General features: G+C 40.0%; 2 protein-coding genes across 2 annotated transcripts in view; both read left to right on the top strand.

Annotated features, from left to right (window-relative positions):
* Positions 1-15,854: 15,854 nt before the first annotated feature.
* Positions 15,855-113,639, top strand: PKN1 (protein kinase N1). The gene is made up of 22 exons (XM_070937410.1): positions 15,855-16,255; positions 75,000-75,300; positions 86,443-86,588; positions 90,756-90,885; positions 91,541-91,686; positions 92,673-92,886; positions 94,772-94,972; positions 95,512-95,621; positions 96,006-96,149; positions 98,879-98,954; positions 99,827-99,983; positions 100,763-100,859; positions 100,945-101,027; positions 101,951-102,029; positions 104,759-104,850; positions 105,057-105,233; positions 105,511-105,573; positions 106,965-107,041; positions 107,632-107,774; positions 108,364-108,471; positions 108,756-108,836; positions 109,488-113,639. Exons 1-22 carry the CDS (start codon positions 16,235-16,237, stop codon positions 109,689-109,691), a joined length of 2,850 nt encoding a protein of 949 aa, XP_070793511.1. The 5' UTR covers positions 15,855-16,234; the 3' UTR covers positions 109,692-113,639.
* Positions 113,640-123,923: 10,284 nt separating this feature from the next.
* The window catches only part of CUNH19orf67 (chromosome unknown C19orf67 homolog), a 12,152-nt gene continuing 8,833 nt past the window's right edge, over positions 123,924-127,242 (top strand). Inside the window, exons 1-2 of the mRNA XM_070934407.1 lie at positions 123,924-124,201; positions 127,131-127,242. The exon at positions 127,131-127,242 is cut by the window's right edge and continues 33 nt beyond it. Of these exons, the coding sequence (XP_070790508.1) occupies positions 123,924-124,201; positions 127,131-127,242 (390 nt within the window). The remainder of the gene's footprint in view (positions 124,202-127,130) is intronic.

Raw genomic sequence — 127,242 nt, 5'->3', positions numbered from 1 at the left:
TAATAAGTGTCCTTGTCCTCTCCTTCCACCCCACCCCACCCCACCCCGCCTCTGGGATCTCTCTGACTGGCGGCTCGAAGAGCTTTCTCTGCCTCTTCATGGGTGTTTTTGTGGGTAAAAACAAGACGTAAAGCGAGGCGAGAGGGTGCAAGTGGAGAAAAAGCACGGCGCTCCAAACCTCCCGCGTGCAATTCTGTGTATGCGGCAGAGGGATCACATGGCAAATGTGACAGAACTTAGAAGCAAGTTGTTTTGCCTCGGGTAGGTATTGGGCGGTAGAGAAAAAGCAGAATAAACATCAGTAAATCATGCCCCGTGCAGAAAACAAGACCAACAACAACAGGACTGGCCGACAGGCATTCTGGATGTTCTGGGATGTGGAAAATAGGGAAGGCGATCCTGTGTGTCTTCAGGTAGAATGTAAGGGATAGTATGATAAGTCTGGTAAGGGATAGTAAGGGAATGTAAGAGATAGTAGGGTAAGGAGCTTGCAATTGCAAGCTTGCAATTCTGTGTCCACCATTTAAAGCCTTTGTAAGCCTTTGCACTTCCATGCTGCTTGGTCCAGCGCATTGTAGATTTTTCTGAAGATGTTCAGTGCCTTAAGAAAAGTCTACATTACAAAGAATTGTTTGATGCACTTGCCATATTATGGTAGAAAGGCCTACATCTTGAATGGGTCAGGCTGCAGAGCTATTTATTCCTTGCAAACCCAGAGTTGCATAATCCTTTGATTATCTTTTTTCTACATTTGGAAAATTCAGGCAATCAATAGTTCATAAGACATGCTTTTATTCCCCCTTTTATAAATCATAGTTTAATACAATTGGTGGATATTATCATTTTCAAGCACTGATGCAAATAGTTTCAATGTACCGGTAATTTATACAAGGCATTACAGAGCTTTTCCTGGAGACCTCTGTGTCATTTTTTTCCCTGAATGAATTTCTATAGATTTTATTCTAATCCTGCTGGCTAAAATCCTCTAACCTTCTGTTGCATATATTATCACTTGTTTCTGTTTTGTGCTCTGGGGAAATAGTCCAACTGACAGGCGTGTAAAATCAATGGAACAAATGCCTACCTTGGATATGAATCTAAATAAATGAATTTGTCTGATTGGATTATGATCAGAAACAGATTAGATGGCAGATTGTCTGTTTGTAACAAATTGCTAAGTATTTATTACCGTCAGTCTGTCATTTGCCAATGCAGTCAATGGAAACTATAGCCTAATCTATAACCATATAAGTCAAGTACAGATATTTTCCTGGTATTCTATTTTTCTCCTCTTAAATAGATTTTCTATGGCAAGAAAAACTGTTAAACAACAGAGAAAAGTAGGAAAAACTGTAGCTGGTTATAATGTCTAGATTTACTGAATATACGCAAATGGCTGAGCAGACATTAAAAAATTAACCTAAAAGGCGAGCTTTGAATATTTTGGGTTTATTTGATATGTTATATATCAGTATGTACTTATTATAGACATTGAGCACTTGTAAAAAACATGTGGCACCCATGCATAATTATAATTTACGTTCCAAAAAACTTATTATATAAATTATATAATAGTATGCGATTAAACTGCACAATTCTTATACAAACTGTTATATCATGCTCAATCCACTGTACATTTACATACCTATTTAGGTCAGTATCACATTCGTGGATCCTATATCCTTATATCTGAATGTAATCAAGAGATATATAGCTTTTATTCTTTTAAATAAAAAAATATAATTAATAGTGTTTTCTGAGAAACACACTATCTTTGTGGAACAGGACGTGCAACTTTGAACTGAGCACAGCATTAGACTGAATTATTTATTATGCCACAGCTACTAGAGCTATTATATAAAGCTTGGACAGTCTGTTGAGGGGCAGATTACAGCTTTGGAAAATCGTGCTGCTAAGATATTTTTTTCTGTGATTAAAATACATCATTTTTGTAAATCATTGGATTATGAAGGCCTTCATTACCATTTTAGTTTACAGAAAGCACATCGGTTTACTATTGGCATTTAGTAGACGCCAATTGAGTTTAAGTTTAAGTTTAATGCAATTTATATGCCGCCCTATCTCCAATAGACTCAGGGCGGCTCACAACAATAAAATGCACAATTGCACATTAAAACAATATGAAATTAGAAGTCCAAATTAAAACAGTTTAAAATCAATTTAAAACTACTAAGAAACCCCCCCTCCCATCAGTCCAGGCTACAAAACAACCAGGTCTTCAAATCACGGGGGAACGAGCGAAGGTCAGGAGCCATCCGGAGCTCCAAAGGAAGTTGGTTCCAAAGGGTGGGTAAACCCACAGAGAAAGCTCTCCCCCTGGGGGTCGCCAGCCGACATCTCAATGACATTGAGTTACATTTGCTCATGTGAGTGTTTATCAAGGTGTGGTCCAAGGACCCCTATGAGTCCCCCAAAACCTTCTGAGAGGTCCACAAAATAAAAATTTGCCAGCCTATGTTGAAAAATAATACAATATTAAAATCCCATCAAATAATTATGAGTAGTAGTGGCAGTGAATGCATCAATTTTAATTTTTAATATAGTAAATATTGATAAACATAGCCATATAAGCAAAAGCTCTCCTGGGGTCCTCCATAATTTTTTAAAATGGGAAATGGTCCTGAGAGATTTATGATGGTTGCAGTGATCACATTTTGTGACTTTCTGACAAGCAAAGTCAATGGGAAAGCCAGATTCAGTTAACAACCATGTTACTAACTTAACAACTGTGATTCACTTAACAAGTTTGGCAAGCAAGGTAATAAAATGGAGCAAAATTTATTTAATAACTGTCTCGCTTAGCAACAAATTTTGGGCGCAAGTGTGGTCATAAATCGAGGACTACTTGTACTGGCCTTTGTTGCCCTTTTAAGATGGTTACAAACCGGATGTAATCCGCAATTCGTTTAGTACTGTTTAGTTCTGTTCAAAGTTACAACAGCGCTGAGAAAAGTGACTTACAGGCGATCCTCATTCAACCATCACAGTGTCCCCATGGCCACGTGATCAAAATCCAGATGTTTGGCAACCATCAGATGGTTGCAGGATCCACAGGTCACATGACTGCCATTTGCAATTTTCTCAGCAAGCTTCTGACAAGCAAAGTCAGTGATGATTCACAATGATTTCCTTAATGACTGCAGCAAAAAAGAACAATGTAAAATTTGGCACAACTCACTTAACAATTGCTTTGCTTAGTGACAAAAGTCCAGGATCCAATTGTGGTTGTATATTGAAGATCACCTATCGATGAAAATTCTCAATCATCCAGGTAGAGTTGTCTGAAGGTTTTGTCTGAAGTTGAATCATTGCAATTGGATTATTTTTTGTTGTTATTAGTTTGCGAGATGTTTCTCTGCCCATCCAGGCAGCTTCCTCAGTCAGAGCAAGGTAGGCAAAGAATGTACCAACTCCAACCTCAGGGATTTCCTCCCCAAAGTGTATTGCAAAATGTCGATAACCTTCAAACAACCTTGAGGATCACCTGTATTGATTTTAATAATAATAATTTTTTATTTTCCTAAAAGTATGCCCATGATATCCTTTAGAATGCATTGGTGAATTTTTTCATATTTAAGATTCATTGCAGTTTAAGGAAATGCTCCATCAATGAAAGTACATGATTCACATCACTATTTTGTGACTGGTTATTTTTATCATCAAAAAATTTCGTGGGAAGAGAAAGCCAGCCAGCCGAAGGTTTATGTAAATTATAGTGCCAGTTTTTGTTTTGATAACTAACTCCTTCTGTTTATTCTCTGTCACTGCCTAAAAAGCCTGTGTGGAGAGAAGGAATAAAATGCATTGGGCCCTTGGCACTTGGCATAACCAGATGGCATTCTATGAAAAAAGCAGTAGAGAGGATGCAGCCAAGCCAACACTGACTGTTCAAGCTGTTTGGTGCTCTCAGATGCAAATTTAAAAAGCCCAGGATGAAAATCAGTCAGTCCAGGTGAACTGGGAAATTATTGCCTTCAAATTGCTTAGCTAAAGGAAAAGAAATGGAAAAACCTGAATGATTTCCTAAATAGTGTCTTGCTTCTGCTAGGTCTACTGCAATGTTATTGGAAGATAAATTGGGAAGACTATCTTATCTGAATCTGTACATACCTCCATTTTCAGGGTACATTTGGAAATGCTGCATACTGGAAGGAGTTTAGAAAAAAATTGCTCTTCTGCTATAAGGTTGCGTTAAGTTTGCTGTCTATGCAGCAATATCTGGATTTTGCTTTTTCTTTGGTATTATAAAAGATACATGTCTTTTACAACATCATATAAAGTTGCTAATCACTTCCACCCACTGCATGTATCTTTTAAAAAAGCACAAGCAAAATGCTACGGAGTACAGTGAACAAAGCAGTGTTTTGGAAAGCACAGCAGGGCATATTTTTCTGATTACCTTAGTGAACAGTGGGGGACAAATGTAATTGTCTGTGCAGTGGGGTCAGCACTCTTCAGTGCCATTAGCATTCTCACTCTCTACTAGTTCTCAAGGACTCAAGAATACACTTGAGGAAGAGAGTTGACACATTCTGTACACACACACACACACACACACACACACACACACACACACACACACACACAAATACCCATCATGGTACTTTTTTTCATGCTAAGCAAATGAAAGTCGTGAGGTAAAGAAATATAACTATAGTTTACATCAACTCCATTTACTAATTGCTTCTGTACCTTTCTATCCTTGCAAACTATATTTATTTCCACCTTGTCCATACATTGCCTTTTACAGTCCAGTTTGGGCATATTTCAGCTAGTATGGCGTGCACACAAAAAAAGAATCTAGCTATACCCCAACGGTGCTCATACTATTCTGTACAAACTAGGATCTGTAATCTAGGCACTAAATTTCATGACAAAAAGAGCCTTGGTGGCACAGCAGACTAAAGCACTGTTAAGTAACACCAGCTGCCTGCAATTACTGCAAGTTCAAATCTCACCAGGCTCAAGGTTGACTCAGCCTTCCATCCTTTCGAGGTAGGTAAAATGAGGACCCGGTTTGTGGGGGCAATAAGCTGACTTTGTATAAAAAAGAACACCACTTGGGGGGGGCGAAAGCTCTACTAAGCAGGTATACACAAAAGTATGAAGGCTATTGCTTAATGCATTGTAAGCCGGCCTGAGTCTCCGGAAAAGGGCGGCATATAAATCGAACCAATAAATAAATAAATATCTTCTTGCATTTCGCCTATTGAAAGCCCATATAGTGCAAAAGGCAGACATATTTATAGTTACTAGTTTAATTAAAGATGTACGTTTAGTAATAGCCCATCAAAATTGAACATCTATAAAGTGACCTAATTAGATAATTCTAAATTTCTAGTACAGGTAGTTCTTGATTTACGACCACAATTGAGCCCCCAATGTTTGGTGTTAAGTGAGATAGTTGTTATGTGAGTTTTGCCCCATTTCATGACCTTTCTTGCCATAATTGTTAAATGAATCACTCTAGTTAAGTTAGTAACACGGTTAAGTAGCAAATGGTGATCACATGACCCCAGGATACCGCAACCATCATAACTATGAGTCAGTTGCCAAGCATCTGAATTTTGATCACACGACCATAGGGATGCTACAACAGTCGAAAATGTGAAAAATAGTCATAAGTCACTTTTTTCAGTGCTGCTGTCACTTCGAACAGTCATTAAACTAATGGTTGTAAGTCAAGGACTACCTGTATAAGCAATACTAATTTGAATCTGGATCTATAGTGCTATTTTTGCCATTGAGTCTATAATTTCTGAATGCCACTGTGTATAGGATTAGCAATATATACTGTTGGAATTTAGATTTCTTCCAATTCTTTATGTACCAAAATTCTTAGGTCACTGTTAAAATTGATTTATTAGTAAAATGAGATTAAATGTGTCCTACTTCATCTGTAAGCTATTTTGGAATTCTAATAGGTGACTTTTATTATTAGTCTGATTTACATTACCATGTTTTTGGACACAGTTCTTTCTTTGATCCTCTTCTACTCACACTGCTTTTATTAATTGATTTTATTTTTAATGCAAATAATAGGTTACTGTTAGAATTAGCCTACCGTGTATGTTTTGAACTAGTCCTTCAAGTAGAATTGCAGCTTCAAATTGCAGGACATAGCTCTTGCTTTCTGATTTAATTATAATAGCAAATAGGTTTTTACTAAAGAGGAGGCAAAGTAGCAAATTGAAATCGCAAAAGTTAAGGCTATTATGATTGATTTAAAAATGTCCTTTCCCTTATATTTTCACAGAGATCACAGAGAAATGGAAATCTCATTCCATTTCTATAAAATTTAAGCATTTCCTATTCTTTGACGTCTATAGTAGAGTAATGTAGCCATTAGAGGGTGCCACCTAACAGGAAACAAAAGAAGCTATAACAGTACATTTCATTTTGTATTTTATCTAGTGTTGCAAGAAAGTTTGCCTTTGTCTTTTTCTAAGAATTCTTTCACGCTTTGCTTGAATTCACATACCTTGCTAAGTCATTAAGATCCTTTGGGGTTTTTTAAAACTGTAATATACAGATAGTCTTTGACCACTCATTCAACAACAGTCTGAACGGTGCTGAATGAGCAGTGGTTATAAGTGGTCCTGTCTGAAGTTCTGGCTGTCTCTGTACTCCTGTCGTCACGTGATCACAATCTGGATGCTTGGCAACTGGCTTGCATTTAAAGATGGTTGTAGCATCCTGTGGTCACCATTTGAGACCTTCCATGCTGACTTCCCACAAGAAAGAAGCCAGCAGGGAAGTTGTAAGTTGCTCTAGTCTAGTAAGTCTCCCTCGCCCGCCCACCCACCCACCCACCTTTCCCCAGGCCTGGTGTGCTCATACAGCGCCTCTCCAGCCACACATACCCTCCCCCATCCAGCAGGAGCCAACTCAAGTAGTGCTTGTGTAGTACCTCCTTGGCCACCCACATTCCTTTCTCCCTCTCCACCTGGCAGCAGCCACTTACCTGCCTACTAGCCTGCTTGTCAACCTTCTGGGACTTGCAACTTCCTGCCAGCTTTTCCATTGACTTTGATAAAAGCTGGCAGGAAGCTACAAAGAGGTGCTTGTTTAATGACTATGACCCTCGCTTAACCATTGCGATATAGTCACTTGACACTGCATTGCTTAGCAATGGAAATTTCAGTCTAATTGCAGTTGTAACTTGAGGATTATCAGTATGGACCCAGCCACGGTGGTTCACAAACCAGTCCTTATGATTTAGTATGATGTATGAATCCAGGAATGATGTGGTGGTGACAAAGTAGATTTGTCACATCCGGAATGTGGCAAGGACCCCCATGGCCAATTCCAGCATATATTTTAATGCATATCCCACTGAAAATACAGAATGTGGTTTCAAACAATTTCTGTAGTTCATTGCTGATTCAGTCATATTTAATTTTAGCTGAAGTAGTATGAAGCATCAGTAACATATTTAAGAGGATGCAAACATATGTTTTCTATGTTTTTCTATGTTCAATTCCTGGGAAAATAAAAAGCTAACCCAAAACAATTTTATTTTATATCATATACATCAATGAAATAACAGACCATGGTAATAAGTGCAGAGTTCTCACTGTGTTTCTAGTTTTATCAATAAAAATCCACAAATTGGGCCAAGGAAGAACAAAGAAAAATTCACATTTTCAAACCATTTTTACATCTTTTGTCAGTCTGTTTCACATGAACTGGTTTTAAACATCTTACTAAGCAGCAAAGTGTTCTGTTTGCCAGAAGAATCTTTGAACCTAATCACTATGATATATAACCATTTGTAAGTGAATGCATCCAACTGTATCTTGGTCAACCAACAAAGTTTAACAAATCATAGCTTAAGAGAGGAGTACAATCTAGCTAAGAGCTTCATGTCTCTCATCAGTATTCTTTTGCAGTCACTACATCTGTTCCAGAGTAAATGGATGTATACATTTTGATCATTTTCTCTCTAACTTTTAGAGTTGGGGAAAGTTTAAGGGACAAAAACCCTTTTAACCCTTGTTCCTTGCTCCTTTCTAGTTTGAGTAATAGTAATAAATAATATTATTAAAATAAATAAAAATAAAGCAAAGATAATGTTGATAGTAATAGGTGCCTTCAATGCAATTTCAAAACACCACTTGAAAACCATCGGCGTTGACAAAATCATCAGTCAATTGCAAAAGGCAGTTATACTTAGCATAGCTTACATCCTGCAATACCTTTATTATTATTAAACAACACCTGGCAAGGACTTGATAGGTGTACTAAAATACCAAAACCAGTCTAAACATCTGGCTGTGTGATCAATATTTTATAAAATTTATATGCCACCTGACTCCCAGTGACTCTGGGCTGTTCTCAATTGTTAAAACATTTTTAAAAATAGAATAATTTTTTAAAAAACCTAAAAGCAGGCACTACAAGGGGACAATCATAGCAAAGGGGAACAGAAAGAAAGTAAAGGATATCAATCATCCCCTCCAAAAGCCTGGGTGAAGAACTAAATCTTTAAGGTGCTTTGAAATCCCAGTAGGATGGGAGCCATTTGAATTTCACAGGGAACCTAATTCCAGAATGCTCCAGAGAAGGCACACTTGGGGATCCCAACAGGATGGCCTGGAATTAACTGACAGAGTTAATGGAGTTTTCCAACCTTGCCAGATGAAACTAATTGGGCAGATTCTAGTTCTTGCCATGATGTGCAAAGTCTGGCTTCCTGAACCCCTTCACAGACCTCAATCTTTGTGCTACATAGTCGTCAATTCACAACCACGAGCCCAAAATTTCCATTGCTAAACAAGACAGTTGTTAAGTGAGTTTTGGTCCATTTTATGACCTTTCTTGCCACAGTTGTTAAGTGAAGCACTGCAGTTATTCAGTTAGTAACATAGTTATTAAAGGGATCCGGCTTCCCCATTGACTTTGCTTGTCAGAAGGTCACAAAAGCTGATCATGCCAGTTGCCAAGTGTCTGGATTTTGATCACATGACCATAGAGATGCTGCAAAGTTGTCTGAAAAACGGTCCTAAGTCACTTTTTTCAGTTCCATTATAACTTCAAATGGTCATTAAACAAATGGTTGTAAGTCGAGGACTACTTGTATATGCCTAACAATGTCTATTTATACCTTTATGTGATCACATATATAGATTTGGGGAGAAATGATTCTGAAGTAGGACATAGGTTCTTGTATTTCTGTCTATATCCGCTTTATTTGATTCTAACATGTCTTGATGTGACTATTTGTAATATTTTTTTAATTGTAAGTTAAATGACTTTTGTGTCATTTAACTTACTTAGAGGTAAACTTAGTGTTACACTTATTAGATTGCTTTATAAAGAATGACTGCCTACAACCTGTTTATAGATAAATGCTGAAAATATTTGGCACTTGGCAACTGAATGCAATAGATTTAGTATATATAAAAAATTAATGTGTTAAAAATAACATTAAAAGAAGGGAAATATGAAAATTATCTGCAATGGAGGGCTCAAATAACATATGATCTCTATCACCTGTTGATCACTGTTGGCAATGTTCTTCAAATCTAAAGTGAGAACTTGCTTTCACCAACATGTAGTTATTCAGGGATATTATGAACAATCAACTATTTTTATAACAAAGCAAGGGCAATATTCTGGCTACTTTTGTCACAAAAGTGAGGCTTTTAATCAATATGAATTATTCTGAAATAATGTATCATCAAAATCACTTCAGATTAACTATTACATTTTATATATTTTATTCAGAAATTGAATCTATTATGTCGAGTTGTACCTTCCTCCCTCCCTCCCTCCCTCCCTAAAAGCCATTCAATTCAAAATTATTCTAGGTGGTATACACTTTAAAGACTATAATAAAAATAAAGGTGGTAACTAAGGAACCAACATACTTTAATAGTCAACATAATAAATTTCAAGGGATACTTATTCTAGCTAAGTCAGTGTCTGGAGGAAACAGCCAAGTCTTTAAGATCTATTTAAGGCAGGGCTGTCAACTCATGGCCTGCAGGCTGAATGCGTCACACACTGGCCACACACACCTGTTTTAGTGAAGGGGGAAAAAGTCGTGTGTGATGATGTGACACCGCAAATTTGACACCCCTGATTTAAGTGATAACAGAAAGGGTCTCACCATGCTAGATAAGGACATACATACTAGATAAGGACATACATACGCGGTGGCTCAGTGGCTAAGACTCTGAGTTTTTTCGATCAAAAGGTCGGCAGTTCAGTGGTTCAAATCCCTAATGCCGCATAATGGGGTGAGCTCCCATTACTTGTCCCAGCTTCTGCCAACCTAGCAGTTCGAAAGCATGTAAAAAATGCAAGTAGAAAAATAGGGACCACTGATGGGAAGGTAACAACGTTCCGTGCGCCTTTGGTGTTTAGTCATGCCGGCCACATGACCATGGAGATGTCTTCAGGCAGCGCTGGCTCTTCAGCTTTGAAATGGAGATAAGCACCATCACCTAGAGTCAGGAACGACTAGCACATACGTGCGAAGGGAACATTTACCTTTACCTTTACTCAACATACTCAAGATAAAGTGACTTTAAATCTATGTCTGTTACTATAACAATCATTGACACGTATGCAGCTGTACCTGTACTCTTTTGTTCCTTCCTAAAACATGCTGTCACTAATCTCAAAGAGCAGAGATATTTCAGATATTCTTTTTTTTCTGCACATCTTTAGCTTTCCTATATTCTGGACTGTGGTAGTTTGCAAATAATTTGGATTGATTTTGAATGAATAATTGGAAGATTAATCTACGTAAGAGGGCTACTATTGGTTGGGAAAATTGATTCACTGGGTGGAGGCATGTATTTTAATATATATTCAAGAATTGTCTCCTTAAAGCAGTTTGGTTGGAATACAGTTTGAGGTACTCCTGAATTTGGCTTCGTTCTCTATGCATTATCAAGGGCCTCTGCTGATTTAGCTGGTTTTTCTGACATAATAGCTGCCTCTTTTCTTGGCAAAATTAAAACTGGAATAGAGCATTATTCATGCTATAGTTACCTTTGTCGGAGTTATTATTATATTTCTAATGTGCTCCTGAACAGTTCAGAAATTTTAATTGAGTCAGAACGCTATGCATATGATTGTGTTTATTTTACACGTTTCCCTTCCTGCTTTCAGTCCCAAGATAATTTGTAGAGTAAGAAACAGAAATTAAAATGGCAAAACAAGACAGGCAAAAAGAATTGGATTAGTTTAAAAAAATACATCAGATCAGAAAGATTATAAAACAGATTTAAGATCAGGGAAATTATTTTATTTTGTCACTCTCTTGAAACAGGAGGGAAGCAATAAACTTTTGGAAGAGTTCCATGAGCATACCGCTGAGCAGTTTGCTTCCGTATCTCAAGGATACTTTCAGAGGTAAAAGAGAAAGACGTTAGATGATGAATGAAATACATGTAGAAGAAAGTGAGATAAAATTATTCCAAGTGGCTTAGAACTTTCAGGGCAATTGCCAGTTTTAACTGTAGGGGTAATAGCTGTTACTTAACCTGAAAACAATGTGAAGATGGCACAAAAGAGATCAGATATAAATACAATGAAATAAATAAATGTATTTATTTATCCATATAACATGGATGGATTATTTCTGTCCATATTTGAAAGGTTGATGTAAACAATTTTTCAGTAAGCCCTTTGAGATATGTTGTATAATGTTATCAAACATCTTTTTACAGCTATTTTATTCTGCAGCTATTACATTTATTTTTTGCTATAAAATAGTGCAATACTCTGCTTTACTGTAAGCTACAATATTACATTTTACTACTCTACTGCAAGTCAAACTGTGACCATACGGAAATACATCAAGACAAAAATAAATTTTACAAGTAGATATGATACAATGTGGATTTGGCTTGTGGTAATGGATATATGACCAGTTCAGTATACTAAAATAACATATCTAGAAAAGTACATACTTAGATTCTTTTTTACATAGATACAATCCATTAGCAGACTCCATATAATTCATTTGTTTTCTAATAATTCAAGTAGAAAACAGTGCTCTAGTTGAAACTTCTACTGAAATGAGGGTGACTTTTCAAAAGACTTGAAGCCTTTACGGTATGAGTGTACCAAAATAATTCATAGCAAATGTGTTGCTTGAGTTGTCTATTTATAGAAAATCCTGAAGATCAGCAGTTTTGAGACAGTGCGCTAAGAAACTTGGTTCTGTGCTTATGACAAAGGTTTTGATAACTTCCTTATGCCTCTTTCAAGTTGAACTTAATGACTCAGTGGATACATACCATACATCCATGCAGTTCTTGGCAACAGTATATCATTAGTTTGCCATTACCTTCTGCTGGAATGTTTTACAATTTCCCAAGCTAGACCATAACCTTGGTAATTATCAACTTTCTTTTTAAAACTGAAGAGGTCCTTATATACAATTATGAGTGAACTGATTTTGACAGTTAATAGTATATAAGGAGTTATATGAACTTAAATGAATTCTTGTATCATACAGTACAATTCTGTGACAATAAATATGGGCAAATACACAAACAAAAATGCTTTTAAGCAAATCTTATTGTTCAAATCTACATTAGTGATTAATATAGGTTTCCCTCAGATTTTTGGATCAGCCCCCTTTCAAATGCTGAATCGAATCAGTTCACCAAGGAGATGGAATAAATAATGTATTCCCCCCCCAAAAAAACTGTATTTTATAGTTGTTTTTTTTAAACACAGTTATTGATGGTGGCAAAGACAAGCGATGATAAGAAGTTACATTTTGCCATTTTCTTATCCATAAATTTATTCTTAATAAAAATTAAATGCCTCATATGATTTAAACAAGGACTCTGGCTATAACTGGTTATTGTAATTACAAGAAGCAAACAAAAAATGTTAATCATTTAACACATGAGTGGCGCAGCAGACTAATGCTACTGTTAAAGGTAGTATTTAGCTTCCAGCTGCCTGCAATTACTGCGAGTTCAATTCTCACCAGGCTCAAGGTTGACTCAGCCTTCCATCCTTTCTAAGGTAGGTAAAATGAGGACCCGGTTGTGGGGGTAATAAGCTGACTTTGTATAAAATATACAAGAGTATGAAGGCTATTGCTTAACGCATTGTAAGCCGCCCTGAGTCTCCGGAGAAGGGCGGCATATAAATTAAAAACAAAACAAAACACAGAGGTGGGAACTATGACCCCTTTATGACTTGTAGATTTCAACTCCCAGAATTCCTGAATTCTTGAAGTCCATATGTCATAAAAGGGCCATAGTTCCCAACCCGATCTAACATTAGCCTTTCATAATTTGTAAGGTGTTTAATATTATTACTATAAATATTAATCATAAAATCAGAATGCAAAATGAAGAATAAACTTGTTTCTGGATTAGGCATTTGTTTCCTGGCAGCCTGTCCTTTTGAGTCAAATTTAACCACTGCCTTTTTGTTTTCAAGTTAGGATGTTAAATAATGGAAGGATCTGAATGTATACAATGTTGATGCAAAAAATGAAACATATTTAACATATGTGCAGGTTGTAATCCTACAAATATGTGTTGACTGAATGCAAGTTATTTTAATAGCTTGATTACAGTTCATGAACCCGTGTACTTGGCTCAATCATGCAATCAAAGTTGATTAGTTTTGCTTCATCTTAAACTGATTACTTTATATTTTAGAGCCTTTTCCCATTTAGCTTCTATTCCTGGAATCATCTCCTTTGAATAAGGGCTCATCCCTTGAAGTTTTAAAAGCTCCCCCCCCCCACATTTTTGCAGGAATTCTGTGAAGCTAAAAAAGTCTTTTTCATTATTCACTCATTTATAGCAGCCCCTCCCCAACCCCTGGGCTGCAGAATGGTACTGGTCAGTGGTCTGTAAGGAACTGGGCTGTGGCAATGTGGGATCTAGGCGGCGTGTGAAACCATCCTCTCCCCCCTCCCCCCCAATGGAAAAATTATCTTCCACCAAACCAGTCCCTTGTGTCAGAAAGATTGAGGACTGCTGATTTATAGTATAGATTTCCTACCATTCAGAAATATTTATATTATAATGAATTACTGTTTACTGTTGTACATAATTTTAATCTACCTTTATGTGTTATAAGCACATACTACGTATAATTATCATTACTACCACTACAAAAAAAATAGGACCTGGAGAAGTTTTAAAGATTTGGGATTATTTGGGTGGATATTTAGTTAAGAATCCAATGTTTTGAAAGAGAAGGAAACAACAGAGCACTTACTACAAATAGCCATGGCCTAGCCAGTGTATTATTATTATTTAGCATATGATGAGAACATGACAGAAGTAAATATATATACACAGTCCACATAATTATAAGTAAAACCTCTATGGGGGTATGGCACTGGATGTTCAATTCAGCTATCCAGGTGATCACCTCTGTATTGCTTCATTGTAGAGCTTCTAGATCTAGGGAACCAGAGAACACATCATGGACAATCTTGCACAATATGTTTAATACTTTGCATATAAAGTACTACAATCAAAAGGGGAATCTTTCCATCCCCATTGATAAAGGGCAGAGACACTTCTTCCAGTATCACACTTAATTCTGCTTAATTTCGACCAGACAAAGCCAGGGTCAAAACCAGCCAGTGAATGAGTCTATCAGATGAAAAGTGGATATAGGGCTACTCTTAGTGTTCCAAGTATTAATCAATTCAACATTTCTTTATAGATATATTGCTATAAACCTCCCTTTTATGACCGTTATACAGTTTACAGTAATAAGAGGATACAATGAGACTGCTGCCCTTTTTACTCTTGTGAAAGGCCATTTTAGCAAAGATTGGGGAGGGAAGTCTAGGGCTAAAATTGGGAGAAATCAGGGGTGGCCTAATGGTTCAAATAAACAGTGCTCCAGGCGCAATAATTTATTTTTCAGTTGCATTTTGCACTACTGTACTTGAGGTACTCTGAGAGACATTTGGTTAAAAAAAATAAAGCACAACCAAAGAATTCGATAAAGGAAGTGGAACGGCGTTCCAAAAAGATGGGTGGCAACTCCTCTACTAAGGATGTGTAGAAAAGAGAAAAACTGCTAGGATAGTAGCGATACTGAAATGTAGCTCCCCAAATACTGCACCGCCGCCCTCATCTAGCAGCACCTGATCCACCAGGGCTTCTCGCGTAGGAGAACTTTCTAAGGCAGGAAAGTCCGTAACTGCTTTTCTTAGGGGAAAAAAATACATTTAAACAGAATTTGAGGTATTCTTTTTTTTTTCAACTCCTCAAATCGGGTCTCTACAGTAGCTCTTTCATTCCTCCTCCTAATGGTAGGTCCAGGTTTCAACTCTGGGCTGGCGAGCAGCGGAGAGAAAAGGCGCCTTGCAGCTGGGTAGCCTCTAAAACGGAAGCCAGGCCTCCCTCTCCAAAAACGAGTGTCCAAGAGCAGCCTCGCCCTGTCCTTAGTAGCGAAGAGAACTGCTCCCCCAGCCCAGGCAATGCGAAGCACAGTGAAGGAAAATAATGGGGTCCAGTTTCTTCCTTTTAGCCCTTCCTCCCTTTGCTGCTAATCTCTTGTTTTCCTTTCCGAAAATGGAAAGACGGAGGCCTAGAAAAGCGCGCGGCTGCCGCCTCTCGCAGCTGCGGCAAACAAGCCGCAAAAGCTGTAGCGCCTGTAGCCGTCTCGGTCAGCTCCCTCCCCGCAGCCACAATAGTCTCTCCGCCTCGTCCTCGCCCCGCCGCTTCCCCCGACTCGACTCCGCTCGCAGCTCCCCCGCCCACGTGACCAGCCCGGCAAGTTGGGTGCTGGGAGGGAGCGAGCCAGCGCGGCCGACGCCGCAGCAACAATAAGAGTGAGTGGCACATACTGTACTCGGGTCAGGAGAAGGGAGGGCATTTCTGTGCCGCTCAAGCACTCCGGCCGAAGGTTTGTGAGGCCACGGCGAGACGAAGCTGCTGCTGCTGCTGCTACTCCTGCAGCCACCGCCGCCACTGCAGACAGCTGCCCGCCCGCCGGAGCAAAAGCTGCTGCTTTAAAGTGAAGCTTTCGTAGTCGTCCTTCCTTTGGTCCGCTCGGCCGCCGCTTGTTTGTGGCTGGCTGGACCGCCCCCTTGTGGGGCTCAACGGCTCCCTATACGCCCCGCCAACCAGCGGCGGAGGAGAGGATGGCGGATCGGCTGGAGCTGTAAGGGCGCCCCGGGGAGCAGCCGCTTCCCCTGGAACAACGCGAAAGAGGAGGAAGCCAGCGGAGACTTGGCGGGAAACGAGAGGCGGAGATGGCTAACGAGTCGCTTCAGGTAAGAAGCCTGGCTCTTCGCTCCTGCTTGTGTCCCGAGCGGAGAGCCGGCACAAGGAGATTGTGAGGGGGGGGGGGGGAGAGAGGAGAAAGGGCCGCCGATCTCATGCCTCCTTTGGAGCAGCAACAGATGCGAGCGGCTGCGGGACGCCTTCTTGCACCCAGTTCGGACTTCGTTTGGTGCCCTTCTCGCTCCTCCTGCCAGCTGGCGGTAGCGGTGGCCACAGGGGCTGCTGACCATTCCCCGCATTCGGACTGGCACCGCGTGAGCGGCCCGATCCTGGTACTGTCCTCTCTCCCCCCCCCCCGCGTCACACCCGCAGCTTGTTAATGTTTATCCTTCCGTAACTAGGAGGAAATGGGGGGGGGGGTCTTAAGGACATAAGGACCTAGACTCGGATTGTTGCTTGGTAGTGTCGTGCGGGGGGGGGTTGTCTCTGTTTGGTAAACATGAACATTCTGCTTTATTGGTAAGGGAAACTGGTTAGTAGCATCTTTTGCCCGTGGAAGCCCATTAACAGATACATAATATCAGCGGGTATGTGTGTACATGTCCTTCTGGCTTGGGTGGAAGATAGACCGGAGAGACTGTGTAGATAAGTCAATTTTGGGAGTGCCTTGCCTTCTACCTCTGGCCCTCTGTCACTACATCTCTCAAGAGGGAAACAAGCCTGGTTTTAGATGGGATGGTAGCTAATTAAAGACTTCATTTCTTTTGATCTGTTGAAGTAGACATTTCACAGGTGAGTAATCGTGTTTGCCAGGTTTGTTGACTTGACTAACTTATTATGGATGGTTAAAAGAAAAAGAGACAAAGAAAAAGACATTGGAAAGTCTCCAGCTGGGAGAACAAGTAGGTTCTGTGTAAATAAGAAAATGTATAAGAGATTGCCCAATAGCAATAGCACTTAGACTTATATACCGCTTTACAGTGCTTTACAGCCTCTCTAAGCAGTTTTACAGAGTCAGCATATTGCCCCCAACAATTTGGCTCCTTATTTTACCGACCTTGGAAGGATGGAAAGCTGAGTCAACCTTGAGCTTGGTGGATTTGAACTGCCAAATTGCAGGCAGCCGGCAGTCAGCAGAAGTAGCCTTCAGTACTGCACTCTAACCACTGCACCACTGAGGCTCTAAATGGAGGCTCAAACCATTTCTTGTTTCAGTGGCTGGGGTGATCAGGAAGGAGATCTTGAGGCTGTGGCAAAAACATTGATCTAATGTATGACTTCTGTGAAAGAGTGAATTCTACTATGCATTAAGGATCATTGGAAAAGGAATTGAAAACTTCACTGCCAAATGCTTCAATGTCTTTGCCTATTCCCCTTGCTGTGACCATACTTGGAATGCTGCTTATACTTCTGGTCCTGACATTTCAAGAGGGTATTGTGCAATTAGAGCAGTCGAAAGGTTCAGTGAATCGGCCCCAATGAAAAGAAGCTACACCATTTTAGATTTTAAGCAAAAGGAGGCTTGACAGAACGTATGAAGTTAGGCACAGTATAAAGAGATTAAATAGGGATTTTTGTTGTTCTCCTGATATTAGAATTCTCCCCACCCCAAAGCTGAATACTTTGGGATTCAGACAGAAAAAAGAAATTGCTTGAAGAAGTGTGCAGTTAAACTAGGGAATTCTCTACCACAAACCATGGGAGATGGGAGTTCCCAGTTTGAAAAACTTAAAATAAAAACAAATTTAAACAGATCCATGGATAATGATGATGACTGTGTATTATGATGCCCTATGTCTCTCTCAATAGGTATCAATTGGTAGAAACATCAATTGGAGGGTGCTAATGCATCATAATCCTGCTTGTGGGTTCCCATTGGTATAGGTGGGGTGGGCACATCAGAATGCTTGATCGGAAGGGCATTTGGCCTGATTCAGCCTGGCTATTCTTACCTGCTTCTGAGTTTGAATCTGTCAGTGCCATCAGCCTTGGAAATTCTGTTCCTTCTTCCTTTGTGTGTCCCAGAATGGTAAAATTGAATGGGACCTTCCTTTAACTTCAGAAGGATGTTTCCACTTTAGGGCAGGCAAAGTATATGAAATGGAATATAATTCCCCTTGATTTTTGCTAGGATATGATACATTTCCTTTCCTCTGAATAATATTGCAAGAGATATAAACTTATCTTTACATATATTCTTACTTTCTCCCTTGTGCTATGATCGTTGCTGTCAGTTTAAGTTTTTTTCCCTGTCATAAAGCTATTTTCATTTGTTTTGATTTATTTTTTTCTTTCTGTGGTATCTAGGGAGTTCTCTTGAAAAGGAGTTTAAAGTGCTGATGTAAGATTTTTAATCAGGGAGACATGCACAGACCATTTCCTGAAATAAAGCATTTGCTAGGCAAATTTCATTTAGGCAGTGTTATGTGGAATGGGCCTGCAATGGGGTTTTAAGGATTCCGCATATAAGGCTACTTGTTGATTGGAATATTAAAGACTTTCTGGAACTGCTGGATAGAGATTTCTGCTTTGTGGCCAAGTTTTTTGGCCATTAGTTTGCTTTGGAAAGAATGGGCATCTGACAGTCCTTCTCTTTACAGTAAACTGCAAGATAAGAATTATAGCTGGTATATGATTTGTTGCTTGCTTGTTTAAATGATCATTGCCAGCTTAAAATCGATGTGCTAAAACCATTCTTACTTGTCTGTAGAGCTAACAACATTTCAATTATTAAAGATATGGTGCTGATAATCAAATCCATTACTGTCAGCCCTTACCTTGTACTGTCAACAGTCTATTGAGCTAAAAGGGACAAAACATCAGATTAAGCTTTATCCTGACATTGCATTTTATATTGTTTAGCTTGGATGTTTGAAACGAAGAACAATATTTTTAGACAAAATACTTCAAAATATTGCAAAAATGACAAATATAAAACAAAACGCAAGAGAACAGTTTGCGTTGAGCTGTGAACTGAATTTCAGTCTCTTCAGATTATGAATACATGAGAATGTGCTAAATTGAAGTCATTAAATGCATGCATTAGTATCTGTTTTTTAAAAAAAGAAAAATAGCCTTAGAATTGTGCAATTGGCTGCAGAGGAATAGAAAGAGAGTAGAAGCATTTAAAGGAAGTTTTATAAAGTTCTTTAAACTTCAAATGTACTTTTACTTTCTGAATGACTGTACAGTTTTTCAGTAAAAGTTTAAATGTTTTTATATCCTTTATTGGCTGAAAGCTTTATTATTAAGGTTAGATCTTTGAGAAGCAGACTTTAAATATGTTGGATAAATTTAAAAATGTGATGTAAAATCTTGATATTTTATCAGTGAGTTTGGGAAAAACAAGCGCTCACATTTCTTACCTCCAGACTGTGATATTTAAGATCTATTTTTCATTTGGAAAAATATCCATTTACTCATGAAGATGTGTAACATTTAGTTTAGATCTTTGCCTTTAAATGAGACAAATAGAAAAAAGACAGTTCCTTTTTCACAGTTTGATATCAGCGCCTTCTAGACTTGTAAGTAAAAAAATGTGAAAACCTAATGCAAATTTTATTATGTGGGAAATTTTTCCATTCTCCAGTTGGATAAAGTACTATTTCTTTCCTATAGGTAGTTTGTCCAAGCAGTTTTAATGTAATGATTGTGTTCACACGATGCATTTATCAGTGGCTTATTGAAACACATAGTTTACTTAGTTAACCCTATTTTCTATATTTGTATGATGTAATGGAACCATCAGCTAATCATATCAGCTGGGTTCACATGACAAATCAGACTAATAATAAATAATTGGTTACTTTGTGATTCAGAATATCACGTAGAACCATCTATTGTAAAGCATTATCGGTAAAATGTTACTATATTAGTTTCTAACTAAGAATCAAATCAAGTTTTGTTTTTCTGCAGATTCATCTTTTTTCCTTCTTGTCCTAATGTCATGTATAATAATATCCCAGGCTTAGACAAATGCTAAAGAATAGAGGCTTAATGTTTTTAGGTATATTTGCAATAATTTAGAATTGCTTAACTTTATTTATAGAAATTTATATACAAATGTTTAAAGGTAGATCAATATATGGTTTAACAATAAGCCAGCAAGACATAAGACTGAATTCACAAATCAGAGTAAAGTTGTGAATGGTATGTAAAGTAAAAATGTAAAAAGTAAAAATAGAGAAGCAGAAGCATCTGGATTTTTTTAAAAATAAAACCTATATTTGTTTATTATCCAAATTTGAGGAAATTCTTCTGATTGATGCACTCATGTAAGTTAAGTTGGGAGACTTTGAATAGCAGGTTTTGACTAATAGCTAAAAACCATGTCTGCTAGAGCCAGTTAAGATATATGAGGGGAAAATGTATCTATCGAACATAGAGGGCCATTGGGCAGTGTATAATATTAAAAATGGGAAATCAAAATAATTTTTAAAAGTAGCAGCATTGGTCCCAAAAGGAAATTCAATATCCACCCGAATCTAAGACGTGGAGGAAAAACTGATTTCAAAGACTGATTAAAAATAAGCAAGGTAGAGCGATATAGATTTCTTCAGGAATGCTGTTCCAGAGAGTAAACTTCCTAGATGTTCATTAGATGACCTTGCTTAATTGATGGGCTCAAAGCATGCCAATTTTGTCCAATCATACAATGTAGAAATGATTGGAAATAGGCAATCCCTCAGATAGCCAGGCTCTAAGTCTGGAAGGATTTTTGTAAATGAATTACACTCAGAAGTTAACTGGCAACCAATGCATTTCATGGAATAGGGTATTACCTGGGCATATATTGTGGCATACTATTACTGTTTGCATTGCTACATTCTGGACTGATTATAGATTACAGGTGGTCTTCAAGGGCAGCCCCTTGTTGTTCTGCCCCAACTCCGGATTCCCGAGGATATTGATACACACCAACGGTCCTTATCAAATTTATTAAGTAGCAGGAATAAACCAAAGTCCAGCAAAGGTTGGCAACCAGCTCAGAAAACAAAATATGATAAGACTTCTCCAAAAATGCTCTGATGATAATTACAAGTTGTTTCCAGCAAGAAACTTACTAATGGCATGTGACTTAAATAGGCTAAGGGAGTGGCCAATTATCCTCAAGCCTTACTCTCGAGGAGACCTCCTCCTCCTGAGTAGCCACTTCTGCCTTTTGGCAACCCTGCGTGCTCGAGCATTGAAAAGAGGCTCCTCCGCTCTCTCCACTTGAAGGAGCCTCTGGAGGTTCTGAAGGCCCTGGCTGAGTCTCTGCCTCTGGCACCACATCCTCTTCAGCCTCCTTGTTGTCCGAGGCAAGCGCTGGCTGCGCAGGCTGCTGGCGCGACACCACACCAGCCTCCTCCTCGTCAGGATCAGCCACGATCCGCGCAGGCTGCTGGCGGGCCACAACACTTGTAGAGCACATTGTTATTGTTCAAACGTGAAGTGACTAGGGTGACTTACCATCTGGAGAGCCTCCCCAATCTAGAAGTGAGGGCAACTGGTGCAGCAGAAGAATCTGTGCAAAGACCTTCCTTCCCTTAAAGATAAGGATCTGACAATTCAGGAAAATTCCTAAGCTACACACACATCTCAAATGGGGAAATACTACCTCATCTAGGACTAAAGATGAAAATTTCTGGGACAAGAGGTCAAAGTATCCCCAGCCTCTCTCAGTCTTGCTGGGGTTGAATTTAAGTCTGTTCTATATCACTCAGAGCCCTGAAGTCTCCAGATTCCAGCATGACTACGATGGCCTAGAATTAAGATATAAAAGTGGTACCATCAGCATATTATTGATATTTGATTCAAATTATTAGATGGCCTCGCCCAATAGCTTCATGTAGAAATTAAATAGAAGTGGTGACAGTATTGATGCTTGAGGCACCCCACAGGTTAAGAGCCTTAGCTTTGATGTCTCCTCCACTGTCAATATCAGTTGGGTCCATTCACATAGAAAAGAGCAGAACTACCATGGAACAGTTCCCACCTTCACCCCTACTCCCAATAGGCAATCCAGAAGGATGCCATAAATCAATAGTATCAAAAATCCCTGAGGTATCAAGAACCAAGATCACAACACTAACCCTATCCTAGTTCTGCCAGAAATGTTTCACAAGAACAATCAATGCTGCCTCTGTATTGCGTCCCAGCCTGAAACTAACTGAAAAAGGTCCATATCATCTGTCTCCATCATGGCCATCTGGAGTAGCAGTTGAATCACCTTCTGAACAATCTTTCCCATAAAGTCTGATATGAAATTAATAGATAGAAGTTCCTATTGTGTCTAGATTTCTTTAAAAATTTCAACAAATGCTAAAGAAAAAGTTTAAGAGGGAGCATTAATTACTTTGTTTTCTTCAGTCTTACCTTTTGTATAGAATTAGTGTCTCAATACTGATCTGTAATGTTCAGATTATGCAGTGTACAGCAGATGCAAAGAGCTATATATCTCACGGTGGGACAAATGGCATTCATTTTTATGCAGTATTATTCACATGGTAGGAGAATAGTTTTGTCTAAATCTTTGTATTGATTTTATGACCAGCAAAATTTGACAGAGGCAGTTTACATTTCTATCCATTACAATAATATCTATTAAATGATGGTAAAATTGATGAATGTGAATATTCTCTTTGCACAGAGCCATAAGAATAGAAGAGGTTGACGTCCAACATTTTTTTCCTAGAGCAGCCAGTAAAATGCCTTTGAGATTTGCACAAGCAAGACAAAAATGCAGTTGTACCTTTCTGCCTAAATTCTTCATGCTGTCTCCAATCTTGGAAATAATGTGTAATCATCATGCTTAACAGCATACAGTACTCATTTTTATGGTACAGTAGTCATACATTGCTTAACACCATTTTTAAATCCAAGTGATTTGGTGGCCATCTCTACATCTTGCAGCAATGAATTTCACAGTTTAGGTTTGTACAATAAACTGGCATTCTCTACCACATAGTGGCAATATGAACAGTGGTAACTCTACTGTCTTGAAACTCTCATTGTACAAGTTCATGTAATGATCCTGGATTCAGATATTAAATTGAATGAACATTTCCCCGCCTATTCAAGCACAATTTAACAACGTTCTTGAGATCAGAACTGTATTACTTATTCAAAGTGTGGTTGCATCTGGCACTTGTTTATAACATCACAATATGAACATTTTAATTTTTAATGGCCTTCTTTCCAACAGTTATGCACTGGATTTTATTGAGCTATCTATAGTAATGTCAGGATCTGAACAGTCTCTATCAGCTTCAATCACAAAAGTTAGGGTTTTTGTGCTTCCAATTGTACTTGTTTATGTGTTGGCCATTTTATGCTTGTTTATTTTAAATTCCTCCAGTGTGGAGAGATCATTTGGGAATTGTTGTTGTCTCATTAATCATCGTACATTAATTGGTGTTAGAAAATATAGCTTCTGCTTATCTTGAATTGCAAATCATTTATGAACAATTAAGGAGCACTAGGGAACTCTATTGTCCATTTATTTTACACTTTGCATTCTTACTGGTTACTAATTATTGATTCAATTAATAAAACTCTTCTTTCATAATTGAAATAAGTTTTCTCAGGAGATTTTCATTTACTTTGTCAAAATGCTTGTAATGGCTGGCTAAGAGACTATGAAAGAGGATAGGAAAAGAATATTACAAGTAGGAATTATCTCCATGTTCTTCCTTTATCAAAAGCAAAGGTAGATATTTTCCCAGTACCTAACAGGTGATAAAAGAGAGTGTCAAGAAGGGAATTTAAAGATAATTTGGGTGCTAAAGTAAATATATCCAGTTGCCAGTATTTCTGTAATCTAATTCCCTTTTCCGTTTTAATAAATCTGGTAATGGTAGACTCTGAAAATTTTGATTTGTGGCTGTAAGTAGCTGTTAAGAGCTTTACATTCTTGGTAATTTGTCTGTTCTCCTTACAAGGGAAGCTGTCTAATTCTGCCTTCTTGACCTAGACTGTGGCACCCATCCACAAAAAAGGTTATTAACAGTTGAACAGGTTTCCCTGGTCTGTTTTTCACATGCCATTCAGATTTTCTGTCCTGGTAAATGGATTGCAAACCACCATCTTTTTTCTCATGCCTTGAAGATCCCTTTGCAATCATATTCATCAATATCAATATCAATTTGCCCTGTTTTCATATATAGTATTTCATTCCTGAAAGCATTTCCTAGTCTTCTGCACAAAGATACATTTGAAGAATTAACTTTTCATTTAAGTTATTTCTTAGATCTACTTTGATTCCTATATCATCCAGCATTCCAATTTTCTTAAGTCGCTTTTCTGCTACTCATTGTTGATCATAATGTTATTAATGTTAGGTTCCTTCCAAGCATTCTTTGCATCCCTTATTGTCTGCTTGCATTTCTTTTTTGCAGCCTCATACAGGATTCTTTGCGGGGCCATCTGAAAGTTTCTGTATTCAGATGGAAGCTCTCTCTTAATAGCTTTAATGGTGCTGATCCTCTGAGGTCTCTCATATAGCATGTGGCAGCTGAAAAATAGAGTTTGTCCAAAAGGAATATGCTGTTGCATGATGCTCAGATTTATTGTTTCAGTAGCAAAATATAATATGTTTCTATGCTTTGAGTTCCCATATAATTCTGTACAACAGATGCTGCACAATAGCCAACTGAATAGATGTATCTTTCAGAGGAACAGTGGTGTGTACCTCTGAACATTATGCTTCCCGCCCCCCCCCCCCCAAGTGGTTAACTAATACTAATAGAGTTCAGAGTTTTTATTTTCTTTTTGTGAAAGATAAATAATTCCAACTCTTTGCACTCCTTAGATTTGCTACTTTAGGGCTTGTGTATATCTTTCCCCATTTGAACTAAATGTAAGACTCTTTGGCCAGAGCCAAACCTTCTCTTGATTTGGAGGGAAAGTTAAATTATTGTGTTCTTTCCACTGCTGGTTGTGCACTCTGAAGCGGTGACTACCCAGTGCATAGTAGTGTTACAGTTACATGGTGATTGTGCTATGGATAGAAGCTGTTCCTGTCTGGAACTTTCTCCAAAGGAGCCTGACAGCAGTAGTTTGTAACCGCTGTCTTGAACGAAGCTTGAATCTATCTTATTCATTCAGGAGAGAAGCTTTCCTTTTTATATAAACAATTCAGATTGAGTTAATGAAGAGGATCAACTGTTCTTCTTTGGAGTTGCAAAGCTGTTGGCTTTTGCTTCTCCAAATCTGTTCCCCAAATTAGGAAAAAGAAAATGCATGTGAAAAAAATTTACATGGCATAGGGAAAAAAGGCCATGTGAAAGTATTTGAGGCATCAGAATCAAAATAGGGAGGGAAGAGAGGGTGTTCCGTAGATAGTCAGAAAGACCCTGACAATCTATCTGAAGGGACAAATCCTGTAAATGATATTAATTTATCTCCTCTTCTGATACAAGCTCCCAGAAAAACCTTGAACAACTCAGTTAATATGTTTCTATATCAATATTTAAACCTGATTCTAAGTAGTTTCATTGTTTTAATTTCTATCCAGCAAGTCCCAGAAATTGTAATGTTGGGGAAGAACTAAGAGTTCTTTGCTATGTTTATTTATAGTTTATTCTATAGATGCCTAGGATCCCTTAACTGAAAGCCATAACTGTTTGGCTGGCCAGTTTAGAGACCGCCTTGTAGATATTGGCTGTGTCATGCATAAAAACAAGCCACAAAATGATTTGTTTGGCTTGGACAATGTGAAGTATGAAGCCCCTACTTTACTATAGATTTATGTGGGAACCAAGTCATTACAGTTTGTTCAACAAATAATAGTTTTAAAGCCCTGTTCTGGGATTATGTTGACTGTTGATTGCAGTTCCACCTTTAATTTGCTGTTTACTGCTGTAAACATGATACCTGTACTTTTGTTGAATACCATTAATATCCAGGAAGTGCCTAGATTACACCAAATTTCATTGGATTTCATTTTTTTTAAAAAACTCTGCTTGGCATTAATGCCATTTCTTCTTCTTTTAATTTACTGCCAAGGTTCAGGTCTTAAAAACTATCTGAATATTTATATAGACAGAGATCTGCCATGCAACAACTTTTTGTCTGAATTAATAGTAAAGTATAGATAAATTAAAGATATGTGCACACTGCATAAAGATGTAAATCCGAAATATGGAATTGTACTATTAGCCAAAGCAGATAAGATATATTTTATTTATTTATTAGATTTATTTGCTGCCCATCTCATTTTGATGCTATCTGAAGGCTTAAGTCATGGTCTATAAATATTTTAGAGTAAGCTTTTGTATATGGTTATAAAGGACCTTGTTCCCTTCTTCAGTATCTTAGATTGTTACTAAGTGTGTCTAGCAATTACCTGTTTATTTTCTATTCAAAATCAAAAGCATTTTGGAAAGTTGGCAATGCATTGAACAGTAAGGCATTTCCTTTACTTCAACAGTGGACTGCCTATCTGAACCAAAGATGTAAGTATTGAGATGGTCTGAAAATCCACAAGGTTATCACAATTAATGTGCTGTTTTTAATGAAATCATTCAATTCAATAGTTTTTAGTAGAATGCCAAATAACATCTAGTATTGCTTTTAGCATTCAAATCATACAGCTTCATGGTGCTGTTAAGGATAATAATTTTTACCTTTAGACTTTTTTCTTCCTGTGAATGAGAGGAGATTTTAAGTGGCATTGCTCAAAACTAACTTTCTTGCAGCTGTTTTTTTTTAAAGACGTGACTCATTGATCTCAACCTTTTCGAGTTGCCCTATACATCTAGATGGCAGCAATTTTGGGGAAGTTAGGAGTAAATACCATAGAATTCAGTGAGAAATGTATCCGCTCTTAAATGCAATTCCAAACAGAGACATTAGGATATATATTGATGTCTATATAGATCAAGGGTGTCAAACTTGCCTCATCACGTTGCCATCACGTGACATTTTGCAATGTTTTCCCCATTTGCAGAACTGGGCTGGGTGTGGCCTGTGTGTAACGCATCCGGCCTGCGGGCTGCCAGTTTGATACCCCTGACATAGATGTTAGTGAGCCCAGAGGCAAAAGAAAGTTTGGTATTGCAATGGTATGTCTACTGTTGGTACATAGAATGTTAGAACGATGAATCAAGATTCAGAATCAATGTCAAGGAAATTAGTAAACTTAAATGGAGTAAAATGGATCACAGAGAAGCTTCTACTGAAAACAAAACAGAGTTGCCATCATTATTTTAAAAAGGAATGTCGAAGACAGTGCTTGAAAACAACCCCAAAATGATGTAATAATGTCAGATCAAATTCAAGGCAAATCAGTGAGTATTATGGAGACCCTAACTTATGTTCCAACAGCAGATGCAGAGCATAAACAGTTTGAACAGTTGTAACAATTTGCAGCATCTTGTAGATACAACACTGGAGAAATGTATCTTACTAACTATAGGAGACTACAATAATAAGATCAGAAGTAAAATAACATCTGAAATAATGAGAAAATGTTGCCTTACTTTATGGAATGAAACAGATTAATAACAGTTCGGCCAGGCATATTAAATGTTTATAGCAATTACATTTTTTCAATCACCTAAAAGAGGACTCTACACGTGGACATTGCCAGATGGAGATTACCAGAATGAAACTGGACGTTGTCTTACCTGAACGTCCCTTTTCTGGGCGCTGCGTACACTATCCAGGAATGAGTTAATGCTTCAGCCTTTGGCAAACAACTGAGTGTTAAAAGTACTAAAACAAAGGACTTCCCCCTTTCCCCTCTGCCTAGCCACACCCCCACTCCCATGATACCCCAGTCTGAGCGAAGGTGTGGCGAAAAATAACTAGTGACAAAACCATGATGAAGTAAAACCATAACTTTATTAACAAACCCAAATTCAACCTGTTGAACAGTATAACGGGAAAAATCCCACCGGGCAGAAAGCCCAATTATGCGGGCGGGACTGGATAGTGTACGCAGCGCCCAGAAAAGGGACGTTCAGGTAAGACAACGTCCATTTTCCTGTGCGCTGCTCCCACTATCCAGGAATGGGATATACCCAAGCTTAAATCCCCTGGGTGGGGGGCTGACTGCCCGCAAGGTCCACTCCCGTCGCGACCCGCTGGAGCACCCGGCGGCCGAACGCCGCCTCTGCTGAATCGTAAGCGTCGATCTTGTAGTGCCGAATGAATGGCGACAAGGAGGACCAGGTCGCCGCTCTGCAGATATCTGCAACAGAGGCCTGGGTAGCCCAGGCTGCCGACGTGGCCGCGCTTCTAGTTGAGTGGGGGACAATGTTGCCCGGAAGCGGCCTGGAGTCCAAGTCGTAAGCTAGCTCGATGCAGGCCCTGATCCATCTGCTGACCGTGGGGGCCGAGATCTTCTGGCCCATGGACGCCGGGTTGAAGGAGACCAAGAGGGCTTCTGTGCGACGGAAGGCCGCCGTTCTGTGTATGTATGTGTGAATCGCCCGTCGGACATCAAGGGTGTGCCAGCGTTTCTCCCTGTGGTCCTTTGGTGACGGGCAGAAGTCCGGCAGAATGAGTTCCTGGGCTCGGTGAAACCAGGAGTTCACTTTCGGGATGAAGGTTGGGTCCAGCCGGAGGACCACCGAGGATGCTTTGAAGATGCAAAGGTCTTTATGCACGGAAAGCGCTGCTAATTCTGAGACTCGCCTCGCCGAGGTGATTGCTAGGAGGAAAGCCACTTTGAGAGTCAAGTGCTTGAGAGTGGCTGAATCTAGCGGTTCGAAGGCGAGGCCTGTCAGGGCCTGTAAGACTAGAGACAGGTCCCAGGTCGGGTAACGGTGTACTGCTGGTGGGCGTAAGTTCGTTGCCCCATGAAGGAACCCTCTGATACGTGGGTGGTGTGACAGAGTCTGGTATGGAGCACAAGTGATGACCGTCGATAAGGCTGCGGTCTGACGCCTTAGGGTCGCTGGGGCCAGCCCCTTGTCTAACCCTGCTTGTAAAAACAGTAAAATGTCTTGAATCGTTGCCGTGGTGGGATCCACATGGTGACCCGAACTCCAGCTGCAGAAGGCCTTCCAGGATGCCTCGTAGAAACGAGTTGTTGACGGGCGTCTGGCTGCCTGAATAGTGCAGACGACGCTATCAGGTAAGTTGTCCTTTTTCAGGATGACCCGCTCAAGTGCCAGACGGCTAATTGGAGCCACTGAGGTTCTGGGTGGTTGACCTCGCCCTGGCACAGAACCACCTGGTGTGGCGGGATCACCCACGGTTGCTCCACCGACAGGGCCACCAGGTCGGCAAACCACGGTCTTCGAGGCCAATTTGGGGCCACCAGGAGTAGGTCGGCCTTCTCTGCCAGCAACTTCCGAACCAGGCGAGGGATCAGAGGGACTGGCGGAAATGCATAGAGGAGGCCTGCTGGCCACTTGCAATGAAGGGCATCGTGGTCTTCTGCTTGAGGCGTCGGGTAGCGTGATACGAATCGGGGAAGCTGAGCGTTCGCTGGAGACGCGAACAGGTCCACCACTGGTCTCCCGAACCTGGAGGTGAGTTTTCTGAAGAGACGAGGATGGAGTTGCCATTCCGCCTGGTCTATCGTTGTTCGACTGAGCCAGTCTGCTCTCGCGTTGGCTGACCCTGAAATGTGGTCTGCCTTGATCGAGAGCAAGTGTTCTTCCGCCCACTCGAATAGGGCTTCGGATTCTAGCATCAGGGTGCGAGATCTCGTGCCTCCCTCTCTGTTCACGTGGGCCTTGGCCGAGATGTTGTCTGTCAGGACCAGGACGTGATGGCCCTGAACCATGGACTGGAAGTGGCGTAGGGCTAACCTGATCGCCCGGAGTTCCAGTAGGTTGATGCTGTTGTGTTGTTCGGTCTTGGTCCACTGGCCCTGTGCCACCCCATTGTGCAGGTGCGCCCCCCATCCTCGAAGACTTGCGTCCGTTGTGAGGATCAGTCTGTCCGGGTCCAGGAACTCTGAGCCCTTGAGGAGCGCAGTGGATGTCCACCATCTGAGGGAGAGACGCACCTTGGGAGTGAGGTGAACCTTGCGCTTCGAGTTGGCCTTCCCCGAGCGTTGGTAAGGGAGTAGTAGCCATTGGAGGGCCCTCGAATGTTTGCGTGCCCACGGAACGATGCCGAAGCAGGAGACCATCTTCCCCAGGAGGCACGATAGTTGGAGGAGGGTGGCCTTCCTCCCTGACAGGATTTGAAGGGCCAGTTGTTGGAGGCTCTGGACCCTGTCTGATGATAGGAAGACTTGCCCTCTGGAGGAATCTATTACAGCCCCTAGGTGCAGAATCCGAGTGGATGGTTGAAGGTGGCTCTTCTCGAGATTGATTGTGAACCCATGGTTCTGAAATGCTTCGAGGACTAGGTGTGAATCCCTGACCGCCTGATCGTGAGTTGTCGAGAGTATCAGGATGTCGTCTAGGTAGCAGAGAACCCGGACCGGGATGGCTCGCAGTCTGGCTGCCACCACCGCCACCAGTTTGGTGAAAGTGCGGGGCGCCGACGATAGTCCGAAGGGCATGGCCCGGTATTGATAGTGTTGGCCTGCGTATTCGAACCTCAGGAATTGCCTGTGGTCCGGGTGAATGGGGACGTGAAGGTAGGCTTCCCGGAGATCGACTGATTGGAGAAAGTCTCCTCGTCTCAACCCCGCTAGAATGGATTGAAGTGAGTGCATTTTGAACCTGTGGTATCGCACAGACAGGTTCAACTTCTTTAGGTTCAGGATGGCTCTCCAACCCCCTGAGTTCTTGGGAACGAGGAAGAGGCTCGAATAGAACCCGGAGCCCTGGTGGGTTGGAGGTACCATCTCTATGGCCCTGACCTCCTGAAGGTGGTTCAGTTCTTGAGACATTAGGGCCCGCAGTTTGGAAGACTGAAGGACCGGGCACCGCACGAAGCGCTGAGGCGGTGGACCTGCAAATTCTATTGATAGCCCAGATGAGATGGTGCGCCTTACCCAGGAGTCCGAGGTCGACAGGGCCCATTGGTGGTGGAATAGGAGCAGTCTTCCCCCTATGGGCCCCTCGGTCTTGGAGTCACTTCCCTCTCCTGGCGGGCTTGAAGCCTGCCCCGCGGAAGGGCTTCCTGGATTGTTGATTCCTGCCCCGGTCCCGTGACTGTTGTCTGTCATGTGGTCTATCACCTCCCATGTAGTTGGAGCGGTGCGAGAAGGACCCCCTGGGCCCTGAGCCAGGCCGAAAGGGCTGTTGAGCCGGATAGGGAGAGTACCTCCGCTCCTGGCGGCGGTAAGACGATGGCAAGATCTTTCTCTTATCTTTGTCCTCGACCAGGACCGGATCCAGGGCTGCCCCAAAGAGGTTCGGTGACTTGTAGGGAGCTGCAGCCAGCTTCCATTTAGCCTTAAGGTCCGCTTTCCAGGGGCGCAGCCAGAAGAGCCTCCTAGCCGTGACGGTGGAGGCTAGGGCCCTTGATGCGAATTTTGCGGAGTTTAAAGAAGCATCAGAGGCGTACTCGGTGGCCACAATAATCTTGCTGATGTCTTGTTGTAGCCTGGTGTCCTCCGGGGGGAGTCTTTCTTGCATCTGGCGCAGCCAAATGAGGGCCACTCTATTGAAGAAGGACGTGGCTGTGGATGTTCTGATCGCCCAGGCTACTGCTTGGTGTGTTTTGCGGAAGGCCCACTCCGTTCTCTTCTCCTCCGCCTTGAGCCCATCCAGTGCCTCCGTGGAGACCAGCGATGAAGATGAGAGAGCTGCGACCGGCTGGTCCACAGTAGGAAGGAGTAGTAGATCCTCCAGTTCCGGGGCCGAACAGTAGAGCTTCTTGTCTAGGCTGCTTGGTGTAGTTTGGGAAGCGGGTTGCCCCCAGGCGTTTTGGATGACATCCAAGAACAGCTGTGGGCAGGGGATGCAATCCTTCTCCTGTTTGGATGACTTGAACAGAGCATCGTGTGGCCCCGCCGTGGAGGATGGTGTGGACTGCACCTCCCCTGGGACTCCCAGGTTAGTTGTGAGCCGCGCCTTGTGGAGGAGCGACCTAAATAGAGCTGGACGAAAAAGGCCAGTGAAGGCAGGCGTGTCTGGGTTCAGGCCCTCATCTTCTGAGAACTCGACCTCCTCAGGGGCTTCGTCCGCTTGATCTGACTCCTCAGAGGAAGGATCTGGTGCCAAGGGGGCCGCAGTCTTGCTGCGGGGCTGCTGCTGAGGCTCCTGGCCCTGTGCTGGTTGAGGAGGATGGGCTGCCTGCTGCCAGCTGGCAGCTAAGAAGGATGATAGCGCCGTGGAAAACATGGCCTGGAAGTCCAGGTGTGATGGCGGTGGTGGTGGCCCCCCTTGAGCTCCCGCGCCCGGGGTGGGGGTGTGTGATGGCCCCGCTGGTGAGGTGGGCGCCGCTTCACTCCGGCCAGGGGCGGGGGAACCGACCTGCTGGTGCCCCCTCTCCGTCAGGGCCGGGGTCTCCGGGGTCTGCACCAGATCTGTCCAGGTGGCCATCGCGGAACCAGACTCCCTGGGCGTGGAAAGTGTGGTGTTTTCTGGTCCTGGCCCCCTGGTGGGAGACATAGCCAGTGCCTTTTGGGCCTTGGCGCACTGTCTCTCAAGCGCCTGATGGCGTCTTTGCGCGTCCCTGTCCTGGAACGATAGGCCTGCCCCCGATTTGGATCTGTGGCTGGAACTTCCAGACCGCTTCTTGGAACTCTTCTTGGATGATTTAGCCCCCTTGTGAGGTGGGCTCAGTTCGAGTTCGGGGTCTGAGGAGAAAGGGGAGTCAGACATGGTGTGGTGTGCTCTGTTCTCTGAGCAAAGCTCCCCTTCTCCGCTGTGTGGTTCCAGAGAGGCTGGAGTGCTCCGCCTCACCCGACTGGTGGTGGCAGCTGAGAGCCCGAGGGTCTCACCAGCTAACCCCCTTTCTTCTTAGGCCCCCCCTCTTGCAGGCTTGCCAGGTGCCGCCTCAGTGGGCCTGTCGGAGCTGCAGGGAAGGACTGCCCAAGATGGTGGCCCACGTGGTGTTCAAGATGGCGGGCGCCACGTGGGATGCGGCTCAGGTGCCTTCCGTAAGCGTCGGACTTATGCTGGAGGCCCGAGGGTCCAGCCAGCTGCCGCGCTTCTTTTCCGCTCGGTGGGGGGCCTTCTGAGGCGCTGCGGTGGCTGGCAGGGCTAGCCGGGCGAACCGCGGCTGCCGCTGCTTAAATTGGTGCGATCGGCGTGGATCCGAGCCGATCGTCCTCCTCTTCGCCCCGCTCGGCTCCAAGCAACTTTGAAATTGGCGCCGAAAGCGCTGCGTGGGCGGCTCGGCTTCCCAAGCCCGACGCCCAGCTGATCAGCGCTGCCGCTCTGAGCGGCGATTTGCACACGAGGAGAAAAGGCAAAAAAAAAACTGAAACTAAGGCAGCGATCTAGAGGAAAGCTCCCGGGGAAGAGGTACTCAAAAATAAAATAAAATCCTAGGCGTCCCTGAGAAGGGAAGGAGAGCAAAAAGCACAAAGAAATAGGGAAGCAATACCTTAAATCAGGAGCTCCCGGGAAACACTTCAGAGTTTGCCAAACAACTGAGCGAAGACTGGGGTATCATGGGAGTGGGGGTGTGGCTAGGCAGAGGGGAAAGGGGGAAGTCCTTTGTTTTAGTACTTTTAACACTCAGTTGTTTGCCAAAGGCTGAAGCATTAACCCATTCCTGGATAGTGGGAGCAGCGCACAGGAAAATGACTACATACTCTATAAGCAAAGATGGAAATTCTTTTTTGTCACACAAACAAGGCCAGGTACTGACTGCAGTTCAGATTGTAACAGTCTTGATTCAAAATTACCACTTAAATTCATAAAACAAATATCATGTAAACAATATCAGCAATATTCCACATGTTTGCATTATGAAAGTAATAGGTTAAATGTATTAGAATTGATAAGTACTGTACAAGTGCCTGAATACCTTTGGGCAGAAATTCAAGGCATCACATAGGTGAAGCAAATAAAGGCATCTTGAAATGCAAACTAGTTGTCTCTTGATATACTAAAAATACTGGTCATCCCCAAAAAGTCTGAAAGGCAATAAAAACAGAGGAAAACAGAGGAAACATAAATGCTGACTTCTAGAGAAGAGCAAAAGGTAAGGTGAGGTGATACAAGGAGTGCAAAAAACTGAGGATAACTGAATATGAATAGGTAGGTCCTACTATTTAACAGAAATGGTGATTAATAGCATTACTTCCTGGACAACAGATATATTTAAGAAAAAGAGGGTAACATTTTATCAAGTCTGGATAATATTAGATATTAAAGCATAGAGACATTGCATTGACAATGAACATATGGACACCTAACATCAAAAATGTCATCAAAAAAGCACAACAAAGAATGTTCTTTCTGTGCCAACTCAGGAAGCTCAAACTGCCCAAGGAGCTGCTGATACAGTTCTACAGAGGAATTACTGTTATCTGCACCTCTATAACTCTGATTTGGTTCTGCAACCCAACAAGACAGACACAGACTTCAGAGGATAATTAGAACTGCAGAAAAAACAATTACTACCAACCTGTCTTCCATTGAGAACCAGTATATTGCACGAGTCAAAAAGAGGGCTGTGAAAATATTCACAGACCCCTCGCATCCTGGACATAAATTGTTTTAACTCCTACCCTCAGAACGATGCTATAGAGCACTGCACACCAAGACAACTAGACATAAGAACAGTTTTTTATCAAACGCCATCACTCTGCTAAAGAAATAATTCCCTCAACACTGTCAAACTATTCACTAAGGCTCCATTACTATTACTATTAGTCTTCTCATCGTTCCTATCACCCACCTCCTCCCACTTATAACTGCATGGCTGTAACTTCATTGCTTGTATCCTTATGATTACACAGAGAGGGCTCGCAATCTGGGAGTCCTCCTGGATATGCAGCTGTCCTTGGAGGAACATCTGACGGCTGTAACCAGGGGGACCTTTTGTCAGGTTCGCCTGATTCGCCAGTTGCGGCCCTTTCTTGATCGGGATTCCCTGTGCACAGTCACTCACGCCCTCGTCACCTCTCGCCTTGACTATTGCAACGCTCTCTACATGGGGCTCCCCTTGAGGAGCACCCGGAGGCTCCAGCTGGTCCAGAACGCAGCAGCGCGGGTAGTGACGGGAGCAGCATGGCGCTCCCATGTAACACCGCTCCTGCGCGAGCTGCACTGGCTCCCAGTTGTCTTCCGGGTGCGCTTCAAGGTGTTGGTTATCACCTTTAAAGCGCTCCATGGCATAGGGCCTAGCTATCTTCGAGACCGCCTGCTGCTACCAACGACCTCCCATCGACCCGTGCGCTCCCACAGAGAGGGCCTCCTCGGGGTGCCATCAGCCAAACAGTGCAGGCTGGTGACCCCCAGGGGGAGGGCCTTCTCTGTGGGGGCACCTGCCCTCTGGAATCAATTGCATCCAGAGATAAGGAGAATCCAAGACCTCAGTGCCTTCCGCCGCGCCCTTAAAACCCATTTATTTAAACAAGCCGGGCTGGCTTAAGATGAAATTTTTAACTGTTTTTTAAATGTTTTAAACGTTTTTAATTGGTAAATGAGTTTTAATTGGGCCAAATTTATATATCTTTTAATTGTTTTTAATATTTGTTCTGCATGTTTTTTAATCTGGCTGTACACCGCCCTGAGTCCTCAGGGAGAAGGGCGGTATAGAAATCCAATATAAAATAAAAAATAAAAATAAATATTGATATTGATTGCTTCCTAGTATGATTTGATTGCTTATTTACACCCTATGACTATCATTAAGTGTTGTACCTTATGATTCTTGATGAATGTATCTTGTCTTTTTATGTACACTGAGAGCATATGCACCAAAGACAAATTCCTTGTGTGTCCAATCACACTTGGCCAATAAAGAATTCTATTCTATTCTATTTGTATTGTGAAAATTACATTTTTTTCCCCAATTCTGACTATAAAGTGATGAAAGTTGGATCATTGGAAAGTCTAAACAAGGAAAAATGAAACTGCTGCTGCTGTGGAAAATCGTTGGGAATATTTTGGTCTACACAAAGGACAAATAATAATAACAAATTTAAGGCTTAGATATTTTGAATATATAATGGAAAGGCAAGATTCATTAGAGAAGACCATGATACTTGGGCAAAAAACCAAAGGCAATTCAATGTTATTAATTATATAAAGATAAATTTTACAAGAATTTTAAAAAGCAGTTATTGACAAATAATCCTAGTGAAATGTTGTTCCTGGATCACAAAGAGTCAGGGGTCACTGAATAAGGATAACATAGATAACATGACTTCCTTCCAAGAAAATATACATCAGTTTTGCTGCTCAGTACATAATACATTCCCAATCCTGATAATTTTGTGGTGGCTTTTAAGTCAACAAGCAAATCAGGTGATACTTCTCAACATAACTAAAAATCCATCAGGAAGTAATGCTATTAATCACCATTTATGTAAAATAGCAGGACCTGCTTGCTGTCAAGAATCTTTCATTTTTTACAAGAGTAGCTTTTAGTTTCCTGTACAGATCTGACTGACAGATGACGGAACAACCTTATTTGCTTTCTGTAGACTAAATTGTGTCTAAATTTTAAATCCTCTGCACATGATCAGGCTACGCATGCACAAGGATTGTGGAATACACGTAAGTTTATAAGGTTATGTTGTGATGAATTGTGAAATTAATACCAATCATGCTCAGTTTGGTCTAGCAGGTTTGATTTTACCATATAGTTTGAGTATTTATGTTGCCCATCTAATTAGATATAGTTAATCAATGTTGGATTAGTGCCCAGTTTAATAACTAAACAACTAAACAAAACTAAACAACTAAAAAAGAAAATGACAGGGTATTTGGCATCTATAGTTCGCAGTTAAAATTATTCCAGTGTTTTGTCAAGGACAGATGCTGAATCTGGACATTATTTTTTTGTTATAGACTTTGTTCTCCCTATAGCTAACCAGTAACAAAAAGCTACATATAAAAGATACAAACCACAGGCAGACTCAGATGACAATTTTGCTCCTATATTAATTTATTTAATTAACAATGCTTAATATATTTGCCTTAATAGCACAGATCAGTTTCTGCAAATCTGAGAAATAGCAATATCAAAAAACATGACAGCTACTTGGGGAGTGAAACATACATTAGTTTTGGTACTTTTTGGACAACTAATGGCTGCAGTGAGTGAAGCAATGTCATTATGATATAATACACATAAGTAGGACTAGGATTTTCAGAGATTGTGATTTGGAAAAAAGAACCCTTTCATGTGTGATAAGCCTTTCTGCTGACCTCTTTTCCTTCAATTTCGCTGCCTGTATCACCCTCCCAATCACATATGTGTGTGAGTGTCTGTCTATTATCTATCTATCTATCTATCTATCTATCTATCTATCTATCTATCTATCTATCTATCTATCTATCCCATCCATCCATCCATCCATCCATCCATCCATCCATCCATCCTCTATCTTTTCAAGGCTGCTTTTATTAATTTATTGCATCCAGATGCTGGTCCAGCAACAATAAATTAGATTTACAGATGCAATGTTATTTGACTTATTTTTTCTCTAACAGAATAATGCAAATACTTCTTTGGAAATGTTTATGCAGTTCTTGCTTCTCATGTCCCAGGAGCCTCAAATTACTTCCTTAGTAACAGATTCAAGCTATCTTTCTCTGTGTCTAAATAGAAGAAAACGCAGAGTTTTTAAAATAGAGCAAAACCTAAAATTTAATTTGGCATAGACACATTTACCTGATGTGAATAATTTTTAGATTACATAGAGCCAGCTCCCAAATTATACCTTTATAGTCACAGATCCATCTAAGTATATTAGGCTGCCTGCATATCTCAAAAAATTGTGACTAAAATATGATTCATTTCCTATCTATATGCTCTGTTTCCCGAACCTACTTACAACAAAATTTTACTAGTACATTTGTTTTCATCTAAGAAAACCTACAAGACTCTGGACATATGTATACAGTTTTTCAAGGACATGTGGATTCACATAGTGATATGTCTAAAATTGGGAGTTTCTGGTCACAGTGGCTATTGTCTAGATTGGGTTCATACATGTTTATATTGTTAACTTCCTTTGATAACCTTCCAGTAGTACATCCCAGCCTGAACTGTGAGATACCTTGCCACCCACCAATTCTTGGAGGACATTATGTATATGAATGTATGTTTTATAGGTAGTGCTCAACTTATGATTGTAATGGAGCCTGCCCATCATGATTGTAAGTCATGACGGTTATAAGTCGGATCATCCATGTGATTCACCCTTTTTACGACCTTTTTTGTAGTGATCACTAAGTGAAGACAGCTATCATAAAGCAAATGACACAGCTGTTAAGCGAGCCAATGGTTCCCTAAGGGCCGGTTTTGCCAAAAAACAGAAGTTAATGTTGATTTTCAGCAAAACCATTATAAAATGTGGTTACGTGACTGTGGCATGCTGCAAACAGTCGTAAATGGGGGCTGGTTGTTCAGCATCCACCATGTGGTCACATGAGTGCAAAGGTGGGGGCTTGATGTCAGAACTTCAGAACTGGGTCATAATTAACACCCAGAGAGATCCGTCGTAACTTTGAACAGTTACTAAAGAACCACTTGTAAGTCAAGAAATGCCTATATACTCAGAGACTCTTCCCATCCTGCTTACAATCTTTTTGGACTGTTGCTTCTGGCAGAAGATACAGAACAATTAAAACTCGGATCACACGTTTTCTGAATAGTTTTTATCCCAGAGCTATAATTGCACTCAATGAACTAAAGGGCCACCATCAGTGAGCTGTTGGACAGCATTACTTGGTCTGTTGTGTGGATGTTTGAGTGGTTTAGGGGTGAGGAATTGTGTTCGGATTGTTATGTGTGTTGGATCTGGTCTTTGAGTGTTAAGTGAATTTCGTTGTATGGGTATACTGTGTATACACATACAATGACAATAAAGTTATTATTTTTATTATTTTGTTGTATTGGCTTGAAATTGTGGGGCCATGAAAGTTTAATATAGCTGTAGAATAGAGAAAGGTGACCTGTAGTATTCCATATGTTTTTGAATTAGAATTCAAGGCATCCTTCATGATTTGTATAGCTATTGGGAGTTGCAATTCAGAAATGTAGGCTGTTTGGCTTTGCAGTATAAACCTTTTCAGCCTCTTGCCTGGGGACTGACTTGCTTTTCACAAAATGGAAGTGAAACCAGAAACTGATGCCCTGTAACACTATATTGTTTCGGGAGGGGAGGAGGACAAAAAAAGGGCTTCGTATTGGGTGCTTGAGTAGCGAGAATGAGAGCTCATGTGTCTGCCAAGACTCTTATGTGCCTGTTTACTATTTCCATATTCGTCTTAGATACAGAATATTTTCTGGAAGAACATAGAAGAACTGCTCATACCTCTCAATGCTCAAAGCTTTGAATCCTTTCTGTGATGGAGGTGAGAGAAGCAATTGGGTTCTTTTAGTGTGTGTGTGTATGTGTGTGCATTTGTGTGTCTCTCTCTGTGTGTGTGTGTGTGTGAGAGAGAGAGAGAGAATGAGATTCTTCTTTGAATACAAAGTGCCTCTGATTGCTACAACTGCCTGCTTTTGAATTTGAGAAGCTGTTCTGGTGGCTTTACTGCAAAACTAAGCTACAACTTTTCTGAATGGCTGTTCTTGTACAAGCAGGCAGTTTGCTATGGATACTCATTTCTTCTAATATGTTTGCTATATATTGGCTCTGACTGGCAATTGGCTAATGTTGACAATGTGTTAATCAGAGCTTTATTTTCATAAGTTGTCCATTCCTGTGACTCTTTGTGTTTAAGTAGCTGCAAGTGAATGATGTATTGGGTGGTGTGGGGAATCCACCGTTTTCCATTACACTTTAGGGATGCCACTTGGAACAAAACAGTATGATTATAGGCCTTGGTCCTTGGATTTGGATTTGTCTGTAGACATACAGGAAATACTATTTCAGAATAGTACAAAATAATTAGAGACATGTTCTATTTCAAGTATATGCTGTTATTGGTATTAAAGAACAACGAAAAAGTGAACACACCTGGATCGTACAACTTTGATATACTTGGTTATCATAATGTAATAAATCAGTTGTGAGGCCCGATTCCAACACTGAGCAAAAATTTGCAAATTTTCAAACTAAATCAAAAGTACATGGATTCTAAAAGCAATGGATTAGAAAACTGAGCAAAAACCAAGTATCTTTACAAATAAAAAAGACTGTTTGGAAATCTAGTTCATGTATACTATCTTTCAATAGCTAATTTAAGAATAGAAATCTTTAATAATTTGAAGAAAGGTTGATATAATCATCTTTCCCTGAATAATAATTCCTTCTTGACTCTGGCTTCAAATTATATTTCACTGTACTATATTCGAAATACCGGTACCTGTAAAATGCTTTGTGGATTCAGGCTTATGACTCTTACAAAGAGGAGGAAGGGGCAAAGAAGAAATCAGTGTTGTTCATAAATAAAATTAGGTCGATTAGCTAGTAAAGTCAGCCAACATTTGTGGCTTCCTAATGAAAAATAGTGTGTCTTAAAATTTATTATATATGTCTTAGAATGGAGTGATCTTCTATTTTGAGAACAGAAGCAGACGTTTGTGGAGTGCATTAAGTAAAGCTGTTTCTTTGTGTGCAGATATCAGTAATTATCAATACTGTTTCTTTGATGTTATTGTCCAAAACTAGAACCTTGTATTTTTGTCAATTCATGAACTTTACAATTTTTTTTAAGCCAGACCTGCATTTCTCTTTAAACTTTTGTTGTGTAATTAATTGAGGTAGGAAATACTTCTTATTACATATGTATTCTAAAATATTCCAATTTTATTTCCTTGATGACATTTGCAATTTTCCAATCTCTTTTCTTTCTTTGAAGGACTCATTCCAGTTACAATATTTTAAGTTATCTTTTGTAAATTCACATTTCAAAGGCTTCTGTTCTCCTGATTGCCACTGAGGTCATTACCTGCTCTTTTACTTCATACAAAAGAAATGACAAGACATAACAGCATACAATTTGCTAAGCAAGTTCCAATTTTAGGTCTCAACAGCAAACAAGCTGACTGATATTTTGAAAAGCTACCTTCATCTGTTTAATCCTTACCCTTTGCTAAAACAGGAACAAAGACTCTATTTAAATTCCCTTGGCTGCTGTTATTTAATTTGGATGTGATAGGAGGGAATTTAAGCAGGATGATTGAATGCAAATTAGTTTTCAATTAATTAGAAAATGCTTTATAATTTGTCCACCACATAGAAACATTAGTATGATTTCCTCAGCTTTGCTTTAATGTGCTGTTTAGAATCTTAGGGCACATCTAGATACTACTGAAAATCTTGTCATGACCTTTAATTGGATGAAATCATACGCACAATTTTTGAACCAAGGTACCTCAAATGGGCTGACTTACATGTATCTGGGAACCATGACTCCCAAGGGATGAAATTTGGGAAAGTTGTGGCTGTTTCATTCCTACTGGTTGCTGCTGCCACCATCGTGTGATGTTCATTTTCAACATCACTTTCTAAAAGTGCAGCAGATGTTAATATTTTCACAGATTACATTTGATTTCCAACACTTATATTAGGTCAGGAAGCAGACTTGATAACATAACTTTAAATTTATTTTTACCTCATAGCTACTATCAATGCCGCTCAAGTGCAACAGTGATGTAAATTGCAAGCTGCTGCTGCTGCAGCTGGGAACAGTGAAGGGCAGTGATGAAGCCTTCCTTGTTTCTCTCTTTGTTATCTCAGACACCTCATGGCCTTAGCTATGTTTTGATTAAACAACAGTTTCCCTGCTGCTGTGTCAAGCGGTTCTAAATCTCAGGTTGCTTTCCATACTTCTTCCTTAGCAAGGCAGTAGTGCATGCTTAAGCTTGTTTTATTTATTTATGAATTTTTAGACCACTTTTACTTCAGAAGACTAAGTGATTTACAAAGAGCCTTCTCATGATTCTTTTCTTTAGGCTTCTGGCTCTTAGTTTAGAATGAGTGACTGGAGTACGTCTCCTTCTGTGGCTAAATCAGATTGCATTCAAGAGATGCCATCCATTAATGCTGAAAACTCAGAGGTGTCCTTGGCAGAAGCCAGCCCTGTTTAGCCTAACAGAATTCGATACAGTGTAATGCACATGCAGACCCGGACATCTTAAGGGCATCACAGACCTGTTATTGCTCAAACTCGGGTGGCTGAATGCCACTTGTTCCTCTTAAGACAGGGGTCTGCAACCTTAAATACTCAAAGAGCCATTTGGACCCGTTTCCCACAGAAAAGAAAACACTGGGAGCCACAAAACCTGGGTGGGCGTGGCCAACGCGATATCACTCACTTCCACCAATCACATGACCTCCCCTAGCCACGCCTACCCAGCCGGTCATTAGGGTAGAGAACCAGTTGTTAAAAAACACCGGGAACCACAAAACCCTTTTGACATCTCTCTCTCTCCCCTCTCTCCCTCTCTCTCTGTATTTCTCTATGTCTCTCTCTCTCTCTCTCTCTCTCTCTCTCTCTCTCTCTCTCTCTCTCTCTCTCTCTGTATCTCTCTTTCTCTGCCTTGGCCAGGCGAGGAGTGACTGGGAGGGGAGGGTGAGGGGTGGGACCAGCCAGTGGTGGGATCACCTGACAGGGAGCCACAGCAGAGGGCCCAAAGAGCTGCATGCGGCTCTGGAGCCGCAGGTTGCTGACCCCTGCTCTAAGAAGTTGGATGCTGACCGCTTGGGGATCACATAACTACTCGTACATGGGGAATAATTGTAATCCCCGATCCTCATCACGAATAAGGTTCAATGGGTTACCCGCACCTGTTGGTGTAGGGTAGACACAGCCAGACAGTATGTCCATAGATGTAAAAAATTGCTAAACTGTTTAAAAAGCAATCCAGGTCAGGATTCATACACTTTCCTACCCTTTCTGTTAGAAAATTGATACAGTACTGAAAAAATCAGCCACACAGTAATAGCAGGGTTTAATTAAATACAAATAGGATTGCAAAATTGAGTATGTTCACATGGCCTACTTTGTGAAATAGTTTTTCTCTAGGGAGGACAACACTTATATTAGGGTAGAATTATAGTCGAGAGAAATCACTATACTTCACTGATTGACAGGATATTGTTACTCTTTATCATAGAGCTGATATCTCGCAACACCTGGCAAGCAGGACTCCTAAGTATGATGGTTTCTGGACAACTACCATATGTTCCCCTTCACTTATATGCTGTAAAGGTCTGATCTAATGATGGAAAAAAGAATTTATTTTTATTTTTTCAATGACTTGTCCAATTTTATACCTCTTTCTTTTCTAAGCAAAGAAACTTAGATTTGGCAATTTTTTTCCATAGGGAAATGACTTCACTACTTTATTTTTGCTTGTTGAACAAAACTTCCCATAGTATTCCAAATATGACTCATTGTGACATTTTTTAAAAAGAAATATTTTCTAATGATTCTCAAGATGAAAAGTGTGTTTACCAGAATAGCCTTATTAAAGTTTTCATCAAACTTCCATCCCTACCCTAGGATCTCTTTCCTAGTCGGTCTCTCCTAGACTGTTTCCTATTAGTATACGTGTGAATTTGGGCTTTTAAAAATTATTATTACTATGCTATAATGTGCATTATTCAATACTGTCAATACTGTAAGCCTTACCTAAAGCTGGAAGGAACCATCAAGCTAATCTCCTGCTGAGTGCAGAAATCTAAATTAAAGCACTTCTGATACATTATTATTAAGCCTCTGCTTGAACACACCCAGCGGAAGAGAGTTGAGCACCTTATGCCTGATCCTCTTGTTTGGAGAAATCCATTTAAAGTTTTCCATTGTCCTTTTCCATCTTAAACCTCACTAAATAATTTGGTAGTGTCAATAAATTTCATCAACTTTCTAGTCCTCCATAATTAGATAATTTAAGGATGAGTTAAAAATCAGCTAATTATCTTCCATTGTTTGTGGAGGAAGAGCTCTTTCTATCACCCACCATTCACAGTTGTAATTGCTGATAATTATTGGGTGTGCATCCTATGTTCCAGAAATTATTATATTTGAATATAGTATCATATTGGGGATTGAATAACAGAGATTGCTATAATTTCTGTAAAACAACCAAAGGGAATAATAAGCTAAAAATGTAATCAAATCATGTACAAAAAAGCCATTTTTGCCTGTTAACTTTTCCTTGTTTTCCCCCTTCCTCCATGAAGGCAGAACAAAAGAAACCAAACCCCTCATTCATGTTGTAATCACTAGTTGACAACATATTCCACAGATCACCTGCTCATAAGGTACTGTTCCGGGAACAATGTCTTGCATCAGATATTCCAGACAGCCCTGTATGATAAAATTTTTGTGCCTCATATAATTGTCTTACTTTTCCCCAAAGAAACCTAGGAATTGTAGTTCGGCAAGAGTGCTGATCATTCATTTAGAAATTAATAATTTCATCTATCAGGATTCTCTAGAGAGGATGATGAAATGTCCAGAATCTGTAGTCTGAGAGGTAATACCAGGCATTGCAAACTGTAATGCTTGCTCTCACTTAACGAATGGGCTTTTAATTCATGCACTAATCCCTGTTCCAACCATTGATAGATGTAATTCTAGTTCCACTAAGTGGTACTAAAGGCATCCCACTATAATCAGTTCCACTAAATGGGTGGGTTGAGTGGTGGGTTCAGTTGGCCTAGTGGGAAATTTTCTCACTTCATGCTTATCTTATTGTAACATGGACACAGCCTGCTTCATTAGCCTGTAATGTTGTAATGTGCCAGTTTAGTTGCTGATATTTTGGCATGGGTTCCTGGGAGGGATGAATCAACTGTATGACCAGTTCTCTTCTCCTACACAGTTGCAAATCTTTTGAAGGTTCCTTTGGACAAAAGGCAACAAATTCCCCTGGTTCCCAGCATCTGAGTCAGTTTCTCTCATCTGGCTTTTGTCCAAGACAAGAGTTGGAAAGGGGTGGAAGAAAGCACAGCCTGCTTCATTAACCTAAAACGAATTTGCTCAGGCAAATGACATTTCTTGGCTTTCCAAAATCAAGGCAGTTTTTGTTCAAGTGCCATCCTTTCTCCCCCTCCCCCATTTTGCCTATGGATGGTAACAGAAACAATGTCTTCCTGCGAAGTTTCTCATAATCCCTACTAAACTCTAGTGACATACACAAGGGGAGCTTGCTGGCAGGAAATTGGATGACTTGGTTGCCATCACACCAACTTCTAAATCCCACTATGTTCCTAGGACAAAACCTTCTCTAGCCACTTGTCCTTCACCACATGGGATGGTTTTGGCTTTGATCTGCATCTCTGTGTCTTTTTCAGCAAATAGTTTGGGTTCCTTATGGCCCCATATTTTAGCTCACCTGAATTATCCACAAAAAGCAGGCTAACAGGGAGCTTTTATAGAGGAGCCAGGTGGGTCAAACAGAGAAGTTCTTATGCTTCCTTGGCCCTGAGAATGGTTAATGGGGAAACTGGCCTGGATTTGCAAAGCCTGATACCAGCATTTAGCCATATATTGAAAATGTGCCAAGCTTCCAAGTTCTCTAACAAATGCTTCTCCCAAAGTTTCTCTGGAAAAGAATAAATTTATACTTTGGGTAGTGCTTCAGTCTTTCTTTGTATGCCTGCAATACTTTAAAGGAGGAAAAAGAATTCAGATATAGAGAAAGAAAGAAATTGTCTATCCCTACAGCAACCAAACATGAATAACTACCAAGGCAGAAGATGGATGTAACACTCTAAGTTTGGGTTTGTATTGTCCTGTAGCAATCTTTGAGAGTCTGCTGAATAAGGTTGGTCCTCTGAGAGAATCTAGACTGGCAGGCCAAATCTAAAGGCCCCTGAAAAAGAGGATGTGTGCTAAGGTAAGAAAAAGGTTCAATTCCTCCATTTGTTGTTAACATATCAGGCACTCTAATCAGAATTCTGAGTAACAAATGATCAAATAAGAAATGCTCAGTTAAGAATAAAAACTCTCTCGCCAAATAGCAGCTGGCTTTAACATTCTCCCTACCATCACAGCACCTGAACTATGTATGAATGCAGGGGATTTTCTAGTAATTTTCCATATGTGATTTAGAAATTCTGCTCCCTGTAGTGATGGTTAGTGTTGCATGTGAGGATGGGATGGGGTGCCTTGCAAGGGAGATATCCGGGGGGGGGGGAATTCTCCTCTAGTTTCACATAAAAATCTTGTTTAAAAAATCAGGTATAATTGAAAGTTTTATTTTTGTAAACAAAATATTCATAGGAAAAGCAAAAGCAAGTGGATGTAGATGGAGAGCTGCAGTTTTGCTTGTTTTTCATCACTGGAAAATAGAGGACACATTTTTCCATTCTTTGCAGTAGGAAAGTTACAGTTTCTGAATAGGAAGAATCCTGTAAAGAATGTATTTATCTGGGATTTTGAAGACAAAGATATTGGTGTAATTTATTTTTCCTGCCTTCTCAACTCTCTTTTAAATGCATGTTACACCTGGCATCTTAAAAGGATTGTAATAAGCAGTATGTTTATTGCTGTTTGCAAAGGAGTTGTCTGAGAAACAGCAATTATAAAATAGTTTTGGAAAACAAAAAATAATAGATGTAGAATGGATAAATGTTTTGATAATTTTAACATGTACAATGTAGTTGGCATTCAGTTTATAAGAAAGCAAGAAAACAACCTTCATAGACCAGCATTTTCTTAAAATCCTTTCCCCTCCTACTTTCTGTGATCTGGTATGCTTTGGGCTTTGTCTTTTTTGTAACAATTAGTCATCAGATATTTTATTGTTCGGAAACAGTAAGAAAGGAAGGCCATCAAGAAAACTAAATTTACCAGGTTTCATTTGATTTGCAACTGTCATTCAATAGCTCCTTCACCAGATGCCAGAGGGAAAAACTAAAATCCTCACCACATTAAAAATAGACCCCTTATCTTTTCATTTTCCCCTCCAACTTTTTTCTTATTCTGCCTTTAAATTGAGGACTGCAGTTGTGCTTTTTTATCGATCTAGTGTAAGTGCAGGATATAAAAAGAAAAGGTCAGTAGTAAAGTTTACCTTGTGCTGTATCATGGCATTAAGCATTTCCCTGCATTTAGAGCCACAGCATTAGCTTGTATGAAGGCTGAAACTGGCAAGAGGGAAACCAGCAGTTCTTAGGCCAGAAAGAATCACTGTGTAAATATAGAACAGATGCTCGGACTCTCAAGGTTCAGAAAAGAATGGCCAAATATCTTTTGGCTCAAAAAAGAGGGAGGAAAAAGTCCTGGGACACTTCCTCTTCCCCTCCCTCATATGCAGCTTAACTCCTTTATGCAGCAGGTTGATTTTCTCTCTGTGTATAATTCCTTGCTGGCAATAACTTACCTAGCCATAAGTTAAGTTTGAGAAGCTCATTCTGTTAGCTAGCTACTGAAACGCAGAATTTAATTTCCAGAGTGGAGAGATTTATTACCATGACTGCTGCAAATGCTTCCACTATGGCGAAATGAAATGGAGAAAGCTGTGGATCATGGCACATGTCAAGATATGTATGTGTCGTTCTGGTGTGTTTGAGCCCAGCATTTATCCTTATAGTAAATGAAGCAAACAAAATGTTAAAAAGTTATGATATTTATGAGTTACTTACCAAGCACATCTACCGTAATTATATTAAATATTATATTAAATATTATATCAAAGTAACCAAAATATCTTTACAATTTTTTTTATTTTTTTTTTAATTTGATTTATATGCCGCCCTTCTCCGAAGACTCAGGGCGGCTTACAATGCGCTCAGCAATAGCCTTCATCCTTTTGTATATTTATACAAAGTCAGCTTATTGCCCCCACAACTGGGTCCTCAATTTACCTACCTTAGAAAGGATGGAAGGCTGAGTCAACCTTGAGCCTTGGCGAGATTCGAACCCTGCAGTAATTGCAGGCAGCTGGTCTTAATAACCAGCTTAATAACAGGATGCCTTAAACCCCTGTACTACCAAGGCTCCCTGAGGCATGTCAATTTTGAGCACCCCAAATGTTTGGAAATTGAAAGTTGAAAAAATGGACACTCCCTAATGGTGGACGCTAACCCTAAAGTCTTTAATAGATGATGCTAACTGTAGCAGGAATTCTTCCAACTCCTCCCCATTACTCCAGTTGCTGAATGCACAAAAGTCCTGGCAGTAAAGATAAGATCTATATGCCCATTGCTTTGTGTCGGCTGTTTGCCAAGTTGCATGAATTATTTATTATGTTGCTGTATCGGCACTTGGTTAATGCCCTGCAGGATATATTAGAAAATTGCCAGTGTCCCAGTGTCTTGAAAACCGAGATACACTAAGGGAATGCGGCACAGTATGGTATTGTTTTATATCCTGTTCTAAAATTCTGCAAAATCATCCAGTACTATAATAACAAATTCAACCACTGTTGTTATAAGATATTTGTGATGTTGGAGGATAATTGGTATTGGTGGGGAAAAGAATGTTGAGAATTAGTAGTATTATACCTAAACAATTCTTTGAATGTCCAGTCCCTTTGATTTATTGGCTGGACTTTGTAGCCAAGTACTATGAGCACTGGTTTCCTTTTTACTTTGGAAGCAAAGCAGGAACATGACAAGAGAATTTCACTAGGAAGGAGTAGAGGTAGACCTCCTCCCCAACTCTCAGTGGGGTAGAACTTTCCTGGCAGAGTTGAGGCACAACTTTGGAGTCTTCTTGGACATAGAACTCCTGCTTGAGAATCAGATGGCTGCTATAGCTAGGTGGTGCCTTTGCACAGATCCATTGTGGGTCAGTTGAGCCCATTCATGACCACTCTTGGCCTTTCCACTTCCCAGTGATGGAAACACTGCAGTGTACATGGAGCTTCCTTTGATGAAGTTCAGAAAACAGCCATCGTTCTAGAATGCAGCAGGTGCACAGTGTCAGTGCCATTTGGTTTGCAGCGCTGCTGCACAAGCTGTACTGGCTTCCAGTTTTTCTGATATTGGTTATCAGTGACATGGTAACACCTTATTTGTGAGATTGCCTCTCTGTGAGGGTTTCTGCTTATCTCACCAGATAGATACGATGAGTATACTCCATGTACCTTCTGCAAACAAAAAGTAGTATACCTTCTCAGTAGTGATCCCTATCTTGTGTAACACACACACACACACACACACACACACACACACACACACACACACACCAGCAGGCCTTTAATCTTCAAGTAGACCTTCAAAAATTGGCTCTTCTTCCAAGCATTGGGATCGGGTGAAGCTGGAGCCCTGTGATTATTGTTATTGGGAAGTGTTGTTTAAGATTGCCAGGCTTTGTTTGTTTTTGATTTTTAATTTTTTTACATGGTTTTATTGTAGTTGCTGTAAGCCCGTGATGGCGAACCTATGGCACGCTTGCCAGAGGTGGCACACAGCGCCCTCTCTGTGGGCACATGAGCCGTCACCCCAGTTCAGCTCTGCAAGCCTCCCACCGGCCAACTGGTCTTCAGGTCTCTGCCATACATGCGTGGGGGGTGAGGCACGTGTGGCAGGCACGTGCGCACATTCACAGGGGGGCGGGGTGCATGCGGGGGGCCATGCGCGCATATGTGGAGGGGCAGGGCTCGTGTGTGGGGCCTGTGCGTACATTGCAATTTGGGGTTTCGGGTGCGCGCGCATATACACAGTTTGGATACTCAGTCTGGAAAATACTTACATCACTGCTGTAAGCTGTCCAGAATTATGGTATATAGCACTTAGCAATAGCATATAAGATGGACAACCATATATGTTTTCTAATAAGTGACTAAAGAGGATGATCTGTTAAAAAATTCTTCACTTCAGCCTTAAAAACAACAAAAAATGCTGCTTTACATCAAATAGTCTAAACTGCTATTGCCTACTCTGTGTTTCAGGCTTTCAGGACAAAGGTATTTGTGATCACCTGCAACTTAATCTTTTTTAATTCAAGCTTCTAGGAATTGATACTGGGGCCTTCAGTGCACAAAGCTTCTACCCTAAAACAAAGCTGTTTATTAGGAACAAGGTTAAATCTATTGCCTTGTAATAGAGGAATTTTTGCCTTGTTTTGTTAATACTGTAGCTGCATTAAAAGTTCTCTTGTGGCAGAATAAACAAGAGTCTGTTCTTTGTGGATTGCCTGAAATAAACTTATCTGCCATTGCCAATTAATCTTCATCTTATGAGTTGCTAAGAAGCCAAGGCAAGCAACAGTTGAAGTTGATTGAACTCATCTGTGAACAACTGCATTCTGAAACACAATTGAACTAAGCCTGTGGTAAAATCTTACCAGCACTACCAGCAGTAATATTTGTAGTCACTTAGTTATTTTGAAATAAATATTAACAGATATTTTAGTTTTGAGATTAAAACTCTTATTGTTGGCATTTCACATTTTAATAATTTACTAGTATAATTTTTAACTATGGAAATCTCTAATCAGCCAGCAGAGTTGTTCCGGTTTCTCTCTCTAGCCAAAGATAATCCCTCTGGGTGATGAAGAGTTTTTTGACCAAACTCAGGTAGAAATGGATCTAGAAAATAATATACTTTGGACAGTCCTGGAGTTGGTCACCAACCATTTGCTCAAACACCTTATATTGTGTAAGAAAGATATGTAAACAAACAGCCCAGAGTTGCCTACTTCTAAGCCTAAATTAGATTTTTTTCCAGAAGTGTCTTTAGTGCTACAATTGCTCTGTCACTCGAGGCATCATATATTCCTACAACTAGCTGTCTCTTTTTTCCTTATCATCTGTTAAGAAGCCAACCTAATTAATTAATAATTAAATTATTAAATTAATTAAAGAAGAAAGCTGAATGCAGATTTCCAGAGGGCAGCAAAGAAGGATAATGAAGTTTGCTGGGATGAACAATACAAACAGCTTGAAGCGGCCTACATGAAGGGTCACACCAGGAATGCATTTATGCAAATCAGAAAGATCTGAACACCATTTATTGCTCATAAAGGTATCATTAAAAGCAAGGCAAAGAATTGTCTGACTAACAAGGCATCAAGAACAGATAGCAAGAATATACAGAAGAGCTGTCTGTATGTAGGTAGCAAAGGAGCCCAGCCTCAGGATGATGAGGAAAGAGAAGTAGAAATAGAATCTACCATTCTTGAGGAAGAGATTATATGGGCAATGGACCAACTGCCAAACAACAAGATTCCAGGTGTTGACACATTCCTGCAGAATTACTGAGACCTGCACCACCCAAAGTCATTAAAGACCTGTGCGAGAAAATCTGGGAAGCTAACACATGACCACAGGATTGGAAACACTCAGTGTTCATTCCACTGCCTGAAAAGGATGACTCTAAAAATTGTTCCAATTATTGTACAATTGCTCTCATCCCTCACATTAGCAAGGTTCTGCTTAACATTATACAACAATGTCTACTACCAACCATCAAAAGGGAATTACCAAATGTCCAAGCTGCTTCCAAAGGAGTCATGGCACCTATGATCATATTGCAAATCTGCTCTGGATCATGGAGAAATCTAATGAATATCAAAGGATTATTTACATATGCTTCACTGACTAAAAGAAAGCCTTCAGTTGTGTTGATTATGAAAAGCTGTGAAGAACCCTACAAGATCTGGAGATACCAGCACATCTGGTCAAGTTGGTACAATCATTGTACAGAAATCAGGAAGCCACTGTGCAAACACTATATGGAGACACGGATTGGTTTAAAACAGAAAGGAATGTGACAAGGTTGCATTCTCTCCCTTTCTTATTCAATCTGTATGCCAAAATGATAATGAGGAAGCTAGATCATGAAAAATCAAAAATTGGGGTAAAAATTGGTGGAAGAAACATCAACAATCTTTGATATGCTGACAGTACAACTCTCCTGTCAGAAACCAAAGACGACCTGAAACATCTGATCAAGAAAATCAAAGAAGAAAGTGAGAATGTTGGTCTCTTCCTGAACATCAAAATGACCAACCTCATAACCATTACAAGGAAGAGAATCCTCAAACTAGTAATTAATGGTGAAGCGTGGAATGTGTGGAGAAATTCACTTTCCTAGAATCTCAGATAGGTCAAAGCTATAAATGCAGCACCGAAATAAAATATCAGATTGCACTGGGTCTCACAGCAAAGATGAACATGAACCAAATATGGAAAAGCAAGGTCATCAACCTGGCAACTAAATGTAAATTATTTTGCTGTATTGTGTTCCCGGTAGCTGTGTATGGTTGTGAAAGTTGGACCTTAAAAAGCAAGACAGGAAGACTTGTTTGAGCCATGGTGCTGGAGAAGGCTTCTGTATATTCCTTGGACATCAAAGATGACTAACAATCAAGTACTGGAACACATAACACCAAACATGTCACTAGAAGGCAAAATCATGAAACTGTACCTCACTTACTTTGGCCGTGCACAGGGAGGAATTTATTGGAGAAAGCAATTATGTTGGAAGAGTTAGCAGTAAAAGGAAACCAGACCACCCAAGAACACAGTGGCTGGACACTATCAAAGCTGACACCAACCAGAACATAGAAAAACTCAAAGAAATAGTGCAAGATTGGAAAATGTGGAGAGATCTGTCCTACAGAATTGCCAAGAGTTGTATCCAACTGAACGGATAACATCATCATTACGAAGCCAAACTGGAAAAAGGATAAACAGTTTGTCAAACCTGTCCTAAGAATTTGTCTGCATCATTGGATATCAGTGAACTGGAACTTGAAATACCAATATAAAACTAGTTTTGTTACCAGTATTAGATGATTGAAATCATTATTGATACATAATATTTTAAACTGGTATGCTAGTGTGGTATAGTTTCCAAAGCTGCAGAAGCAAATAATTGTCCTTTTAGCTGTATTACTTAAGGGACTCAGTGGCAAGTTTAAAATCTAAATCAGGCACACTCTTTTTTTCCTTCACTGAGTGTCTTTGTAAAGAAGACAAACATAGCTTCTGATTGTGAATAATTTTCGAAGAGTCTCCTTCTGCCCACCGTACAACTATTTCAAGATATGTGAACGAAGTGTCACATCAGAATACTGTACATTGAAGCAATTCAGTGAAAGGAAATCTTGAGGTTATTTCTTTATATGGGCCTAAAATGCTTGCTGCTTCCACCCAAATTCGTTGGGAATATTATATCAGAGTATCAATCCAAAGAAAGAATAAAAAATTTTTCTCCTATGGAGTTTGCTGTCCAGCGTTCCAGGAGTAGCTACTTTAGCTGAGGCTGGGATGGTCAACTTTCCTGGATTGTGCAGTTTACTCTTCCAAGTAACTGGAAAGCTACAGACAGGTGGTGATTTTTTGGGAAAATACAGGTTTTTCAATACTGCAAATACTTTTCAGAATCAAATTCAGTTGCAAAATTGTCAAATATCACTGGTGTGATTGGGTCCTGAGAGAGTGCTGTTTAAAGGCGGAAATGCCACTCCCATTCCAAACCTTATTTTAAGCTGGGATGGCATTATCAAACATGGGCTACAATTTGGTAGTATGGTGTTTTTATGCTGGGGACCTTATGCAGCCCATGAACTATGTACTATCTGCCGCTGAGGTAACTGGTTGGCTTCTCCAAAAAATGGTCAACTGTTCATTGGCTTCAAAGGGTTTATATCATGCCGACACTTGACGCATTAAGCTGCATTACAAGTTTTCACTGTAAGGCTTGGGTTCCAATCAGGATAGTTTCTCCAGTCAGTTCCCTTTTAAAATAAAAAGGATGTCTGAAACCTGCTGGCTCTTTGATGGCTTAAGTCCAATTCTTGTTCAGCTGTCTCCTGCTTGTAATCCTTTAAATTCCTGGCTTTTGTTTCACTTGTTTTGGGTTTATGTTTTGTTTATTTTGAGTTTTTGTTTTGTATCCTACATATGAATTAGAAGTACTTTCTCAGTGTTTGGTTTACCATTGACATCCATTCATCCAGCTAATGAGATTCTACAAAATATTATTATGCAGCAATAGTATTTCTGTAAATCTTTGCTATGTCAAGGTTACATGACTCATTGCATTGCAGCGTTTAGATTTTCAGTACCTCTGCTACTTAAAGTTCAGAACTGTTTTATTAAAAAAAAAAAAAATACCGTATTTTCCGGCGTATAAGACGACTGGGCGTATAAGACGACCCCCGACTTTTCTTGCTAAAATATAGGGTTTGGGCTATACTCGCCGTATAAGACTACCCCTCTTTTAACGCATACCAAATAAAAATTAAAAAACATCAACTGGCTCACCCACAATGTAAAAGCAGCTGTGCTAGACCCAAAATGGCCCCTGCAACAAGCAGGAACCTCACACAGCCACAAAAAGCCCAAAAAAACAACTTTCACACTTTACACACACAAAATTCCACAGCTTTGTGAGATTTTGTGTGTTTGTGTAGTTAGAGTGAAACACTACAGAAACACACTAAATCTCAGAAAGCTGCACAAATATTCTTTTATTTTATTTTTATTTTTATTTTTATATGAAAGCTAAATTTAAAACTTCCTAAACTTTAAATGGCTAGGTCTAAAAAAGAACAACTAAAAAAACCCCCAATTAACTATTTTTTTAACGCCCCCAAAGGGGAAAAAAACTTATCCAATAGAACAGGGGTCTCCAACCTTGGCAACTTTAAGACTTGTAGACTTAAACTCCCAGAATTCCTCAGCCAGCTTTGTTTTGCTGGCTGAAGAATTCTGGGAGTTGAAGTCCACAACTCCCTGTCTGCTTGATTGCAGGCAGGGAGTGGCTTGCTGATGGAATGGATTCAGGCAAGCGAAGCAAGGCAAGCGTTGCGACTAGCAGCTAAGGTAAGCAAGCTGGAGGGGGAAAACTTTTTTCCTTTTACATGGCTCTGGCGATCCCAGCTGAATTGCCTGATTAGCAGGCAACTCAGCTGGGATCATCAGAGCTTGGATCGCCAGAGCCATTTAAGGCTCGCCAGAGCCTTTTGGGCTGGTCTGCCTGGTTACAGGAGAACGACACCCGGCGTATAAGAAGACCCCCGACTTTTGAGAAGATTTTCATGTGTTAAAAAGTTGTCTTATACGCCGGAAAATACGGTAAGTATGTGGGTATTTGTGACCACTAGTTGGCAGCAAGATTAGACGTTTTGGAGCTTTTGCTGCCATCTGGTGGTTGTGCTGATTTTGACATCTGTGCTGTGGCAGTTCAAATGTGTGTATACTAGGACAGTGAGAGAAAGCTTGTTGACTACTGAGACTCAGAATTCTGCTTCATGAAACAAAATATAGCACTTCATTAACAATTGGAAATCCTTTTTCTCAGTTTTTGTGCTCTCTTCAGTAATGGTACATAAGTACTTGCTATCTTGTCATTTAAACTTGGTTCCACACATGATTGTTCTGCCTAAAATATGTGTATCCCTTTGGAAGAAGACATGAACATTACAAATGTATTGACTACATACTGTATTCATCCTGCCAGGGATAAGGATTTCATAGTCGTGCTACAATCAGTAAATTTTGAGAGTTGAGAGCAGTGTACCAGCAACCCATATCAGAAATGGAAATACTGTAGGCATAATCCACGTCAAGGGAGAAACTAATTTATTTCAATACACTTCTGTAGAGCTCAGTTCTCTGATATTTTATGAAGACTATGCTCTTTCAGCTTTGAAGGCCACAAGTAAAGAATTAGGCTACTTGTATTTTCCTTCACCTCAGTCACCTCACTGTTGCTGATTCTCTTTGCTTGATGGGTTTGGAGAAGGTTAATGCAAGCTCTGCACGTAAGGCAAATGTTTTCCTTCAGCCTAATTACTGCGTTTATTCACCTGCAGGGCTATACTCATGATTTAGGATGGACAGGAAGGATGAAAGGAAGAAAATGTATCTTTGTTGCCACTTAGTAGAAATCTGGATGTTAGCAGCACTAGTAAAAATCCCCAGGTATTTTTTACCTGAAAAACAAAACAAAACACAACCATCTGTGCACCTGCTTATATTTGATTTGAAAGTATACAATATGCAAAAACCCAATAGTAGTTTCTTCATCCAATGGATGGTAGAAAATCATTTCTGATTGGACATTTCTGCTGAATGTCAAAGCTCTATGAAAAGTAGTTGCTTACACAAGGGATCTTTCATTTACTATGACAATAAAAAGTGTAATTTTATGTTTTATGAATTTATAGGTAACGGTAAAGGTTCCCCTCGCATATACGTGCTAGTCGTTCCCGACTCTAGTGGGCGGTTAGAATCTCCGTTTCTAAGCCAAAGAGTGCTGTCTGATGACAATTCCGTGGCCATGTGGCTGGCATGTGGCCGGCATGACTAAACACCGAAGGGGCATGGAACACTGTTACCTTCCTACCATGGTGGTCCCTATTTTTCAACTTGCATTTTTATGTGCTTTCGAACTGCTAGGTTGGCAGAAGCTGGGGCAAATAACGGGAGCTCACTCTGTTACACGGCACTAGGGATTCGAACCACCGAACTGCCAATCTTTCTGATTGACAAGGTCAGCATCTTAGCCACTGAGCCACCACATGAATTTATAGACACCATTTAACACTATATGCATAAGAAAGATTGATTGCAAGCTCAGATCTGTTACAGTCCTATTATATTGGGAATGAGCAATTCTGGGTCCCAGAAAACCTCCAGATTATGCTGTTGAAATGTGGCAGCAAACCTACCATTTGCTCGTATTTTCTGAATAATCTTGGTTTGTCATAGACTGTCAACATATGACAATATGGCATAAGAGGGAGATAAAACTGAGGTAAACCAGCACTTTCTGGATATTGTGGCATGACCATGAATGATTGATTGTAAGTACCCAGAACTCAAGTTGAAAATCAAGTCTCCTTCAAAATAAGCATATCTCTTGATTCACACCAAATCCCATAAGAATTTTTAGAAAATAAAAACAGTAAGTACATATAGCCCAGTGCTTTCTTTGAACTGTACCCACCTGCCCAGTAAAAAAAAAAAAAAAGATAAAAGTGATTGAGGGTAAGATGATTCTGGTGGCTTTGAGAAGATGGCAGATTAGTAACCTTAGCTATTTACTTTCTGATTTATGGGCATGTAATGGTTGGCCATCGCGGCTATTTAGTAACAGCACCCAAAGCATCTGTCAGAATTGTGGCTGGAGAGCCCCTCAGTGTCATGTACACTTCAGTTAGCAGGATAGTCTCTAATCCTTGGTTATTATGAGTTTTTAAAACAAATTGTGTGATCTTAATGATTAGTATCCAATTTACATATTGCCATTTTAATTCATTAAAAGTTAGAAGAGAGAGGTGGTTCTTTCCTAGGCTCCAGTGAAAAAAGGATTCTTGAGTCTGATTTAAAACAAAATAAAATGAACAAAAAAGGCAAATCTAATTGCTGCATGGGCAAAACATAATTTTGTGGCAGCTTCTGGCATCTATTGAAAAAGAACAAGGGGGGATATTATCTCCATGTTTCCTCTCATCCTCTGTGAAAGCCACAGTCAGTCTAAAAGACCAGAAAAAAAAATCTCTCTCTCTTTTTTTTATTATTCCTGCTGCCTAGATTTCTTAGGCCTTCAGGGGTTTCTTCAAGCTATTTTGTGCAGAAATAGTTGCTTTCCTTTTATAGCTGTGCTGAGTGCTGGTCCCAAGGGGGCCCCTATCACTGAGTAAAATTGGAGCAGAGCATCCTATTCTCTATAGAATCCCAGACTTCTCTCAAGTTTGGATTTAAGGTAGCTTTTTGAGACTGAGAGCTCTGTAACAGATTTGAGTCTTAATCCATTGTATTACAGATAAAAATATTTTATCACAAATTATCCAGGAAAGTCTGTTCCTTTGCTCTTCTCTTTCATTTTGTAGGGATGTACAGTTACTCAGATTGGGAGCAGCAAAGGTGCTTTGAATCTAGCATGGCCATGCTCCCGATACCAGTCACCAGTTCCTTAACAGAATCACATCTTTTCCTGGGCTTGAATCAGTGGTGGGTTGCCCCCGGTTCGCACCGGTTCTATAGAACCGGTAGTAAAACCGGCAGCAGGCCCCGCCCAGTGACCCTGACATCATGAAAATGCTTCTGCGTATGCGTGAGCAAAGCGCGCGTGCATGGCCCATTTACAAACCGATAGTAAAGGTAAGTAGAACCCACCCCTGGCTTGAATGGTAGGTGCACTAGGCCTGGGAACGGCTGCATTTCAGTAAAGGTGGTCACACGCAAAGATATCTTGTAACCAACTCTTTAACACTTTCTTAAACATATTTTCCTGACACCACAGATGAAGGCCCAAGAAAATGTATGCCTTTTTTTGAGTAGTTCCCAACAGATACAGCCACTGTGCTCATCCCTGATCCAAAACTCCTGTTATGCTTCAGATCCTAACAACTACACTATATAAAAAGCCATACTCTGTGCTTATTTACATATTTGTTAACCATTATGATTGGTATAGCTTTCTAGTGAAGCCAATCTATGTTTTTGCAGTGAGTTAGAAGAGAAGCAGCTGGCTTGTTTCGTGGAATATACTCAAACAGGCACTGGATGTACCTGTGTTAGAAATGCAAAGCGCAATGATAGCAAATGTTAAGCACTGTTTTTGCAGGCTGAATCTGACTTGCTAAATCAGCCAAAGAAATGAACTCAGCAAAGAATTAACAGTAATAGAACCAGTTAAGCAACACAACCAATGAACAATATAATTATTATTATTATTATTATTTATTATTTATTCAATTTATATACCGCCCTTCTCCTAGTGGACTCAGGGCGGTGCACAGCCAAAACTAAAATACATAACAATACAAAATTTAAAATTAATTAAAAGAATTATATACTTGCATAAATACATTTCTTTAGTTTGGGGGTGGAGGTTTCTACCTGATGTTTATGTACAGTGTACATTCTGCATTTGGTAATCTATGTAAAAGGAGGGGAGGGGAGGGGAGGGGAGGGGAGGAGAGGAGAGGAGAGGAGAGGAGAGGAGAGGAGAGGAGAGGAGAGGAGAGGAGAGGAGAGGAAAGAAAAAAGAAAAAAAAGAAAAGAAGAAAAGAAAAGAAAGAAAAGAAAAAAAGAAAAGAAAAAAGGGGAGGGGAGAAGAGAAGAGAAGAGAGGAGAAAAGAAAAGAAAAGAAAAGAAAAGAAGAAAAAAAAGAAAAGAAAAGAAAAAAGAAAGAAAAGAAAAGAAAAGAAAAAAGAAGAAAAGAAAAGAAAAAAGAAAAAAAAAGAAAGAAAAGAGAAAGAAAGGAAAAGAAAGAAAGAAAGAAAAGAGAAAGAAAAGAAAAGAAAGAAAAGGAAAAAAGGAAAAAAAAGAAAAGAAAAGAAAAGGCACAAAATATATGGAGAGAGAGAAACAACATCTCTATCCAGAAATTCTAGGGTAAGGGATAGGGCTCCTGATCTGAATCCTGATACCAACAATTTTTAAAGCACTGCTGAATTTTCATAGTAGGCAGGCAGCATTGTTTTTCTTAGGTCTGAAATTGAGTTTCTGAGACTTGGAACATGTGCTTAACTGATGCTCCCTCATCCTTCCAAATGATTCCAGCCAATGGTAATAGAGATGGAACATGTAATGCATGCTTTATTTGGTAATGTGTCCTTTTCAACTCTCTATGGCTGTCTGGTGGATTTTTTTTAAAAAGCCAGCTGTGGGACATTGGGAATCTCAGAATAATGTAAGAAGAAACCAGCTGGGAATATTTAAAACATTTTTTTCTGAGTTTAGAAAGTTTCAAGCTCAGATTGTTTCGCAGCCCTACCCAGACAAAGAATTTAAGCTGCATCAGATATTATAGGCTATCTTCTTTTTAATTGTCATCAAAATTATACCAAGCAGAGACCAGCATTTGAGAGACCAGCTACAAACTCTTAAAACTTTTTTAATTAAAATATTCTATTTACTCTCTTAAAATGCTAAGAAAATACCATAACATAAAATCTGATATTTCATACAACTGAACTGAAACTGTCTTACCAGGAGGTGAAACATGGTTGGTACAATTGAAAGAAACATAGTTGGTACAATTCTTTACAATCAATATATCCTTTTTCCAAGGACAAATAGAATAGTATAATTATTCAGAGTTGCTTACTCACCTGATGTGTGAAGTGACCTGTATAAAGCAAAAACAACAGAATTTGTTTCAATGGATGAGAAATATACATCTGAGAGCATACTGTGTGTATAATTTATTAAGCCAGAATGTTCAAATACCACTGTATATCCTAGAAAATATAGTCAGTCTATAGAAACTATAGAAGATTATACTTAAAAAAAATCTTCAGAAGGTTACTGAATCTGTGTTTGATTCACCATCTAATATCTCTATTAAACATGTTATTAGTGTAGACAGAATCCAGGTTCAAGTGTATGCAAAGGATTTATAATTAGCAAAGCTGGAATAAATACTGGAAAGAGGAAAGCACACGCAATTTCACAAGCTGTACTAGTGTCCATGGTGCAACATAATAAGAAATACCAGTAAAATTAGTATGTACATCTCCACCCCAGGCCACCCCAACGATGCCCTTGAAGTGATGTCCCAGTGCCTGGAGGCTGTGCGGATCTGGATGGGGAGGAACAGGCTCAGGCTCAACCCTTCCAAGACTGAGTGGCTGTGGCTCCCGGCATCCCGATATAGTCAGTTGACTCCATCGCTGACTATTGGGGGCGAGTCTTTGGCCCCCACTGAAAGGGCTCGCAATCTGGGAGTCCTCCTGGATAGGCAGCTGTCTTTGGAGGAACATCTAATGGCTGTTACCAGGGGGACCTTTTATCAGGTTCGCCTGATTCGCCAGTTGCGGCCCTTTCTTGATCGGGATTCCTTGTGCACAGTCACTCATGCCCTCGTCACCTCTCGCCTTGACTACTGCAACGCTCTCTACATGGGGCTCCCCTTGAAGAGCACCCGGAGGCTCCAGCTGGTCCAGAATGCAGCAGCGCGGGTAGTGATGGGAGCAACATGGCGCTCCCATGTAACACCGCTCCTGCGCGAGCTGCACTGGCTCCCGGTGGTCTTCCGGGTGCGCTTCAAGGTGTTGGTTATCACCTTTAAAGCGCTCCATGGCATAGGGCCTAGCTATCTCCGAGACCGCCTGCTGCTACCGATGACCTCCCATCGACCCGTGCGCTCCCACAGAGAGGGCCTCCTCAGGGTGCCATCAGCCAAACAATGTAGGCTGGTGGCCCCCAGGGGGAGGGCCTTCTCTGTGGGGGCTCCCACCCTCTGGAATCAGTTGCCCCCGGAGATAAGAAGAATCCATGACCTCAATGCCTTCCGTCGTTCCCTGAAAACCTATCTTTTTCAGCAAGCCGGGTTGGCTTAGAACAAATTTTTAAATTCTTTTAATTAGTTTGTGATTCTTAACTTCGGGCCAAAATTTATATATATTTTAAATGTTTTAATATTTGTATTCTATGTTTTTTATCTTGGCTGTACACCGCCCTGAGTCCTCAGGGAGAAGGGCGGTATATAAATTGGAAATTAAATTAAATTAAATTAAATTAAAATGTAGAATAGTAGGTTTAGGTTTAGGTTTATTTGGATTTATATACCGCCCTTCTCCCGAAGGACTCAGGGCGGTGAACAGCCAAAGATAAAACACATACAATATAAAATTTAAAAACAATTTAAAACATATTAAACAAATTTGTCCCATACTAATTAAAACACCCCTTTTTATTAAAAGCAAATTAAAATTAAGCAATTAAAAAGAGTTAGGCCAGCCCAGCTTGTTGGAATAAAAAAGTCTTAGGGCACGGCAGAAAGTGCGGAAATCCGGGATCCTCCGTATCTCCGGGGGAAGATCGTTCCAAAGGGCAGGTGCCCCCACAGAGAAGGCTCTCCCCCTGGGGGCCGCCAGTCGACACTGTTTGACCAACGGCACCCTGAGGAGCCCCTCTCTGTGGGAGCGTACTGGCCGGTGAGAGGCTACTGGTGGCAGAAGGCGGTCTCATAGGTACCCCGGTCCTAAGCCATGGAGCGCTCTAAAGGTGGTAGGTGGTCCCAGAAGACCACCAGGAGCCAGTGCAGCTCGTGCAGGAGAGGTGTTACATGGGAGCACCATGTCGCTCCCATAACCACCCGCACGGCCGCATTCTGGACTAGTTGGAGCCTCCGGGTGCTCCTCAAGGGGAGCCCCATGTAGAGAGCATTACAGTAGTCCAGGCGGGAGGTGACGAGGGCATGAGTGACCGTGCATAAGGAGTCCCGATCCAGAAAGGGACGCAACTGGCGAATCAGGTGAACCTGATAGAAAGTCCTCCTGGCCACAGCCGTCAGATGTTCTTCTAAAGACAGCCGTGTATCCAGGAGGACACCCAAGTTGCGAGCCCTCTCCGTGGGGGCCAACGACTCGCCCCCAATAGTCAGTGATGGCACCAACTGGCTATATCGGGATGCCGGAAACCACAGCCACTCGGTCTTGGATGGGTTGAGCCTGAGTCTGTTTCTCCCCATCCAGATCCGCATGGCCTCCAGGCACCGGGACATCACTTCAAGGGCATCATTGGGGTGGCCCGGGGTGGAGATGTACAGCTGAGTGTCATCAGCGTACTGGTGGTTCTTCACCCCGAAACCACGGATGATCTCACCCAGCGGCTTCACATAAATGTTGAACAGAAGGGGTGAGAGGACTGACCCTTGTGGCACCCCACACACAAGGCACCTCGGGGTCGACCTCTGCCCCCCTGCCAACACAGACTGCAACCGGTCAGAGAGAAAAGAGGAGAACCACCGCAACACAGTGCCCCCCACCCCCAACTCTTCCAACCGGCACAGCATGATACCGCTGAGAGGTCTAATAGGACCAGGACAGAGGAATAGCCCCTGTCCCGAGCCCTCCAGAGATCATCAACCAATGCGACCAATGCCATTTCCGTGCTGTACCCAGGTCTGAAGCCCGACTGGAACGGATCTAGATAAACCGTTTCATTCAGGTACTGGGGAAGCTGTCGCGCCACCACTCTCTCAACAACCTTCGCCACAAAGCGAAGGTTGGAGACTGCACGATAATTTACTAACACTGCCGGGTCCAGGGAAGGCTTCTTAAGGAGAGGCCTCACCACCGCCTCTTTCAAGGCAGTGGGAAAGTCACCCTCACTCAGTGAAGCACAGTGAAGTACATATTAATATCTAACAAATGCATCACAGATAGAATTCTGGATCTATTTTGTTTTGTTTTTGTATGCTAGTGTATGATTGAATGTATTTCAAGAGAATAAATTATAGCTGGGAATCAGCTGCTTCACCTTTAGATATAAAGTGGATATATAGATTATAACGTTGTACAATTATTTTTAATTCCTTCTAATGCTGTATGCAGTGAGTCCATTAGCTTGCATATTTCATTGGAGCAGGGTATCTTTTGCTATTCCCTATGCTACAATAACAAATGCTAGCTTGAATTATCTATACAGCCCATTGTCTTTTCCTGACAGCTGGCTCATGACACAAGCTTGGTTGAGAGTTCTAAGCATCTGCACATCTAAAATTACTTATCTCATTTCTGTGTCATCTGGATTATATGCATACGCACAGCATAATTATATGCCCTCTTTTCTTGAGAAAAACTTTGTCATCTTCAACAACATAAGCAAGATAAGTTGACTGACATGAAGGGAGCAAAATAACCCTGCTTGATGGGTCAAAAGGAAAGCTGTACACGAATCAGCTTTTGGAAGTCTGTTGGCTGACTTTAAATGGTGCAGGATCAGATGTTTTTTGGGCATAGGTTTTTCTACCGTTGTAAAAATGGTTAACACTTCCTATCTCACGGTGTTGAGCACTGGACATCGTAATACATTGAGCTGAAGTTTTCTTGTTTGTTTTAGTTAATAACATTTACCTTATTCCTACCGCAGAGCCAGAACATCCTCTACTGGGTATCCTTGTTCCATTCACTCCAGACACAGGGCTAGAAGGAATTCTAATGAAGATTTTCGTAGGAAATGATAGCTCTTTTCTCAATTTCTGCCCAGCCTTTCTCCAGAGAGGATATGAGCCAGCTGGCTTCACAAACCATTCATGAAATGCAGACTCCCTCTTCATATTTACTTCTTTCTTTGTTTCCTCCCCCCCCCACTTAGTTTTCAGTTTAGTAATTCAGATGCATGGCCAGCAGAGTCACAGATCGCAATGGCTGGGGCTGAGCTAAGGGTCTGCTCCCAGAAAGCATGACAGTACACTTTGTTGTTTGACTACCAACCAGTACTTCCGCTGCTGAGGGAGTGATAGGGTTGCACTGCAGATGAGCCAAAAGAAAGGGAATTTCACTAATACTCAGCCCACAATCCTTACTCTCCTTATGCACGGGCCATCTGCAACCAAACATCCCTTCTCAGTCCTCAAACTGGAGAATAAATAAGCACCATGTGGTCCACCTACACATTAAGAGACTCTTAAGTTGACTTCCTTATTATGACCAACCAATACCTGTTAGCTTTCATCATGGCCCTTTAGGTAATTTTAAACATCTAACCTGAGCCTCATTCAGCCCTTGTACACGTTATGCTTAATGGAAGGTAGCTATAATGTAGGAGATGACTAGGCTGAGCCTGAGAGAGAGAGAGGTCAAGTGTGTCACCAGTCTTGAATCCCTTTGCATCCACAAGAGATCTAAATCCAGCACATCTTGAATTCCATTGATTCTTATCTATCGCCAATTTGCTTTGACCAATAGCAGTTCAGATTCTTGTAGAGAGTGTTAGCATGCCATACATGTGTATTAATTTGAACTGCCTTGACTTGTGATTTCCTGAGCTTGATATATATATATAACCTTTGTTGGGCATATGTCAAAAATAGATGAGCTTTCTGCCAAAAAGAAGTTCTACATCATCCAGAGAGTGCTGTCACCTTGTGCTTGGATACAGCCTTCATAATCAAGATAAATTCAATCTTTCACAAGGATTAGGAAGTGATTCATTCTACTTTCTGCCTCCACCTCAAAACAAAACTAGAGAAGAACTGGTATAAACCAGGTAGCAGCCAAGACATCAAAATGTACCTGAGTAAGGAAAGTGGATTTCAGAACCTCAGAAAGCCCCTCCAGATTTTCTTTCAACCATGTTATCAGGCTGTTAGGTTTTATTGAATGTGATCATCCCATGAATGAAGTTTTCAAATTAGGCTACAAGACTCAGAATAAACTCTCCTCATTGAGAATTCTGACCCTCTTCTCTAGGAATGCAACTATCTTCATCACCTTTTTGACGTTTACAGAGGCATTTCTAGTGTTGCCCCGTCTGAAGATTCTCTAAAGACGGCTATAGCACGTTGCATTATTATATAGAATGTCTTCCCTCAGATGGTGGAATACTACATGGGATTTAACCATGAAAGTTCTCTTTTCACAAAGGGGATGGTGTATCCAATCCACAAAGATTTTTTTTTTTAATTTGATTTATATGCTGCCCTTCTCCGGAGACTCAGGGCGGCTTACAATGCGCTAAGCAATAGCCTTCATCCTTTTGTATATTTTATACAAAGTCAGCTTATTGCCCCCACAACTGGATCCTCAATTTACCTACCTTAGAAAGGATGGAAGGCTGAGTCAACCTTGAGCCTGGCGAGATTCGAACCTGCAATAATTGCAGGCAGCTGGTCTTAATAACAGGGTGCTTTAGACCAGTGGTCCCCAACCTTTTTATCGCCAATCAGACCAATCGGACCAATCAGCCTTTGATAATTTTACCGTGGCCCGCTGAGCGCGCGCAGGGGTGGGGGCTTTGGGCCACACGTGCGTACCTGCGTGGGGCTCTCTTCCCTGGAGCCTTTGCGCACGGCCCAGGAGCTTTTGCGCACGGCCCAGGAGCTTTTGCGCATGGCCCAGGAGCCTTTGCGCTGCAGCGTTCATGTCCCCCGGCCGCTGCGCGGCCCGGTGCCAGGTACTCCACGGCCCGGCACCGGTCCGCGGACCGGGGGTTGGGGACCACTGCTTTAGACCACTGTACTACCAAGGCTCTTTGGTACTGTAGTACAAAATAGGGAGAAATACATATTGGGGGGGGCATCAATATGGGTAACCAGTGTACAGTACCGTGTTTCCCTGAAAATATGACATGTCTGGATAATAAGCCCAATCGGGCTTTTCAGTGCATGCAATAATATAAGCCACCCCCCCCCCCCGCAAAATAAGCCCCCCACCAGCTACTTACACCCATGCGCAGCTGTTCCCACCATTTCCTCTGGTTGCTTGCTGCGCAACCAAAATGAGTTGTTGAGGCGAGGTTGGGGGGGGAAGAGGGGAGATGCCCTCCCCTCCCTGTTCTTCACACTGGCCGAGTGGCCCAACATGTCCCACCCTACCCCAATGGCAACAGCAGCCTGGCTGCTTCCCTTCCCCGCTATCTCTATTGAGAGGGGTGGCAGGTGGGGCAGGGGAAAATTGAGACACGTGGAGTGAGACATGGCTCCTCTTGCTGTCTCTTCTCCCCCCCTTGCTGAGCATGGACTGAATTCTTCTAAACCCATTGCTTAGCCACCCTTTAGGAATGCAATTTGGGGGTGGCAGTTAGGGCAGGTGAGAAGCGGGACATGTGCCTTACCTTTCCAGCTCCATTGCGTTCCTCACCATTGTGTCCAGGGAAACACCCTGTAAAAGAAAACCTGCTCGTGAGTTCAATCAAACTTCTCGAACTCGCGAAAAGGTTTTCTTTTACAGTGTGTTTCCCTGGACACAACGGCAAGGAACGTGACGGAGCTGGAAAGGTAAGACGCGCGTCCCGCTTCTAACCCGCCCTACCTGCCACCCCCAAATTGCATCCCTAAAGGGGGCGGGTGGCTAAGCGAGGGGCAGGAGCCCTGTCATGCCCAGCGAGGGGGAAAGAAGAGATGGCAAGGGGAGCCACATCTCGCTCCACACGTCTCAATTCTTCCCTGCCCCACCTACCATCCCTCTTGCTAAAGAGATGGCGGGGAAGGGAAGCAGCTGTTGCCATTGGGATGGGGTGGGACATGTTGGGCTGCTTGGCTGGTGCGAAGAACAGGGAAGAGAGGTGACGGCAGTGACGGGACATCCAGTCCCATGTTCGCCACCTCCTGCACCCCCAAAATAATAAGTCCCCCAGATAATAAGGCCAAGCCCTTATTTGGGGGGGGGGGGGTGTCAAAAGAAAATAAGACCCTGTCTTATTTTCGGGGAAATACGGTATATAGTTTAACCATGTCCCCTTTATTCCTAATTTTCTCAAGTGTTCTTTTGTGGGCTTTCTTTCTGGTTTGTCATTGTGAAACTGCAAAAAGAAACTATCTCCTCCCACAGGAAGCTGCATCAGAACTCTTTCTAGGCTAACATTGTCTTGGGAGTGATAAGGAGATTCTGTAAAATTTCCTGTATCCTACGAGAGCTTTCATGGTAAGTCCAATGTATCATTCCAGGCTGTATTTCCTATTATGAAAACTCATTAATATATATTTGGAAGTATCCCTGTATAGCTTCATGTTCTATTTTTACTCCGAAGAATTCAGTCTCAGATCTTTAAGATAAATCTTGTAGGAAATGTGTGGTGGACATGGAACAGTTTGTTTATTTGACTTCCAGTAGATATATTTGCACCTCACTGTTGACATACATGACTTTTGAACTTTTCCCATACTTGCGCAGTTTTGCCTCCTGTGTCCAGAATGGAGGAAAAAGTTCAAAAAGTAAATGGAGCTTTGTCCTCTTCCATATAGAATCATGCTGGCCTTAGCTTTGCTGTCCTAACATTAGCTAAAGAGCGTTCCTCCCTCTTGCCTTGACCTTTGCATTGCAGTGTCTGCTACGCTGTGTTAAGGTCAGCTCTGATTCTGAAGGAAGTGTGAGTCAGCAGCAAACTTCATTTCCTGCATTGCATCAGAAGGTTCCAGAGCAAGCACAGAGGATGTTCAGAGCGTGACTTGGCCTGAGTCCCACTCAGGGCTGAGAGAGAGCCAGCAAGACACACATGTCCCGAACTTCAAGAAATTCAGTCTAAGCCTGCAAGTGCCATTTCAATGAGATTCATCTTCACAGCCACACTATCAGATTCCTTTTGTTTTCCCATCCTCACAGGACAGTGATCTTCCAGAAGACATTGGCCATATGATCTATACTTTTGTGTAACTTGCTCTGTAATATGTGCTTTATTCCTTCTGGCTGCTTGCTTCCTCAGTACAAACAGTATTGCATTTTTATGCAAAATGATTTATTAGTTTTGTGAATCATAGCCGCTGGGACTGATGTAAATTCACAAACTACATTTTGAATTTATGGAATTTTTTCTAATCCCAGACTGATAAAATGGAGAAACATAACAAAAGAGTTGCAGATTAAGTCACACTAAATAAATTACTTAATGTAAAAAAAAATGTAAAAACGGACCATGTGAAGGAAAAATTTTGAAAAGTCAATACATTTCTGTGCTTAAGTAATGAACCCTCAATGATGGCATCTCTGAGAGATAAGTTACTCCTGCATAATTGCACTTGTTTTATCTGATCAACGTTAGAAGGATGGACCTTTCATGGTTGATTTGTTTTGTTTCTGATATACCAATTAAGAATTGATAGATTTTTTTGATATATTGATTTTTTACTGATCATTGGGTTGGAAATGATATAATGACCGTAATTATTATTTATTATTTTAATTAGCTTTGTAGCTAGTAGAAAAAGTACTACAATCCTTCTTCTCTTTACTTGCATTCTAGTCCATATGGAAGCAAACCAAATCATTATATAAAGATAATATAATTTCAAAAGGTGAGAAAATAGCTATTATCTGTTAGTTTGCTCTTCACAGCAGCCTTTAGTACACATTGAAATTACTTTGCATCCAAAATAGCCTTAATTTGTTTAGATCAGTCTGCTCTTTTGCATTCCATTCTGTGATTTACCATTTGCAAATTCTCTGCCTCCATGCTTTTTTCTGTCTGCTGTTTTTCTTAGTTTGAAGAATAATGCTGAGGAATGTAAAAACTTTCTCACTATCTTGTCCACCTATGTGTGAATTGGGCAACTATATGAATTTGTTTGTTTTAAAAAACCAAGTAGATGTGCAATTTTAATTGGTCCATATAAAGAAGTGACCCTAGCTGTAATTTTGGAATCTACCTCCCCTTTGAAAATTCAATCTCAAATAATAGGAAGGAGAAGTGAATGAATTGAGAGAAAGGGGAAGACTGGCAATATTGTGGTTAGACGGGGTTGAAAAAGAGATATAAAGAGCGAGACAGGGGTGGGTTCTACTTATCTTTACTACTGGTTCGCATGCACAGATCACCCATAATGATGTCGTGGCAAGTGGGCGGAGCCTCCTGCTGGTTTTACTACCGGTTCTATAGAACCGGACTGAACCAGGAGCAACCCACCACTGGAGCGAGATGAGAAATTTAAAGAACAAATGACAGTATATGAAATTGGGTATGGATGTGATAGAAGGAAGGCAGTTTGCAAAATTGGAAAGATATGAAGTGGATGCAGGGAATGGCCATAAAGTAGATTTATTTATATTTATTATATTATTTATTAATATTTGTTTTGCTTTTCTCTTCTATCTTACATTTATTTTGCTTATTTTAGTCTCTCCCCCCCCCCCTCCGCTTCATGTTGTAACAGTCCTTAACTGCAAAGAAAATAACAGGTTAGATATGTATCTATGTGAAATTAACTCATAAAGAAAATGAATATAAGAAGTCAGGAGGAGGATATGCGAGCCTCATTTTCATTCCTCCAGTTGGCCTCTGTTTTGGTGTTGCTAGCAAATGCAGGAACTGTATTAGGAAGTGGTTTATTTGCACACAAGCTGGAAGAGCTGTTTGAATCAACATGCAGGAAGTGAGGGTGCAGTCAGCACACAGTAGCAAGCAAACCCAGTGGCCTGCTGTTTTTATCTCCTGGCTCTCGGATGTCCTTTTCGGAACCAGACACAAGCTCTGAGCATGACCTGGAGGTACTAGCTTTTGAAAGGGAGCTTGAGGTGGTTGGGAAATCACTTGCACATTCCTCTCCTTTTTTTCTTGCATTGTTTAATAACCAGAGAGGGAGGCTGTTGTACCAACCTTATAATAGTATGAATACGGAAGTTAAATCGGAGGAGGAATTTCAGATTAAGTGAGGAATTAAGCAGGAGAAACATTGTAGGATGAATATAGAGACATGAGTGTGTATCCTGTACCATAAAGTGTGTTTCTGGTTTGAGATCCGTGGTGATTTACCCACAAATGACCTGGAAGTTTGCATTCTTAATCTGCTCTGCATTGGGTGCGCATAGCAGATTGGTGACTGATCTAAAATATCTCAGAATATTACAGAAAATAAAAACTTAAACAAGCATTTTATATGGATGGAAAGCCTCATGCAAGACTGGGTGAGGGGCTGCATATCCACAGATTTAATCAGGACAAATCCTTCACCATGTGAGGACAGTGTACACACACACACACACACACACACACACACACACACACACACACACACACACACTTTCTTATAATCACTTTGTGTAAACTGTTCAGGAGTGGTGGTAAAAGTGATGTGTTTGGAGATCTCGATGGATTACAGGATAATATTGAGGGTCATGTGTGGAGTTTAAGAAGCAGTTAATGAGTTTGTTGAGAGGAGCACAAATACTGTGTATTAAGAAAGAGAAAGACTACAATATTTTACTGTAGAATATATTTGATATCTTAAAGTCTCTATATATTGGCTAGAATTATTTTTTAAAACATTAGTTTTATCAGAGAGCAAATCTACGCAGGTTTTTGTTCATTTAGAGAGATCTGTCTGCATCGTGCCTTGCTCCAAACCTTTAATTCACCGGCTCTCTTTCCCCCTTTCCATTCACTTCAGTGCAATATTTTAGCTATTCCCAATACTATCTTCTCTGATTCTTTAGGTTTACCCGATTTTGGAAAATGAAAATTAATACATAGGAAGAAAAAGCCTCTCCCCTCCCAATGTTTGGAGCATTGTTCCTTGTTTCATGAGAAACATGAGAAGACAGCAGCTGCCTGTTGTGTTTTCTAGCCCACTTCTTAAATTCCCTTCAGGAGGTTTCTCACATGTTGATTATGTTATTGAATGAGCTGCGTGAATGTCATTTGACTACACAACTGATTATTTTGGAATTGTAGTCTGTAGTTAGAATACTGTAATCGCTTTTTGACTTCCGGGACCAGAAGAATCTACTGGCCTATATTTCCCATTCTAAGTTGGCACTAATTTGCCCATTATTAGTGACTTTTAATTTTTACTCAGTTCCTACCCTTAATTTTGACTTGGAGATCCTTCTGGACTTGTGGCTTATGCCTAAGGAGCGTATGACACAGCAAGGCTAGGGAGATTTTATTTAGAGGCATTTTGTGTGCCGGTTACACCCATTACTGAACCAGGAGATATTACGCAGTAGTCATGCCCTGATCACTTCCTAGCTGCATTAGTGTGATTTCCTCTGTAAGGATTCTTCAGGTCCATCTGGAAATTACAACTGGTCCAAAATGCAGCAACTGGGGGCAGTTTTGGGCATCTATATTTTGCCCATATTACATCGCTGTGTATGAGCTTCTCTGAGTCCCAGTGGTTTTGTTGGGAGAGGTACAATTTAAGGGGGGTGGCTATTACCCTTGAAGCCATGGATAGCATGGGTCCAGGTTACTTGGGAGGCTGTCTCTCCTTGAGTGTATCTGTTCATCACATCTATAAGTAGTCCTCAACTTATAACAGTTTATTTAGTGACCGTTCAAAGTTACAACAGCACTGGAAAAAGTGACTTATGACCCTTTTTCAGAGTTATAACCTTTGCAGCATCCCCATGATCGTGTGATCAAAGTTCAGATGCTTGGCAACTTGTTCATACTTCATTGCAGTGTCCCGGGGTCAAGCAAAGTCAGTGGAGAAGCCAGATTCACTTAACAGCCAGGTTACTAACTTACTAACTGCAGTGATTCACATTGTTAAATGCTGTCATTTAATGGGACCTAGGATCCCAGGCATTCAGCTGACTATCACTGAGTGATAGTATATCTTTTGAGTTATGATGAATGTATTTTTATGATGCCTATGATCATGATTTATTACTTATAGCTTTTATGTACACTGAGAGCTTATGCACCAAAGACAAATTCCTTGTGTATCCAATCACACTTGGCCAATAAAGAATTCTATTCTATTCTATTCTATTCTATTCTATTCTATTCTATTCTATTCTATTCTATTCTATTCTATTCTATTCTATTCTATTCTATTCTATTCTATTCTATTCTATTCTATTGTTCCTTGCCTTCTAGAAGGGCTTAAAAACCTGACTTTTCCACAGATATTGGGGTAGGATGAGGCTGGAGCCTAACAAGAGGATATATTGATGTGTGGGAGAATGTTGCCTTAAGATGCCATGTGTTTTTATTGCAATTAATTGGCGTTTTTCTGTTTTTTGTACTATATGAGTGATTTTATTAGCCTTTTAAATAAATAAAAATAAAAAGTAACTACAGTATATTGACAGAATCTAAAAGAATTTGATTGTTATGAAGCATTGTTTGTTTGATAGAGACCACCATACAATAAGTTTTCTTTTTATAATAAAACCTACTAAATACTAAGCACAGTTAGGGAGATGAATGATACGACAAGTTGTGGTTAACTAGAATTGGAAATGAAAGTGTTCAAATTTGTGGCTGCGATGAAGAAAGAGAGGGAGAGGTTTGATAAATAAAAGAAACATGATGTAGCAAAGAGGTACATTGTTACTAAGTGTTAAATAATATCTTCATGTATTAAATAACATATTTCTCAGAGTCAACTACAGGTATATGTGCAAAATACAAACTGCTGTTTATTGCACTTGTTTATTGTTTTGTAGATTGCTCTAAGCTTTTTTAAGAGGAAGAGTGATAGTAATACTTCTTATCTCAGTGAACAGATGGTAGAAACCTTGTGTTATTGGGGGAGGGGGTGAATCACAAGGTTTCCACCATCTTTAAAAACAAAACAGTATTTTAAACACAGTGACTAATGAAACACTGAAGGTAAAAAAAACCAGCATTGGAACAAAGTGGGAAAAAAGAAGAAAAGAAACTACACAAAAGCAAACAAAATATAAATGTATTTGGAACCTTAAGGAGAAATACAAAAATGTTACCATCCCCATTAAGTACTTATATTCACAAATAGATTTGTAAAGACAAAAATGTTGAGATAATTCCTATTCCAGCATAATTAAAATACCACATTGATCAGCTAAGATTTCAATATAGGTTGACTTGTTCTGTGCAACTATTTTTGGTTTTGATACTCTACAGCAGGGATATCAAACTCACGGCGTCATGTGACATATCATGATTTTTTTTCCCCCCTTCGCTAAACCGGGCTTGGCTGTGGCCAGTGTGTGATGCATCCGGCCCACGGGCCAAGAGTTTAACAGCCCTGCCTTACAGTGTTTGCAAGTATCACAGATCTACCAGATCTCCAAACTGTCCATTAGGAGTTCTGTAGCTCTAATCTATAAGTCTCAGCAGGGGAATTATTGACTTTGTTTGCCAAGTGAAACAAGATTCTGAATAAGATTGCAGTTCAGGGAGGTTGGCAGCAGTTGTCAACATCACCATGAAAAGATATCCAAGGTAGAGCTGCATGTAGTGTATTCGGGGAAGGAATGTATGTTTGGATGCAAAAAAAAAAAAAAAAGGCAGAAACGGAGATTTCTGGGTTTTATTTATAGATTGAAAGGGTGATGAGAGGGAATGTAATTGGCATGGGCCTGAAATTAGATTCTAGTTCTGAGGAGAAAATGAGGTTATAATAAAAATGGAATAGGGATTAAATAGAGTCAAATGTTTGTCCTTGGTCCATTTTCTTTTCCAGTCCTGCAGCTAACACAATTGTATATCTGTTTCTCTCCTGTTTCTTATTTTCTTAGCAGAAATTCACTATTAATACAATACAATATATGTTAATGTATTATTTGGGGTATATATTTTTTTATTAAAATGTAACTGAATTTGGCTCATGAATTGCTTCCTTCAGGCCTGACTGCTGGGAAATTAGAATAATTATTACAGCCAAACCCTACCTGTGATTAATCTTGACAGAGTTTCTTTAAGGGAGGGCCAGCATCATACTATTACTTGAATTTAGTGTGCTTCAGTAAACCATATAATTTTCCAACTTCCTGCTTTTGATAAAAGGCAGAATATGGGAGGAGTAAGAGGAATACATGCATATAAAGGCCATTTATATATATTTAATAATATATCCTCATTAGGCTTATGTTTGTGTAAATATTAATGATTTAGTTTAATAAAAATTAAATGCTAACTTTTGCAAATTTGGATTAGATTTAGATTTAGTTTTCAACAACCAAGAGGTTGTTTTAAAAGACAAGTTTATACATTTAAATCAGGGCTGTCAAACAGGAGGCCCACGGGCCAGATGCATCACGTGCTGGCTATGCCCATATCTGGTTTAGCAAAGGGGAAAAAAATCATGATACGTCACATGACAACGCCGTGAGGATGCGAGTTTGACACCTCTGATTTAAATGAACTGCAGGTAGTCCTTGACTTACAACCACAATTGAGTCCAAAATTTGACAGACAAAGTCAATTTGGGAAGCTGGGTTTGTTTAATGGCCGTGTGACACATTAGCAATGAATAAGTGATTCATTTAACAACTGCAGTGAAAATTAGGCTTATTGCATGATAACTTGTTTAATGACCACATTGCTTAGCAGCTGAAATTCCACTCCCAATTGTGATTGTAAGTTGAAGACTATCTCTATTGCATTATAGTTCCTGTTTATTTAGAGACATTGGTGCTATTCTGCTTATTGCAACTATAATATATTTAGGGAAGGGGTAAAATGGTTGAAGGGATTTAATTTGCTCGTTGTTTTTTTCTTTTGCATAGTTTACAGCACTAGAATATTTTCAAGGCTTTTACGATTTCAGAAAGGAATCAAAGGGACAGAGACAAAGATTAATGTTGGTAATCTAATGACTGGGCATGTAACTTTTTTGCCATGCTTGCTTTGCAGAGTGACCCAGGCAACTGGTCAGTCCTGGACCACCTGGGTCTGGATCAGAGCTCAGATTTTTCAGACACCAGTGTGCAACAGAAATTGGATGAAGAGAAAGAGAAAATTAAACGTGAGATCCGCAAAGAATTGAAAATAAAGGAGGGAGCAGAAAATTTACGCAAGGCTACCACAGACCGTAAGAATCTCTCCAATGTGGAAAACTTGCTCAAGAACTCCAACCGCAAACTGGAAACGTTGCATCACCAGCTTCAGGATCTCAATGCACATATTGTCGTCAAGGACCCTGAAGAGCTGGGGGGTGAGTGTGTTAAATTTTTGGGGTGGGACAACATGGATACAACAACAACAGGGTGCGGAGAGAAGTAGTGATATGGAAAAGGAACGAAAAGAAAATTGCACAAATTGTTGTCAGCTCTCAGTAGAATAGGCACAATAAATTTCCCTAGAAGAGGTTTACGGCAATAAAAAAGGATTCTTAATTTGAGTTTTTGGTGGTTTCTTTGGTTAGGAAAGAACCAACCAGCAGCTACACCTTTTTGAAAACTCTTCTGGCTGATAGGGAAATTAGGCAATACCCTGGTAATGTTTGTCTCTGATATTCACTGCTGGCACTTCAAAGGAAGCAATTACTTTGTCAAAAACTGTATTTTACTTATTTAACCGGATTTGATAGCATCTCCAGATATTCTCCAGGGACTTCGTAGTACATTTTGTGTGTGTGTAGTATCCTGTATGTGTGAGAGCCAGTTTGGTCTAGCGATTAAGGTACCAAGCTAGAACGAGACGGTGACTTCTAGGCCTGCATAAAAGTTGGCTGGGTGATTTTGGCCCAGTCCTCTCTCTCAACCCACAATGTCAGGCTCCGGCAACAAAGCCAGTCAGTCAGTTCTTGTTACAACCAAGTATTGATCCCCCTCCCCAAAAAGTAGACGCTTCACTTGTGGTGAAACACCAGGAAGAAAAAACAATGGTAGTTCCTGTGTTCCTCCTGAGTATATGGAGCCTGGGAATTTATCTTATCTCTGTGGATTTTCCAACATTGAAACTTAAAGTGAAGGCACTTGCTTAAAACCAAATACTTTGAGGTTGATAAGAGTGCAGCTCTGATTTGTAATATATGTCTCATATATAATAAATTCTTCCTGCGTGAGCAATAATTCATTTGAATTATTGTTCAAGTTTTTTAACAAATTGAATTTAGTTACAGATAGGTTGGTGTGTCTAGCCTTTTATTTGTTTAGCTTACTTATTAGATTTATATCCTGCCTTTCCTTCAAGAGCAACAAATGATGTATGTAGCATTCCCTTTTCTGGTTTTTCCCCACAGTAGCAACCTTCCTTTGACATAGGTTGGGCCATTGTTTCTTAATCTTTGCAGTTTGAAAATGCATGGACTTCAACACACATCTGCCCCAAAGAGCCCTCTTGAGCTCTCATGACTTGGAACTTGAGGTCTGGCGTTTCTGACCATTCAGATAATCAAAACAGCTAGCAGAAGGAAAAAAAATCATTAAAATGCATGCATATAGGTTAAAAAATATTCAAAATGCTTTCCATCCAGTTGCCCCCGGTTCGGACTGGTTCTATAGAACAGGTAGTAAAACTGGCGGGAGGCTCCGCCCACTGACCTGGATGTTATTATAAGTGATCTACGCATGCGCAGAAGCTTCTGTGCATGCCCAGAAGAGCGTGCGAGTGAAGCGAGTGAGTACCTGTGGGCACAATGCGAACCGGTAATAAAGGTAAGTAGAACCCACCCCTGTTTCTATCCCTCTGCTCCAATCCACAGCATCCATGTTCCCTCTAAAATTTTGGGCTGACTAGTTTTCTCATCTTATCAGTTATTCTGGACTGTGACAGTGGCTCATTTTATATGGTAGACTATGAGGATTGTAGCCTGACAGTCCAGGAGTAGTAGCTGTTGAAAGATCAACTTATTACTGTCAGCATCAATTTATTTTTATTTATTATTATATATAAAACAAATTTATATAGCCACTCAACTCATACATAGGTGACTCCAGGCAATTTATAGCATCCATCCATCCATCATCTATCTCAAAATCAATATACTTCTATTATTATGCATGCATTTTTATATTTTTATTAGTTTTCACTTTTATATTTCTACTTAATGAGATCTATCAGCCATTTTTAGCATTTTAAAGAAATGCAAAGTCTTTTTTTTTTTTTATTGCAAAAGTTTTACAATTACATTTTCAACCCTTTCCCCCCCCCACCTTCAACCCACCCCAACCTCCCTAACCCTCCCTAGCCCTCCCCTTCCCCGGACTTCCACACAGTATACTCATATCAAGTAAAAAAAAAAAACCTTTATATAAAACTTATATAAAACTTGAACCCCTCCCTCCCCCTTATAATTTTCTTTTTTATCTTCATTACATTAACATATTTCTATCTTGATATATCATTTTCAAATGAAAGCTATTTGATACTTCCTAGTTTGGTATTTGTTCTGAACATAATCTATCCACTTTTTCCATTCCCATTCATAAATCTCTTGTGAATAATCTTTTAGATATGCTGAAATCTTCGCCATCTCTGCAAAACTGGCCATCTTCATAGTCCATTCCTCGATAGTGGGCAAAGCTTCATTTTTCCAGTATTTTCCTATCAATAATCTTGCTGCTGTTATCATATACAATATCAACTTTGTTTCACCCAATGTGAAACCCTTAACTATACCCAATAAAAACAGTTGTGGAGAAAATTGAATTTTTTTCTTCAAAACATTCTGCATGACCCACCAAATTTTTATCCAAAAAGCCTTAACTTTCCTACAAGTCCACCAAACATGATAATATGTAGCATCTAAACAGTCACATCTCCAACATTTTGGCTGAACATTAGGGTACATACACGACAATTTTTTGGGGTCTAAGTGCCATCTATAAAACATTTTATAAAAATTTTCCCTCAGATTTTGCGACTGTGTAAATTTTACATTCTGAACCCAAATTTTTTCCCATGTTTCCAACATCACTGGTTCTTCAAAATTTTGTGCCCACTTAATCATACAATCTTTAACTAATTCAGTTTCTGAATCCCTTTCTAACAAAACATTATAAAGCCTTTTAATATGCATTGGACCTTTCTCTTTTATATGTCTAACCAATTCTTCCTCATGCAACATAATACCAGTTTTTTGGTCCTCTTTCCATCTCAATTGTAATTGATTATATTGTAGCCAAGTTAAATTAATCCCTTCAGCCAACAGTGTCTGTAGTGTTTTCAGCTGCCATCTGCCCGCATCTGTAAAAAGAACCTCTTTGTATAGAAACCCCCCGAGTGACATTATATTTGTATTCCACAAAGTATGACCAAGATCCAGCCATAACGGTAATTTATAATCCCATTTGAGTCGGTGCTTCTTCCAAACTCTCATCAAAGAGTCTCTTAGTATATGGCTTTTAAATACTTTATCCGCTTTGTTATCATAAAATAAGTAGGCATGCCATCCAAATTCAAGATCAAAACTTTCTATATTCAATATTCCAGTCTTTTTCCTTCCAAACCAATCACTTGTTAAAGTCAAAGCTGCTGCATCATAATATAACTGTAGGTTTGGAAGTTTAAGACCTCCCCTTTCTGGAACATCTTGCATAATTTTCAATTCCACTCTCGGTTTTTTCTCATTCCAGACAAACTTATTCACTCCAGTTTGCCACACTTTCAGTTGTTTATCACTTTTAAGCACCGGAATCATTTGAAACAAAAAAAGAAATCTTGGCAAAATGTTCATCTTAACTGCTGCTATTCTTCCAAGTAGAGACAGCTGCAGTTTTTTCCAAGTCTCCATATCTTTCTGCAACTCTCGCCACAACACCTCATAATTATTTTGAAACAATTTTGTGTTTGATTCTGCAACCTGAACTCCTAGATATTTTACCTTTGGTACAATCTCAAAACCTGCCCTCCTTTCAAGCTCGTGTTTACGATCTTGTGTCATATTTTTAACTATCATCTTAGGTTTTTTTTGATTCAGTCTAAAACCTGAAACTTTACCATAGTCTTGTATAATGTCCTTCATCAGGATTATTGATTCCATTGGCTGTGTTAGGGTAACAACCAGATCGTCTGCAAATGCTTTTATTCTGTAAGCCTCTTGCCTTATCATTATACCTTTCAAGATATTAGAATCCCGTATCGTATTTAACAAAACTTCTAGTGTTAAAATAAATAAAAGTGGGGACAGCGGACATCCCTGTCTTGTTCCTTTTTCAATTTTAAACTCTGTTGTCAAACTTCCATTAATAATAATCTGTGCCTTTTGCTCTTGATAAATTGCTGAAATCGCCTGTATAAATTGATCCCCAAAGTCCATCTTTTTAAAAGTCTTTAGTAGAAAATTCCAATCCACTCTATCAAAGGCCTTCTCTGCATCCAAGAAAACCAGCACTGCAGGAATCTGTTTATTCTTCTCAAGATATTCCAATAAATCTATTACTTGCCTTACGTTGTCCTTCATGTATCTACCCTCGATAAATCCCGCTTGATCATCATGAATCACCTTTTGGATTACTGGCATCAACCTGTTGGCTAATACTTTTGCATAAATTTTATAATCAGTATTCAGAAGAGATATTGGTCTGTAATTCTCCGGTCTTTTAGGACCTGCTTGCTCTTTTGGTATCAAAGATATATAAGCTGTTGTCCATGATGGGGGTATTGATTCTAAATTAGATAAAAAGAGTTTGGCGAAGTCTAGGATCAGATTACCACAGACTTTTTTTGATATGAAAGAAGACTTGGAACTAAAAGATATTTGGAGAATACGTAATCCAAAAGAATTGGGCTACACTTTTTTTTCTGACAGACACAGATCCTTCTCTAGGATTGACTTCATTTTGTTGTCAGATGATTTACTTGTTAAGACAAAAAGAACAAAGATTTTTCCAAGAACTTTGACTGACCATAGCCCAGTATGGATAGAAATTGAGATAGGCAAGACTGAGAGATGCTCTTGGAGATTAAATGAAAACCTGTTCAGATATGAAAAAAATATAATAGTACTTAAAAAGCACTTGAAAGAATTTTTTGAAATAAATTTGAATAAAGGTACCCCAATTGAAATTGTGTGGGATGCAAGCAAAGCTTACATGAGAGGGGTGCTTATTTATATGAACTCTAAACATAGATTGATTCGACAAAAGAAAAGATCTGAATTGGAAGCAGAAATAAAGAATAAAGAACAGCTACTTATTAAAAACCCAACAGATGAAAGAATACGTGGTGCTATAAAACTTTTGAAAGACCAATTTCAAATGCTTATGGCGGAACAAGTTGCAACAAATTTACAATATGCGAAGCATAATACATTTTGTAATGCCAATAAACCGGGCAGATGGTTGGCCTATACATTGAGGAAAAAACAGAGTATACGGACTATTGATAGTATTGATACTGGAGGGAAAGAAATTTTTCAACAAAAATTAATCAAAGAAGCTTTTGTGGATTATTACACTAAACTATATGCTAAAGAGGATGTGCAGAATGGACTTTTAGAAAAATACTTAGATAATAAAAGAGTTACAAAAATTACTGACCAACAAAAGGAAAGAATGAATTATCCTATAACAGAGGAGGAGATAATAGTAGCAATTAAACAATTAAAAACAGCCAAAGCTCCTGGAACGGATGGTTTGACTGCAGTGTATTATAAAACTTTGCAAGCAGAAATGCTGGAACAACTTAGAGATCTATTTTGTAATATTCAACAAGGGGAGAAATGCAAAGTCTTAACAACCATATATTTACTGGATAAAAAGATCACTTAGATTGTGCTAAATTCAGATGTAATATCAGCATTTTTATAACTATATTTTCTTCCTGGTTCTATATTTTAGGAAAGCATATGAAAAGAATTAATGTTATTAATCCAGTTTCAGTTTGCTTCATCTGTTAGAGATGACACACAGTATCAAAACCAAATAATTTCCTTATGTTATAGTTAGCATTATGAAACAAAGTTGTTTAGTTGCCAAGGATTGTTTCTAAAAGCTCTTTGTATAAATCTACACTCCAGTTTGTTGGCAAGTGAAACCTGAGAGTTCAGGAGGGCAGCAGACTTGAATGTTTTTTCCTCCCTTGCTTACGGCTACCCAATCTGAGATGTGAAACACCAGATTTGGATCAGGGATGGGTTCTACTTACCTTTACTACTGGTTCACAATGGGGTCACACGCGCACTCTTCTGCACATGCGCAGAAGCATTCTGATGACATCGGGGTCAGTGGGCAGAGCCTCCTGCCAGTTTTACTGCCAGTTCTATAGAACCAGGGCGAACCGGGGGCGACCCACCACTGATTTGGATAGTAGCACAATGAGACAGAATAGTCTAACTGCAATCCGGTGGTTATCTGATCACAGATCAAGTGGCCCTACTATTTCATTGTCCAGTTTTTATTCCAGCCATTTCAAAGATGCAGATAACAGAAAGATAAGCTCTTGATCTCCGCGGACAGGAATTAACCTTATGGGACAAAAAGCAACAGAAAGAATATGCCATCTCCTCTTGAAGTTGTAGAGATTAAGCAAAATCAAGATGGTGCCCCTGAGTTATTTGAGTAGACATGCCTGTGCTTCTGCTCTTATCTTTCTTGTGGAATCTTGCTCTGCATCTTGTCTTTTAGTAGAGGGTTTAGCAAGGCAAGAACTGTGCTGTAGGACTGCATCATATGTAGAAGTTGCTGAGACTTTATCAAAGAGGAAGTGGCTGCTATCGTACCTGACTTCACTCTAAAACACATGCCACAAAATGGAGGAGGAGAGAAGTTCAGAGAGTAAACAGCTGGAGTAGAAAGGGTTTGGTACATGGGTGTGGCAATTTCCTCTTCACTGGTGGAAAAATAGTAATGATTTTGGGCCCAAAACTCAGAACTCTTGCAAACAAAAACACGAAACACTCCACTGAGCTTTATAGCCTTTGGGGAAATGCTGCTGTGGTATACAGCCGTTATTGATGAGAGGAGAGAATTCTAACTAGATGAATGCTTGATCCTGACTCCATTTAGTCCCACAAATTTTGGTATGATGTTGTTGAGAATACTGTGCATATTCTGTGGGATTACCCATTCTAGAGTCACCCCATGGTGCACTGGCTTAAAAGATATGAGTTGTTCCTTTTCTTTAATCAAGACTGGTAGCACTTTTTTGAGTAACATATGTTGTTGAAAGTCATGAGCTTTTCGGAGCTACAGTTCACATCAGTGGTGAAATCTAAAATTTGTTACTACCGGTTCTGTGGGCGTGGCTTGGGGGGGGTAATGTGACTGGGTGGGCGTGGCCATTTTTTTTTTACTTTTAAAACCATTTTTTCTACAATCTCTTCAGCGAAGAGGTTGTAAATAAATGCTTTCAAAAGGCTCTGACGATCCCAGCTGAGTTGCCTGATCGGCAGAGACTTTTTTTATTTTAAATGCCTCTGACGATCAGGCAACTCAGTTTGGATCGTCAGAGGCATTTAAAAGAAAAAAAAGGGTTTTTTTCTTTTAAATGCCTCTGACGATTCAAACTGAGTTGCCTGATCGGCAGAGACTTTTTTTCTTTTAAATGCCTCTGACCATCAGACAACTCAGCTTGGATCGGCAGAGGCATTTAAAAGAAAAAAAGGTTGTAGGAAAAAATGCTTTTAAAAGTTAAAAAAAAAGCCTCTGATGATTGTGCGGCTCAGCTGGGTGGGGGGGGCAGGGGTTTTTGCTACCGGTTCTCCGAACCACCCGCCTCCATCACCGGGAGCATCAACACCTGCACTTTCATAGCCTGGACTGATGAGGGGGGGTTTCTTAATAGTTTTTAAACTGATTTTAAATTGTTTAATTCGGACTTTTTAATTTTATATTGTATTAATGTTATTACACAATAACATTTTACTGTTGTGAACCACCCTGAATCCATTGGAGATAGGGCGGCATATAAATCGCATTAAACTAAAACTAAATTAAACTAAACTTTACTGATGAAATGAGCTATAGCCCCCAAAAGCCCATTTAAAAAAACATTTTTATCCTACCCTTATTACTTTATAAGTAATTCAAGATGGCGAACATACATAATACTGTACTGCTTCCTATTTTCCCTACAACAACAGCCCTGAGAGGTGGATTGGGCTGAGAGACAGAGACTGGCCCAAAGTCATTCAGTTGGCTTTTATGCCTAAAGCAGGACTAGAATTCACAATCTCCTAGTTTCTAGCCAGCACCTTAACAATTACACCACATTTACACTTTTTAATAAAATGTGTTAATTGGAAGACTCACTACCAGATTCCTTTTGAGGCTACCATGATTCTCTTCCTCTAATGCCTATAACAGGAAGCTGTTTTTCTTTAAAAGTTTTGTTCTAGTTGGCTTCTTTTACTGTACAGCAAGTACCCTAACTACCAAGCAGTAGATACCAAGCCATTCTGCCAGTCTTTCTTAGGAATAAGCATCTAATTTCATAGTTAGATCTTTGCCTCAGAAAATCAGAAGGACAGAAAACGCTAGTTCCAAGATTTAGGACCTTACTACTGTCTAATGCTGGATCCACAAAATATTGTCTCGGACCCAAAATGTACAGAGATAGAATATAGATTATATAAATGCTCTAATAGAGTAGCAGTACCCACAGAATGTAGATAATATATGTACAGTATTATAAAAAACCTTCCTTCATGGTTTTATTTATTACTTATTTATTAATCCAATTTATATTGCTACCTATCTGTCCGAGATAGGTATTTATTCTGTATGGCAGACATACAGAGGAAAAATTGAGAATTCCAGTAAACCAAAACAAAAAACCTAGGTTGATTGAATTTTACCATTTTCTCTTGTGGCCTCATTGGAAATGTGTTCTTCAGTTGAGAAAATAGTGTGATAAATCCTATTGCTACATTTGACATACTTCCATTGTTTAATCTTTTACACTTAATGAAATAATAACATGTTCTGTTTGTCTCTCAGTTCATCACTTTCAAGTAAAATAGGTCCTGCATTAAGTCCTTTTCATTCAGATAGGGTTGTTTCTCTGCACTAATAAGATGCAGCTGCTTTGTAACCGGCATTACCTGTTTTATGGAATTATGTTTGCGAAGGCCTATGATTTAAACCAGGATATTTGCTTTTATGACAGCCAGTTTGGCGTAGAAGTTAAATATTCTAGCTAGAAAGCAGGAGACTTATGAATCTAGTCCTCCCTAAGGCAGGAAGTCAGTGGGATGGTTTTGGGCCAATTTTTCACTTTCAGCCCTAGGAGGAAGACAGCATCAAACCACTTGCCAATAATGTTGCATGGACTTGTTCATTCAGACTGACTCCAGGCACAGAAACACAAAATCCTCTTATATGTGATACTGGTATATTGTTAGTCACAAAGTAGACCATACTAAGAAATCTGACCATTGTTCATAGCAGATCTTCCTTCTGTCTTTCAAGGCTACTCCCTATGTCCTCCATACATATTTTAATTTTATGCCCTATAATTCAGAAGGTTATCAAGGTATCTAAAAATACCACTTAAAGTAATATTTTAAAAATAAGGCTTAAAACAGCAATCAGCAGTAAAAAAATAAATGAAAAAAATAGAGTACCAAAATCTGTTTTACTAAACTAGTGTTCCCAACCAGATTGGTTAACTACCACTTTTATTATCTATAGTGGCTGAGGAATGATAGGCATTGTAATCCTACACATTTAATTCTATGGCTGTGAAAGAACATATAAAACATTTTCTACATTTTAGACATAAAATCATTTTAAAATTTGTTTATATCAGACGTCTATTGAGTAGTCTTCAGAAGAACATTTGAAAATTGGATTACTAGTCCTGCAAAAGGTCCACTTCCCCCCATAACAAAGTAAGGTATTTTGACTGTTGATCATTGGGAATAAGTAGTCTTTAGATACTCCTGTTGTGATCTTTGGAAGTCAAAGAAAATTTAAAATGTGCACTTTGAATTATGGTTAATGCACAAACTAGAAACTGGGAGCATGAGTTCTAACTCCTCCTTAAACATGGAAAACCAGCTGGTTGACTTTGGACCAGTCACTTCTCTCAACCTCATCTCACAGGGTTGTTGTTGTAAGGAAAATAGAAAGAGGAAAGAGTAAAGTTAATCCTTGACTTAACAACCATTTGTTTTGTGACTGTTCAAAGTTACAACAGCACTGAAAAAAGTGATTTATGACCATTTTTTTACACTTACAACCCCATGATCACGTGATCAGTTTTCAGACACTTGGCAACTAGATCATATTTATGATGGCTGCAGTGTCCCTGGGTCATGCGATCATCTTTTGTAACATTCTGACAAGCAAAGTCAATAGGGAAGCCAGATTCACTTAACAACCGTGTTACTAACTTAACAACTGCAGTGCTTCACTTAATAGCTGTGGTAAGAAAAGTTGTAAAATGGGGCAGAACTCACTTAACAATTGTCTTGCTTAGCCACAGAAATTTTGGGCTCAATTGTGGTCGTAAGTCGAGGACTACCTGTATTAGGCATGTTGAGTTATTCATAAAAACAATAAAGGCAGGTTATAAAATAATAAATAAGTGAACAAGAGACTAGAGTATTTTCAAAATATATTAAATTATTTCTCCAAATAAATTGGGTAGACTTGTGACTTCTTCTCTTAAGTTACTGGGTTTACTTACATTTCTTTCCTACCTAGTTTAGTGATTGACCTACCCAAAACTTAGCAGAGGATATAGACCATTCCTTGGTGGACATTCTGACATTCAAACCCAAGAGAGCAAAAGCCAGAATATTGGGGTGGAAAGGAAGGGCGATCAAGTAAGAGATGAACTAGAAAGTGTTAATGAGGAAAGAAGAAAAAAGAAGGAATGAGAAGAAAGTTAAAAGAGTAGTTCAAAAGCAGGAAAGAAGCACTATCTCTGACAGAAGTAGTTATGTTAATGAAGTAAATCAAGATTTAGTCCCTTTTCACAAAATGCAACTAAGAGGGAAATTTAATTTAATTTAATTAATTAAATTTATATGCCGCCCCTCTCCGAAGACTCAGGGCAGCTTTAACTACTCTACATTGGCTGGTTTTTGATAATAAATTGAAATAATTACTCTCTTGCCAATATTTGGTGATGGATTAACACAAAAGGACATTTGTATGAGGGCCCTGAGGCTACACAAGACCTGTTCAATATAATATAAAAATGCTGAGCACTTTTCTGTGGGTTTTTTTGGTCAATGTATATTGCTGACATTGGTGGATTCCCCTCACCTCCATCCCTGGGAATATGGAAGAGAATCTGAGAAATATGTTTCTTTCCCATATCTCAAGTGTCCCTGACACAGAGAACCTTCCATTCTTCTAGACTTGTGACACCCTCTCCTTACTTTCTATTCAAAAATTCAGATGGTTCTTTTTTAGGATGTGCATCCTGCTAATATTAATGTCTATAATTGATCCCTTTTTAGATGCCCCACAATCACCAGGCAGCTTGAGCCGATCAACAGCTACCAAAAGTCGTATTGCTGGTCTGGAAAAGCAGCTCAACATTGAGTTGAAGGTGAAGCAGGGCGCAGAGAACATGATCCAGATGTATGCCAACGGTGCTGCCAAAGTATGTTTGTTTTCCTCTCCACTGTCCTCCTTCTCTAATTGAGGAGCTTCTCTAAGCAGAAGCATTTTTTGCCACTTTACATATTCCCACGCAATATTTCTGCCCATACAAAAAAAATATCTGTATCACTGCCCTCAGCCTGATAAATAATCTGATCACCTATCTAAGTCAGTGTTGCCTTTTGGTAGGCCTGTTCTCTTAAAAATATTAAGTTTTTTTCCAAACTGAAGTAACTAAGAAAATAAGAATTCATATCAGCATTCCTGGTTGCCCTTACATTTTTCCCCCTGCAAAGTAACAAACCAATGTGCTGATTTCCAAAGTTTCTTAGATAATCACAGAATTATCACTATGTTGATGCTCAACATATCTCCTACTAGAAACCTTTGGAATACACTGTTCTAAAATGTTTAAACACGTTATCGCACAAGAACAAGCAGCTTCTGATAACTGCTACTTCTAGGGGTTCAAGTTACCTTGAAGTAGTACATTCCCTTGCTTTGCAAATAGAAACAAAAACAGTGCAATATTTTCTTGGGAAAGGGAAAAAAAACTCATTTGGGGATTAAGCTCATTTGGGGGTTAACCTTCTATGATTAAGCTAGAAGAAGCTTAGCAGGCCAACTCCCTCCTGTGAACCACCCTCAGTTCAAAAAATCTGGAAAAATTCTTCTTTAAAACATCAAATGAAATGGTGTGGCTCATGCCTTAGCAAATTGTGGCCTAAATATCATATATAATTAATCCTATCCAGGGGTGAAATCCAGCAGGTTCTGACAGGTTCTGGAGAACCGGTAGCGGAAATTTTGAGTAGTTTGGAGAACCAGCACCTCTGGCTGGCCCCAGAGTGGGGTGGGAATGGAGATTTTGCAATATCCTTCCCCCAGGAGTGGGGAGGGAATGGAGATTTTGCAGTATCCTTCCCCTGCCACACCCACCAAGCCACGCCCACAGAACCGGTAGTAAAAAAAAATTGGATTTCACCACTGATCCTATCCTGTTTGCTGATCCTTATGATCCAGAAGGCAAGTATTGATTGAATTTATCGCAATGCTTCATTTTAGCATCCACAAACTTCGACAGACACCAATTCTTCTGTGAATCCTGTTTTAGTTGTTTTGGCGTCAGGAATACAATATATATATTTGCATTTTGCAGTTACAGTTTCTCACAATTTGAGAACCTGCCTCCGAATTTTAGAGTGTTCTTTAAAAAAAGAATTATTTTGGAAACAATTTTGGCTGGAAAAGTAGACAGTTCTTGTAAATAACTGAAAACTCAATAGAATCCCTGTATTCCCACTCCACTAGCAACATACAGAGGATAACAGTTGAGTCCCCAGGTTTGGGAAGTGAGTATTTATTTATTTATTTATTTATTTAAATTTATTTATTTATTTATTTATTTAAAATTTATTTAAATTTATTTATTTATCTATCTATCTATCTATCTATCTATCTATCTATCTATCTATCCATCCATCCACCCATCCATCCATCCATCCATCCATCCATCCAATTTATATAGCCATCCACTTGTCACATGACTCAGGATGATGTACATCATTAAAGAGCAATTATGCATTCAATAAAACCATAATAAAACAGACAAAAACCCCCAGAATATGTTATATACTGTAGACAAATAAAGTGCCAGGGGGAAAAAAATCTTCCAGTGGGTCATACTGGTCGCAGACTCAATGCTGAAAGGGGGGGGGGGAACCAGGTTCTTTAATGCCTTCTCAAAGGCAGGCAGGGTCAAGATCAGCTAGATCAGCGGTTCTCAAACTGGGGGTCGCGACCCCTTTGGGGGTCGAACGGCCATTTCACAGGGGTCGCTAAAGCCCTCTCTCACCCCCCCACGCCTTCACTCACCCTCACTCTCTGCTCTGTTGGATTGCCAGCTGTTCGCTTACCCCGCCCACTCCCAATCTATTGCTGCCTCCTGAGTCCCAGCTGATGGCTAGAGGAAAAAAAACTGTTTAAATTCTTGCCGTGGGGCTTCAAAGGGCTGCCCTATAGCCAGTGGTGGGATTCTGCCGGTTCTAGGGGGTTTGGCCGAACTGTTTGTTAAATTGCTGGCTTGCCCCGCCCCTCCGCACCACTATTTATTGCCAATAAATAGTGGTGGGCGAGGGGTGGGCGAGCCAGCAATTTAACAAATGGTTCTGTGTTTTTTTGTAATTTTATTGGCCCGCGGAGCTTCAGCATAGGCTAATTAGCCCTTGATTAGATCGGCTCCTGACTCTCAGCTGATTTGCTCTCAGCTGTTTTGCTCAGGGCTCTGCTGCTTGCTGGAGCAGATTTTTTTCCCCCTAGCTATGCTGAAAAACGAAACTGAAAGTAAAGCAGGCTGTTGGCTTTGCTGTTGCTGCAACATTGGAAAATTAGGCAGGCAGATTTCTTTTCTTTTTCCTCACCAAAAAAGCTAGGTGCAAACAATGGGAAATTTAGGGAAAAAGAGGAGAGTTCAAGATTTTAAAACACAAAAGAAAAAAAGCTCTATTTAACTAGGGAATTGTAATAATTGAGATACTATTAATTGCATATTGTGTTGAAAGCAGAAATGGTTAAGTTGTGGTTTGGAGGAATATATAGGGGAAATTTTTTGGTTTATTATTATTGGCAAATATAATTAATTGATTTGTAAGAAATTGGATTGCATGGAAATAATTGGAATATTCATGTTCATATTGATTCATATACAAAAAAGGTAGTTATATAACTAATTGAATTATATTAAAATGTTGAATTTATATAAAACAACTGTAATATTACATAATTAACCAATGTGAGGATGGATATAAAAATAGATGACAATGGGAAGGGGTATAATATAGAATAGAAGGGAAAAATTGAATTTGATTAAGATTAGAGATGAGGATGAAGGGTAATATTGGCTTTTTACAAAAATAGATGAGGAATAAATATGGCAAAAAGGAAATATAGAAATTGTAAATTTAATTGAAATGACTAAACACTGTTTAAATTTGTGAACCGGCCAAATACTCTGTTCAAAGAAAATACATTGTATGTTTGTATGTGTGTTTCTAATTATTGTTATTTATTCATATTTGTTCTCTTTTATTCTTTAAAGTTTAACAATTCATTCTTTATCTTAATATCTTTATATTTGTTTGGGATTGGCTTTCTTCCCTTTCATCTTTTTTATTGTACAGCAATCTTTCTCCTCAAACCTACCACCTCTCTCTTTTCTTTCCTTCTTACTTTCTCTTCCTCCCCTTCTTCTTCTCCTCCCTACTTCCTCTTCCTTTCTCCTTCTCCTCCTCTCTTCCTCCCTCTCTTACCCTCACTCCTACTCTAATTTCCCTTCCCTTCCTTCATCCCTCTCTATTGCTGTATCTTTTTATGCATATGGACTACTCAGAGGGCTGAAAAAGTTATTTTTGACTGGTCCTCGCACTTTTGACCAGATCTCGAATTTACGACTATTCTCACATTTTACGTTTTTTGCCCTATCTTATCACCATGGTGAAAAGAAGCAGTTGTGAAATGAGTGACATGGTTGTTAAGAATGCTGCACGGGCATAAATGTGAGGATGGTCATAAGTGTGAGGACCAGTCAAAAGTGCGAGGACCTGTCAGAAATGACTTTTTTCAGCCCTCTGAGTAGTTCCTATACACATAGCCATGGCCACCCAGTCACATGACCACCTAGCCACGCCCACAAAATAAGCCACGCTCACAGAACCGGTAGTAAAAAAATTTAGAACCCACCCCTGGTTGGGGGTCACCACAACATGAGGAACTGTATTAAAGGGTCGCGGCATTAGGAAGGTTGAGAACCACTGAGCTAGATCTCAATGAGAATGCTGTTCCAATGGCCAGGAGCAACAACAGAGCAGGCATATCTCCTGGGTCCAGCCAGATTGATTGATTACATTTTAAAAGACGGCCCAACTCATGCTGGATGGGCAGAGTTAATGAGATAATTATTGGAGATAATAATTGTTAATACTTAGGAAGGCAGTCCAGTTTGTGCTGTGGGTATTCTTATAGCTTATTTCTGTCTGTCTGTCTGTCTGTCTGTCTGTCTGTCTGTCTGTCTGTCTTAAACCTATTGCCAACTACATTGGTTTTGCTGTGATTTTCAATACTTTTCTTCTATTGGAGAGAATTCAATCCACCCCTTTGGTCTTCCATCTAGGACCGGAAGTTGCTGCAGACAGCCCAGCAAATGCTACAAGATAGCAAAACCAAGATAAACATTATCCGCATGCAGATTCGCAAGGCTGTGCAAGCTGACGAAGTGCAGCTGACTATGGAAGATGGGCAAGGTGAAGGAGAGGATGAAGAAGAAACCCCTGTTTGCTGCAAGCTCTGTTTGTGCTATAGCCAGGCTGTCACTTCAGAAAGGCCAATGTCCCTGTTGCCCTTCAAACTCTTCAGGAACCAGGAAATGGGTTTTGGAACAGTTTAAAGTCCCGTCTTTTTCCCACCTGATGTGAAACCCCTATTTCTGGGTCTGCATACAGGTCTCTGGGTTTTCCTCTGGAATTAAGTACATATTAGGCACAAAGGGATCTATCATTCTTTTAAATCAGGAATTCCTTTTTTGCACTGGTGGGCACCATAAAATTTAAGAGCATGTCAAAGGGACAAAATGGCTGCTGTGGTAGGTGGGCAGTCACAATACATCCATTTATGTTTATATCCTATCAATGAGGCTGTTCTCTATATTTCCTCCAGTTCCCTCCAGCCTTGGATATTCCTTTGCTATTATTTATAGGCAAATAGTCTTACTTCCAATAGAGCAGTGGACTATATTCTTCCATCATGTTTAATTCCTCTTGAATTTACAAGGGTTGAGGATATTCTAGGAAATACATAGTTAAGGCTGGCACTGAACTAGGTAAATTGTGGTTGCTATTTCAGGGCCCTGGTGCTAAGCATACAAATGGAGATAGACTGACTTTTTAATGTTCCTTGCAGGGAACACAGACCTAAGCGCCATAGAATTGAGAATTGAGGAGCTTCGCCATCATTTCCAAGTAGAATATGCTATATCTGAGGGTGCCAAAAACGCACTGCGTCTTCTGAGCTCCAGCAAAGTTCAGGATCGTCATGCTATTTCTGAGGTAATGGTGCATTTTCTTTGGTTGGTATTATATAATAAAGATACATAAAATGATTGAAGAAATGAAGCAGTAAGCAATTCAGTGCTGCTGTAAATTATGTGATTTTAAAATAACCTAAACTTCTTGTTCCAGTTATGCCATTCTCTGACATATATTTGCAACTTTTGCATTAACTGCTCCCAGATTGGTGTTTCTATATGTTTTTGGCATTACAAGTAAGCATTCTCAGTCGGTGTGCATATTGTCTAAACACAATTTCCTGTGCTAGATAGGCTCAGTTGTCTTTAGACTAAGCACTGTGTCTGACTTTTGGATGGAATCTTAAAAATCACAATTTAGACGAAAGTTGCATTTGATTAAATTAATATGACTTTCTGGTATATTTAATATCCCACTTCTGGCATATTAAAAATTACAGTTCAAAGACAACATTTGTATCTATCCTGGGAGATGGGAAGTCTAGAAACAGAATAAACAAACAAACATTTGAAATGGGTCACAGTTGACATTTTGGGAGGCCACTGTTGATCTGAAGCCTCACATTCTATGCCCCTGGTCAATTAAATCTCTAAAAGAAAAAAAAAAGCGATCAGTTTTTGTCAAATAAGTTGTGACAGGTTTATTCATTGTCAGAACATTTACATCTAAGTTCTAATAATTGCTGGAGAAGAGTTAAAAAACAAGACCATCCCATCACATGTTCTGTTCTTATAAATTTCCTATAACCTGTACCGTGGGCATGGGGAATACTGCACTTTGATTTCCCACTCACAAGCTCTGTAGCTGAGATATGACCTGGGATCCAACAGTCCACTTGCTGAAGAATTAAGGATTGTGTGCCACAGGGTGCTGAGTCTATATCATTGTTAATACGTCAGGTAGATTGTCTTGGTTTGGAAGCTGTGTGGAAATGGAAGGAGAATATAAAATGGGTCATTGCTAGGCTGAGCCAAATTGGCACCTGATGATCTGGGCCTTTGCTGTAGGCACAGACCAAGCTGAACGAATCAAGCCAGAAGTTGGATCTTTTGCGATATTCTCTGGAGCAACGTCTGGCTGAACTGCCTGAAGATCATCCAAAGGCCTGCATCATCAAGGAGGAACTCATCATGGCATCCTCTCCTGCCTTCAGTGCCCGCAATACCACTTCCTACCAGCATAACCAGTATAATACCCTATCAAAGCCATCTCCACTTACAGGTGACTGCACTCCCCCTCCCCGTGGGCATAGGTTGGGTCAATCTATTGCCAGAATGTCTCAGTTTAGTTTTTGACTGTTTTGAGCCCTTTAAGAAGGTGATATAGAAATTAAATTGTAATTCGTAACTGTTAATACAGCAACAATCAGGACATTCCACTTAGTCAGTATCCCCCATTTCATACAACAGTTGTTTTATCTACTTTCTAATCCAGTGGTCACCAACCGGTGGTCCGCGAGAAAATTTTGGTGGTCCGCGGTGCACCAGGGTGGAGGAGCTGCTCCAGGATGAGCAATGGCCAGTCCTGTGACTAGAGCTCTAGAATATGGGACTGGCCAGGCAGCTCATGGTGGGGCTGAAAATCTCCGCTGTAAAGGGAGGTTTGTGCAATTTGCAACTTTGCAGTGCAGCCCTTACTGGCCAGAATGAGCTAATGGTGCAAGGGGTGGTGGTGGTACAGGCGGGTTAAAGCAATGGGTGGCGGCAACCCCGGGCTGTTTCTTCCCCCTGCTGTAGCTTCCTGTTGGCTAAACCACCAGTGGCTGTCCCCGCCCCTCGCCCTCCCTTCTCAGTCACTCCTCGCCTGGCAAGGAAAAGGGAGGGTGGATGGAGATTCATTCCATATTCCAGAGCAGGAGCGAAGCTTCGTTTCTTGCTGGACCTCACAACCGTTTCTTCCGGCCCTTGTTGGTGCTCCACGCACCTCGGTCTCTCAGGGAGACGCTTGACTTCCTCTCCTCCCCAAGACACATGAGATGGCCCATGAGATGGGAGAGGGAAAGAGAATCAGAGAATCAGAGAGAGAATCAGAATGAGAGAGAGAGAGAGAATGAGAGAGAGAGAAAATGAGAGAGAGAGAGAAAGAAAGAGACACAGAGAGAATGAGAAAGAGGGGGAGAGACAAAGAGAATGAGAGAGAGAAAGAAAGAGACACAGAGAGAATGAGAAAGAGGGGGAGAGACAAAGAGAGAGAATGAGAGAGAAAGAAAGAGACACAGAGAGAATGAGAGAGAAAATGAAAGAGAGAATGAGGGAGAGGAGAGGAAGAGGGGGGGACAGAGAAAGAGAGAGAGAATGAGAGGGGGAGAGAAAGAGAATGAGAGAGAGAAAGAGAGGGGGAGAGAGAGAATGAGAAAGAATGAAAGAGATTGAAAGGGGGGAGAGAGAAAGAGGGGGGAGAGAAAAAGAGAAAGAGACAGAATGAAAGAGAAAGAGAGAAAGAAAAAGACAGAATCAGAATGAGAGAATCAGAGAGAATGAGAGAGAGAGACAGAATGAAAGAGAGAGAGTGAAAGAGGGTGGAGAGAAAAAGAAAGAGACAGAATGAAAGAAAGAGAAAGAAAGAAAGAAAGAGACAGAGACAGAATCAGAGAATGAGAGAGAATCAAAGAGAGACAGAATGAAAGAGAGAATGAGAGAGAATCAGAATGAGACACACACAGAGACAGAGAATGAAAGAGAAGAGAGACAGTGAAAAAGAGAGAATGCGAGAGAGAGAGAAAGAAAGAGACAGAGAGGGAATCAGAGAGAATGAATGAGAAAGAGAGAGGGGGAGAGAGAAAGAAAGAGAAATGAGAGAAGGAGAGAGAGTGCCTGAAGGATCCCATCCTGTCACTGGGAGTCCAGGCGCTTCATCAAACGGTGCACTGGATTCATATTAGTGGTCCATGGGATTTAAAATTATGAACTTGGTGGTCCCTGAGTTCCAAAAGTTTGGGGACTCCTGTTATAATCCATTCTTAATGTACCTTCTTTTTTCATACACAAGTGAGATAATAGGATTTTCCCCCCAATCTCTTGCTCACTCTCTTAAGGCTCAAAGAAAGTATTGTTGTTTTTGTTTCAAACTTTCCAGACTTTGGTTCTTAGCAGTTTCTTATTGGCAGGGATCCTGGAAGTGCAGTTGTTGGGCTGTAGTGGATTGCTGGAGGTTGTCCCAGGACGTACCCGTGGCTCCACTGTCTGCCTGCCTTGCAACAGTCCTGGTGAAGCACGGCCTTCGTTCATGAGCCGCAGTGGGAGAGGGCTGTATAATCGCAGTGGTAGTGTAAGCGGCAGGACCACCATCAAATCGGAAGATACCAGCAGTAAGTAATCCTGAGGGCAATCGGCACTAAAATAAGAGATGTTGTGACCTAGGCCCAAGTGCCTTTGTTTCTCTTTTAAGCCTTATGGGAGGGGCCAGTCATCTCCTGGCCTTACTCCTGAGTCGTCCCTTTTGCTTTAGTTGCTCTTGCCTTCTGGCAGCTCTGTGCATGCATGCACTAGGAACAGGCTCCTCCTGTTCCTCTGCCTCTCTGCTGTCCGACTCGGGGGGCTCCGGAGTCTGCGCATCACTCCCAGATGGCCCTGGCCCCATCTCTGACTCCGATGCAGAGCCCTCATCCGGGCCTTCCCCAGACTCCCAGGACTGGCCTATGTTCCTCCCCAGCCTCCTCACTGTCTGAATCCGCTGCGAGCTCCGCAGGCTGCTGTCAGACCACAACAAGAGAGTGAATAAGGGATGTTGGTACGTTTTAGTGTTGCATTGGTGTTAATGCAGTTCAATCATCATGAAATGAAATCCTTATATTCAGTTCTCAATCTTATTTGCTCTTTCTCAACATTCCAATTTTTCCTCTCGTAGATGAAGTAAGTGCTGTATTGAAGCTGGACAATGGAGTTGTAGGTCAGACCGCTTGGAAATCTATTGGCCTACAAGCTTGGAACCAGGTTTTCACAGTGGAATTAGAAAGGGTACGTGCAAAGATGGTGCCTGTTAACGGACTTCAGATACCAGATCTGTGCTGTATAAACATCTCTCTGCTCATATCTCTGTGGCAAAGAAGTCACATTACTCCTCCAATTTCATGCCATGGTCACATGAGTAATAACTTCAGGGAGAGGAGTTATATCAATTATTTCACTTTGCGTTCTAGTTAATGTATTTCATATTTATTAAAGTGCATTGGTTCATAATGATGTTGGTATTTCTGTGTAGTCTTTGGGATCACCATTCTTCAGATAGAGAAATATGGTGAAGCACCTGTTAATTGATTGTTAGGAAATGATTTGGACCTCGCTGTAGGAGTGGTGGATGTGTTGCTGATCTTTTTAATGAGTCCCTTCTCTCCATATCAGTCAAGAGAGCTGGAGATTGGCGTCTATTGGCGTGACTACCGCAGTCTCTGTGCCCTGAAATACCTCAAGCTGGAAGATTTTCTTGATAATGAACGCCATGAAATTCACCTGGAACTGGAGCCACAGGGTACTCTGTTAGCAGAGGTAACAAAATAAAACAAAAATTGGCATCAAGCTGGGTGGGAAGCAACTGAATTTTAATACTTAGATTATTTTAATTGAGTGAGTGGATAGAAATTGTTGAAATCCAAAAAGAACATGGTAGCAACAGCATGTCCCAAATATGTCCTGCAATACTTTTATACAGTGAATGGATTTAAACAATGGCAGCTTTTATATATAAGTGTTATCTGTGCATGTTACAATTGTGGAGAGAATGAAGGGAGAGCATTATTATCTACATGGTACTGAAAAAGTATTCAGGCATCTTATTTTCCTGTTTCCAGTTCTTGTGTGTGATAATTTCAACATTAATCCATATGTGCTGTATGTTTGCAACACCACATACTTAGCTATAAATCAATTACATGAGTTTTCCTTTCCCCCCTCCCAAAGGGAGTGGAGTGGGGAAGATGTGGGCCATTAGATGTCATTGGACTCCCACCAGTCTGGCCAATGTCCAGTCATAATGGAGCTATATTAGCGAGCAATGTTTTATGGATTCTAGGATCCAATCTCTACTCGGCTGCTTCATTATAGAATCAGGCATTTGCTACTTAGTTTATTCAACCTGGAGAGAAAGTCTATCCCTTATCCCGTATTGATACTGCATTGTATCAGAGTTAAAAGCATTCTTTATATAAAAACTGTGGTGTGAGATTCTTCAATTTGTTCACTCAGCCTGTTTGCATCATGCCATATCAGCAATGAAAAGCGGGAGTCAGGTGAAAAGAAACTGACAAAGCTTTATTTATTTATTTGAATTTATTAGCTGCCCAATTTCAAGGGGATTCACCTTATTCCCAGAAGTCAGCAATTTTTCATGAATGTTAAAATCCCAAGTACTTTGAGAGAGCAAATGGTCCTCAGGGAACGCTTAACCAGTGTCAGTAGTAAGACGCCCCACAGTTTATCTTCAGTAACTCAAGGACAAAACATTTTCTTTCTTTCTTTCTTTCTTTCTTTCTTTCTTTCTTTCTTTCTTTCTTTCTTTCTTTCTTTCTTTCTTTCTTTCTTTCTTTCTTTCTTTCTTTCTTTCATCATTGATCAGACATGGCACTATTGCCTGTTGTGAAAATTCAGTTTTACAAATATGTTTTGAAATAATGTTACTACTTTTAAACAATTATTTTGATACTGAGCCCTATTGCAATATGCTACTTGTAAAATTGCCATTTAAAAAAAATAAGGGACAAATAATCAGCAAAGTTATTCCCATTCCACATCTTTCTATTTGCAAAAATTCCCCATATTTTAATCAACCTAGTTTTTTTCTTTATGTGCATCCCCCATATTTAATATTGGATAAAATATTCCCTGATTGTCTTTGAAAAATGGTATTGCAATTTTCAGCAATCAAATCAGTATATGATGATGGAATATTTTAGCTCTAGATTGGAACTAAATTGCACTAAAACTTGAATTATTGTGGGATACCTCGATGTATAATTTATTACAGTTTATGGAACAGATAAGTGGAAATGTTCCTGTAATAAAAGCTCAGCCTTAAAAAATAAATGTATAACTGTAGAATTACTGAGCAAAATTGTCAGATAGTCTGGGACAACATTGTTATTTTTTGATGTCCTACATTTTACATGATGCTAAATTTCAAATCATTAAACATAATGGATTGCAATGGATAAATATTTCATCCTTTGAAATATTTCAATTTAGTACAGTGGACTAAAACACTGTTATTAACATCTGCTGCTTGCAATTACTGCAAGTTCAAATTTCATCAGGCTCAAGGTTGACTCAGCCTTCCATCCTTTCAAAGGTAGGTGAAATGAGGACCCAGATTGTGGGGGCAATAAGCTGACTTTGTATAAATATACAAAAGTATGAAGGCTATTGCTTAATGCATTGTAAGCCATCCTGAGTCTCCGGAGAAGAGTGGCATATAAATTAAAGAAAAAAAAAATCGGTCAGTTTCTAATGAAACTTTTTACTTTATGGAAAATTTTTGCCATCACAAACAATTCACATTACAAGATTATTTTCTTATAATTAACACTATCCTTGAGATGCTAAGTGAAGTAAAAATATTTTAGTTTTGTTGTGCTTCATTAATTGGGTTAGAGGTTCTTATCCAGTTGTGACTCTCCAGAAGCCATACTAGATATCCTTGCTTGTAGAGTCTCAAGGCTTTAGCTTGGGGCTGGATCCCACACTTTAACTCTTAAACATGCTGCTAAGATTTTGTATTATTCCAAGATTTTTTTTTTAAAATCTCTCTCTGCTTTATTTGTTAAACCTATGGCTTTAATCATTTTGGGACTGTGTTTATTTTATATTTCAGCCAGGTTGTGATTCACTTTGAATGTATTAAAGATAAAGAGTAGTAGGAAAATATTCATAAATAAACATCTGTGATTTCTGGTTATAAGCTTGATTTGGGGGATTTGACCTTTCAGCTATTGTAGAAAATAGGCAGTAGAACTGAGGGTGGGAGGCTTGCACTCTGAGGGCTGATGGCTGATGAGGTGCTGATGATGTCTGAGGAGGAGGAAGAGGACTGAATTCCTCCTTTTAGATGGAGGCTCCTCAGCCCCAATCAGCCAGAGGTTGCTGTTTGCATCTGGATCGATCTAACTTGCTGAACAGCCTCAGAGCCTCAAGACTGCTTTTCACTGCAGCAGTGTTGCAGCAGGAGCTATATCTCAGGATGCAATGCACCTTTGCCTGGCTTACAGTACACTCTCTTGCTGCAGGTTATCTTTTTTAACCCTGTCATTGAGCGCATACCCAAGCTCCAGCGACAGAAGAAGATCTTTTCCAAGCAGCAAGGTAAGGAATCAGACCACAGTTTGAATCTTGATCAGTCAGCTTTGCCTGGTCTGCTTGGGCGCTTCCTTAGTCTACAGTGTTGCAGGACTGGGTCATACTGATTGCCAGCTTGGTTAGCTTTGAGAGAGAAATGGCATTGGAAATAAGGTGCTGGAGTATCACATTGGCATATTTTTCTTGTGGAAGATCTGTTGTTGCTCTTGCGACAAATAATGTTGTTCACATTATTCTCATCGTGTGAATGAGGAAGTATGAGGATGAGCAAGCCAAAGATGAGCTTCTCCAACGTATTTTTTTCTCCAAGGGAACATTTCCTGCTAGGAGCTTGGACAGAAAAGTAACTTATTGGCCACCCCAATGAAATTTAGTCTTGTAATGTATTCAGCTATTTTTGGCTGCATTTAAATACCCCATTCCATAAGTTGAACACATCATTTTCATAAAATGGCTTCAGTAGTTGCTTTCATTAAATGTTAAATACCTGCATCTTTTATGAGAAAAATACACATGCATGGGTATCTAGAAACATACATAGCGTACTTTAAACATTAAGAGTTCTTCAATTCCTTTAATTTAACCTGATCCTTACAAAAGATCCTTTACCATAACAGCTTTATTATAATCTATACTTTGGGGATAGGTTGACTGAGTTTAATGAGGATTGGAGTCCAATAACATTTGGAGGCCTTCAGATTTCCTAGTCCATGTTGGATGGAGCTGGCAATAAAAGGATAATAGCTTACATTGGATATACAATAGTGGTCTGGCAGAAGGGGCATGCTGCAGACCCCATCAGTCAAGGAATCTTAATGTGTATACCTGCCATCACATGCAAAATTCCAGCTGTTCTTCTTCATCTGTTTCTTTCCTAGGGAAAGCTTTCTTGCGTGCTCGTCAGATGAATATTGATATTGCCACATGGGTACGTCTCTTGCGACGCATCATTCCCACTGCCAGTACTACAGGCACTTATAGCCCCTCAACGCAGATGACTCCAACATCTGGCTCAGAAAGTAGGCAGAGCTCTGGGTAGGTGTTTCTTATACTTGAAGGTGGGTAATGAGCAGCTAAAAATCTTAGCTGCTGCAGCATTTAAAAACCATGCTTTCTTTTTTCATATTATACTTCTTTTATTTCGTTACTATTGGCTGATGAAAGAAAGCTAAGGTTTGGATATTTCTGAATCCATATATTTGAGGAAAGAAAGGTGTCCCTGCAGATTTTACTCTGCTAATCATAACTGATTATAAGGGGTGGCTCATCTCCATTCCAGGGGCCATTGAGCCAATGCTGTCCAAAGATATTTTTGCGGTCATGTGGCCAGCATGACATCATGGAGCACTCTCTTCTTCCCACAAAAATGGTACCTAATTATCTATTCACATTTGCATGCTTTCGAATTGTTAGATTGGCAGGAGCTAGGCCAAAACAGGAGCAATGATCGTGTCTTGAACCCAGGCTGTCGGCTTTCAACTGACAAGCCCAACATCTTAATTGCTGAGCCATCGAACTGCCTGTATTTGAGGGGCTAATGTAAAATTTCTTGGACCACAAGACGTCTGGCTAAATCACCTCAGTATTATAGGCCTAAAGTAAAATTTGTCCCCATGTTTAGCTTACCACATCCCTTACTGTTGACCATGAAGGCTAGGGCTGCTTGTAGTTCAGAAACATATAGAAAGCCATCAGGGTCTCAACCCCCTGATGTTCTGGAGTAAATACCTGAATTAACCCAACTTCTCCTCAGGTTGTAGTTTCTGTAGTAATTTTCCATGTGATTCTTAAGATTGGCATTTCCCCCCATCCAGGGACATTGCCATTGAGAAGCTGAATTTGGACGGGGATCGAGTTCAAATTGGGCATTTGGGCCAGGATGATGCTGAGCTTCCTGGGAAGGTCTTACTGGTAAGTGTCTCTTTTTCAGTTTGTCAGCAGTGAAGCTGCTGTTTTCCAGCAGTTACTTCTTTTTTATATTTCTATTTCTTTATAGACTTCACAAGCTGGGGAGGAGGTCTTTCAGATGGAGTTAGGTTCAGGAGGTGACACTAGAGGATCTGAAAGTACTTTTCACAGGTAGGTAACAGCTTTCTCCCCTGTTTTCTGCCATCATAGACTCTTTTGTTTTATCTTGCTATTAATTACCATTTCCTATGGTAATGGGTTACTTATATCTCTAACCCCTTATTCTGTCAGCAATTATAAACAGTCTGTGTTGCAAATAAATGCATAGTTGTTGGTACATTGATTTTTCTACCTAGGATTTGGTTCATTAAAAGTGCACAATACATAGTGGTTCAAAAACACTAATGCATATAGTGATGTCTGAAAGGAGGATATAAATGTCACCAGTATAATGTTTGATAATAAATGATTTAATTCCCCATCACGGTAGAACGTTCACAGCTCACCTTGCAAGCAGTGAATTCTAATGGGAGTTGAGTTAATATATCTCTAGGCAAAACAGAGATAATTTCCTTGTCTTTAGATGTTTCTTTTCTTTTGCTCCCTCTCCTTGACCTACATCTCGTATGTGCTTACTGATAAAATTATGCCAGTTAAATCTGGTGGTATGCCATCAATTACATCTGCATTTATCCCATATAAGTCCTTTAGTCATGTGATTGTGCAAGATACAATTATTTTGATAAGTCCCTGTATAAAGAAATAGGGGTGGTTTGTTTTGCTAATTTCAATCCTATTTATTTATCTAGTAAATGAATAATGCCTGTCTCAAACTTCCTTCTTAACTTGTTTAGATGTAGTTCCCAGAATTATGTTCAGTGGCCATCATGGCTAAGGGATTCTAAAGTCCACAAATTGGGAGGGTTGGGGAAAGTTTTGTTACATATTCATAAGAAAAAGGAATGCCCAGAGCTGATTTTTCTAAACCATTGACTTTCTTTAACAACTTTATTTCTGTATAAGAATTTGTGTATGTGTGTTATGGTAGAGCTGCTGGTAGGGAGCCATCCCTGACTTGCTCTTTCATTTTGTAGCAGCCATCTGAGAAAAACACCTCTCACTATGGATGATTTCCATTTTGTAGCTGTGCTAGGTCGTGGACACTTTGGCAAAGTGAGTATTGCATGCCCACCTCCCAGTTTTTCCTAGTATCTCTCTCTCTCAGTACAAAACAGCTGCCTCCATCTTGGTGGATGCAGAAGCATCAATTAGTAGCAGAGTGAGAGTAAACACAGGATGGAATGCTGCAGTCCTCGTTCCTTTCATTGTTAATACATGTTATTGTTGAGAAAGAAAATAAAAGAAAGATAGAATGGTATACAATGAAACAGCTCAGATTTTAAACTTAGCATTAAACCTTGACCACACAGAAAAATATTAATCACTCTTTCCATTATATCAAAAAAAGAACTAAATTCCTAAACAGAGAGCAAACAAATAATACCAGCTCAAGATTATCAATCTAGATACTAAATTTGATCTTTGTCAAAAATTCTTGGCAGCACTATCTTTTTCTGTCATAATTGACTAATATTTTGTTGCAATTTTAATATTTGAAATTGAATTAAATTTTGACTAAAAAAGGACCACTCATTTCTATCCTATTGGAAGAGAGTCAGATAATAATTTGGTTCCATAATAAATGCAACTCAACCTAGTTTACGTAGGTAAAACCTGGCTAGAAAGAATATGCACATAAAAGCCTACGAAAAAGAAAAAAAGACACATTGTTCCTTTACAGGGAGGATATCTGAGAAGTGGGTGTGGCTCACTGACGAAGCCTTATAAGGCAGAAATAGCTATCTGAGTCTCCCAGAGAGCAACACAGAGTTGCAGTTTGTCAGCAAAAAAAAAAAAAAAAGGCCCAGAAACTTGTGAATGAGATTTCACAGAACCAGGGCTGCAGAACAACCTAGTTTACGTAGGTAAAACCTGGCTAGAAAGAATATGCATATATATATATATATATATATATATATATATATATATATATATATATATATATATACAGCGATCTTGAAGTAATACTGATTTTTCATCTTTTTCTTTTCTTCATTCTTCTTCACCATGTCTTTTGAAACTTTAATAGGTTTCCTTTGTAACTCCAATACAGGTAATCCTTGACTGAAGACCACAGTTGGGCCCAAAATCTCTATCATTTGAATGAAGCAGTCATTAAGTAACACTTCATGTCACTGCTTCGCTCAACAAGCACAATCCCATCTCACCCAATTGCTGTTGTTAAGCAAAATGTAGAGGTACCTCAAGGAATGGGGAAAGCTCCGGGAGGCCCAGGGCCCATTGGCACACAAAAAGCTTCTATGAGCTAAGAGGCATTGGGCGCTCCACAGACTATAACACATGCAAAGCTACTGCATTCCACCCAGACTGCTCTCCACCCAGCCTTGTGTGGAGCCCTTGGCCAGTACCAGGGGTTACTGGGACATATGAAGCTGCTGTAGCCCTGGACCTGCTTCCCTCCGAGCAGTGTGGAGGAGCCTTGGCTGGCTCCTGGGGCTACTGGCACACATGGAGCTGCCACTGCCCTAGACGCCTTGCCCTGCTCTCCATCCAGTCACCCAGCACTCAACTTACCTTTCCATTTTTCAGAACCTTTTGACAGACACACCAGCCAATGAGAGTGGTGGTCTTCCTATAGAGGCAGCCTCACACAAGTGGGTGCTATTCTTGCAATCCTTTGAGACGGGGGTCTCCAACCTTGGCAACTTTAAGACTTGTGGACATCAACTCCCAGAATTCCCCAGCCAGCCATGCTTGCCAGGAAATTCTGGGAGTTGAAGTCCACAGGTCTTAAAGTGGCCACAGTTGGAGACGTCTGCATTAGGAGGGTCCCTTTTAAGGAAGATTAGGTATCGTGAGAATAGCGTCCACTTTGAGGGCTGCTTGAAGCCCTCACAGTGGTGAGAATTTTTATGCCCATGATTCAACTGTCAGCATGCCACTTCATATTGCAAAGGCCATAAATGTATGTTCCCATTTTGTTGTAAAGGTCATAAAAGTGTCAGTTTGAAGTGAATTGTATTATGAAGCTTTCATATTTTTTGAAAACTATTTCAAGAGGTTCTCTAGGCTACAAAGATGATCTAGATAAACCACCTAATTCTGTATACTTTTTTCCAGTATAACCTTTGAGTCAGTATTACAGACTTAAATGTATTGTACACTTAAATGTACTGGCATATTAGATCAGAATCATATACTTTGTTCTGGACATTCTCTGGTAGAATTGATGCTGTTTGGTTGTTGTCATTTAATGCACATTGTGTATCAAATGCAGAAAAGGAATTACGTTCCAATTTAATAGGCATAATACTTTATGCAGTTCCATTGTAGGTTCTCTTGCATATGTTCTAAAAGCTCCTAAACTTTATTTTACAGCTTTTTTAAGGTGTTTTATTTTTCCCTGAAGTATGTTCAGTCATATGGCTACAAATATATGCCTTAAATATAGCCAAAACAACCATTATGTTTTTAGAATGTTTATTTTTTAAAAAAATATTTAAAGTAATATTTTATCTGTTTTAAGTAAATCCTTTCATAACATATATGTATCTTGGAAAAATAGGATGACATTTTTTAATAATAACTGTTGGTGTTACCAAAACAAAATCAGTTATTGCAGTAGGATTTAGCGTATATAATGTTTATATGCCTGATCAAAATCAAAATACTAAAAAACAATCAAGCTGTGAACAAACCTGATGCAGAGCTGAAATATATATTTTTTCTCTGTGAGCCTCCTTTGCATTTCCTGACCACTATTCCTAGTCACCGATCAATATCTTAACTAATGACGTTGCTTCTGTTCATCTTTAATATAGGTGTTGTTATCTGAGTTACGCCGAACAAAAGAACTGTTCGCTATTAAGGCATTAAAGAAAGGGGATATTGTTGCAAGAGACGAAGTAGAGAGGTGAGTTAACTGGGAGTTAGAAACAGAAAAGGTAAATGTCCAGACAAATATATAATCATAGTATAGAACCGCTCACATGTGCAAGTCTGTCAACATCTGTTCTTTTGAATGATGTGTAGTTGGGCAATTATGAAAGTGATAGTTAACATGGCTGAGGATCACATGGCTGTCTCCCATCCTGATAATAGTTTTCCCCTTCTTCCTAGCCTGATGTGTGAGAAGCGGATTTTTGAGATCGTGACCCAAGCACGGCATCCTTTCCTAGTGAACCTTTTTGCCTGTTTCCAGACACCCCAGCATGTCTGTTTTGTCATGGAGTACACAGCAGGTGGTGACCTCATGATGCACATACACACCGATGTTTTCTCAGAGCCACGTGCAACGTAAGTGCCACATCAGAGAGAAGAAGACAAACCTTACAGTAGAAAAATGCAGCTAAGGAGTTCCTGAAAGGATCTTGTTGGGTGCCATTTTAAATGTTGCTATCCTTTCAATATACTGAGAGCAGATTTAGATCTTGGTTTTCAGTCCTATTTATTTATTATATCATAGTTCACTCTTAACATTATAGCTCCTACAAATGGAAATCATTGTTGGCTACTAGAATAGACCTGGCATTACCTGTGCTGCAGTGGTTTCACAATGTGTTCTCACCTTTAGGTTTTATGCTGCTTGTGTTGTCCTGGGGCTGCAGTTTCTTCATGACCACAAGATAGTATATAGGTAAGTATCACTATTAAAGCCATTCCATATATTCCCTTTCTTTCCTAATTTTTTTTCTGCATCCTTCCACATCATCATATTATTGCACTATAGATAGTCCTCATTTACCGACCACAGTTGGGATTGGCAACTTCATAGCTATTGACAGAGTTGGAAAGTGAAATGTCATAGGACTGCAATAAGTTACGATGTCTGTTCTAGCTGCAGTCATTAAGCAAATCAAATCAGAGGTTATTAAACATGATGTCATGTTAGTTTAACTTGTGACTTCCTGCAGCTTCCCTATTGACTTTGCTTTTTGGAAGCTAATTTTGAAGGTTATCAATGGCCATCACATGATTCCAGGACACTGTAACCATTGTAAATATGCACTGATTGTCAAGTGCCCAAATTATAGTCACATGACTCCGGAGACACTGTGACAGCTACAAGTATGAGGACTAGTCATAAGTCTCCTTTTTCAATGCGGTCATAACTTTGGTTGCTTAATGAGCATGTTGTGACTCCGGCTCCCGAGCCTGTCCTCACAGAGGAAGATGACTCTGAAAGTGATGGGGAGGAACTGACAAGGCCTCCCTCTCCAGGACCCTCCTTTCTGGCAACGCCTCAGGTTCCAGCTGAAGGCCAGGAGGAAGGCATGTCGGAGCACCCACTAATAGGGAGTGATGAAGATCAATCTTGTATTGATCCCAGGCAGCATCGGAGGGAGAGGCGTGCGCAGCAAAGGAAGAGATGTGGAAGGGTCAGAGATTGCTGAGTCACTGAGCCATGCCCCACAGGGGATAAAAGTGGGTGGGGTTGCTCTGCAGGCTCTGTGACGGACAAAAACTGCATATCGTGAGCTTCGGATGGGATATCTTTCGGAATTAAGGCTTGGACTTTGTGAATGACTTCTGACTACTCTTTTGTGCCTTGTGAACTCTTGGTTGCCCCAGCAATGGACTACAGATACGCTGACTTCTGTTTCTAGAGGCGATAAGAAACTTGGCAGGCATTTGGAAAGTAGCTGCCAGCACTTTTATCTGCCAAAGGATTCAGGTCGGCTTGTAAAAATAAATTACTGGTAGACGTCTTTTGCTCGTGTGTCTGCCTATGTGAGGTAGGGGGACAGAACAGAGCAATCAGTAAAGAAGAACAAATTGGATACTAATTTCCAACTCCTTCATTCAAGTAACTACTTCCACTTAGCAAGGATAAGTGTTGTTCATACCATTTCTCCTAAGCATGATTTTTGAAATGTAGTAATGTCTTTAGATTCTGCCACAAAGAGCTAAGGTTATAATGGAGGATTCCTGTGTAAAAGTTTTGGCTTAGTAACTCCTTTGTGGCAGTAGGTAACAATTCCTGCAAAATACATAGTTATTTTATTTAAAAGTTTTCTTATCCTTCAGGGATCTGAAGCTGGATAACTTACTATTGGACACAGAAGGCTTTGTGAAAATTGCAGATTTTGGCCTCTGCAAAGAAGGTGATTTTGGGGCATGGGATAATTGTCTCCAAAGTTGGCATAAATATTTTAAATAAAATGAAAACATAATGTGTCTTTCGGCATTATACTGGCTTGATTAGCAGAAGCTGATCTGCAGCTGCTCCAAAAAAACTTAGTTGTCACTTGGGGAGAGAAGAAACTGCAAAAGAGATGAGAGAAGCATCTGTTTTGCCAAGATTTTTTTGTACAATCACCATGGCATGTATGTGGTAGTCTTATGATATACAAAAATATATAAGTTAGCAGTGAATGTTGGGGAAAAGTCCCTATTCAGGGGTGTTTCTAGGGATTGTGGTCAATAACATCAAAATGTCAAATGTAACCAGGTGACCAACTCCCGCACCATTTTACCTGTGTGCGATGCATTAGGGGTGGGGTGGGACTTCAGTTGCTCAGTTGTTACACTCACCATTTGGATGCCATTCACCCTTCTCCCCCTAGCTGTGGACAATCCTGTTCCTACTTCAGAACTTTCTATGAAGATTTCAAAATTCTTGTTCTTCTCTACACATTTGTTGAGGATTGTTGCTGAAGTCGTATTTTTAATACAGCTTTCCTTTGTTTGCCAGGAATGGGCTATGCTGACCGTACCAGCACATTCTGTGGGACACCAGAGTTTCTGGCTCCTGAGGTGCTTACAGACACCTCCTACACAAGAGCAGTCGATTGGTGGGGCTTGGGGGTCCTTATTTATGAGATGCTTGTAGGTGAGGTAAGTCACCCTTATGTAATTATGGAAAACAGCAAGTGGGTCAAAAAGGTTTTTTTTGGATTAGATAGCAATAGCACTTAGACTTATATACTGCTTCAGTGCTTTACAGCCCTCTCTAAGCAGTATACAGAGTCAGCATATTGCCCCCAATAATCTGGGTCCTCATTTTACCCACCTCAGACGGATGGAAGGCTGAGTCAACCTTGATGCTTGGAAATGGGACTTTATATCCTGTTTGAAGTATGCCATTAAAACATTAAGGGTAAAATAAACTAAATGGGGTCTTTAAATGTGTGGCATAACAGGGTTGAAATGTTTCACAGGGAGCTTGATATAGCAGGCAAAAGTATTTCTTAATCTGGGCAACTTCCAAGTGTGTGGTCTCCAGACTTTCAAAATTCCCCAGGAAGCATGGCTATTGCTTGAACTCTGGGACTTCAAGTCTGGAAACTGTCCAGGTTGGGAGATGCTAATCCAGTTTCTCAAGTTTTTCTGGGAATCTAGGATTGGTGAGGATGGATGGAATTGGTTCTGAGAACGATGGAAGAACCCAGACTGACATCCAATTCTGTTTCAATTGATGTTGTAGTCCCCATTCCCAGGAGATGATGAAGAAGAAGTATTTGACAGCATTGTCAACGACGAAGTGCGCTACCCCCGTTTTCTTTCCACAGAGGCAATTGGAATCATGCGCCGGGTGAGTGCCTCTTGCTTCAGCTATAAATTCGCCAGGACTAAAACTGGAGAGGAGATTCTTCTAATGGGTTGTAGCATTAGGAGAACACATGGAGGGAGACTTGAACATAACATAGGTTTAGCTGCAATGATTCCATCCCTGACATTAGGTTGGGGTAGGCAGGAAAACATAAAGCACGATAGCCATGTAAAATATTGTTCTGGGCTTGGGGGAGAAGGTGGTGGATGAGAATGGTTTTATCTGCCCATGTTGATTTGCTGTTGATGACCTCACTTTTCATTCAGCTGCTGCGTCGGAATCCAGAAAGGCGCTTGGGGTCTAGTGAGCGCGATGCAGAAGATGTGAAGAAGCATCCATTTTTCAGAGTCAGTACTTTGCTCCTTTTCTATTCTTTCTTCAGATTGTTAGTTATGGATTCTTTCCAAGAAACCTCTGCACTGTCTTCTGGACTAAAACTATCAATTGAGACCATCCTTCACTAGGGCTATATCAGAGCAACCAAGACAGTGTTCCTTGGTGCCTTCTTAAAGAAGGTCACTCTGTGCTAGCGCAAAAAGCAGATCCCTTATGTCTGCTTTAAAGGCAGAGAAATTTTAATCTATTAAAACATAGACTACTTGTATCTGATCACATGGATGCCAGTTTATGAATGCTTATGCTATAAAAAAAAAGCAGTCTTGTTGCTCCCAAAACACTTTTATTGTCTGTGTAAGTTTTCCTGAAGTGGAAGATTCCCTGCACTGTTTCTGCATCTAAAATCTATAGCTCAAATGAAGTACAGCTCAAATGAAGGGCCACCAAATACGGATTTTGAAAAGAAACCTCCTTGCTCTGAAATGGATGGTTTTTATTAATTCATATATTTCCAGCATCTTGTAGCTTATTTTGTATACTCTTCTTGCTTCAGATAAAGGACTCGCGGTGTGTTATTTATTTATATAATTTCCTTTTCTGATTAATATTAACAATCATCTCAAAGAAGTCAGAGTTCTTACTTTTTCCTCCCCTGTATACAGAGCATTGAATGGGAAGCTTTGCTGGCTCGTAAGATCAAACCACCTTTTGTGCCAGTAATTAAGGGCCGTGAAGACATCAGCAACTTTGATGAGGAGTTTACTGCTGAAGCAGCTGTGCTGACACCACCCCGTGAATCACGGCCCCTCACCCAAAAGGAACAGGATGCCTTCAAAGATTTTGACTATGTCTCCAGTGTCTGCTAGCTCCGGAAGTGAGGGCAAGGAGATTTCCTCAACACTGCCAGCTCAGTGAGGCAGAATTCTGTTCCTCCGTTGACTCAAAGACACTTCCTAGTACTGCCTGCTAGCCCCAGAAGCGAAATCCAGAAAAAACCAATCACATTGCTAACATAATGGGAAACGAGTAGTGTTCACCAATGTATGCCTGGTCTGGGATTAGAAGGGCAAATTCCAGTAATATTTCTGCATTGCGCAGAACACAGTATAATTCATGCAGAAAGTTGGGCACCTGCTGGCTCAAAGGGAGGGGAGGAAAGAGAAAGAAAGAGAGAAAGAAAGAATGATTGACAGCCAACGTAACTATGTCAACCTGCATCTTCATGAAACTGTTATTTGTCTACAATGATTCCCAAACTTTCTACTGGAACAAGCAAAACTATTAGGAATCCACCAGTACTGGAGATGCTGAAGTGAAAGGGCCATTCTCTGCCCTAACATACTGTTGTGAAGGATTTTTTAAAACCATATTGTGAAAAAAAGGGGGGGGGTTGCCTTTCTGATACTATTGCTGAAATTTACTGCTTCAAATTCTAACCCAGAAGGGAAAACTGAATCTCATTCTGCATCACAGCTTTCTGTCAGTATTCAGTTACCGGTGCACAAACTCTCTTGGGTCGATTTTGAACCAATTCTGTAATTCTGGGCTTTCTTGATAACCATTTACAAAAATCTCTCGTTTTTTCCCCCCTCAAGAATTAACTCCAAGTTCATAAGATAGACATATGTACCGCTAGTGTAGGTGTGTAAATTATTATCTTACCCTTCCTTGGAATTCACAGGCTTTGTGCCCATCCCATAGTGGTAGCTGGGGCAGAAAGCTTCTTAAAAGTCCTAACTCCCATACTCCGAACAAATTTGTTTGGATATTGGTGAATATCTAGGTCTAGATGGGAAATAATTGCATTAAAATAATTGCAAGAAACAATCAAGAAAATAGTGGGGCACCAAAAGAAAAATTCTTGCTCATGTGATTCTGGTCACCAAATTATAGTAATTTAATGAACATTACATTACACTTGAACAGTATAAGAACCTATATACCTGCACCTGCATAGGTAGTTTTCAGTTAAATGGCCAACAAAAAATACATGCAAAGGCTCATTTACTATTTTAAACTGGAGAAGGACTTCTCAGGACAAAATACTTGATTCAGTGAGGGGATATACTTGATTATACAGCAAAATCATTGTGGATTTCAGAGCAACATGAACTCAAATCCATCATTTGGAAATAATGATCAAATTGTTTTGTTTCTATTTCATATCCCAGTTTTCTTGGAGATCTGTATACTATTATGCCAAGAGAGTATATCTCAGATCTCAGGAGAAAAAGTGGTTGAGACTAGATGCTTTCAGACAGATAATTTAGACCTTTACAATAAAAAAAAAAATCTAGCTATTTTAGTTTATTTTTCTGTAATAGATTTTCTGTAGTTAGAGAAAAGAAAGGGAAATGAAGGGATAAAAAACAGAGGAAAGTTATAAATGAACAGCAACACCAGAGCATGAAATGAAATACATAAATAAGACTGGAATAGGTTTGTATAACTCTGTAGACTAAAATGTAGCTGGCTAATTTATGGTTCAGTGTGTTGTACAAACTCAGTGAGATTGGCTTATGATTTAATAGAAGTCAGCCATTTCCCAGACACTTCTTGCTAATTTGTTAGTTTTATCAATAATTTTGCCTCTAGTATTTCTAACTTTCACTAGTGATAATATACTTGTGCTTGCCCCATTCTGCCAGTAAGAAGATATACTGTACAGGGCTAGATAAGAGTTTTGAGTTATTGCTCTGGCAATTAAAATATTCATGAACAAAGAGGCAACGAGAAAGGAGAAGGTCTTTGCGGTGTGTCTAATGAAAGCACAATTCTTTTCAAAAAACAACATCTACTGTTATAATTGTCCACATTAAAATAACTTCATTAGGTTCGTTCTGTATCAGGATCACCTGTCCTACAGAATGATTGGTTGCCTTTCTTCAGCCGTCATTGGGAAGTATTCTACTTTTTTATTAATCTGACTTACTTCCTTACAGATGATCTGAAATGTTTGAATGCAGATACAGAGGAGCATAAACAAAAATGGCAATATCTCAAGTGCAATACATTATCTTTTTAAAAAAAAAAAAATTAGTAAGCTGTGCCTAGTATTATGAGTTATGCCTGGGGTTAAAACATTTTTAGAGGTCACTGCCATCACTTTGTGATTACCAAAGTATGTCCCTTTAAAATACATTGGTCAAGAGATTAGAACAAACCTGCCATTTTAAGAAAGGCAAGTCTGATTTGTTACATGAAATGGGACAGAACTTTTACATCTTTCATTTTTTTTCTCTCAAAGAAGACTTTTCAAGTCTCATGTAGTCCTGTACCAGAATTGAAAGATTGGTAATAATTTTAATTTAAAGAAAGCAACAAAGGTTCCTTCTAGATGTAAACTGCTATTTCAAAAGAGTACAAGCATGGATTTGTTGCTGTGTTGTGCATAGAAAAGGCACAGTCACTCTATTGGGAAGGATTAAGAACGAGGCTTAGAGAGAAACTCAAGCATATATGTGATTTATTTAAGGGGCTTGAGGTTTTAATTTTTGTTTGCTCCTTCTGTACCACTGTGTTACATTACCAGAAGTGGACTACACACATCTGGACAACCACTAGATAGCAGCAAAAAGATGCAGATAACTTGATTCTAGCAATCATCTGGATTTTTTGCAGCTCAAATATGGCAGACCACTAGTTGCTTGCTTTTTCTTTTTAATCACCAGAAAAAAATGGATGCATTCATTATTTTTAATTGCAGCACTGCCTGCTATAAAATCAGAACTTCAGGTTTCAGTCCTCCATTATGGAGATAGTCCTGGTGCAATCTAGATCACAGAAATTGCACAGCATTGCAACATGAATTCTGAAGAACGGCCTTTATTAGCAGAAAGGGTTTTAACTTCCTGTGTGCCTCCTCTTCTGCCTTTTAGATCTTTTCCAAGGCATGTCCAATCTTAGTAGCTATGTGAATTTGTGCTAAGAGACACTGTCATGCTAAAACTGTCTCGTTCATTAAGTTTCCTTTATTATTGTTACTACCTCTGTTGCCTGAACAGGACCGCACTGTGTTATAAAGCCTGAGTTTTAAACTGTATACATTTCACTACAAATGTATTGAGTTTATAAAAATATTGGAAGATATTGGCAAAAACAAAAATTCCTTTAGCTGAACATTCATCATTCAAGAGGTAGGACATGTGAAGGGTATTCTAGCCTTCTTTCAAATTAGATTCATAGATTCTAGACCAGGGGTGTCAAACTCAAGGCCCGGGGGCCAGATCCGGCCTGCAAGTTACTTAGATCTGGCATGCAGGGCCGCCTGGAAACAGTGAAGGACCAGTCCGTGGTACTTCTGCCAGCGAAAACAGAGCTCAGGAGAGCCGTGTGCAGCCCTTCCGAGCTCCATTTTCGCTGGCAGTGGGTTGCAGGAGGCTGTGGCAGCCGAAAACGGAGCTGGGGAGCCCATTTTCACTGACATGGCCACCACAGGCGCCCCCGACACAACATCAAGCTGGCCACGCCCATCCTGGCCATGCCTATCCTGGCCCCCCAAGGTCAAACACAACCCTGATGTGGCCCTCAATGAAATCAAGTTTGACATCCCTCTTCTAGACCCACAGTCTTAGTTCTACAGTGGCGTTTTAAGTAAAGTTTGGCAGCAGAGGGGAAATAAACATGAGTTTCCATAAGAAAGAATGTAATCTGCTGGATGCAGAGTACTAAGACCAAATTCCTAAGTCTTAAGACTAGAGAGTAAATGTGTGCATTACAATAAAGTGCAAATAGTTTTCCAGGAAAGTTGTTGAATTAGGTGCTCATTCTCCTTTATTGCCTTGTTACAAAATAAACACCTTGTTTATAATGCATATCCTTGTACCAGATGAACAGTGACTACAAAAAGGTGACCTTATGACTCTAGACAGAGATCCAATTACTGTGAAATTACTCCTTATTAGTCTGGATTGTCTTTTATATAACATTTGTTTTTGCAACATTGAAGCCAGTGGAACTGAATCATAAATTGTGGCAAGTTTGCCTTGTCCCACTAGATTTTGTAGCCTCATTACTACACTGATAACTTAAAAGAAGTTTCCATAATGCCATTAGAGATATGGGGAATCTGCACGAAGAACACAAATGCTCTCTCAGTGCTTGGTTGGATTCAGTTTGGCAGCATCAGTTAATCTGTCTTTTGAAACTAGGGAAATTTTTCTCTGTTACAGAGAGGAAAGAAGTGGTTTCGGAGCAAAGATAAGATTACTGCTTCAACTAAACGGCTCATAAAGCATATCCCTATATTAAGAAACTAGTACAGACCTTCATCTGAAACACCACCTCTTAACTACTTTGGTGGAATAACCAAAGTTGCTCTTGTAAAAGTTTCGTAATAGTTTCATATTCATTTCTTCCTCCTCTTAATATTCTGTATTCTTTACAATTTAAGTACAAGTAGTCTTTGTTTAACTACCACAATTGGGACTAGCAACTTGGTTCTTAAGCTAAGTGGTTGCTAAGTGAAACTGACTGTACTTATAGCAATAGTAATAGCACTTAGACTTATCTACTGCTTTACAGTGCTTTACAGCCCTCTCTAAGCGGTTTACAGAGTCAGCATATTGCCCCCAACAATTTGGGTCTTCATTTTACCCACCTCGGAAGGATGGAAGGCTGAGTCAACCTTCATCCTGGTGATATTTGAACTGCCAAATTGCAGGCAGGTGGCAGGCAGCAGAAGTAACCTGCAGTACTGCACTCTAACCATTGGGCCACTGTGGCTCAATTATGACTTTATTTCATCTTTCTTTTGCTTTACAGACCTGCAAGGATTGTAAAATTACTTTTTCATCACCGTAGTTAATGGCAAACAGTCACTAAACAAGGCAGTCACTACCTATAGAGGGTAACAGAAATAAATGCTGAATTCGTACACAGGTAGCTCAATTTACCACTATTTGTTTGGTGATCCAAATTACAATGGCACTGAAAAAAGCGACTTATGACCATTTCTTATTTATGACTCTCACACCATCCCCATGGTTATGTAATCATAATTCAGGTGCTGGGCAACTGGCATGTGTTTAGATCAGGGGTGGGCAACTGTGGCCCTTTTACAACCTGTGGACTTCAACTCCCAGAATTCCTGAGCCAGCTTGGGTGTCTCAGGAATTCTGGGAGTTGAAGTCCACAGGTTGTAAAAAGGCCAGTTGCCCACCCCTAGTTTAGATGGCTGCAGCATCCTAGGGTCATGTGATCATCATTTGTGACCTTCCCAGCTGGCTTCCAACAAAGTCAATGGGGGAAGCCAGATTCATTTAACATCCACCTTGCTTAGCAATAGTAATTATGGTCTTGACTGTGGTTGTATATTGCAGATTACCTGTAAAGATTGATACCCAAGTTTGAAATAATAAATTAGTATTTCTCCACAGTGAAGACCTTTAGTTTATTAATCCCCACCCTCCTATATTGATACCTATATTGTATGACAGTATGATGTGGCCACTATCAGTAATAACTGCACAACAAACACAAATTTTGAGTCTTTTATTGCATGGGATTGTGATTTGTGAGAGGAAAATACTATATTGAGCTATTGGGAAGAGCTATTGAAATGTCTATGTAGGTAAGTCTTTTATCAGCTTGCCTATTACTGAAATGACCCCCAATCAAGAGATTGTGGTGGGGCTTAACCTTTATGCTGCAATTCAGTATGCAGTAAATCAGACTGAGTAGAGCCACTGAAGATTGGATTTTTAGCAATCTACCCTATTTGGTTTCGCTTTCAATCTGCTTGAAACAGGAGAGACAACTTCTAGGGAGGATCCGCCTCTACTTTTGCTGGCCCATTTTATGTACGTATTGAGACTACAAAGCCAGCCATTAAGTAAGACAGGAAGGGGAATCACCCACGCCAGCCACTTCTTAAATTCAGTCCCACCTGTACTTAAGGGGTTCACACAAGGTCATAAAGAGACCTCCTCTATTTCTTTCCAATCCTGGGTCGGCCGGGGCTGAAACAAAACTAGCCCAAAGTCACGCAACACGTTTTCTGAGTCCCTCTCCTTAAACCAAATTGATCTTTTGAGGTTTGACATGATAAAGTATTGTACACATCTGACAAGGTAAGGTCCAGGTAAAAGAATAAACGAACAGTAATGCTGAAAGCAATTATTTTTTCCCAGTAGATGTTCCACCAGCATTCCCCAAACCAACAAATGGTTGTCGAGGGCTGACTGCTGAAAAGAATCTCTAAAAGCAGGTCCTAATGAAAGCGGTCAGGAGGGAAAGAGAATTACTTGCCGCATCGCTTCACTTAAGAGCTATTTTTAATATATATAATATATATATTGTTTCGATTCTCAACCTCGCCCGGCCCTTCCGGAAACATTGCGGCTCCCGGAAATTTACTGGCGGGAGTTCAAGAGCGATGTTGCTGCAGGCCTGGCCTACGGCTCAGCTCGCCTCGCCATCTTCCGGGCTGTGAAATTCAACTAGTAGTAATCGTAGCAGGCAAGACCCTCGTGGGAACGCACGTGCTTCTAAACTCTATGGAGGCGCCCACGGAAGCGGCACGTCGTGCAAGGCGCACCATTTTTCCGCCTTTTTACCGCTCAGCTGCTGCAACAAGCAGCTGCACTTTACCGCCACCTTTTGACCCTACAGCATTGCAGACCTTCCCCTCCTGTAAAGGTAACGCGCCTTTCCCCGGCGCTCCGCTCCCCTGAGTCTCGAGGCGGGTTTCTTTTCCGCTCAGGCGAGTAGCTGTTTAGCGTTTTCGCCTTCCCATCTGACCTACGACTTAGCTACGCTTTTGCCTCTCAAGGACTTTCCTCAGTTAATTTTGAAGTCGTGGCTGCGGCCACTTATAGGCTGGTGGAAGCGGACCCGGAGCTGAGATGGCTGCAGCTGTATAAATAATAATAGAATCGGCTTCGGGGATACGGACCACGTTAGGAATTGGGCAGCTGCAGCATCACGTCGTCGAACCCCCCTCAAAAGTTGCAACCCAGACGGAAGTCCAGCGTTCACTTTCAGTCCTTGGTTTTCTGGCGTTAGGAAAATGGGAGGAGGAGATCAGGAAATAAATTTTTCCATTTAAATACCACTCAATCTGCAAAGTTCAATGCTAGAAGAATTATACTGAACATTTGTTGATCCCATTTAGGCACTGCCCGTCTCCTTCACAGAGAGCCTCGTTGGGAGGGTACAAATAAAATGTTACATACGTGAGAACTAAATAAAAAATTAAAATAGAGGCAAAGATAAAGTTTACATTAAAAGTTAATGTAACTTTTAAGTTAAGTTACATTAACTTCAGTTCCTGGCACTAATCAGCCCCACAGATGCTCCTCTGAGCTCCAAGTGAGATGACAGAACCAGGTTTTTAGATATTTTTGAAAGGCCAGGAAACCCACCTCACCCTTAAGAGAGAATGTTTCAAACAGCTGGAACAATGGCAGAGAAGGCTCTCTTCTTGGACCCTGCTAGTCAGAATAATTTAACATAAGGGGGTCTGCAACATATCTTCCCTTCCTGACCGGATAGGATGCACCAGTGGTAAAATCCAATTTTTTTACTACTGGTTCTGTGTGTGGCTTGGTGGGCATGGCAGGGGAAGGATACTGCAAAATCTCCATTCCCACCCTACTCCAGGGGAAGGATACTGCAAAATCCCTATTGCCTCCCCACTCCAGGGGAAAGATATTGCAAAATCTCCATTCCCATCCCACTCCAGGGGAAGGATCCTACAAAATCCCCATTCCCTGTCCACTCATGGGGGGAAGGAAATTGCAAAATCTCCATTTCCACCCCATTCTGGAGCCAGCCAGAGGTGGTGTTTGCAGATTCTCCAAACTACTCAAAATTTCTGCTACTGATTCTCCAGAACCTGTCAGAACCTGCTGGATTTCATCCCTGGGATGTGCTGATGTGCTGGGGTGGACAGTTTTGTAGCTAGCCTGGCCCCGTGCCATGTAGGACTTTACAGGCCATAACCAACATCTTGAATTGGATCCCAAAGCAGATCAATGCAGTTTGCATAGCAGAGGTGTTAGACGTGCAGTTCTTTGGGTGCCCAAGATTGCTTGCGTGGACACATTTTGTACCTGGATACTTTTCAAGGGCAGCCCCTTGTAGAACACATTGCAGCATATAAGCCTAATAAAATAAAAATAAATAAAAAAAATTCCAGACAGACGACCAGGACACAAGTAACCAAATGGAGAGTGTCCCTATTCAGACCTGTTAAAGATCTGTTAAGAAGTCTTTAACCAGCAACTTTGATCTTTAATAGAGATGGGAAGAAAATAAATAGATATTTAGTGGTAAGTTTCTGGGTGTTTTGCACCACTAGACCATATAGATCAGATGTTTATTCATGTTAGTAACTATCCCCTACTCACCATTGGCTGCTGAAAAGAACAAAGCATGATTAAGGAAGAAAAGTGGATACATACTGGGCATGTCCTTTATAGCATCCTGTTTATTTCCAACTGATACCAAAAAAAGTTCCAAAACTTAATCCAATTGAGATTTATATTTTAGAATGAGTGCAATTTTTCTCATTTAACAAGTATCCACTAGGGTAATTCTTAACTTTTAAACACTGGCTTTTGCAGTTGTACAATCTAAGGAAATTAATAAGTTCAAAATTAGAAATTTCTAATTAATTAGAAATTAATTAACATTCTGACTTTATCTTAAGTATGTTCATTTAGAATTAATTTAGAGAATATAAAGTTAGAAAATAAATAAGCAGGATATAGGGTACCTAACTGATGAGATTTTTCTGTTATCTGTATATTTATCTCTCTGCCAGTTTCAGTTTCTGTCAGTTTCAGTTTTTGCAAATAACAAAATATCCACATATGGGAATCTTTCTCCTGGAGTATTTTAGAGTTCTTTAAAAATAAAAAAGGAGTTCAACATTTATTGGAAATGTTCACATTCATGTTTTTGCTAGAAAATATAGGCCCATCACACACCCTAAGAGGCATCTGGAAAGACAAGAAAGAAAACATATATTCCATGGAAATTTCCCCATAATACAAAATGATTGCTAAATTGTTGGGTGCTTTTATTTTGTTTAGTTCTTCAAAGAATTCTTCAGCTTTCATAAAGCTTTCAATAACATCTAAAATGGGATGTTTTTCATTGAAGCCTTTGGGGGGGAATCACTGTTATGCCCACTTAGATAGGCATAACAGTGATTCCTTTAATAATCTGAGAGAATTTTAAATCCTTTTTAAAGTTCTCTCAGATTATTCAGATTATCTTGTTTACTAATTTTCATTGAAGAATATATTTTCATTAACTGTATAACAGAATCTTAAACATGATAGTAAAAGCTCATTACATAGAAGTACTTTTGACGGTAAGATTGAACTTGCGAGACAGATTCACATGTACACCTTATCTCCATCATAAATGCATGTCAGTTGCCAAGCATCTGAATTTTGATCACATAACTACAGGGATGCTGCAGCTGTCATAAATGTGAAAAAAGGTCATAAGTCCCTTTTTTCGGTTGTAACTTTTTTTTTTTTTTTTTTTTAAATTTGATTTATATGCCGCCCTTCTCCGGAGACTCAGGGCGGCTTACAATGTGCTCAGCAATAGCCTTCATACTTTTGTATATTTTATACAAAGTCAGCTTATTGCCCCCATAAACTGGGTCCTCATTTAACCTACCTTAGAAAGGATGGAAGGCTGAGTCAACCTTGAGCCTTGGAGAGATTCGAACCAGCAGTAAATTGCAGGCAGCTGTGTTAATAACAGGGTTAATAACTTTGAACAATGACTAAATGAATGGCTATAAGTCAAGGGCTACCTATACTATGCTTCCTCACAAAATGAACAGAAGGCATAGGAGGACATACATTTTGCTATAACCTGTCCACTGATCCTTGCTTGGCTTGGTGCTCAAATAAATGCAGTAGCTGAGTATACGTAGTTCTCGACTTACAACCATTTGCTTAGTGACCAAAGTTACAGTGGCACTGAAAAAAAGTGATGATCGGTTCTTGCACTAATGACTGTTGCAACATCCCCAAAGTCACATAATCATAATTTGAACACTTCACAATCGGCATGTATTCACAACGGTTGCAGCATCCTGGGGTCCTGTGGTTGGCCATTGACCTCCCAGCTGGCTTCTGACAAGCAGCGTCAACAGAGAAAGCCAGATTTGCTTAACAACCACATGATTCACTTAGCTGTGATGATTTACCAACTGTGGCAAAAAAAAAAAGGTCCTAAAATTCGGCGTGATTCACTTTACTGCCTTACTTAACAATGGAAATCCTGGTGGGTTGTGGTTTTAAGTCGAGGGCAGCTTGTACCAGAACCATCCTGTTTAACATAAGCCAAATACTGCATGCATAAGACTGTGCCTGCTAGAATATATGGTCAGAATAGTTGCTGTTCTGCTCATCTGATCAAGAATTCTTTCCAGAAATACTATCATTGTGGGACAGTCAGGCAATAAAAAGCAGGTACTGCTACTATCAGTGCTGAGAGCTAATAAGCAAGGAGAAAGGCCCAGGCCCAGGGTAACTGCTGCTGGTTACCAACTACCTCATGCTACCTTGAGAAAGAAAGTGCACATAATTATAACAGGGAAGTAGGTAAGACTATTAATATTCTGTTGCTGATAAATGTGGTCACATGGCATCAAAGAGCCCAAGAACCTTATTTGAAGTTCCATGAAGGTTGAACGCTTTGTACCCTGATAATCATTGTTCCAAACACTAATGTGGGTTTTTTCATATGACCATGGATCCGTGATGCCTTAGCAACCGTTATGCATGGAGCATGAATGAGCAATGACGTTTTCAACTGTCCCCCCCTTCCTCCGCATTTCTCCCCAGGCGTGTTTTAATGTCCTTCTTCTAAAATGTTCTGCTGCTTCTGGTACATTTCAAAAACGAACTCAACATTAGTATAAAGCACTTCACCGCTTTATGCTTACATAAGATGATGCCTTGAGAATTTATAGAGTAAGGCAAAGTCCGTCTTTATTTCTCAGTTTTTGTGGCAGATCTTGATTTTTCTCAGTTTGTGAACTTTATCTCTGTTACATAAGGAAGGAAAGATAATTGGAATATGATTGGAGGTATCGATTTAAAGGGCCAGGGGGCCAGAGAAATAGGTTTGCAACGCAGGTACAAAAACTCTTGATACACACCACACAAATCAGGCATAACAAATTTTCTAGGGCTATCTGAATCTCTATTTGGGCATTGGCTCCTAAGTATTTGGAAGAGAGGAGATAGAAACCTTTCCAGCTGAACAGAACACATAGTCAAGGCAAAAGCTATTGGCTGGGAAGGAACCGTTACATTCTCTCTTTAAACCTTAACAGTCACTGACTTCTAGAAAAATCCAACCCTGCCAAGATTGAGCATCAGTGTTCCAACTGTAACAGTCCGTGGGTTGCTCTTCTGTCAAGCCTAGGTGGGCCTCAGTTTTTCCCCAAAGATTTCCTCCTCACAGTGACATCACCCTTGTTCCACAGTTTGGATCCTCTGCATTATGTTGAAGATTTTATCTTGTTATCTATGGTTCCCATCAGGGCGATATCTTACTGTTTTTAAATATGAGCAAACAAAACAATACAAGGGAGAAAATTGGCCACTGATGCAACATAGTAAATTTTGTTATTTTTCAAATTTTGGTTTCCAAATGGCACAAATCTTGCTGAATCTGTTGCCAAGGGCTATTTTTTTCTCCTTCATGTGTTCCTGTCTTTGTGCATTATCTTGAAGATAGTGAATTACAATTTCCTGAGAGAGCAAAGTTTAAGTAAACTAGTGTTTACCACTTTAAAAATAAAACACTATTATACATATCTTTGCCAAATCGAACTTTACTTTCATCCAAAATCTTATTAGGAACTTTAATTCAGTCACATAATTAGCAATAGTATTACAGGCAGTCCTTGACTTACGACTACAATTGAGCGCAAAATTTCTGTTGCTAAGTGAGACATTTATTAAATGAGTTTTGGCCCGTTATATTATCTTTCTTGCCACAAGTGTTAAGTGAATCCCTGCAGTTGTTAAGTTAATAACATGGTTGTTAAGTGAATCTGGTTTACCCATTGACTTTGCTTGTCAGGTGATCACATGATCCCGGGACATTGCAACTGTCAAATGAACCAGTTGCCAATAATTTGAACTTTGATCACATGACCATGGGGTTGCTACAATGGTTGTGTGAAAAATGGTTATAAGTCACTTTTTTTCAGGTCCGCTGTAACTTCAAAAGGTCACTAAACAAGTCAAATACTACTACTTGAATTTGCCATCCACTGTTCCCCAGAAGCTTGTTGTCTTCTTATCTTTCAGTATGAACCATGTTCATATTGTCCTAACTGTGGGTGTGTGGTTTGCAGAATGCTAGAGTGACTCACCTGTTGGATGCTCTACAATAGCCTAAAACCACATTTATACATCACACTTTAATTTCATGTGTATTATAATCCACTTTGCAAATCCTGTCTAGAGTTAATTCTGATTGTAATTAGTTTGAGTTGTTATTGTTGTTTGATCACAGAGTCAACAAAATGTTTAAACATGCTTTATGTTTAATTTTGGCAGATGTTTTGGCATTTTTATCTACCTATTGAGTACTTCCTAAGAACTACAACCTAGAATAGGTTTGATGGTGTTAAAGGTTATCATCAGGATGTAAGCTGTTCCAAGTAAAGCTCCCTTTTGCAATTGATTGATGGTGATTTTGTCAATGTTGATGGTATTCAAGTGGCAGGTGTTTTGAGATAGTACCTAAGGCACCTATTACTGTTGGTATTATCTGTGTTTCATTTGCCAGTTATTCTACATACCATATGTTTTCAGGTCTTTGCATTTTATTATTTTTTCTACTACTTTCACTTTTATTTTTCTGTCTCCAGATACTGCAATGTCTACTCACCAGATTTTTTTTCTTTCTTACCAAAAGTTAAGTCTGGGGTGTTATATGACAGATGCTTGTCTGTTTGAATTCTGAAGTCAGAGAGCATTTTAGCTTCTTCCTTTTCTATTACTTTGACCTCACCAGTTCTTGCTTACAGGCAAATGGTATTTCTGGTAGTTATTCTAATGCACCATTATTGCTACTTTGCCATGCTGTTTTTATAGTCAGTCTGTGCAATCTTCTTGCAGCAGCTAACTAGGTGGTCCATTGTTTCTTAAGCTTCTTTGCAGAAGCAGCATTTGCTATCTTGCTATATCTCAATTCTGGTTTTGTATTCATGTGTTCTTAAGGCTTGGCCTACTGCAGCCAGAATTAGTTCTTCTGTCACTTTCTTCAATTTTCCTGCTCTTAGCCATTGCCAGATCTATCTGCCTTGCCTATTTTTTTTTTAATGTACTGGTCATGTAATATTTTGCCTTGGCATATCTTTTTTCTAGTCTTCATTTGGTTAGTCATTCTTATAGGTCAGTTTGATCTCTCCAGTACCCAGTAAGCCTTCATGGTATACTAGCTGTAGTGCATCTTTTTCTCTGTTCTTCAGATATTTTTCCAATGTCTTTTTTTCTTCTTCAGTTGGCTGGTGTACACATTTTTTTTTCTTTTTACAACCCTGTAATCCCTTGATTTGGGGTGGAGTCAACCGAATGGAGCTGAGCATTTACTGGCTGGATGACCTTCCTGACACCTATGCGGAGTTCACAGCAGCTATTTTCTCTTTGTGCCCTGATAGAAAAACATCTCTCACTACTTTAGGATTGAACTCTCAATTTTCCAAGTAAAAGGCGAGAGTCTTCACCTCTAGGCCACTGCGTCACTCATCTGGATTACACATATATTTTAAAAAATTTGCCTAATAATAATTTGCATCACTTACTTTAAACCATTTGTACCCACATACTCTTTAAGGAATTTGCAATGTCAGGACTCTCCCAATTTTATTCACACATTGTGTGATAGGCTACATTGAATTACAGGTGTCAATAGTCATTCAGTGAACCTCAAACTCATGATCATAATACTGATCAATATACTTCAGTAACGAAAGGGCATGGGAAGGTAAAGTGGTTATTTTGAGATTTCCATTTTTATTTGGTAGCACTCTGGAGATATTTAAGCTGTCGATGTTTAGTTCCCTATCTTTTTCTTGGCAGATTGCCTGAAGCAGGTCATTGAAGATGGCCAGTAAGCAAGGGTACAGTTGTCTCTCAGATGGCTCTCTGGATATTCCAATATCTAGCCCTGAAGGCACCCCGAGTCTCAGTCCTCATAGTCCAGGACTGTGTCTTATATCTCCTCCAATTGCAGAATCTCACTGGCTGAGCAATGCTCAACCACAGCCTGAGACTCCATCAGAAATGAACATCACTTTAGAAAAGTTGCTTGCTCCAATAACTGAAAAATTGAAATATTTGCTGAAGAAAGCAGAGGACTTCCAGACTTACCTTCTATACAGGTGGGTTAAGATATGGAAATATTAGCAACCTTTTGACAGCACAATGCTGAAACTTGACTTTAATTATTTTAACATGGCCAAGGGTAATATAATATCTAAAGCAGCAGTGCCCAGCACATGTCAGCAGCAGCCAACCTTGGCTGATTTCAAAAATCTTAATGGGATTGTATAATACCTAGATAAAAGCCACCAGGAAATTCCACAGCTGTACAATTCTAGCAACTGAAAAGTTAAAATCAACATGAATGCAAAAGTACTTTCACCTTACCGATATTACCAAAGTGAACTATATGAACGTGACCATTAGGAGTTGAGCTCAACTTCAATGAGTTTTGAAGATATGTACAGGGGGATAATTAAATAAATTATTAAAAATTTCTGAAACCCAAATGTTAAAACAACAAAAATAAAATGGCTTTTTTATTCCTCTATCAAAAATTAAAGCTTAAAAGAACCATTTTGAGATGTGAAGGATTCCAATTCAGACTTCTGGGCTCGAATCTTTCTCTTGTAAAAGTGTGCATTTTGTCTCAAGCTTCAGGTGGTTGATCTTGGAATTTGGATAACGAATAAAATAGATCTCACAAAGTGAAATCTGGCTATGAAATGCTAAGGTTTCTATGGGCCTCTCACAATCAATAACAAGCAACCCAATAGAAAATCTGACAGATGCAAAGGCAAAAGACAAATGAAAATGAGCCAATCCACCCCAAAGAGGGAGCTAAAAGTTTGATATGCAGGACAGTGTTATAGGTGCTTTTGAATGATTACTAGTTGGATTTTTGCTTGGTTTCCCTCTATATCTTTGTCTTATTTACTATAGGTCTTATTTCTTGGCCAATACTTCTGTATTACTATTGCCATATCTATTTCCCCCATTAAGTTACTTCTATTCCAGTATTCTTAGTTCTACAGCTACACTTCTACCATATTACTTTGCACTTCTGTATAATATCAATCTTCTATTTCTATATCTCCATAGTACTACACAACTATATCCACCTATTGATGTAGTTCATATTTCTCTATTGCACTGCAATATTTTGGTTGTTCTTTTCAAGAGAGCTGCTGCTGTATTGGCAATAGTGCTGTCCTTCGAAGGAGTGGAAGGAAGGAGCACAACTGATTTCAATCTGCCCAGCAGCTCTTCCTCTTTCAGACAGGAAGGAGAAATGCAATAAGTCCCGAATGCTTTTTCTTTGTGTAGAGCTTGTTTCTGAAACAGCAATTTCTGACATTGTTTGAACATGGTTCATTTGCTAACTTCAGTAAATATGACTGATCAGAAGATCTTGGACTTCTTGTGAGCTTGTTCAGTATGCATTTCTTCCTCCATGATGTTTCTTTAATTTAATCCCCAGTTTATAATATAAGGATAAATCATCCTTTGCTGTAAACCAGTTTTGCACTTACTCCAACACTATCCAAGGGTAGCCTCAAGACACTTAAATTTCTGTCACCCATTAACTTGGAGGAGATCAGTGTCAGGGCATTTATTAATCCCATGTTTGGCTCTGGGACTAATTACCCTGGTTTAATTAGAGGAGATGAATCGTGGCTCCTCCTTGTTTGCAATATTCCGAAAAAGAAACGCGAAGGAAGGTTTCTAATAAAACTCATTTATTTGTTATAAAGAAAATAAAACACCTCACTAACTAAGAAAAGTTAATTGTTACATTTTTGAAAGTAATTCTTGCCGGCTATCTCAGCCGGACCTTTCTGGAAAGAGAACAAAGGAAAGAAGAGTGAAGAAGGAATGTGGGTGGATACGGAAACACGTAGCTTACTGATAAGAAGTTGGCAAGCTACGGAGAGTCTGACAGTCCAGAAATGATGAGCTCAGCTGGTAAATAAAAAAAAACGCAGTGACAATCAGGTCACAAACAGCAACAGTGAACCCAGGTAATAAAGGCAAGATACAGATTGGCAATGAAGGTAGCAAATTTCTTGCTGGTATACAGGGACATCCATGGGGGTAGGTAAAAAAAATCAAGATGGTGATGCAACCATGTAATCTAAGTCCTGTCTCTTTCTTATGTATCTGTCTCATATATTTTATAAAGGACTGGCTGACTTTAGTGACACTATTGTGACAGCTAACATAATTGTTTTGATAATCCCCTCCCCCCAACATGACAGCTGGTGTAGTCATGGACATTAAAAAGTACTTTAGCTCAACATAGGGAAAGGGCCTATGTCTTCAAAATTAATTAAGAAAATTAATTAAGAAAATTAATTAAGAAAAAATATCTGTATCTACCTTATGCCTGCTTTAGGTCAATCTGGTTGAAACTCAGATCTAACTCTGCTTTGTGTTTGGGCATCTGTCATGATTTGAATGTTTGGATTCTGATTGGTAATACAGAAGGGAACCCTTAATAATGCAACGTCATGCATTAGTTTTTACTTTGTCCCAGAGTCTTATTTTTAGACCCCTTCCTCAGAATAGGATAAATCATGAATTGAACGTGCTAAACTCTGTTTTTCTAAACATCTTAAATAATTATTGTTATAGTTATGGTTTGTTTCAAAGAGCAATATCAAAAAGGGCTGGAAGGCATTGAACAAGATAAGGCAGGAATTTAGATATGAAAGAGAATTTCTGAATTGTTTTTCCTATTAGGATAGTCTGTAAGGCATTGCACTCCTTGCTGATTCCTTGCTGATGCCAGTAGGCATCCTGGTGCCCAAAGGCAGCAATATGCATAGATTCTTCTACCAAGCTCTTTGCCATACCTCAGTTAAAAAGAGGAATCTTCCACATTTTAAACCCAGCCTGGAATTGTTGCTACGGTATTCCCTAAGGGCAGCATATATATGCCCCAAGTGTGCGTGTGTGTGTGTGTGTGCGCGCAGTAGCACTAGCAGATGTGTCACAGAATAGTGCTGAGCAGGGGCTCTCCTTGACGTAGTGCTCTCCTATTTTCAGCAGAGACAGAATGCAGAAGGAACAGTTTGCCAAAGCCATGCCCACCTTTTTGCAGATGTGCCAGCCATATTTCCACTATTTGGAATCAACAGCACGCAGCTGCACACCTTAT

This window comes from Pituophis catenifer, unplaced genomic scaffold (genome assembly GCF_029215685.1).
Source record: "Pituophis catenifer annectens isolate HBS135680 unplaced genomic scaffold, rPitCat1.0.hap2 SCAF_2, whole genome shotgun sequence".
Lineage (NCBI taxonomy): Eukaryota > Metazoa > Chordata > Lepidosauria > Squamata > Colubridae > Pituophis > Pituophis catenifer.
The sequence above is the reverse complement of the archived record's forward strand: the minus strand, read 5'-3'. Positions and strand labels throughout refer to the sequence as shown.

What these genes read in the sequence shown, in the direction of transcription:
- PKN1 (XM_070937410.1), top strand. Translation starts at nt 16,235, where the DNA reads ATGGCTAACGAGTCGCTTCAG. An exon ending in GTCGTGGACACTTTGGCAAA is followed by an intron (nt 102,030 to 104,758) that starts GTGAGTATTGCA and finishes TCTTTAATATAG; the next exon opens with GTGTTGTTATCTGAGTTACG. An exon ending in GACCACAAGATAGTATATAG is followed by an intron (nt 105,574 to 106,964) that starts GTAAGTATCACT and finishes CTTATCCTTCAG; the next exon opens with GGATCTGAAGCTGGATAACT.